The following is a 144,179-nucleotide window of genomic DNA, read 5'->3' as shown; positions in this document are numbered from 1 at the left end:
GACGTATTTAAGCCCAGAGGATGGAATTGCTTGGAGAGAAGAGTTGAGTGCACAAACATGTGTTTTCCAACCCTTGTTTCAAGAGCTTCCATGTTCCCTTTTTGCAGTGAATCTGGACTACCACAGAGCAATGCAAAGGATGCAGGTGTTCAGATAAAGCAGAAATTGGGAAAGGGGAGTTTTCCTGCCTCCACTGTCCACTGCCATTCCGAGCCTGCCCCCTGGATTTAGCTGAACTATATCCTACCAGTGATGAGCTACAAACTATGGCTAAAGATACTTCGAAAAAGCAAAAGGTTGAACACTGAAAGGATACACGCTACTGAATACACAGGGGAGGGATTTTAATCGTGTATGAAGTGGGTTGAATGATGCTTCAATGGAAATACTGCTTAGGATGAGTAAAGATGGTTTGTTACAGCTGAAGGATTTTAGGTAAGATGGGAAAACCCGAGTGGAGGGTGTGAAATATTTTAGATGACGTTCTGGGATTCGCAGAGTTCTCAGAGCTAATAAAAGACCTAAAACAAACTCTTTTCTCCCCCTGCAATTTAAACTTTTTATTCTTCCCAGGGTGATTCATCTTCTTATGTTTCTAACTAAATGGAAACCCATACTATATACTTAGGGTACAATAATTCCACTCCCCATACACAAGTTAGGCCAGCACACGTGACTGGTCTGTATATTAGACAGTATCTTTTTTCATATAAATTTCACTCGCTTCCAGCCCTGCTCCTTTATTCCCCACAATCCCTTTTTTTTTTTCCTCCAGAGGGAAAAACTGCATGCTCCCTTGTTCACTTTATATTTTCATTGGATTTTTCCTCTCTGCCCCTTTACCACAGTCTCCAAATGAAACACGAACCTAATAATATTGTAGCCTGAGCTGAACTTTGAATATCTGAGTGGGTTTGAAATTAGGCAAAACAAGTTCTCTCCCCTAATTGAAATGCTTGGAAGAAGGTGTTAAGCTGTTTACAGAGACATGGGGACTGAATTATATTTTAAAACCACACAGTGTGTAGTTACAAGTAGCTGTGGAGTGTCTGAACTCATTCATCGATTCTAAGGCCTGAAGGATAATTTGTGATCATCTAGTTGGTCCTTCTGTATAGCACAGGCCATTGAACTTCCCCAAAATAATTCCTGGAGCAGATCTTTTAGAAAAATGGCCGATCTTGATTTAAAAATTTACATTAGCAAAGCCTGAATGAGGAATGCAAACAAACTGAACAATTGGATAAAGAGACCAAAATGAGATGTATCAAAAGATAAGAGCCATTAATTGCAGAAGAAATATGATTAAGGCTACAATTTAGTCATGGGTATTTTTATTAAAAGTCATTGACAGGTCACAGGCAATAAATAAAAATTCATAGCCCATGATCTTTCCATGACTTGTACTATAAATACCCCTGACTAAATCTTAACTGGGGGGCCCCCGGCTCTGGTGGGGCCCCAGGGTGCTGCTGCTCACAGGGGGAGCCCTGGGGACAGCAGCACCAGCTGCTGGGGTCGCCGAGGCCAGCGGCACCAGCCTCCTCTGGGGCCGCCCACCCACCGCTGGTCCCGCTGCCTCCAGGGCCGCTGCTCAGGCAGATCTCAATAGAATACAAGTATGACCATATTGGGGTCAAACCAATGGTCCATCTAGCCCAGTATCCTATCTTCCAACAGTGGCCAATGCCAGATGCTTCAGAGGGAATAAACAGAACAGGGCATTTATCAAGTGATCTATCCCATCATCCTTTGGTGGTCAGAGGCTTAGGGACATCCAGAGCATGGGATTAAAGAATCAAAATGACAATATTTGATGGACCCTAAAGAACAAGAGTTGGTGGCAAGATATCAAGGAATTATATGGTGGTGATAGTCCTGAAAATCCTCAACTAGAAATCAATGAAGTAAGCCCTCCAATGACAGATGAAAAATTATGGCTACAATAAAAAGACTTCTGAATGGAAAAGAACAAGGTTGTGATGGCTGAATTGTTAAAAAGCATAAGGGATGAAGGCTCAAAAACCCCATCAGCAGTAATGAAGAAGGTCTGAGACAGGTGAATTGCCAGATTTTATAACCTCACTGTGTATCCAAATCTCCCAAAAAGAACAATGCTATAGATTGCAGGGCTTTGCAGCTGTGCTCCGGCTCTGCTCCAACTCCGGGCAAAAACCTGCAGCTCCACTGCTCTGGAGCTGTTCCGTGCTCCAGCTCTAATAGATTGTAAAGACTACAGATCAGACTAATACCATATGCCTCTAAGATACTTTTTCAAGTTTTTTGAGATGGAATACAAAGAAAGATTGATTGATAAGGAAATAAATGAACAATACAACTTCAAATATGGAAAGGGCACAATGAACGCCATTATGAATTTGAAGCTCATATTAGAAAGATAAATTGAAATGGGGAAAACAATATATTTGGTTTCAGTGATTTCCAAAAAGCATTTGACAGAATCTACCACTACAAATTGCTCAATATATTAAGCTCTGTGAGGACTGATAAATATGAACTTGAGTAGTAAAACAATTATACTGGAATCAGAAAAAAATTATAATGGGAGATGAACATGAAAGTCTAAAAGAGATCAACAGAGGAGTGAGACAAGGTTGTATAGTTTCACTGAATTTAATCAGCATTTATAGCAATTGTTCAATTAATTTAATTCTATACATATCTCATAGAACTGGAAGGGACCCTGAAAGGTCATAGAGTCCAGCCCCTGCCTTCACTAGCAGGACCAAGTACTTATTTTTGCCCCATATCCCTAAGTGGCCCCCTCAAGGATTGAACTCACAACCCTGGGTTTAGCAGGCCAATGCTCAAACCACTGAGCTATCCCTCCCCCCAGAAGGGGGGGAATTCAAGAAACAGAAGACGATGTTAAGATGAATGGAAAATGGGTGAATAACATTCTCTATGAATATGACACACTGCTGTTGGCTGACTCAGAAGAAGGTCTGATAAAGTCAGTGGAGGTTATATATAAGTATGGCAAGAATATGGTCCATTCATCTCTAGACAGCACAAAAACTAGAGTGGAATGCTAGGGTCCTCGGAAAACATGCAAGATTCCAGTGAACACCACAGCTGTACAGCAAGTGAGAACTTATTGCTACTTAGCAAACATTGTTTCAGAAGATGGAAGATCAGATACTGAAGTCAGCACCAGAATAGCAAGATTGTAAGAGCCATTCAGGAAGAATAAACCATCTGATTAAAAAGGGACATAAATCTAAAAGCTAAATTCTGATTCCTAAAAACTTACATTTGGTCTGTGTTAAATCATGGCTGTAAAGCATGGACATTCAAACAATAGATAATAAAGAAACTACAATCCTTTGAATTATAATAGAGGAGATCTCTGAAAATATCATGGATAGACTGTGTAACCAATGAAAGAGTATTGAAGGTTACTGGAACTCAGCTAGCATTACAGATCTTATGAATAGATTAATGAGATGTGCAGGGCACATTTTAAGACGTTCATCAGGCGATGCACATTTATGGGAGCTGGAAATGAAAGTTGATGGCAGAAGAAAATGACAAAAAGAAGCTCTTAGATGGAGAATGTGTTATACTGGAGGGAGCAAAAGGACTATTCATCGAGAGAGATTAGACAAGGACTGTACAGAATGGGCTACCACGCTTGCGAACCTCCAGTAATGGAGATATTACATAAGAAGAAGCAGGGCCGGCTCCAGGCACCAGCTTGCCAAGCAGGTGCTTGGGGCGGCCACTCCGGAGAGGGGCAGCACGTCCAGCTATTCGGCGGCAATTCAGCAGATGGTCCCTCACTCCAGCTCTGAGCGAAGGACCTCCCGCCAAATTGCCGCCGCAGATCACGATCGCGGATTTTTTTTTTTTTTTGCGCCGCTTGGGGGGGGGGGGGGGGCAAAAACCCTGGAGCTGGCCTTGGCTGCGGCTCCGCTCTCCCCGGTGGCCTGAGAAAAAGAGCAGTGAACAAAATCATGCGAGTGTCACTACTACAAATTTAGGCCCTGAACCTGCAAACATTTCTACATAGAATCATAGGACTGGAAGGGACCTCAAGAGGTCATCCAGTTCAGTCCCATGCACTCACGGCAGGACTAAGTATTATCTAGACCATCCCCGACAGGTGTTTGTCTAACCAGCTCTTAAAAATCTCCAGTGATGGAGATTCCACAACCTGCCTAGGCAATTTATTCCAGTGCTTAGCTACCCTGACAGTTAGGAAGTTTTTCCGAATGTCCAACCTAAATCACTCTTGCTGCAATTTAAGCCCATTTCTTCTTGTGCTATCCTCAGAGGATACAGAGAAAAAAAATTCTCCCTCCGCCTTATAACGACCTTTTATGTACTTGAAAACTGTTATGTCCCCTCTGAGTCTTCTCTTCTCCAGACTAAGCAAACCCAAATTTTTTCAGTCTCTCCTGTTTTCTAGTCCTTTAATAATTTTTGTTGCTCTTCTCTGGACTTTCTCCAATGTGGCACCCAGAACTGGACACAATACTCCAGTTGAAGCCTTATCAGCGTAGAGTCGAGTGGAAGAATGACTTCTGGTGTCTTGCTTACAACACTCCCGCTAAAACGTCCCAGAATGATGTTCATTTTTTTTTTTGCTGCAACAGTGTTACACTGTTGACTCATATTTAGCTTAATACATGCTTAGTTTGAAGAATGGGAGTAATCCCATGGATGTCAATGAGAGGTTGTGTGTGTGTCAAGTTAAGCGCATGGATGTGTGCATAATGAAAACCATAAACAGCAATTGGTGGAAAGTGTTATAAACTTCCCTGATATTTGTACTGGGGTATTGCTCAGGAGCTCCAGCCACGGACCAGGACCCATTATACTAGGTTCTGTACAAATACAGAACAAAAATATGATCCCTGCCCCAAAGACTTCACAATCTAAGTATAAGACAGACAGATGGGGGAGCACAAGTAAAGAGTGAGACAGCACTGGTCAGCATGATTGGCAGTGGTCTTAGCACACCAGCTGCTTAAGCTTAACTTCTGTCAAGCTTTCTGTAGGCATCACGGCATAGGAGAATTTTAAGAAGGGATGCTTATAAATGCTTCCCCATATAGTGCCGGTGTCAATCTTCCATAGAATGTAATGTGAGGAGGAACACCCTATAGCTTTTGCATCTGGAATTCATACCCTCCCCAACCCCCAAAAGAAAATTCACACACAGTTAGAGGCTGTTTCAATTGTGTCTGCACTAAAGAAATCTTTACAAGCGCAGAGTCTCTATGTTTGAAACTTTACACCACTGAACGATGATATTGGAAGTCCCTGCTAGTATTTGAGCCGTAGGCCAGGTATTCCCACAGCTGCACTCCCAAAACAAAAACAACTTTTATCATAAGCCTACCATGATAATGCCAGATGCCGTAGGCAAAATTCTTCTCTTACACATACGTGACAGGTTTTGACTCTGATATACTTTGCTCCCCATACATGGGTAAATCTCCAGTTGATGTCAGTGGCATTTCTGTACAAGTAGGGAAAGCATAATACCAGAGCTGAGATCCTCCAAGTGCCTCTGAAAGGAAAATTTTGGCTTTTATTAAGGTTGTTTAGAAAGCACGTATGAACATTGCCACTGAAGTTTTTACTCTACATCTTTGGATAAAATGCAATCAAGCTCTGTGACAAAGTGGGAATTTTGAAGTCTATATGTGCCTCAGTTTCCCTCATGTGCTGCATTGTTACCTCAGGGCAGGCTAAGTCACAGGTGTGAATGGTGCCTAACTCTCTAGGACTAAGTGGGTCACTGGAAAGGGATTGGTTGAGGCTGATCCTATATCAATGAAGAACCCATGAAGACAATGGCAAATCCAATCACTGGGACTTTGACACCTAGCAACCAACAACCATAGATTACTCTACCACTCTGTAGGAAGCTGAGCAGTAGTTCCTGATCTGGAGAATAAAGGACTGGGAGGTGGGAGTTAAGTGTGTGTGGGCTGCAAGAAGCATTCAGGGCTCACCTAGGAGTCTGATGAAGGAGGTCACGTGGACAGAGACACAGAGCTTGAACAATGCGGTTCACTACAGCTTGGCTGGGCTCTGAGCTAACCAGAATGGACAATGCTTTAACCTTCCGTCTTCTGTGCTAAGCTAAAGACTTGCTATGCTGTGTTCCAGATGACTAATAAACCCTGCCGTTTTGACAACTTTTGACAACCATTTTGACAAAAAAAAAAAAAAGTGAACATGATTCTGGGATGTATTAGCAGGAGTGTTGTAAGCAAGACACCAGAAGTAATTCTTCCACTCTACTCTTCGCTGATTAGGCCTCAATTGGAATATTGTGTCCAGTTCTGGGTGCCACATTGGAGAAAGTCCAGAGAAGAGCAACAAAAATGATTAAAGGTCTAGAAAACAGGGAAGATTGAAAAAAATTGGGTTTGCTTAGTCTGGAGAAGAGAAGACTTTGAGAGCGTCACTGCAAAGGCTTGGAGAGGTGCATTGATTGGTAAAAAGTGTACGAGTCTCCACTGGGGCCTGTCTCAGTTGGACTTACTGAACAGAGCTCAAAGTGTGAAGCAGGAGCACTGCATGTCCAGAGGTCAACTCTAAGGAGGTGATGAAGCCAGTTGGCTTATCCTGGAGGCAGAGCAAGACCTCCTAGAGAGGTGGATCTGGGACAAGCTCTTCCAAAGAACAAAAAAATGAACATGCAAAACTTCAGAAAGAACCTTGAATAAGTGGCCTAATGACTCCCTACAGCAGACTGAAGAAATTACTCATTATTACTTGCTCATAATATATTCAATAAAACAGACTTGTGGTGGATGGAGAAAGGTAGCATTCTATATTGTTCAGCACAATCACATTTCAGGATTATCCTAAAATTCACAAATGACCAAAACAAAAAGCATCCATTTACAAACTGGATAAGACTTTAGCAACAAGGTTTACCTGTAGCAGTCAAGGTTTCATGTAGTTATTGTAGAGAGACAGCAAAGTAATTATAATGCCAATAATTCTACCTTCATACCCCCAGAAGGGTAGCAGATAAAACAATAGAAAGGATAATTAGTAGCAGCTGATGGTGTTATTTACCACCAGTTTTAACACTAAGAAAATACTGTGATGTAAAAATTTACAGGATTTGGGATTCTATCCTAGGAAGCAGTGACTCTGAAAAAGATTTGGGGGTTGTTATGGATTATCAGTTGAATCACAATCTCCCAGTGTGATGCTGTGACCAAAAGAGCTAATGTGATCCTGGGATGTATAAATGGGGAAATCTTGAGTAGGCATGGAGAGGTTATTTTACCACTGTATTTGGTACTGGTGCAAATTGCTGCTAGAATACGGTGTCCAGTTCTGGTGCCCATAATTCAAGAAATATGGTGATAAATTGGAGTGTGTTTTTAGTGAAGACCCATGAGAATGATTAAAAGGAATTTCAAACATGTTTTTTAATGATAAACTCAAAGAAATGTAACAGATTCCTAAAGTTGTAACTTTCTTGCCTTGCTGGTAACACCAAAGGATTACTAAAATTGGAATACTGTAATTAACAATCATTAGTAATCTCCACAGAGAGGCAGAGGCTTGCGTGAGTATAAACAATGAACTACTCTCTTAGTCCTACATAATCCCTCAGAATGTTAAATCATAAAAATATGTTGGTGGGTCATTGAGGGGAAACAATAACAATCTGCTTTGCAGAAATTAACATTTTAAACGTAATGTCCCAGTATAGAATTTAGTAGATAGGCTGTAATGGATACTTCAATGGCACATGCTATTATTAGCATTATTATTTCTTATTTAAGTGATAACAATGTGCTCAATTCTGTACAAAACACAAACTGCAGACAGTCCCTGTTCCAGAGAACTGAAGATCTAAAAATGATGGAAGGAGAAGATGGAAGGATTAATTCTGATTTATATGTTGGGTGTGTGCATGTTTACTTCTTGTGGAGCTAATTAGTTGTAAGGATAGATTTGAATGTTGAATAGGCTGTGGCTTGGCAAAACAAGATGTTCATTGTATTCTTGAAAGGTTCAGGGTGAGGCTGGGACAAAGAAAAAACTATGGAGATGGTAATAGGAGAATATGAACATGGCATTGAGGGTGGCATCATCTGTATTTATCATGTACTCTTTTTGTTTCTTATTCATGAAGTTCTACAAGCACTATTCAATAGGGAAACCATGCCAGGCTTGTAGTAGGTTCCCTGGAGGACTAACCATTAATGGGCACAATCTGGGACAGAAGAAGTCAGTTCAGTACAGTACAAAACCCCATAAACAGCTAGTCATTTTAAGTAATTTTTCACATATTAGTTAGGGGGTTGCTTCAGGTGTATGCGGTAGCATGGAAGAAGCCACAGCCAGGAATAAACAGAGGAGACAGTGTGGTAAATACCGATGGTTGGGTAGATGGAAAAAGATGAGTGTTGAGGCGTAGGTTGGAGATGCCGTGCAGTGCCTTCAAGGTGCAGAGAAGTTTGTTGATAAAGGATTGCAATGGCCAGTGTTGGGAAAGGAAAGGAGTTGGCATCTGTACTGGATGGACTGGAGAGAAGAGAGATGGGAGAGTTGTGCATGTTTTTAAAAGCTGACTAAACATTGTTTTGTATTGCATGGTATTTGCACTTTCAAAACTGTTACCCAGTCTATGAGGTAAGTAATACTTAGAAGATATTTAATGTACACAATTAAGTCAGTATTTAGATTACTTAGGGTCTGGAAAACAGAAGCAACAGTTGAATTTCAATTGTACACTCTGTTTTGTAAGCTCTTTAGAGCAGGGACCATCTCTTTGTTATATGATTGTACAGTGCCTAGTACAATGGACCCTGGGTTGTATTGATGTATTGTGCTGAGTTGTATCTTCCAATGATTGTTGAACAAAGCTATTAAAAATCCTGTAGCTATTTTTCCCTAGTGACCTGCTATTACTGGGCCCAGTTCACCATCCTCATTCCAGTTTGACACTTATGTAACTCCATCTCTTACAGCCTAATTACTAGTTGTATTTTCTCTCGCCACATTGTGGATAAAATTCACTCCTGTTGGAACCCTACAGCAGGAATGAATGTGACCCAAAATGCACAGTAAGCATGTGTGTGTGTATATATATATATATGTGTGTATTTATAAATTCCTACATCATTATTTTATTTATTCTTTATACAGAATCCAGAAGTTTGCAAGTAACTTTACAACAGTCTCTGACATATTGAAATACAGTTTTATGTTAAATAACTCCTGAATGGTGACTTGCTCTAATAATATTTCAGGATAGACAATCATAAGAACTGAATTCTATTCGTTTTTATAGCAGCATTTGAGAAATACTCAGTTCCTAATAAAATAGTAAATGCAACCAGATTATTTCAATGTCTGACAATACATTAAAACAAACTAGTTATTTTTAATCCGGTCTACAATGATGGAAGTTAAATGTCAACAGGCTGATGAGGCAAAAATTGGCATTCTTCCGTGAAACTGAGATGACCTTTCCTTGCCTAATTCTTCTTAGTCCTCTTTATTAATCTGACAGCTCAACAAAGGTGACCAGCTTCTTTTGCTTCTAGAAAAGTTCAGGTCATCTTTGTCAAACAGCTGACTGTCTTCCGCCATTAACAACTGGCAATCATTATGGTATGTATTGTTGTGTGTCTTTTTTCAGGTGTGCTAAGAGCACCTTACAGCTACTACATGGCCAAAGTTTATTTTGTTTAAGTAGTCGACTATTTGGAATACGTGATAATTTCAAGCCCTTAGTTTCTCCATGCCAAGATAGCTAACACAGCTGTTTTGATGATATAGTGCAAAGATGAAAACCTAGACATGATTGCAACAACCAGATTAGACTTTTTTTCCCCATCTTTAATGTGTTTGACAGCTTGTGCTGTTGTAGATCATTTGTATAAAAGAGAGGGTATCATTTCTGAATGGTATCCAATATACAGGTAGTTTAGGGGAAAGTATTATGGACACTTATTCTTGGTGCATCAAAGCACATTGAGTTTCAAATGAATGTGCTAAATTACTTTATACATGATAAATAGCTTTTAATTTGAATATTCTTCAGAAATTAAATATCCACTAAAGACATTACTGATAGTCTTTGGCCAGATATTTACACTCAATTATTTCAAAGTCATAATATACTAAGAACACGTGGATCAACCCACTGGTTCCAGTGGGGTTCCATGTGAATGCAGAGGACTTCCTACTTGGAGCTCATTGCAGGATCGGGGCTTAGGTTTTCAGTTTGGAAGTGTGTTGGGTGGCTGGTTAATGGAAGAGAAACTTTTCCTGATCAATGTGTCTCAGTGCATCTACGAAACCATGATGAGTCAGAAAGATTCCTACACAACTTTTTGCTCCAAATCAGACAGAACAGCAATCTGAACTTGGGTTTCCCACATCCCCGGTGAGTGCCCGAACAGCTAGGTCAGGACACACCCATTCTCAGACTGCTCATCCCTGGCTGGCTGTTGTGACAAATATCAGGTCTTAGGATGCTCACAACACACCGGGAGCATCGGGCCCCGCTGCTGAGATGGGCAGGAGAATGCCTAGTTTCCTGCTTCAGCGAGGGCTCTGAGCAGATTCTTAGTTGTGGGGTGATGTCAGCACTTAGGCATTTCCAAAGCTGCCTATCGGCAGAAACTTAGGTTCCTACCAGGTTAGGTGGCAGCAGAGTGGTGGTTTTGAGAAAGTCAGGGGCAGCTCAATGGTGGATTTAGATGCCAGAATACCTGTGTGGATCTGGCCCTTACTGACTGTATGTTACACTCACTCCTTGCTCTTGAACTCACAACTCCTGCTTTTGTACAATCTATTTCCCTAGAACCTGTAACTGCTAAAATTAAACTCCCAAGATGAAAGGGTTTAAAATTACCTTGGGAGTCCATGACTCAGTCCATCACCATAGAGACTCATTTGGAGCCATTATAGTCTACAGCAGTGGTTCTCAACCAGGGGTCCGGGGGCCCCTGCAGGGCCACGAGTTTGTTTCAGGGGGTCTGCCAAGCATGGCTGGCGTTAGATTCACTAGGGCCCGGGCAGAAAGCTGAAGCCCCGCCATGCAGTCATAGCTTTTATATGGAGAAAAACAATTGTGATACAGGTGGACCATGGTGTTTTTATAGCATGTTGGGAGGGCCTCAGAAACAAAAAGAAGAACAGGAGTACTTGTGGCACCTTAGAGACTAACAAATTTATTAGAGCATAAGCTTAGTCTCTAAGGTGCCACAAGTACTCCTGTTCTTCTTTTTGCGGATACAGACTAACACGGCTGCTACTCTGAAACCAGAAACAAAAAGTAGAGAACCCCTGGTCTACAGAATAATCTGTATCTCATGAAAACGACTATTGTAGTATAAATTTAACTGGGAGAGAATATGAAACCGTGTGCTTCAGGGCTTGAGCCAATCTCTGTTAGAGACCAGAATGAGAACTATTGGGGAACAGATTACTCTACACTGGCCTAGTGAAAGGTTCTTATACCTTCCTCTGGAGTATCTGGTTGTGGCCACTGATACCAGATTAGATGAACCCAGTAGGGCAATTCCAAAGTTTCATATTCAGCTATCAGCCAAGGAATTTATATGCGCTACTAAAGATGTTTCATTTAGACTACACTGGGCCTATTCTTGTTCCTTTGTATAATCTTAATATATACTGAATCAGTCAATAAATCTGACTTCGGTAGCTAACATGATGCCGTTGGGTATAAGTCTCTGCCATAGCTTCAGCCTTAGGTGTAAGGTCAATGCTGAGACAACTTGCATTGATGCGTCACACCTGTATGAACCAATTTGGAAGCAATCTGGTATGCTTCTGGTGAAACCCTTCCGTTTTGATAGAAACTGGAAGAAACTTATAGAAAACAAACTTTTCAGGATAATTGTTACATTTCCAAAAGAGATCAGTTGATTCCTGTAAAATGTTATGTGCAGTGTAATCGCTGCATCCCCTCCTTATCATAAGTAATAAATTCAACCTTGCCTTAAGAAGTACCTCAACTGAAGCTTTTAATTGTTATAACACTACAATTGATTTAATCATACATCTGGTTAGTGTTCTTTTTCTTTGGCAATTTTAATCAGCATAATTATCTATTTGACAGTTAGGCAGGTAGTTAGACAGGAAAGACCTTGACATATAACTTATATGCCCCAATTAATCTTTCCCACAACTTTGTACAATCTAGCAGATGGATCAAACTCAATGTGAGCATTTGACCAAAGACTATAAATCAACAATGACATGTTTTATTTTAGGAAGTAGCCTGAGAAGTTAATATTGTTTCACTAAGTCAGGCAAAGGAATTACAAATCCTATGATCGTAATAGTACCTGTTTCTTATAAAACTACCTACTGTATAGGGAACATTAATGGTACACAGTTCTTATCCATGACAAAGAAAAGATGGCAACACAGGGTGCTGCTTCTTCAGCTACCCAGTGAGCAGCGCTGTTTAGCCTGTTTTCGTGGTCTCCCAGTGACACACACACCCAGGCTGTTTCTCTTTCACTATATGTACATGAATTCTTTAGTTCCCAAGCAAAACAGAACATGACACATGTATACAGCAGGAGGAGACTTAGGGTATGTCCACCGCAGTAGCACTTCAACATAGCTACTCACAGCAGTTACAGGGGTTCTCCCATCACTGTAGTTAATCTACAGCCCCAAGAAGCAGTAGCTATGTTGACAGAAGAATTCTTCCAGTGACTTAGGGCTGTCTACACCAGGCGTTAGGCTGGCCCAGCAACGTCTCTCAGGCTACATCTACACTACCCGCCTGAATCGGCGGGTAGAAATCGATCTCTCGGGGATCGAATTATCGCGTCTCATCGGGACGCGACAATCAATCCCTGAATCGACGCTTGTACTCCACCAGCGGAGGTAGGAGTAAGCGCCATCGACAGGGGAGTTGCGGAGGTCGATTTGCCGCCGTCCTCACAGCGGGGTAAGTCAGCTCCGATACGTCCCCAGTGGGCATATGGCCCCAGTAGCCAGCTCCTGTGCCTGCAGACCTCAGCAGAGAGGCATGTTAGCATAGGTAGCAGGTGTAGCTGGAGTGTTACAGAAGTCAGGTGGCCCTTTGGAGACCATAGCCTGTCGGTATATTTTACAGAAGCCTTTAGGCTGTTCTAATCGGTGCTGGGGCTGGAGCAGTGGAGACCCAGCCTCCAAATCAGGGAACTGCTACCGGTTGCACTGTGCTTTCTGGGTGCAGGATGGATTTGGCACCTAGTGTTTTATTAGGTACAAGGTTAAAATATCTCATTGTAGAATTAATACAACAACATTTTAAGTGTCTAATTGTTCTCAGAAAATTGCATTTTGATTATCTTTTAAACAAGCAGGAATTAATGCGGGGAAGTCCTAGGGCCTGGGTTATACTGGAGGTCAGTCTAGATGATCACAGTCATCCCTTCCAGTATTAGAATCTATGCAAATAAAATTCTCTGCTGATTTTTAGCTTTCAAATGTGCTAATGTAGCAATATGGTTTTAATTTCAGATGAGCTATATCAGAGCGACGGCATCGCATGCTCCTTCCTAAACCACCAGCAGCAAAAGAGACCAGTTGGGAAGCAAGCCTGCCCTACAGGAAAATGTAGTCACTGGATGTGAGATCTTGTTTCTTTCTGGGGCACGGTTCTGTTCCCATACAAGTCGATAGGAGTTTTGCTTTGGCTTCAGTGAGAGCAGGCTCGCTGCAATGCAATCCAGTCTGCTCGGTGTGGAACTGGGTGGGAGCAATTCATTTCAACATTTCCCCTGTTAATTTGTATATTTCCATCTCTCCTCTGAGTCAGCAGCATCCCCTTAAAGCTGACATGAGGTCAGGAGGGAATAGAGCCGCTCCAGAGCATATTAAGACTTCATTAGGTTATTGGAACCAATATTTAAAGACATTTAAACTTAGCTGTGATTTAAAAAAGAAAGAAAAAATTACTTTATTCCCTTCTGAGCCCTATGCCTGCTTCAAAGGGGCTGCCAATGTAGAAAGGAGAACTTGCACTACAAGGTCATAAAGCCAATGGTGTACCAAAGATTATTTAAATAAAATAAAAAATCAGATTAATACCAGGTGGAAAGGGGCAGAGAGGCCTGGGAGAGATGATGGAGTATTAGGGATTTTTTTCTGCAGTTATTTTTGGCTTTTCATTATGGTATTTCTAATTTTTTTCCCTTTAATGATGCTGCTATGACTAACAAATTCTAAGCTTAAATGTTGCTGACTATGGATAGTTTCACATGCTTGTCAGATAATCAGAGTGGTTAATTTTTCCAGTCCTTTTATTTAATAGTGCTGGGCAACTATAGCAAAATGTATGTGCAAAGATTCTCTTGCCAATTATTTCTTTTGCCGATTCATTTCACTGGTATTCACCACCATTTGTTTCTTTAGGCCTTGATCCTGCAGGCACATAAACATGAGCTTACCATTGCTCATATGAAGTTCATGGGACTACCCACAGGTTTAAAGTAAGCACATGTGTAAGTGTTTGCAGGGTCAAGGCATTATTACCCCACCATTTGTGTTAGCAAAATTTTATTTGCAAGGTTTGGGGAGAGCAATGTGAAATATGTTTGTGAGAATACTCACAGCCAAAGTGTTCTACTAGGGACATGGGAAAGAACTCCTATGATGGCACATAGAAGATTTGAACTGTTCCACATGTTCACAGACAATCTGCAAGCAGAGAATGGGACTGCCTATGTTTAAAGTTTAAATCTTTCAACTAGGGAACAAAAAGAACAACATGCAACTCAGGTGACCAATCATATAGCCTGCATAACAAATAGACAGTTGTAGCAACTGATTTGTGACAGGCAATAGGCTAAAATGAGTATGCACAAATTACTGGTTGATCAGTTACGGAAAATGGACACATCCAGAAAAAAAACCTGTTCATGAACAGTGAATCACGAGCACATGAGATATGTCTTAACGGCAAAAAGATAGGTTTGAGTTGTGTTAATTCAATACAAGGTAGCTCAACATGATTGAAAAGCCCTGTTAAGAGGCAGCCTAATGTGTCTGAAGCCTTGTTAGCTGGCCATATTGTAGCTGAGGCTCTCTTCTAGGCTGTAGCATATAAAAAACACTGTGTTAAAAAATAATTATTAATTTTCTTGTGAGCTTTTCTGTGGTACTCATCACTATAGTATCTGCGTGCATCAGAAACACTAATTAATATATGTTCACAGCACCCTGTGAGGGTATTTACACCCTCTTAGCTCCTGATCTAGCTGAATCACTAGACTATTGCCAGTTCCAGTCCACCCCTCCCAACACTCTGGCTGATGGCAGTTTCTCACTCTCTCCCACACAAACCAGTTAGCTCTCAGTCCAAATCATGAAAAGGACAAAAACATGTTTTTACCTAATCTCATTCTTGGAAATGGCTGAAGAATTTTTGCTGAAACTTTCCCAAGAAAATCAGCCTGAGGTAACTATTCAGCACAGAAAATTTTAGCCCAAATAGTTAAACTTTGCTAAGTTACAAGGAACTGAAAACATGGTCTTATAATGGGAAGTGTCAGGCGACCTTAAGAATAGGAAATATTACAAGCTCTACCTATAATATTATGTAAGAACGTGCTATCCCCTAAGGAACAAGAAATTGAAATCTGGAAGAAAACAAATCAAGATTTAGAAGTACTTACCTGCTGGAAGATAGGAAGCTATAGCAAGCAACAGTCAGTTGCAAAATGGTTACTTTAGGGTTGCAAAATGTAGGGTTACCATATTTCAGCGAGCAAAAAAGAGGACGGGAGGAGCCCCGCCCTAGCCCCGCCCCTGCCCCTCCCACTTCCCGCCCCCCCTGACCTCCCAACCCTCCCCCCGTTCCTTGTCCCCTGACTACCCCCTCCTGGGACCCCTGCCCCTAACTGCCCCCCAGGACTATCTAAGCCTCCCTGCCTCTTGTCCCCTGACTGCCCCAACCTTTATCCACACCCCCACCCCCAGACAGACCCCTGGGACTCCCACGCCCCATCCAACCACTCCCCACCCACTGACAGCCCCCCCCCAGAACTCCCAACCCATCTAAACCCCTCTGCTCCCTGTCCCCTGACTGCTCCGATCCCTCTCCGCACTCCTGCCCCCTGACAGCCCCCCCCAGAACTCCCAACCCATCTAAACCCCTCTGCTCCCTGTCCCCTGACTGCTCCGATCCCTCTCCGCACTCCTGCCCCCTGACAGCCCCCCCCAGAACTCCCAACCCATCTAAACCCCTCTGCTCCCTGTCCCCTGACTGCTCCGATCCCTCTCTCCACTCCTGCCCCCTGACAGCTCCCCCCCAGAACTCCCAGCCCCCTACCCCCCCCCCGCTCCTTGTCCCCTAACTGCCCCCTCCTAAGACCCCCCCCAACTGCCCCCCAGGACCCTACCCCCTACCTGTACCCTGACTGCCCAAAACTTTCTCCACTCCCCCCAAAAAGCCCCCCCCGTTTCTTGACCTCCACCTCCAGAACCTTCCTGCCCCCTGACCTCCTTACCCTGCTGCTCAGAACAGAGTGTTGGGCTCTGTGCAGCCGAGCCGGACACGTGGCTGAGCTCCCCTGCACAACAAAACCCGGTCTGGCCCTGCACAACAAAACCCGGTCTGGCCCTGCACAGTGCTGCTGGACTGGGCTGCAAGGGAGCTGCTGGCTCAGAATGCAGGGCGGATCCGGCTCCTCTACAGCTGCTCCTGAGTCCAGCCCGGGACTTCCCTGCAGCCCTCCCAGCCACTCTCTGCTAATCCCGGACATTGTGAGTGCTTTACAAATTCCCCCCGGACGCTATTTTTAGCACACAAAAGGAGGACATGTCCGGGGAAATCCGGACGTATGGTAACCCTACAAAATGGCTGTTTCACTGAGCAAAGCTTAAAGGGGCAATCCCCAGTAAAACATTCTGGGTGAACAAAATCCTATCAAAGGTCAATCCAGCAGTATGGACTGTTAGTAAGGCTCAGACAATTATAAAGGAAGGCACTCGTAGTGAAAGAGGTGGCTTCCATGTATTTTATCTAATAATTATTTCATGCTACCATTATTTCTGCTATAACCTGCGTTTGCAGGATAACAATTTTTCATAAGATTAAAATTATATAATAAGAGTAGCAACTAGTGGTGCAATCAAAAGCTGTATTGCCTAGTGAATCGAGAACTAGACTGGGACTCAGGGGCCCTGACTTCCATTCCCAATTGGCCTGCTGCATGACCTTGGGGAAGTCACTGCCTGCTCTATGCCTCTGTTTCCCTTTCTGTAAAATGGGAAAAATGATACTTAGCTCCCTTGAAATCTACTGATGAAAAGCATCACCATTACAAAGTTATACATCAAATATGCACATGAACTGAGATTTTATAACAGTCTTTTGTTACTCACAATCAAAATTCAGCTTTCATATTGATAAAGTGGCATTAATAGAGAATGACTCTGTTACTGTCTAAGTCTAATCATTACTGTGTATTCAGGAATTTCAGGTCACCTTAGACAATCCTAACTGTATGTAGGTTTATTTGAAGTATATGCCACTCATTTAAAATCCGGTCACCTGTGTTCTTCATACCTTGAATCACATAGATGACCAAAGTTGACACATCTGGGTTAAGTTTCTTTTAAAACAATTTGGCCCATTGTCTTCACTGGGTATGTCTACATAGCCCACAAGAAGCAAGCCTCCTAGCCCCAATGGACAGCTTCAGAGTAGTGTTGCTGCACTAAAAATAGCTGTGTAGATGTTGAGGCTTAGGCTGTAGTTTAGGCTCTGAAGCCAGGGGAGGGCCTTTGGAGCACAAGCTCCAGTTTCACCTGCAACATCAAAGCGCTGTCTACACAGCTATTTTTAGCATGATCATGCGAGCCCAAGTCTGTCGACGGGTGGGAGTCTTGCTGCAACAGGCTGTGTAGATGTAACCATTGGGACTACTCCAACGAGTAAAGTTAAGCTTTTGTGTAATTGTGATCAAGATTGACTTCAGTGGACCTGTTCGCAGTAGTAAAGTTAAGCATAGGTGTGTGATATTGGGACCTAAGCAGTTTCATTATTTATTTTCCTCCATCAATTTTCTTCCTTTGCTAAAAGGACATCCAACATTATTCATAGCAGATCCTCCAAGATACTGTGAACAACCTCACAGTTCTCAGAGACCACAGCAGCAGCTGAGGGCACTCTGCCCCATCAAGAAGTGCCCAACGCCTGGAAAGGCAGATAACCCATTCACTTCAGGAAGTAAAATGTCCTAAGAAACGATATTATCCAAAAAAGTGACCATTTCCTTTTGTAGTACACAGACAACAAAATAACAGGCCTGGGTTTACTTCATCTAAGAACATCAAATCCGAGTGCCTTTTCACAACATTTATTCAGCTGGTCTGGATAAAAAGTAATGTCCAAAATATTTTGAAGTGTCTTCATATTTAAGACTCTCTTACAAATTACAAATTGAAAGGTCAATGGTTTTGCTCATGTAAATGGCAACCAATCAGTAATAGAGGGCAGAAGTCCAGCTTTTTATTATTTCCATCTCCCAGCTCTATTAAGTTAAGTAGCAGATTAAGTGCTGTACAGCTACATGGAGAAGTCCTTAGTCCTTCAAATATGTGTCGTTATTAATAATTTGAGACTGTTTTGAAGGTCTTACCAGCTCCACATTTTTGCCACTGTAAGATGCAGTGGTCTCAGCGGTGTTAAATTATTGTAAAACAGATCTCCTGTTACTGCAGAGGAGAGCAGCAACCTACACTATGCGCTGAGCAATCATCGGGGGTCTTTTTATTGCTCACTTGGAAGTCAATGGTGAATAAAATTCAATTTCCAAATGAATAATTAATCAGCTGTGACAATAGCCAGATATAGGACCCAGTAATGAAGTGTTTTTATTATTATCTTTATTTGTATGACAGTAGCAACTAGAGGCTCCAACCAAGACGTGGGCCCTGTTGTGCTAGGCAGTGTGTCAACAGAGCAAGAGACAATCCCTGCCCCAAAGAGCTTACAATCTAAACAGAGAAGAGAGACCATGGATGGGAGGGAAAAGAGAGACACAGAGGTGAAGTGACTTGCCCAAGGTCACATAAAGGTCAGTAGCAGAGCTTGACATAGACCCCAAGACTCCTATCAACTGACTCTCTTTTTGGATAAAGATTAGTATTACACAATATGTGACAACACTTACATTAGTCACTGGTTGCCTGCCTGGCTGGTGCCCTCAACTTCAGAAGTGGCAGCATTTCAGTAGAGTGAAGAGATTCCTGCACAGTTTATTGATAGTTTGTAAAGTGCGTTGGCATCTTTTCAGAGCTGGGGCAGATGATGCTATCAAATCTACAAGTCACAAGGACCCACCTCTTCTTACCCATTAGGGAGAGATGGGAATGCCAGCTCACTGGCTACTATTCATGCCCCGATGCCATATACTGTGGAGCACAAACTCCTTCCTGGTGAATTTAAGTTCTGTGCTGTTGATACCCTGAGATCCATGGGAAATCAGAATGCCTCCCTCAGCCTTCACCTTGGGTGGGTCACATTACAGGTTATATTGTCCTTCCATTTAATGGAGAACCCTCATCTCCCCCTGATCCCAATCTCTGAAAATAACCCCACACCATCTGCTCACAAGGAAGGCCCCACATGTGCTTGGACTAGCCCTGACAAATGGCACAACAGTTCATAAATGTGCATTATTTTTAGTACAAAGCACAAAATCAACTCAGTGCCTGTTCTAATTTAGAGACACTGGACCAACATCAGAGCTGGGTATATGTAGGTGTAACTTCATTGGCTTCAATAAAGTCGCACCCACTTGTATCAGGTGCACATTTTTTTCAGATAAGAGCCTTCCTGGTTGGTGAGAGGAAGTGCATGTGACAAGTTCTAATTCAGCTCAGAGGAAGTGCATTGGCATTAAACTGCACTTCCTTCCTCCAATGCACCATCGTCGTCAGATGGAGCAAAAAGAGAAAAGCCAGCTGTTGCCTGGAACACATTGCCAACTGTCTGTGCATTATGGCAACTTTTCCATGAGGAGCTGACAGGACAGAATGGGGATGCCTTCCATAAACCTGGGAGCTGCTGACATTGAGTGATGTGAAGGGAAGGGGACCTGTGCTGATCATCAGGGGGAGGGGGTGGAGTGTTCACAGGATGATTTGCCAGGGGTTACCATCTGGAGTTAGGATAAAGGTGAAGTTGGATGGATGGGGGGAGGGGAGGGGAGCGCATGTATGGGAAGATAGAAAGCAGGCACTTTGTCCTACAGGGGAATTTGATTAGGTAAGGGAGTTGGGGAATATTGGGGAATATATACGGTAACAAGCTGTGCATAATAACTAAATAACTGCGTAACCTAATTTTTGTAACTTTGGTTTATCCATCCTCCCATTTATCTTCTTCCTCTTGTAGCTCTCCATTGTGGTCATATTTACCAGTAGGATGCAAGCTCTTTGGGCCAGGACTTCGCTCTCTTTTATGTTTACCATGCTTTTTGGTGCTATACTATAAGTAAAAGTAAAATAATAAAAATATATGCCAGAATATATATTGTCTGGATTCCTACTGTGTTTAAGTCATAAGTAATAGGTCTCAATACAGCCTACAGGGACCCACATCAGCATTATAAAAAGCTAGAGAACTTACCAATAACTGAAGATATTGAGTGCATTATAACGGGTCCCAGAGGCATTTTACCTGCTATGCAGACCTTGGAACCATTAACAACAGGTATGCCTGGCTTGAAGCTGCATGAGAGATACATGCATTCAATAGTATTGAAATATGAGGACTGTTGGCAATTGGGATATTGCCAAAAGAGTGCGGAAAAAGGACCCACTCAGTCTCTCTACCATTCCCAAGGCCATGAACCCTTATTTTTGTGAGCAATACAATTTTCCAAATGTAATCTGAGCAAGGAAGAGAACATCAGGCTCAGTCATGTACTGAAGTGACTTTGTATGAAATAGGTTTTTGTAATTCCCAGAAATGAGTTGGCCTGGGAAAGACCACAGTTCCAGCCTTCGGTTTTGCCCTCGTTTGGCAGAGGCTTTGGACCCAAGTAGAAATTTGTACTCAAGCCCCTGTGTTTAGGAGTCAGAAAAGGCTGGAGTGCTACTTGACCGCAGCTCCTGTGGCTGAGGAATAGGGCTGCTAGCCTCCAAAGGGAGAGAGTGGCATCTTGTATTTGCCAGAAAGATGATAGCTGCAGTGCGGTACCTAAGAAAGAGATTAAAAACCTCAGAGCTCAAAAGCTCTAACGATTCCAGTTTGAAAACAAAAAAAATCCTTTATTTTGGCCAGAATGATCAAATCTGATTTTGTCTAGCGTGGTGAGGAAAGTACAGGACTAATAGTGTTTCATTGGCTATGGCCAGGCACAGTGGCCTAGATCATCAACAGTATTTAGGCACCTAACTCAGTGATTTCATTGGAAATTTGGTGACCTTTGAGGATCTGGGCCAGAGTTCATCCAGATGCTGTGCAACCCTCCCCATGTTACTTTGCAAAGCCATTCAGTCATCACTCTAAAGTGACATGGTCCAGACCACATAGATGTATTGAAGACATCTGGGAAGTGCAGCAGAAATAACTAAAAAATGATGGTCCTAAGTAACTTTGTTTATTTTAATCTACCTGTCTGTGTCTCCGCAAAATTAAAATGTACCTATCTAGGCGTTTCTATGGCTCCCGCTGCCGGAGTAAGTGCTACACAAATACAAATGGACTAGTCCTGACACAGGCTCAGTCAGGTAAGGAAGTATTACATCCTTGCAGATGGGGTCATGACACACAGACAAGGTGAGTGACTTGTCTAAGGCAATACAGGAAGGCTGTGGCAGAGCTATTAGCTGAAATCACCTCTCCTGAGACCTAGTTTCCAAAAGACCAATTTTTTCCTCTCCTGACTCTAAAACGTTTACTCTGAACCTAACACAATAATACCTCACTCTTTATATCTGAAATACTGATCTGCTCAGTACAATTCTACATAATCTTTAAAATGTGGGTATTACACCCTCATTTCAGTAGTAAGACTGGTTGGTACTTTCATTCTTTTTAAAAAAGAGAGTTAGAAAACCTATTTTCAGTGGACAAATATTTTGCACTTTACCAGTACTTTGCCAAAGTCAGTCAGGCCACTTCATGTGTGGGACTAATCAAAATGGCTATGGTTTTATAAGGTGAGAAGGGCCTGTGCAGAGACGCTGAGGAAAGGATCTGGACTCAAGTTTCCTCAAAGCTGGAGGTGGGTCGGTTGCAGTGGTCTGGTTAAGACCCTGTTCTACTCATGAGCCAAGCTTTAATGGTAAACATTTACAAGGCTCTTGGCTCTTCTCCAGCTCTGGTAAAGGGGCCCCAGCGCTGGAAATCTTTCGACGAGAAATACAATGTACAATCCGCAAAACACGGTATCAGCACATCAATTAATATCCAATAACTCTCCTTTTACTTTCTGATTTCTTTGCAGTTCAATTCCCTGTGGGAGATCCAAACTTAGATGGCATCTAGTGGTTTTGTTTAAATCCAGCAAAAACACTAGTGCTTCTAAGAGGTTTTTCCTAGCCCTCTCCAGAACCAGTGGGAGGTTAGTTTCTGTTTGCTGAATTTGACAGAGAGGATTTTGGGCTGTGGTAAAGCAATTAGTGATTTGGGGGCTTCATTCATGCTAAGGTTACCACAATCAAGCATATTTCTACCATTTCATAGGCATAAACATTTTGTCTGAACTTGCTCCCTCATGGTGGAATATGGCTTAGCTGTTACTTTTTATTTATTAGTAGTGTTAAATATTGTGATGCATCTTATGCTGGTTCCCAGTACCACTTGCCAGCAGATCCAAACTGTACATGCTAGTTAGATAACTTATTAAGACCAGCACCTGAAAGCATATTAAATCAGATTTTGTTCCGTGCCACCAGCTCCCTCTCTAGAATTAAAATTCTTATCTACTGACACAACGTGGCCTCATGCCTGCTATTCCAGTCCTATATATAGGATCCTATCAAATTCATGGTCCATTTTGGTAAATTTCATGGTCATAAGATTTGTAATATCATAAATTTCATGATTTCAGCTATTAAAATCTGAAATTTCATGGTGTTGTAATTGTAGGGGTCCTGACCCAAAAAGGAGTTGTGGGGGATCACCAGGTTTTTGTAGGGGGGGTTGCAACTGCTACCCTTACTTCTGCTCTGCTGCTGGCAGCAGGGCTGGTGCAAGGATATTTTGCGCCCTAGGCGAAACTTCCACCTTGTGCCCCTCCTCCCCCCAGAGCATCGCTTATTATAAACTTTCAAAAATGAATACTGCATAATGTGGCATTGTTCATTAGAATTAATACAAGGGGGTCAGAGGAAATTATCACAACAGTCCCTTATGGCCCGGGGGAACCTCTGAGCAAGGAGGAGGCTGAGAATGCCCCCAGCTCGCAGGATCTCTAAACGTTCCCAGACTCTGAGTACTTCGCCCTCTGGGAGGGACCCAGGGGCAAGGAGGGCAGAGCCAGGCTCTCCCAGGGAGCAGGTGAGGATCTTCTTGGGGATCAGGGCTGGCTCCCTGCATTGGTACAGTGCCACCGGGGGTAGGGTGACCAGATCACCCAAGACAAATATCGGGACGTGGAGAGGGGGGTGACGCGGGGGGGGGGGGGCGTGGCGGGGGCGTGGCCAAAAAAAAAAAAAAACAACCCTTCCTCCGCAAGCGCTGGAGGGAGGCCCGGGAGACTCAGGGGAAGCGCGGGGCTGGGGTGAGTAACAGTCCGGCCCAGCCCCGAGCAGGCAGGACTCAGTTGGGTGGTAGGGAGAGGAGGGGGGCGGCCCGCGGGGCCAGGTGGGCTGTTCTCACCCCCGGCCAGTGGGACTCGGGAGCAGCTGCTGCTGCAGCTCCCACTGCCGCGGGGGCAGGAAGCGGCCATGGCGCTCCGCGGCTGCAGCTCTGGCGCCCCCGAACCCCCCAAGCCGGGGCCTGCTGCGGGGACCCAGCAGCGCGTACGCTGCGCCCAGCCCCTGGCCAGGCGCGTCTGGGCTGCTGCCCAGCTGGTGCTATCCCGCGGCGGCCCCGGAGTGGGGGCAGCAGGCCCCAGCCCCCCCGTCCCGCTCGGGTCCCGCAGGGGAACGAACGGGGCTGGGCTGCCGATGCCTCCGCCCCGGGGCCGCCGCGGGATAGCACCAGCTGGGCAGCAGCCCAGACGCGACTGGCCAGGGGCTGGGCCCAGCGTACGCGCTGCTGGGTCCCTGCAGCAGGCCCCGGCTCGGGGGGTTCGGAGGCGCCGCAGCCGCGGAGCGCCATGGCCGCTTCCTCCCCCGCGGCAGTGGGAGCTGCAGCAGCGGCTGCTCCCGAGTCCCGCTGCCCGGGGGGAAGAACAACAGCCGCCGCCTGGCCCCGCGGGCCGCCCCCCTCCTCTCCTTACCACCCGACTGAGTCCTGCCTGCTCGGGGCCAGGCCGGACTCTTACTCACCCCGGCCCCGCGCTTCCCCTGAGTCTCCCGGGCCTCCTTCCAGCGCTTGCGGAGGGAGGGGGAATGGTGAGCCCGGGGAAGAGGCGGGGATTCGGGGAGGGAGCCAATCGGGGGAGGAGGGGGCGGAGTCGGGGCGGGGGGGGGAGGGTGCGAGCACTTCCGGGTTCTAGGCTCCGGGGCATTTCCTTGTTTGTCCAGTGTCCCGACCGCATGTCGGTCGGGACGCGGGACAAACAAGGAAATATCGGGACAGTCCCGATAAAATCGGGACGTCTGGTCACCCTAACCGGGGGGGGGGTAGGTGTTTGGAAGCGGCACCTGCGCCAGTCCTTTCCCCTCCGTTGCGCTGCAGGGTTTAGTTTCACTTTCCCTCATCCCAGGAGGCGGCTGCACCCGGCCCCAGGCGCAGCACGTTGGAGGGCGAAGCTCACCTGAGCTCAGGAGCGCGTCCTGCCTCTCCCAACAGCTCCATCCCTCGGCCGCGCTGGTCGCTGTGCCCGGCCGGCTGTCTCCTCCTTGCTCCGCTGCAGGCTCCCACTGACCATCCTGCGCAGCGCCCCTCACTGCGGGGGCAGGTTACAGCGGCCCTGGCTGGCAGCAGTGCTGCCTTCAGAGCTAGGCAGCTGGAGAGCAGCAGCTTCTGGCCAGGAGCCCAACTCTGAAGGCAGAGCCACCACCAGCAGCAGCGCAGAAGGAAGGATGCCATGATATAGTATTGCCACCCTTACTTCTGCGCTGCTGCTAGTGGAGCACTGGAGGGGAAAGGGCTGGCGCAGGTGCCACTTCCAAACACCGACCCCCCCCCCCGGTGGCACTGTGCCAATGCAGGGAGCCAGCCCTGATCCCCAGGGAGATCCTCACCCAACCAACAGCTGCCACTCTCCGGCCGCTCAGCTCAGAAGTAAGGGTGGCATTACTGCAACTCCCCTACAATAACCTAGTGACACCCCCCCCCCTGCAACTCCCTGTTGGGTAAGGACCCCCAATTTGAGAAATGCTGGTCTCCCCCATGAAATATGTATAGTATAGGATAAAAGCACAAAGAGACCAAATTTCATGGCGGGGGGGAGACCAGATTTCACAGTCTGTGATGCATTTTTCATGGCCGTGAATTTGGTAGGGCCCAATGTATATAGATGAAACTGCAATTTGCATGATTTGAAAATGTGAACTGTAGTTTACTAAAGCTGTACATCCTGCCAGTTAAATGTTCACTGAATAATGGTCTTCTGGCAGGAAACAATGCCAGGGTTGCATGGGATGGTGTCTACCCTAGGCAGCTACTCTGTCCCCACCTCTCATCTGCAAAGGGGTTTGGACCATTGAATCAATAGCCCATGCCCCAGTAGCTAAATAAATAAAATAAAATAAAAACTGATCCGGGGCAGCCTCCCTGCTCATTCATACACAGCCCGGGCATATGGGGATTCTATGGCATGAAGGGCCATCCCAGGACCAGGACTATGGTTTATTTCATGCACGGTGCAGATTCACAAACCTATCTGCCAGTGCATGATTGTATTTTCATTTGGAATTGTTGCCTTGTCTTTAAGGTGATGTTGTTGCGAAGGAGCTGGGTTGTTTGGTTTTAGGGGGTGGGAGGTTCCACAATATTCAATGTTTTGATGGAGCATAGCATTCCTCTTTGCAAATTGCTGCATGATGTTAAATGTAATATACAGTACTGTGTCTTTCTGGTTCATGTCAGAGTTAGCAACAACAGCAGACTGCATCAGATTTATTATAATGAACTGCATGGGAGTTGTGCTTATTACCTGTACAATTCTTGTTAGGAACGTTTCCAGAGGATTTCCCAACAGCTCCCTTTAAACTCATCGCACAAAAAAGGTCACATTGTTCTTGTCTTGTAGACTTAGAAGTAAAATCGTTGCAAAGCTGTTCATTTAAAGGAAAACTTCTGATATTGGTAGGGGCAAGGGGATTGTATGAACCAGTTTCTTCTAACGATTTCTCCTGTTGCCTAGATTCCAATATTCTAAAATATAAATTGAATTCACTTTATCAAGAACACCTGGCTTTCCCCTTCCAGCTCTCTCATAGAACAACTGGCATAAACTGGGCATATTAGTTTAAATAACTGATGTAAAAGCAGTGCAACTCCACTGACCACAATGGAGTCACTTTAGATTTACACTGGTTTAATTTGCACCATACAGTAGATAAATGAATGTAAAATTTTGTTAGTGATCAATAAAAATGGTTCAGTTACGGAGAGCAAGGACTGCAGGTGGCTGAGGTACATGTACACTTCAAGTAGACATTCGCAACTGGCCCGTGCCAGGTGACTCCAGCTCGCGGGGCTGAGGCTAAAAGGCCTGTTTAATTGCGATGTAGATGTTTGGACTCGGGCTGGAGCCTGGCCTCTAGGACCCTGTAGGGTGGGAGGGTCCCAGAGTTCGGGCAGCAGCCTGTGCCCAAACATCTACACCACAATTAAACAGCCCCTTAGCCTGAGCCCGAATCAGCTGGCACAGGCCAGCCGCAGGTTTCTAATTGCAATGTAGACATACCGTGACAGGGCTGTGGAAGCCACTACCCTTTCGGTTGCCCATTAACAAACAGACTGAAAGACAGGGATGCAGGCCCAACTTCTCTGCTCACCCCATGGAAGAGCTGGTTATGGCTCCCGGATTCTCTTGGAGGTGTTCTACTTACCACTATCCTGGTGAAGTTTACAGCCATGTGTGGGGTTGCTCTAAACTCCTCTGTCTGGTAAAGGTCCCCCATGGACTAGCTACCAGCTGAGGATTGCCAGAGTGCAGTAAACGCTGGTCTGGTCACCTTCCTGTCCCTTATACCAGGGCTGTTGGAGGCTGGCTGTACGGAGATATGGGCCATCATGGACCCTGCATAGCACAGAGAATCTGACCTGTCTTCACAAGCAAATATGGCAATTTTATACCTGGACACATAGGTGCTGGAACTACTTGTGCAGGGGAGTGCTGCAGCACCCCCTGGCTTGAAGCAGTTTCCATTATATACAGGGTTTACAGTTTGGTTCAATGGCTCTCAGCACCCCCACTATAAACATTGTTCCTGCACCCCTGCCTGGCCAAAAGGGACCCAATGTCATGTCTCATTCAAATGACACTGGGACAGAATTTGCTCTCAGTTACAGCAGTATAAATCAAAGTAATTGCTCTGCAGCCAATTGAGTTTCTCCAGAGTTACAACTGTGTGAGTTCAGAATATGGCTCATTACTGGAGCATCCCCTACTGCACTTCAGTGTCAGCCCTGGGTATAATCCCAAACCCAGATATGGGCCTGGTTCATTTCCTCCTGGCTCCGAGTTGAGAAAGCTATCTACTAATCTCTATTCTGATAACTTGAAACAGATCTAAGTTTAACTTTCCCAAGGTGGAGGTAGAAACCAAAAAGTTTTAAAATTGAGAATTATTAGAAACTACACTGAGAAAAACAATCTGAGCAATATCTTAGTGTTCTTTAAAACAGATTTAAAATGGTAAATACTACACAGTCAAATTGCTGACTTTCAATTTGAGAAAGTCTGAACTACCTGATCTGACCTGTTTTGCATCTATGAATTTGTGGGTGGCAAAGCTAGGAAAGAGGTCAAGCTAAAAGGCTTCCATTTTCTTTCCTTACATCAGTGAGTGATTCTTAGGGGATGTGCTTAGCTTTTCTCTAGTTTATGCTGGGTTGTGAGCTCACTCATTGTTATGAATGGGTTGTCTGTACAATTGTTACCAATTACATGCAAATTGCTACTAAATGGCACAGGCAGCCCATTTGTGCCAAACGTTGGTTTACACTTTGCTCTCTTTCCAAGACAGTGGGGAGATAAAAAAGCTATTGGATTGATGAGTGGGATGTCAAAATTTCTCTAAAGTTTCCATTAAGCAGTTAAACATTGCCTCACCATTCTTTAACAAACACTGGAATATATCCAGAAATCACACTTCATTTTTTCCTAGATGGTGATCAAATACCTCCCCAAATCCCAGCAAGATGAACCAGTTCTTGTTTATCCGCCATGTCAGGGCTCTGATCCAGACAATACAAATGAGATTTTGATATGTTTTGCTCTATCAGTCTGGTATTCAGTTCTTAACCAACTTGTAATATACCAACTAGCTCCACACATTCCTCTCTGTGTTTCTGCTTCATTAAGGATCTGAACAACATTTGTTCCAAAAAGAGTGACCCCACCCAAATAATAAGCAAACTTTATGACCATACAAGTGAAGCTGAAGTGTACTTCACCATTAGCAACTTCTACATTATTCAGGATTAGATTAAGCTAGGAGGGAGAAAAGCATATCCCATGTATCAATCCATCTTTCTGACATTCTTTTTTTTTACTGTGGGGGTGGGAAGCAATTTTAAGATACCGCATTAAGCCTAAATCTTCAAAGCCATTTAGGTGCCTAGCTCCCATTGAAATCAATGGGGCTTCAAGTGCCTAAATACCTTTGAGGATCTGGGCCTAAGTTTCTAGGTGAAATCCTAGCCTCACTGATGTCAATGGCATTGATTTCAATGGGGCCAAGATTTCTGAGTCAGCAAAGCATGCAAGCATGTGCTTAACGTTTCGCAGGTAAGTCTTATTGACTTCGATGGAATTTAAACATAAGCATGTTCAGAGCTTTGAGTAGAAGTTCTTTGCTGAAAGGGGATGGACTAAAGTACTCACACCTTTCCAATCCAATGCAATGTTTGCTTTTCAGAGCTAGTTGTGAGTCTTTAAATTTTGCTTCATTGTTTCTGTTTACTTTACTCTTGGAAGCTTGCTAGAACTCAAAAGAGGATTAAATATGTGGGCCATGATCCTGTACACTACTCCATATGGTTGGACCTCAGCCATGGACCACAATAAAGTTCTTTGCAGACAGATGGACCTGCCTGCCTGGAGCAGTTCACAGCATCAAGGTTTTGTGGCACGAATGTGCTACAGTCAGTTTTCACACGCACTGGTAGTTTCCATTATTGATTGGAATCACAGGGAAAATAGGAAAGAGAAAAAACATCAGGTGGGCCATGACTGGTAAAAACCTGAAGGTAAAGATCTCTGCATTGAGATATCATAGATTTGAGAGCAAAATGTGGCTTATTTTAAAAAGAAATAAACATTTTCTATAATAAATGTATAATTACTAAGAATATTTTTAAAAGGGGACTTAAAACATTTGCTGTTGATATGTTTATAAAAATAGTAATTTGTCTTTGGGAGGAAAAGTCTTAAAGGTAAAATTAAAAAAAATATTCTGGATTCCTAGCTATTTCCTCCAGAATTCAGTGCTCTAAATGTGGTATCTGAGCAAACACCAGTGCTTGACCTCAACTCTATATTCTTCTCAGAGGTTTGTGCACCAGGATAGGGGACTCTGTGTAGTGGTTAAATACAAAACAAACCTGAATTGGTACCTTCTTAGCTTTGGTTCTGGCAGGCCTCTGAAATGAGATTGCTTTCAGTCAATTGGTTATTTCAGCACTTGACATCACCCCCACACAAAACGAGGCAGGCGGCCAATTAGCTAGCTGGAAATCTTCCAGTTTAAAAATCCCCTTGGTGCCAAAATGAACGAAGATGAAGTGGGGTAGAAAAAAAAGTTTAAATTGGCTGAACAGTCTGCTCTCTATGGGGAGCTGAAAATAGAAAGCAGCCCGTGGAACTCAGGAACTTCACTATCTTCTATCTAGGGAAGATCAAACTTCCAAATTTGCAAGTTAAATTGGGATACCCAAGGTATGTGGGAAACTGGTTACAAAAAGGGTTTTATATACATCCCATGTATTGTACAAACAAAACCTAACTACACTAAATTCTCATCACATTCTATTCATAGTAGCCGAAGCCAGAGTAAAAGCCTTGCTTCCTAGAGGTAAACAGCTGGACTGGTGTTTTAATCTCCTAATAGTTATGTGATTTCTCTCTTACAAACATGGGAAAACTTTAGATTTGCTTCTTTAGCAACATTCCAACATTTTGATACTTTAGCCATCTGATCATTTGTTGTGTTTCACACAATAAAGATAGCACCAAAGCTGATTTGTTAAAGCGACATAAGGGTTGCTGGACTGAGACCATTAAGAATGCAAGAATAGCACCAGAAAAATAATTCCTCTTGTTGGGAAATGATGCTATTATAGATCTGAAAAACAGAAAATATCTAATCATAGAAGCTGTAAACAATTTGCATATAGATAATCTGCATACAATTTGCATTACTACTTCAGTACACAAGCCTAGCATCTACAAGTTCATCATAGAAATTCATAAAATATTATGAGACAATGAAGGTAAGCATTTTGAATATGAAGTACTCTAGTTGAAAAGTCCTAATAGTTACTAAAAATGGGTCATTATCTTAAGGCATAGCAATTTTATCTTATGTTGATGCCAAAACAAACAATGATGTACAATTCTGGCTACATATCTTGAGATTTTTGTTTTGTTGGCTTTGTTCCATTTGCATCACCTTACCATTATAAGGGATCTATAATGCATCTCTCATTTGTCTTCTTCCCAATTCCAGCACAGAATTTATTCTGGCAGAACAGGGAGATGGAGTTAAGGTTTTTGTGTTTATTTTTTAAATGCACGCATAATTTGCCATACTAGATCAGACCAGTGGTCCATCCACTTCCTTGTCATGTCTCTGACAGTGGCCAATAAAAGTGACTCATCACAGAGAAACATACTCCCCCCGCCCCATTACAGCTAATTTAGAATCCAGCAATCTGTATGAGTAGCTCAAATTACTTTTTTCAGTGCTTTATCTTTCATTTGTTGAGACTGAATTTCATGTGCCATTGTGCTGCCCAATCACCTAACTTTAAGTCCCTCTGAAGTTCCTCGCAATCTTCCTTCATTTTACCAGATTGGAGCCAATGAAAACAAAGTACTCAGTACCTTCACAGATCAAACCTTAAGCCCAGCATCAGTGGTTAAATGTATTTTAGAGTACAGGAAATTATATGTTCCCTGCTAATTGGTACAGTCCCAATACGCTGTGCTGTTTAACTTGCTATGTAAAAAGTTAATGTATAAAATAAATGTAACAACGTTTATACAATCTCTTTAATACAAAAAAATCCAACATTCTGGAGATAATTTTTAACATTAAGTTACAAAGGTGTGTGAGGTGTGTCCAATTCTCTCTCACTTAAGGCTTGACCCCTTGTTCAGTTAAATCAGCGACATAACTCCAATTGACTACAATGGGGCAAGATCAGGCCTATAAAGAGTTTATAGAGAAAAACCTGCTTTCCATTAATTTATACTTGACACGATTATTAATAAAAAGAATGCTGAGTAAACAGCGCCAATGTAAGATTGTCAAATCCCTAATAGGTGATAAAAATAAACTCATGGCTGAATTGCTGAGGAAGATAATGGTGCAGAACCTGGTGAATTTGTTCACATTTAGACAATCCAAATTAATTTTTGGAGGCTTGATCCAAAACCCATTGAAGTCAAGAGAAAGATTTCCATTTCCTTCAATTATCACTAATTAAGGTCCTCGAGGATAGATTTTTTAGAAGTATTTAGGCACCTAGTGGGATTTCCAAAAGCACCTTCAAAAAAGCACATTCACTAAAATTAATTGTTCTTTTAAAGACCTTGTGATTTCCTTAAACATTAACATACATTAAGATATTTCAATTAAAAAGCTCCTTTCACAACTTTTTCTGCACCGTCAAAGAACAGTATATTTAGAAAGATTATGAAACCATCAAGCATGCTGGAACTCATAAAAATGGTTATTAACCTCTCTGTAACTGTTGAGATGCATTGCACATGTCCATTCCATGTTAGGTATGCACATGCCATGTGCACAGTTGCCAGAAATCTTTCCCCTCAGCGGTATCCATTGAGTCGGCTCTAGCGCCCTCTGGTGCCGTGTTCTCATGTGCCAGTATAAAGTGTCCAGCTGACTCTGCACCATCTCAGTTCCTTCTTGCTGGCCAACTTTGACAGAGGGGTAGAAGGGTTGGTCGTGGGAGGGTGGGTCGTGGAATGGACATGTGCAACATATCTTGAAGAACAACAGTTACAAAAAGGTTAGTAACCTTTTTTTCTTCTTCGAGTGCTTGCACATGTCCCTTCCACATTAGGTGACTCTCAGGCAGTACCACAGGAGCTGGAATCAGAGTTCATGGACATGCTGACTGCAACACAGCTTGACCAAACCTGGTGTTATCTTTAGCTTGCTGTGTGATGGTGTAGTGGGATGAAAACGTACATACTGATGACCAAGACACTGCTCTGCAGATGTACTGGATTGGGACCTGGGCCAGAAACGCTGCTGAGGAAGCTTTCACCCTCATAGAATGGTCTACCGCTATAGCCGGTGGCGGGACCCCCGCCTGCTCATAGCATGTGTGGATGCACGATGTGATCCAGGATGAAATCCTCTGAGCTGAATTAGGAAGGCCCTTCATTCTGTCTGCTACTGCCAGAAAGAGCTGCGTGAATCTACAGAATGGTCTTGTCCTCTCAATATAGAGAGCCAGGATGCTTCTAATGTCCAGTGTGTGGAGACATTGCTCCTCCCTGCTTGCGTGTGCTTTTGGGAAGGAAACCAGCAGGAAAATAGCCTGATTACTGTGAAACTGCTAAACCAATTTTGGGAGGAATGTGGGGTGAGGATGAAGCTGTACCTCGTCCTTAAAGAAGACCGTGTATGGGGGTTCTGATGTAAGTGCCCTGATCTCTGAGACCCTCCTGGCTGAAGTGATAGCCACTAGAAAGGCCACCTTCCAGGAAAGGTATGACAAGAAGCATGTTGCCAGTGGCTCAAATGGGGGGCCTGTGAGTTTTGACAAGATGAGGTTTAAGTCCCATGAGGGAATGGGCTCCCGAATCTGTGGGTATGATCTTTCTAGGATCTTGAGAAAACAAATGGTCATCTCATGCAAGAAAATTAATCAGTTATCCATCGAGAATGCCAAAATCACTGCCAGGTGGACTTTAACTGCTGAAATTGCCAGACTTTGCGGTTTCAGATGCAGCAAGTACTCCAGAACGGTCTGTAGAGATGACCAGATGGGTGAGAGACCTTGCTGGGAAGACCAAATGGAAAAACCCTTACTCTTGGCAAGGTGTGTAGCTCTTGTAGAGGGTTTCCTGCAACCTAGCAGAACCTGGTGAACTTGCTCTGAACAGGTCAACTCCTCGGGATTTAACGATGGAACTTTCAAGCTGTCAGATGAGATTGGGGTGGAGCATTTGACCCATGGTCCTACAATATCAGGTGGGGATGAGAGGGAGAGGCAACAGAGTTGCTACTGAAAGGCCTAGCAACATAGCAAACCCGTGCTGGCAGGGTCAGGCTGGAGCTATGGGATTGACTCACGCTCTATCCCGCTTGATCTTCAGCAGGACCTTGTACATGAGAGGAATGGCGGGAGAAGGCATAGAACAGGTGCCTCACCGAAGGGAGCAGGAAAGCATCTGTGAGTGAGACCGGGCTGCGGCCTTGCAGGGAGCAGAACTGATGACATTTCCTGCTCCGCCTGGTAACACACGGGTCTACCTGGGAAGTCCCCCACCATTGGAAAACTACCCTTGTTACATCGGAGCAAATGGACCACTAGTGGTGACTGGAGAAATACCTGCTGAGGTGATTTTCCAGTTTGTTCTGGGCTTCCGGAAGGTGAGACACTCGAGATGGATCGAGTGTGTTATGCAGAATTCCCACAGGTGGATAGTTTCCTGGCACAGGGGGAAAGTAAAACATGGCTGCCTGTTGAAGTAAAACATGGCTGCCGTATTGTCCGTGAGCACTAGCACATTCTTGTTCACAATGTGGGGTAAGGCAGACCGCTCTTAGCTCCCTGACATTTATATGTAGGGAGAGCTCCTCTGGGGAACCACATCCTGAGGTGCCCTAGGTGAGCCCTCCATCCTAGATCTGACACATCCGAAACTAGAGATAACAAGGGCTGGGGCCTGGTGAAGGGGAGGCCTGGGCAGACCCAACAGAAGGCTCCGCCATAAATCAAGGAAGGTAAAGGCCAGGGCAGGAACCGCGAGCACCAAATCCAGGTGATAATGGCTCAAGTGAGTACACCGAAGCCAGCCAAGCTTGAAATAGCCTGAGGCGTAGCCTCACATGCTGCAGTACGTAAGTGCACATGGTCATGTGGCCTAAGAGTCTGAGGCAGAAGCAGACTGTCATGATTGGATAGGCCTTGACTTGCACTATCAATGACCCCATTGTCTGGAAACAGACTTCTGGGAGGAAAGCTCTGGCCTGGGAAGAATCGATCACCATTCCAATAAACTCTAACCTCTACACGGGGATGAGGATAGACTTCTGCTCATTTACAAGCAGGCCCAGCACCTGAAAGGTCAACTGTATGAGGACCTGGTCAGCTTGGGCCTGGTACCAGTCCTTGACCAGCCAATCATCAAGGTATGGGCAGACTTGTACCCCTCTTCTTCTGAGGAAGGCTGCCACTACCACCATGCATTTCATGAAAACCCTTGGGGCTGCCGAAAGGCTGAACCGGAGAACCGTGAATTGGTAGTGAGTCTGGTTTACAATGAACCTGAGGAACCTCCTGTGGCCTTGGAAAATCGAGACATGGAAATAAGCAAAAAGAACGATGAGTACTTGTGGCACCTTAGAGACTAACAAATTTATTTGAGCATAAGCTTTCGTGGGCTAAAGCCCACTTCATCAGATGCATGCAGTGGAAAATACAATAGGAAGATGTACAGAGACACACACACACACACACACACACACACACACACAGAACGTGAAAAAAATCGGTGCTGCCATACCAACTCTAATGAGACTAATTAAGTTGGGCTATTATCAGCAGGAGAAAAAAAAAACTTTTGTAGTGATAATCAGGATGGCCCATTTCAAACAGTTAACAAGAAGGTGTGAGTAACAGTAGGGGGGAAATTAACATGGGGAAATTGTTTATTTATTTATTACACAAACTAAAAACTAACAAACAAACAAATAAATGAAGTTGTTAGTCTCTAAGGTGCCACAAATACTCCTCATTCTTTTTGCTGATACAGACTAACACGGCTACCACTCTGAAACCTGTCACCATGGAAATAAGCGTCTCTCAAGTTGAAGGCGGCATACCAGTCTCCCAGATCCAGGGAGGGGATGGAGGCGGCCAGGGAGCCCATGCGGAACTTCCACTTTTTGAGGTAGCTGTTGAGACGGTTCAGGTCTAAAATGGGCAGAGACCCCCCACCCTGACCTTTGGAATTAGGAAATATTGGGAGTAAAACCCCTTCCCTCTTAAGTCCCAGGAACCTCCTCCATGGCTCCCACTTGGAGGAGGGCTTGCACCTCCTGGACTAGAAATTGCTCATGAGAAGGGTCCTTGAAGAGGGATAGGGAGAGGGAGTGTGTGTGTGTGTGGGGGGGGGGGGGTGGAAATAAACTGGAGCATGTAACCCCTTAACACACTGTTCAGCACCCAGTGGTCCATGGTGATAAGAGACCATGCTGAGCTGAAGTGGGATAGGCGATCTGAAAACAAAAGGGGGGACAGAATCAGGTGGCACGGGAACTAGTATAATGCCCAGGGGCATCCCATCAAAAGTTCTCTTTGGCTGCCCCCGGGTATCTGAGTAGGCCAGGTAGGGACGTTGAGGCGGACGAGGGCAGTTGCCTGTGTCTAAACACCCTATTTAGTTTCTTTAGCAGGTCCTGAGAGGGCGGTGGAGCTGAGAAATGGGTGGGGTGCTGAGGCCCGAAGTGCTTCCTCAAAGTTGCCAGGGCATAGAGACCCAGGGACTTGAGGGTGGCTCTGAAGTCTTTCAGGCCATGGAGCTTCGCATCCGTTTGCTCTGGAGAAGAGCAAAGCGCCTTCAAATGGAAGGTCCTGGATGGACTGCTGGACTTCCGTTGGCAGTCCCAAGGACAGGAGCCAAGAGCGCCTGCATATGAGCAGAAGCCATGGATCTGGCCACTGAGTCTGCTGCGTCCAGGGTGGCCTGAACGGAAACCCTGGCTGCAGACTTCCCTTCGTCCACCAGAGTGGAGAACTCCTGCCTGGACTCCTCGGGAAGTAAGTCCTTGAATTTCAACATTGACTCCCAGACATTGAAGTCGTACCTCCCCAGCAACACATGCAGCTTGGAGATGTGGAGATGTAGACCCCCTGTAGAATAAACCTTTCTATCAAAAAGGTCTAGTCTCTGAGTCTTTCGCCTTGGGAGGTCACTCCTTGATGCCCTTGCCTGTCCCTCATTGGCCACCGAGACCACCAGGGACCCCGGAGGAGGGTATGAGTACTTGTACTACCATCCTTGAGCGGGAACAAAGTACCCACAGGGCTTTAACTGGTCCCATGATGGCCTAATTGAGATGGAGAGCCACCTTTGATGGGACCACTGTGGTCAAAATATCAACCAGGTTGTGGGAGGACTCTGACTACCTCCACTTCCAGACTGGGGTTCAAGGCCACTCTTTTCAACAGCTCCTGATGAGCTCTGAAGTCATTGTAGGGAGGTGATGTGCACGCCCCCGACACTATCTCATCCAGGGAGAAAGATGCCTGCATCAGCAAGGGGTCGTCCTCCTCTCCTTCTGCACTGACTGGGTCCCCGCAGGTCTAGATCCTGAGGATCTGTACTGGGCTCGGTACCGGAGTCCAGGTCAGGTGCTCGTCGAAGGGATGGAGGGCTCTCCTCTCTGAGACCACTGAATATGGAAGTGGGCCCTTGTATCGGGGGAAAACCCTATGGGTTCCAAAATGGCCACTGCATCTGCACAGGCAAATGCTAACTGTGCCAAATATTCAGGGGTGCCCCACACCCAGATCCACAACCAAATAGGGCTGACTGGGGTGGGAGGGTACTGGCAATAGTTTCTCGGTTGGGGATACAACTCCACTTCCAAGTCCAACAATGAGCCTTCCTCTGGGGACCATGAAGGAGCAGTACCCATCACTGCCGGGGAATGGCGCTGAGGTGGGAAGATCTGCATTGAGGCTAGCAGGGCCAGCTTCCCTCTAGACGGTACTGAACAGGAGCTTGGGGCAACATTCTCCCAACTCTTCTGCTCACCGGCACTGACGCCACTGACTCTTGTACTTCTGGCAACAACGGTACTGAAAGCACCAGCAAGTCCCTAGCCACAACAAATGCCTTAGAGGTAGATGGTACTGTGATCCAACTGGTGCCGCATTGTCCCTCCGGTGCCGATGGTTGGTCCGGGACCGGACTCAATGGAGCCTGTACAGGTTGGAGTCAATGGTACTGCTCTCGGAGCAGGGGCAGCAGAGTAGCCAGACTCAGGTTGCACTCCACTGTGCTCCCCGTGCTTGGTTTAGAAAGAAGTCACTTACCCTGAACTGCATGGAAGTCATGTCATGTTGAATGACAGTCAATGATATGCACCTGTATGCAGACACCTACGATGCAATCAATAACCATCTGCTTCTCCCATCACACAACCTCTGCTAAACAATTTGTTTCTATATATCCCCACAGACTCCAGATATCCTTTGACTTCCATATAGCACAGCATCCACCCCTGATTCACCTCTGTGTGTCCTTTAATCCTCAAGAATTATCTCTGGCCTCTCTGCTCTGGCTTGTGGAACCCAGGCTATAAAGATCCCAAATGCACCCCAGAATCCTTAACACCAGCTGCTGTTGTACTTCAAAGGAGGTTACAACTAAGGATTTAGGTCTGCAGCTGGAATCTGAAGGCTCAGGGTGGGGCCCCAGGGGCTGAGTGAAAAGAACAAAGCTCATTTGTAAGGATTACAAAGTAGACAGGTAATGGAGCTAGATGGAGTTGTTAGGCTGGGCGGAGGTAGAGGAGTGTGGGAGTCAATACACAATAAAGACAAATATGAGGAGGTTAAGAGGGGCAACATAAGGAAGGGAAGGGGACATGGAAAAACAAAAGAGATGCACAGATTAAGTAAATAATATACATGGACCCTAAGATGCATAAATGGGCACATTTTAGAAATATTAAAAAAAAACATGTATGGAAAAAATAAAGACTAAAAAATATAAATGGAAGAGAAAATAGAATGGAGGAGAAACAGATCAGCAGGAAGAAAGTACCAAAAAAGAGGAGGGGCAGAAAGGAGGACTAAGAGATCCAACAGAAAAATGCAGAACACAAGATTACTATGGGAGAGTGGCTGTATCCAGCAGCAAGAGCTTGTTCTATAAAATCATCATTTACCGTAGCATTAGTGTTACAGATTTTTTTAAATGTAAAAGCTAAAGCATTTGGGTTTTTAATTAATAAGTAATTTCTACTTCCCTGGGCCAGGGAAGCTAATGATCCAACCAGCGGACCAAATTCGGTGATGAATCCTGGTCATGTGCCACCTGAGGCACCCTTGTGCATATGCTAAGAAGAAGTAACTTGAACACAACTGGCAATATCCCTTTCACTTGTGAAAAGGGCTGGAAAAGGTTTGCTTTGTTATTTTAATTGTTTGACAGCAGGGAGTGAGGGACAGGACAGAGAGCAAGAAAGGGAAAAGAGGAACAAGTGAGGAGAGGTTTTTTCCAGGTGCAGCAGTTAGAAGGATTATTTTTTATTTTTGATTTAGTTTATACAAAAGGGAGCAACAATACTAAGAGTTATGCAAAGCGTATTACATAAAATTTGGAAGAAGGGTAAAGAAGAATTAACATTTATATATGTTTGCTAGTTAAATGCTGTAAGATGGCTAGACATTTCTTTGTATTTATACGAGCAACTGGAGGTGCTAAACTCCAAAGGTGAATTCAGTGGGGCCAGAAGTTCACCCTTGTGCCCCTAACCAGACAAGAAAGGCCCAGTTTGGAGGTTATTATTGCTATTACAAGCCATGAAAATATTAAATATACAGAAAAATAATCACCCTTTTATGACAAATCCAACTAAGTCAATAGGCGGCTGTACCGACTTCAATGTCTTGTAAGGCCTAGTGCAGAAAAGTGGAAACTCACCCTCAACATCCCATTAGATTTATAAGTACAGAGGGGGAAAAAACAGATTACTTACCACCAGAAATTGTAGTTCTCGGAGCGTGTTGCCTCTGCATATTAACAATCCCCACCCACCCTCACGTCTTCCTGGGAGTTCTAAGAACTCAAATTTAGTACAAGAGACAGAGGCAGTTGTGGCCACACAGCTCTTTTAATAAATTTGGCTAATGCATATTGCAAGTGAGGAGGGTCACAGCGCACCCACTGTCCATTGCATGGTTTCAAAACTTTCCAGAAAGCTTTGAAATCATGTAGAGAGGGGCATCCCAAAGGTGGGAATACGAAGAAGCCACTTTGAAATATTAATCCTACTTTACAGATAGGAAACAGCAGCACAAAATGATAAATTAATTCAAGAAATGAAACATAAAAAACTTATCCAAGGCCACACAGAATGTTTGTGGTAGACTGTGAATTAAAGCCAGATCTCCTGGTTCCCAGTCTTGTGCTTCAGCCATATGACCATTCTTCTTCCTTCCTTAATTGAACAGCAAGTGATATGGAAATCCAGCAGTTACGGGGTTAATAACTAGATAGACCATGATTTAAAGCAAACCTAATATTTTTGTAAAAGGGGACAATTCAACAAAAGCTCCTTTCAGCATCCACATCATAGTACGATGGTACAACCTCAAATGCACATTTGTTGGGGGAAACAGGACTGAGCTGCCCAACCTACCCCTCTCCAGCCCAGAAAACAAACAATCTCTATTCAACCTGACCTTAAATAGAGCTTGCTTATGTTGAAAATCTGCCTGTTCGGTTGTGTACTCTTTAAGGCGAGGACTGGCCTCAGCTTGTTTCTGTGAAGTGCCTAGCACCCTTGTGCGCACTCAGAAATAATAAATCACAGCCCTTTTTCATTTTCTACCACCCAGTTAAAGCTACCATTCACACTCCATACTGATCCGTTTCAAAATAATAGTGAGCCCTAAAAAAAAGCCAAATAACAAACACACCAGACCCACATTCGTGCCATTTGTAACTCTCTTTTGGAATCTCATCTTTCACACACTGGTTGCAAAGCACTGGGATTGTCCACTCCCATTACTTGCCTCATTTCCTCTCCAATTACCTTCCCACCTTCTCTCTCATCTTGTTCTCCCTGTGACATTAAACAAGATTCCCCTGCCAGTCCTACTGGCTTTCCCCACCTTTAGAAGGCTAAGACAGACTCGATCTACTCCTCTCTGCTGAAACCAAGCAGTCTGTCTTAAATCTCACCTTTCTTGGGCTTCCCATTCAGATGTGCCCCAGAGCACACTATGTCTGAAAGAGACTCTCCAGAAATAAGTAATATTCATTGGAGCAGAGAAGAAATTTGTTGGTCACAGAGAGGATAAGACTGAGTGACTTAACTTTTTATTTGTGGCTTTTACTCTGAACTGTATTGGCAAGAATTGCTGTTGAGATTGGGTTATAGGGAAAGAAAAAAGTACCACGCCAAACCCAATCCAGCCCATCCTGCCAAGGAGCATAACATTCCTGGGGTTATGAACCAACTAAAAATGACTGATCCTAATTGATTCATTAACAGTTTCTAATGCATGCTGAACACATCGCTCATCATAAACACTCCAAACTGCTGATTGAGGTTCATCCAAATTCATGAACACATACATGAATTGCATCTAACACAAGAAAGGACATTGATATGATACACTAATATTCATTACTGGCATCTTGCAAGTAGCAATGGGGACAATTTGGGTCCTTAAAAAAATAAATAAATAAAAAGTATGTTCTTATTATAGCTTTATTTCAAGGACTGTTTCTCATTAGATACAGTTTATACATTTTTGCACTATATAACAATGGAATATCTTCCAAATTATTCTTACATAAAATATATTACTGGTTCAAATGCTAATCTGACAATAGCTTCTCCAAGTTACATTTTGCTGAGTGTCAGTTTAGATCACAGGAAAAAAAGACAAAATGCCTTGGCAAAATACCTTACAGCAGTAATGCCTTTAAAACTATTTTGAATACAGGAATTCTAATCCAATTTTACCGCAACATCAATCAAAAAGATAGTAGGGCATATGTATACACAGTTACACTGCTTTATGGGAATATAATTCAGAAATATATCTTAATTTTTCAAAGTGTGTGGTCCACTGTTTGAATCTAGGCCAATAAAACAAAATGCCTGCTGCTTTTCAACACACAATGGCGTAGCAAGTTTTCGAAACCTCTAACTGCACTACAGTGATGGTCACTGTTCAAACAAAGTTCCTGGCAACCTCTAGGCCTGTTCAAGGGAAGAAAGGCTGCCAACGGTATCAATACAAAGAAAAATATGTTCACTGAATTGCACACATTGAGCTTCTAGGAGGGTTAACAGTTCTTGCCACAGGCTCTTGACTGTAGTTTACAATATCTGCCTTCACCACCCTCTGTCATAAAAGAAAACACAGTGATTATCAAGATATCAGAAGCAGATATTGTTCAAAGTGCTACTAAAAACATTTAACATGGCAATTATTTTAATGAACCCTAGAACACAGATGTGTTACTATGAAATATGTTTGTGCTAATAAAGAATCAGTATGAACAGACATATACTGTAGTACTCTTTTACTGGAAATTATGCAGAAAGACTTGTCTAGGTGTTCATTCTCATTCTAAATATTGATTTCTTGGTACTAGATGGAAAAAGTGTGCCTTGGTTGCTAAGTTTTCATGACAATTTTGTAAGGCTGATGTATGTATTAACATAACTCGCTTTACAATCATTAAACAGTATTTTCTTTCATGAGACAAGTTTTTTGTATTAAGTATTGATGGTGGATAATAATAAAACAGTATCTGTTTAATAAGAATACTGTATGTGGTATTTTTGAATAACAGTCTATTGTTTAACAGGAAATTATTTGGTATATATTGTTAGCATGAAATGGAAATTTTTCACTCTTGCTGCCCTCATAGGAAACTGAAAACCAAAACAAGATTCTGAGTTAACAAAATGACATTTCAGTAAAGTTGTAATAGGCAGAAAATTTAAGGAGCAAAACAAATATAAAATCTAGATATCTCCCATATTATGTACTTCACACATCTATTAGTCAATCTATTCATTAAAAATGTAATAAACTTTTGATGGGGGGTTCTTTGGTGCATTTTGTATGTTGTGTAACCCTTGTACTTTACAAAGAATTTCTAAACGGATCTCATTCTGTATTTGTACACTAAAGATTCAAACCACATGAGCATTTTATCCGAGATTATATCTGTACAAAATCAGTTTCAGTTTGCTATCAACATGTTTGCCATTAGTAATAACTTCTACCAAACCACTAATGAACTACCTAAAACTTTAACTTTCGAACTTCATCCCATTTTAACTGGCCCATAAGCTACATTTTTGGATTACTACTGACGACATGTAACCAGTTTTCAAATCTGGACAACAAATCTAGAGGATTTCACATGTAGTGCTCAAATAAGGAATCAGGTGTTCATTTTGTGCTGCTGTGTGTCAATTTGACTACCCAGCTTTGAAAATTGTCCCCAAAATATTAATGCATGATATTATTACAGAGCTGCTAGGAATTAACCAGTATTTGAAATTTGATTTAATCTGTGTAAATGATGTGAAGAGGTATACAACATAGCTTCACTGTTAATAGACATACAGTACAAAACATTTCAGAGTGGTATTCATTATCATACTTACTACTTCATGGAAAAGCAAAGTAATAAAAAACACATTGATTTTTACCATGATACCTGAACTATTGCACTGAACAGATTTTACTCTGACAGTTGGCAGTGCTGTAGTGTTGGTTATCTTCTTCAGGATACTTCACTAGTTCTGCCCTGACAACATGCTGTCAACCACATGTCAATATAATGGACAAATAGCAAGGAGGAGAATGAAAAACAAAAAGAAAATGGAGAGACAGATCAATAGCAGAAAAGAAGGAATGAATGACACAAATGACAGCACAAAAGCAAAAACAATTAACCAAAACAAAAATGCATTTCTTTCCAGGCCCCGTGCTGAATAAGAGACAGAGATATGCCTAGCAGAAAGTTTTATAGCTGGAGTTGGAGTAGCTGCTCAGTTTCTTCATCAATCATGCCCTCTCCCACAACCAACACAAAATAATCAGTTTATGCAACCAATAAAAATGTTTTGCAACTCAGACACGAAAAGGGATTGGAAAAAAATGGGGGGAGGAAGGGGAGAAAGAGGACAGACTCTTTCTTTGCCTCTAATCAATGTAAATGCTACATAGATCCACTTCTATTCACAATTATAATAATTGTATTAAAGATATGCATGCATCATTCCCACTACATAATTGTAGTACAATTCCAAAATGATAAACATAAAACCTCACATCCAAATGCTTTCAGTTAGTTCATGTTTTACTTGCCAACTGTTCTTAATCACTTGCAAGTTTTGCTGAAGCAATCTTTTAGTGAAGTGACTGGGACATACAACTTGCAAAAGGAAAAGTAGAGGGGATGTGCATATCTGCATTTTATGGTTGAATTCCAATGACTTCAAATGAAGATTTCACCCAGGCTTAATAAAAAAATTCCTTCAATGTTCTTTGCCAAATATTTGCTTTTAGCAAAAACAATCAATCCTCTTCCCAAACCTCTCTTACCCTTTATAAAAAAAATGTATTAAAGAGTCTTCAGAATAAAAAATATTTATACTTACAGGAGAAAAATATAAACACACAAATCAAACAGTAATACAAAATAGCAGGGGGAAACTACGACAGCAATTATATGGACAGCATCTACTGTCCTAATATTTCAGCTCTTACATAATTAAAATATATATGTTTGTTACAAGTGAGGCACAAATGGGGGAAACAATTTTATATTTCTAAAGGAAACATCATTTAATATGGACATGAATATATAAACATTGTTTGCTGAAGATAACCTCTGTAAATAAAGCATATATGTAAAACAAGCAATAGTAATTGAACTAGACGGTAGAGTGTTTAGATTTATTAGCTGCTGAAGTACTCTGCTTAAGTTTTAATTGATCAACTTCATATCTTATCTGGTGGACAAGAGTCATGATTTACTAGACTTCTGGCCTGATGTTATCAAGAGAAGGGTTGCCAAATCCCATGTAAGGCGCTAGTAGAGGTTCAGCATTAAACAGTGTTATCTGACCTCACAGGACCTAATTTCTTCATACCAAGCTCTATGCTAGACTGAAGAAAAAGGATCCTTGCAATCAGTAAGCAATTAATTGTTCCCACAAAATGTTGGTTTAAATCCCATTGTGTAAACATAGCTAGGTTAGTGACCCATGTTTAAGTCACTTTGTGGCAGGAGACTGATTAACATAAATGACTTGGATTTTCTAAAGGAATTTCAGCTAAATAAGAAGAGAAGAAACAGCATGCAACATTTTTTCCTGCTAGCTTCACACCCATTACATACACATTATGCATTTTGGGACATCTCTATATTAGATTGGAAGTATTATCCAAGGCTCCAGTTTCTATCAACAATCAGATCCACAAGTTTGTTTATTTGGTGCAGGTGCTCAGAATTCCAGCCCTTGCTTAATGCCAAATACTTTATTGTAGCGGGCTGGCACACTAGCACTACCATGCTAAATTGGCATTTAGTTCAAGAGAAAAACATATATTACTTAGAAAAATGTTAATTCTTGCCAATGCCCAGAAACAAAGTTGTACCTCATGCAGTTTCTATACTATGACTGGAAGTAAAAAAATATTGAAAGAAAAACATTTAATTAGTAAAGGAGCCATTTCCTTAAGTTTCAACAGCCCCTTGTGTTTTAAAAGAGTGAGGAATTTGAGGGCTGAAAATAAAATGTAGTGTGTAAATTCTTTGTTTTGGAACTCTTTCACCTTGAAAACATGCTCCAAACTCCGTCTTATGTAGATAGCTATCTACTTTTGTTTTATCTGGCCTTTGACTGACTATGGGTTTGGTTAGGAGGTACCATGTTCTAAAAGACTGCACTTGTACCCAGTAAAGTCAACAAAAGTTTTGCTGTTGACTTTAATGGGACCAAGAGCTCCCTCCATCATGGCACAAGTGTTGTATATAGCTAACCCAAGCCTTCAAAACTTGTGTCAAGCTCTGCAAAATCATGATACTGGCTTAGAAACTATTATTTAAAAAAAACCCACAATACATTTGAAGTTGCTTTTATTTACCTTCTGGATGCACTGGAATCACATTTTGAGGTTTTTATCCATAATCATAAATAAGAAACTTTTTTTAATGAAAGCTGAGATTCTTGTGCATAAAATCATGGAAGTCAGCAATGTTATTTTTGTAAAGTGTACACTTAGTGTTAAGTATTCAGACAACTTTTCAGACCTCATGATTCTGTTTTGGTTTGTGTTCCTCAGACGCAGCGATCGATCCAGCAGGGGTTGATGTATCGCGTCTAATGTAGATGCGATAAATCGACCACCAAGCGCTCTCCCATAGACTCTGGTACTCCACCAGGGCGAGAGGCGCAGGAGAAGTCAACGGGAGAGTGTCAGCCGTCAACTTACCGCAGTGAAGACACCACGGCAAGTAGATCTAAGTACGTTGACTTCAGCTACGTTATTCACGTAGCTTAGATCGATTTCCGCCCCCCAGTGTAGACCAGGTCGAAGCAAATAGCACGCATCTCTCTCTCTCTCTCTCTCTCTCTTTATTTATATATATATATATATATATATATATATAAATAAAGACAAAAGGACATTGTTCTGACCTTTTCTATTTCTGCGTAACATACAAACAAAAGTTTTTCCTAGCTGTTCTACTTTGATTGTTGGGTGTGTACTGCATAATATATTTTGTTCTTCTATTGTTAAAAAAAATTTCTAGCTATATATTTCAACACAGATTGTAAATATTGCCTTAGGGAAAAACTTATTTTCTTATTATATGATTAGAAAATAGATTTATTGTATATTTAAGCAAACTAGAGAGCATGCTGTTCATAAAAGGGTAAATTTTTAATAAACATATTTTACTGAATTTTTCTGATTTTTTTTAAATAACTGGTAACTCAACAGTGGCCAACAGTGTAGCCCCTTGAACTGCTAGAAGAGACTGCTTTGAGTACAAGAAGTAAATTAAAAATATATGTATTAAAATCTCATAACATCATAATACTATAAAAGTTAAACTCTGTATTTTAATCCTTATTTTCAGGGGTTTATGAAACTGTGTGTGTAAAATCCTTTTGGGTTGGATGTTTGCGCATACAGTCAACCTGAAAGGGAAATTATTTTTTAAAAATGGAATTTAGAAAAAATAGGAAGGTTTTTAATGAGAGAATTGACATTCTTTGAAATGTTTTTCTCCTAAACAGTTTTCCTTCATTAATGTGAACTAACTGCTTTTCCTTTTCTGGGGACAAAAAATGGAAAAAAATATATTTTTTCTCAATTAATGCTATTGTGCATGTGACAAACACAGAATGACACAAAATGTTCATCGTATTTTTTAAATACGGTCATAGTCCAAAAGGGGCCTGCAGCAGCTGAACTATGTTGGGGAACGGATAGCTCAGTGGTTTGAGCATTGGCCTGCTAAACCTAGAGTTGTGAGTTCAATCCTTGAGGGGGTCATTTAGGGATCTGGGGCAAAAATCTGTTTGCGGACTGGTCCTGCTTTGAGCAGGAGGTTGGACTAGATGACCTCCTGAGGTCCCTTCCAATCCTGATATTCTATGATTCTATGTGCTCATACAGAAGTCACTATAGTCACATCCCTAGCTACCAATTTAGGAGTGTGGGCAAGGGCTTCCTTAGGAGATCAAGCTTACAACTGTTGCTGGGATCTATTCTCTCACCCTCAATCCCTATTGAAACTAGAGGAAACAGAAGACAATCCCCCACATGTGATTGGAGAATGTCACTAAGATCAAATTGTCCGACATGAAACATACCCAGTGTTAGTTCTTGATGGGCTTTTTTGCCACCAAAATTCTCTTGTTGTGTCCGATACACCAGTAATTAATTAATAGGACTAGCCACAAAACACAGCACTGAGGTATCTAACACACAGAGAAGCTGAATGCAATGAGATAGTTTAACACTGAAATATCTTTAAATTAAGATTTTTTTTGGGATTGGTACTTCCAGGAAGCTAATTAAAAATGCATATCACAAGCCCTTCATAAAGGAATAAGCAGCAATTTCTTCACAGCCATTTGAACATAATGGGCTTGATTCTCACCTGATATAAATCAGTGTCACATTAATGGAACTATGATGATTTACTGAATTCAGTAAAACTATGCTATACCTAGCACAGCACATGTCCCCTGGGGTTAGGGTTGAAACCTCTGACGTACAGAAGACCAGGACACCTCAGATGATCCTGAGCACATAAAACGGGACAGCTGGCAGTTTAGACTGAGCACCCTTACGGAGCTACCTCAAAAAGGGATGATCCGGGGAAAACCTGAACAGGTGGCAACCCTACCTAGGGTGCTAGTACAACTAGGTTGCCTAATGCATTGGCATGAGAGGCTCTGGAGCCAAAACTCCAACCACTCCCCATCCACCCACCTGTATAGGGTGGGGAGTAGTTACTTTGAAGAGGCTGCTTTTCCTTCTTTGGGATGGGCAGTCAACATAGAGGCAAAAAGGAAAGATTTGTGCCCCCTCACTTCGTTGTGTGGGTACAAAGAATGAACCAAAATCTGGCCTTAACATACTGTATTATATGGATGGATTTTTTTCCTGACTGTGTGAACCACATGCAAGATCTTTTTCCACTTTAACAAGATAGTGTTTACAATTATGTAAACGTGCAACATTTATATCCATATAAATGTATACCCTCTGTTTCTTTTTTTAAAACCTATAACTCTCTAAAACAAATGTTATTAAAAAATGTACAGAACTACAAATAAGGACATAAGTGCCATATAATCATATCTAGTGTTTAATTAAAGCATATGTACATTTGACAAGGTCTCTGTTTCTATATATATCTATATATCTATAACTATATACCTATATCTATATCTAATTAAACCCTCCAAGTTTGTTCCTGCTTTTGGATTTCTCAGTGTGTTCTGACTTGTGTTTTTGAGGACTGGAACTGTACATTTTTGTGCCATGTAAAGTACTGAGCACACTGTAAATGCAATTAGTGTGTCAGGCACCATAATTTAAAAATACAATAAAACTATATATAGGTATATAAACACACACTTGAATGTATATAATATAGTTATGTTATTCTTAACCAGAAAAAGCTTTTGAATTATTTTTTTTTCTAATTTAGTAGGACACAAATTTTGTAAGTTTAAAATGTTTTTAAACTACACATATATAAGGAATGAACACATATGGAAGACTGTAATAGAAGCATACAACTGACTCAAGCACAAATGGGATGCAACTTACCTTGAAGGAAAATTTATTATTCATTTGTATTCAGATTTTTTTTTAAACACCAAGAAAATATCTAATAAAAGCAAGGTATGCAGGACAATCACCTGTGATTGTTCCATTTCTGCTTTGTTTAATTTGATGCCAAGGATGTCAGCAGTAATTCTCTGAAAACACAGGAAGACCTACATAAAAAAATAGAGCGTAAATGATTAAAAACAGACATCCTCAAGTTACTTTTAAATACATCGAACCTTTCCTGAACTGTAAACAATGAGATATGCAAAAATATGACCTGTGCAAAACAGATCTGAAAATAACTTCATCTGGTAAATTCAATGCTGTTTAAAATAATTCAGGAATGATATAAGGGAATGAACAGCATGCTGGATTGTTAGGCAACACTTCTACTTTGTCTCCAGAGACTAAAGTTTAAACAAGCACTTATACAAAACCCCTTTCAAATATGATGGTTAGTGTTGCAAATATGAATACGGGTATTCACTAATGTTTGCTTGAAAAATATCTACCTGTGTATTGTGCAGCAGAAATGTGGGTTTCTGGACCTCAGAACAATAGGGTTTAGCATATACACCACTTGGGCCCCTATCCTGCATGTGATTAGTTCCCCACTTAAAGTTAGGCACATGTGTAAGTGTTTGCAGGACAGTGTCTTAAATCCATAATGGCTTTTAAGAAATAGCATTATCTCATTAACAATATGCGGGGCATTTATAATATGTGGCAGCCTGGCACTGAATCCAACTTGGACAATAAAACAAGATGGACACGTTGCATAAAACCCCTTTTAAAAAGTTAAATTTTCCCTAGACAAACACTTGGGCTGTGTCTATGCTACAAGATTACATCTTTTGTCCTTGAATTGGTTGGATACAACCAGTTAAAGAACTGAATCACATCCACACTGAGTCAATTTAAAAGTCCTTGCACTTTTGCCCTGCAACAAGAGATCCCTGATCTAAACCATTTAATTTGCAATGCTCTATGGATATCTACCACCAGTTCCCAGCACAGCTCCCAGAAGGATTGGATTCTGGGAGATTTGGAAAGTCCTCTGTTCTACTGTGGGACAGTAGCAAAATAATTAGTTAAAATATTTCAGCCAGTCCATATCTACACTGGCACTAAAATGGGTAATACTGAACTCTTTTAGACTGAATACACTCACCGAGAAGATTTAAGAATGGAGTAGAAGCTTTCACTTTAACATTATAAGTAGCTGCTCACAAGAGAAGTAGATACTTCCGTGTAATGTATTCTTTTATGTTCAAGTATCGGTATGTTTCTGGCCAGCAAGTTAAAAAACTCAAAGAAACTCTATGAAACACTTCCATAATTTGGGGATCAGTGAAAAAGAAAACTAGAAAGGCTCTTTCACAGATTTCAACATTAACTATATCAATTACAAAAAAAAACCTGTTAATTTGCTCATCACTGACAATGTATCAAATCAGTTTGAAAAGGAGATCCTGCCTATTTGAAAAAAGAACATATTATAGAATGTACCTACTATAGTGAGTATGACATTAAAATTGCAAAATGTTTGTTTTAGAACAAACAAAACTAAAAAGTTACACTTAAAAAAAATTAACTAAATCTGACAAAGTGCTTGGAGCACAGACTTTTATACAAAATTTTATGAGAACCAGGTTTTATGGCCAATTTAGAAACCCATGATAACACTGCTCAACAGCCAAAATGCTTCTGAAATAAATGTAGTCAAACTTTACTAATTCTGGGTCACTGAGAACAAAAATGATGCTTAAAATTGTTGATTGGCTCTAGTTTTCAAGATATGCTATTGGGTCAGTATATACGACCCTTGACTTGGGAATGGCAGAGGATAAGTGAGTTATAAAGGGAAGGGATCTCAATTTAAAACAGAAATGACTAAAATACATCTTTGACTGGATCTATGAATCAATCTATGACTGGGTTTGGACAGTATTTGCTTTTTAGGCAAAACAATGAATGATGCAATCTGAAGCTGGTATTGCATCATACATGATATGAATTGCATCATGTTATTCCTAGAAGTCATGGAGGATGCAATCATAACGAAGCTTACATCACTCTGCTGAACAAATTGCCCTATATCAGCTCTAGAAATCATACAGTGTCGTGCTCTCTTATTTGTCAGTGTTTGATTTTGCAAAGGGACACATTTCTGTTTAGCCAAAGTGAGCAGAGATGCCTCATACTTGTGTGAACAGTGCACATAACTTCTGCTATGTTTGTGGTGAAGTGACTTTTGCATCACAAAAGCGCAGTATAACCACTATGGTTAAGAAAGCCTATCACCTTTATTTTGGCTGCAAAATTGGAGATCAGGACAAGAGGTGGGCCCCACACATACGCTGCAACACTTGTGCAACAAATCTTCGCCAGTGGTTGAACAGGAAAATGAAATCTATGCCTTTTGCAGTGCCAATGATTTGGAGAGAGCCAACAGATCATACCAGCAATTGTTACTTCTGCATGGTGCCTCCATTTGGGAAAGGTGTGTCAAAGAAGAAATAGTGGACTGTGCATTATCCAAACATTTCATCAGCTATACGCCCAGTACCCCACAGAGAAGGACTGCCGGTTCCTGATGCACCAGAATCATTCTCACTTGAGTCAGACGAGGAAGAGGAAGAGGAAGAGGAAGAGGATGAAACTTCTGGTCCTGAACCATCAAACTATGACCAACATCAGTGGCAGCTTTGTGGCGATTTGAAGGTTGTTGCTCTCTTGCTTGGTCTGCAGACTGTATACACAAAGTACTGCTGTTTTCTCTGTGAATGGGATAGTCGTGCAAGAGATTCCCACTACATCAAGAAAGACTGGCCACTCCGACAGTCATTGGAGCCCGGGAGGAAAAGTGTTCAGCATCCACCACTTGTTGAATCAAGGAAGATTTTGTTTCCACCCTTACACATCAAGCTGGGTCTGATGAACAACTTTGTCAAGGCCATGGACAAAACACAAGCAGCTTTCAAGTACCTCCGTGGAAAATTTCAAAGGTTAAGTGAAGCTAAGATAAAGGAAGGTGTCTTTGTTGCTCCTCAGATTCGTGAACTTCTTCGAGATGATGCATTTGACCATGCACTGCGTGGCAAGGAAAAGACGGCATGGAAAGCCTTCCAGTTAGTGGCAATAAATTTTCTCGGAAACAACAAGGCAGATAACTACAGGTTGTTGGTGGAAAACCTCCTCAAGGCATATAAAAGCCTTGGTTGCAACATGGCACTAAAGATACATTTTTTGCACTCTCATCTAGATTTTTTTCCACCGAACTGCGGAGCAGTGAGCGACAAGCACAGCGAGCGATTTCACGAGGACATTGCAACAATGGAGAAACGCTATCAGGGCAAATGGAGCCCATCAATGCTTGCAGACTATTGCTGGACAGTGAAAAGAGATGCTCCATTGAATGAATACAAGAGACAAGCCAAGAAGCGCCGAGTAGACACTGAATAGACTAAACTATGTACATAATAGTTTTTTGCCTTTTGTTTCATAATAAATTTTATTTATATAACCCTTTTGCTGATTTTTAAAGTGTTACATAAACAGGACAGGTGAAATGTAAATGTATCATGTAAAGCAACCATAAACACATGAAAAGACCTAGGTTTACAATTTATGATTAAAACTCTACTGTCTACACAATATACATAGACATAAAATGTAAAAACTTAAATATCTTAGAAACAGTAGCCAGTTGTTTTAATTGTCATATTTGAATTCAGCACATCAAAATACATAATAAATAGCACATTTTATCTCTGAAGCAGATGACTTCTCAAAAATTGTAGACCAGTGTAATCTGTGTTTATAAACAGAAATGTTGATAGTCATAACTTAATAACCTCTATCACAAACCTATAAGATTAATTTTTGAATTTTATTATAATTTTATGTTCTTTGAATAAGAAACTTAAACCACAATGTTTAATTACTCCATTTTTAAAACATAATTCATTTTGTACATTAAAAATATTTTTATTGTTTATTTTATTATTATTTATTATTTAATGATCTAGCCAGGGTAGTAAATCATTTATTAAATATGATGACTTCCACTAAGGAGATAGTGAGATTGTTTTTATGGCTTTTCATGCCCATTGCCATAATATCAAGATGTGTAACAAAAGTTAAACACAACACCATGTTTATTTAAATTGCCTGTTATAGTTTGCACAAAAGTTCTTCCTTTCTCATCTAACCAACCACACTAGCCCGATTATGGTTCACAGTCAAATAATGAACCAAAAATGCATTTTTAATTGTGTTCCGAAGATCAGTAAATTAAGCTTCAATGAACCACCAGAGGGAGTGTATCTGTTGGCTAGGGATCCTCTACTGAAAATACTGTCTCCAGACTTCAAGACAATACTCCTAGAGACTAGACTGGCAGCAAAGAGAGATTCAGCTCATCACAGCTGTCATGCTATGCATAGAAGACAAAGAGGCAGTGTGCAAGGTAGCCAGATCTCAAACCATTTATAGATTAGAGCCAATATGTGGAATTTCAAAGCAGATGAGACATCATTGTAATTAACAAAGCATAATTATAACATACTATACTGATGATCTACTCCGCTAGGCAAGCAGGTGCACTCTGCAGTGACTGAAGTTCTGCATAGCTTGATAGTTGGAGTGCAGTGAACTTACCACATCACATTGCAGAGTTACAGTTTTCTAAAAAAATTATAATTATTTGATTTGTCTTACTTACAGAATCGCCTGTCTTGGCTGACACAAAATGGCTACTGAAACCATTTTCCTGGCAAAATCGTTGGTGTTTGTCAGTTTTCACTGTTCGCATGTGCTCCAAATCAACTATAAAAAGGTTCAAAGGAGAAATTATTATAATGGAGCCCATTTATTTAGATAACGGTCTCAGCAGTTATTCCTTGAAAATGCTTACAACAGATACAATCTTTCCTTCATACAAATGAAAACCTTTTGTTTTTATAATTATTTGCTAAAGGAAAAATAACCCATTACTTGAAATTTCTGTGTGTACATGTAAAAATAAATTACAATAAAAATTGAACTGTGAAATGCAATAAACTCATTTAAAAATAAAGGCCAAATTCCATGCTCAGGCGCATACATGCAGATCCCATTGTCTCTATTAGGAGCCATGTACGTGAGTCTGAGGGTAAAACTAAGCCCCAAATGTTCTGCATGCAAATGTGATACACTATGAAAATCCTAATGTTATTCAAATACTGTTGCAAAATAAAGGTAAAGTTTAAAGATACATCTCTGCTTCCATATAGTTTGCTTCCAAATTAAAAATGTAAATGAGTTATAAAGAATGTTAATACAAAGTGGTACAGCAAAAATATCTATTACATTTAAATCCACTAAAATCACACTGAATAAATATTAACAAATCTATTTGGTCATAAGCTTTCATGGGCTAAAACCCCTTCATCAGATGTATGCATATATATCTTCCTACTGTATTTTCCACTGCATGTATCTGATGAAGTGGGTTTTAGCCCACGAAAGCTTATGCCCAAATAAATTTGTTAGTCTCTAAGGTTCCACAAGTACTCCTCGTTCTTTTTGCTGATACAGACTAACACGGCTACCACTCTGAAACCTGAATAAATATTGACATTCATTTATTTGTAAGTGAAGTTTTCAATTCTACAAAGATATACTTCAGAAAGCTGTATTAAACAACATAAAAATACATATTTTAAGAGTGGTGTGCATTATTTTCATTTTTCCCTTTATATACCCATTGGAAGTAGAGCAAAGCTGTTAAACAATATGTTTCATTGAAATGCACTGGGTGCTTAAAACACAACATGGAACTCAAGTCTTGTACAGGTTTTATTGTGTACACTCCAATTTCTCCAAATCTGATCCTAGGATAACTGGAAGCTATATTGAACAGTTTCTCTTTTTATTGCATTACAGTCCCTATAAGGGTTTTGACTCAATGCCGTCAAATTATAAGGCAAATATATTCATAAGGATTTAAAGACAACTAGGCTCTTTGTGTCAATACAGGAAAAAAAAACTTAAACTGATTTCCTGAGGAAGGGACCCAACTGACTTGTAAAAACTTGTAAATTTGCAAATCTAGTAAGTCTGCATAATAGTGTCATTTGACTATCAACTGAAAAAAAAATCTCATACTACATAAAAGGCTTTATTTAAAAATGATATTGGAGGTCTTTAATTTGTAGACTCTGGAGATTTTTTTCTGCAAGATTTTTGATCTAACAGGAGATTCCTATACCCCATTTATACAGCTTACCTTGGTAAATGTGGAGCTTTTTGCCACATGTTGCTTTTCCTTACACATCACTGAGGCCTTGTTTACAAGAACAAGCCTAAAATCATCCATCTACCACAGGCATTAATTTGTGGAGGACTAAAATACTGAACTATTAACGGTAATGTTTATAATACTGGTTTATCATAATATTGAAGCTAGAATACTTATTTAACAAAAAAAATAGAAAGAACAAATACAGTTAAGTCTCAAATGAAGTCAATAACCAATTAAAAAAAAACGTATACAGCTAATATAGCAACTGATTTTTTTTTTCTCTTGAAAAGAACATCTACTACAAAAGGTGGCTTGTGCCAAGAAATCTTTTAGATGGAAAATACAGAATATTTTCTTTCACTATTTTTAGTCTTCACATTTTAAATGTAACATAGCTGTGTGGGAGGGAACTACACCACCACACCTGGTGGAGAACTATTTGAGGGGGGGGAAAGGATTTTGTTTTTTTAAATTCAACCTTAATGGGCCCAATTTTTAGAGAGGCCTGAGCCCAGCCTCCAATTTTATTTTATTATATTTCTTTAATGTATTATTAAAAGTGCATATCCAAATGCTATGCACCTGTACAAATACTGAACACACAAGATAAATTTGCTTAATACATTGACTCTGCCACTGATGCCATTTAAACCTACCAGTGACTCCCAGAGGAGTGACACCTCTCTCCCCCCCAAAAAATATTAGAAAATAGAGAAGTGCCACAGCATGCTTTGACAAATTCAGGATCTGTTGGTCTAAGGGAAGAAATTCCAAAGTCACTGGCAGCCCCCTCACAAAAATTGCCCTGCAGCAGCCCCTTCTCCCTTTTAAACCAGGAGAGCTCAGTTCAAGCAGCTCCACTGATTTCAACTGCCATGGTATCCATCAGAGAGAAGTTTCTTCAGGTATCCAAGCCGAGGTCATTTAGGCCTCAGTTCAGCAAGGTACTTCTATATTGTTTTTTATTTAGTTTCATCAGGAAATGTAAGGTATAGGGTAAGGGGTCGAAGGCCTTGATCCAGCACGGTTCTTAAGCACAGGCCTAACTTTAAGCACACAAGTAGTCCCTCTTCACCACCACCTTAAAATCCATGCTGAAATTTTGTGAAAGCCAATGCAGCTTTTACGGCAAGGATGTAACATACTATCTGCATAAAACTTTATTTCAGTATAAGAATGGCACTGTAGGTGGCTTGATATGAAGGTTTAAATGCCATGTGGCTTTGTGCCCAGAATGAAAAAATAGAACAATATAAACTACATCTCAGACAAATGAGAAAGAGGAAGGTTAACAGAGGAAGAACATGGAAAAGAAGAAGGAAAGGGGTATGCTTGTATGTCTGTAACAGAGAGAACAAATGGGAAAGCACTGCCTACAGTGAGATCCATAACAGGAGGTCCCTAGCAACCAGTAAGCAATGTAACTGACTTAGTATAACATAACATGTTGAAAACAAAAACAAAAGGCAGTAACTAGAACTATTATTACTTATCTTCCTTTGAATAATCCTCCAGCAGATACTGGCCTGCTTCTTATGCAGATACAGAAGTGAAGGTGCAATGGAGGGTCCCAATATTTTCAAAGCAGAAGTATACCCAATAGTGAATTTAATATCTTTGGTACATAGTTGTGTGCAAACATAATTACATTTCCTACACTTGGCTATTATGCCTGCCATGAATCACGGAAAACCCAAACCATGCTATTGTCAATCTTACTCTCCCCTCATCTTTCTAGCTGCTAGTTGTATTTTCTCTTTGTCTTGGAAGAGGCAACTTCAATGGTGTTCACAGTGTGATCTATCAATTACAATATTACCATTGAGTATATTCACACCCATTTTGGGATATACAAGATTTAAAAAAGGCCACAGGTTCAAATCTTTCCAAGCCCTCCAGAATTCCAATTAAGCGCAGATTATCCCTGTCAATTTGATTCTCTAACTCTTTGGTTCTTTCTCTGATGTATTGAATTTATTTTTTTCCATTTTATGAACCTAGTGGGTAGCATGACACTATCATCCATAGCTGTGAAAGTTGGCTAATCCATACATTTAATCCAGGTAGCTAAAACACTGAGTAAGTGTATCCAAAGTCACTGAAATGAAATTATTGAAGCAGGAAGAAGATAGCACCGAACTGGAACACATTCAGTGACAAGTTAAGAGACAAGATTAGATGGTGGCCATGTCTCCGCGGTCAGAGGAGGGGGGTGGGAAATGGTTCCCTGAAGCCAGAGAAGAGTTTGTGGTAACTACCAAGGACAGTTTTAATCTGTGATGCATTTCACACTGTTCATGGAGGCTTACCCGTAACTATTTGCTCATTTACTGCCTCATTCTATGCCCACCAGTTGGAAAGTACCGAAGAAATAATATTGTTACATTAACAACCAAAATTACATTCTCTCTACAAGTGATTTGATTCCACAAGTAGTTATTTAAGAATGTATTGTGGCAGTCAGTGATTCTGTAAGTAGAAATAACCTGTTCTCTCATGATACGGACAATTTTCTAGTCAGTACCAAGCACAGGATAGCCTACTGGATGGGGGGGGGAGGGGAAGAGTGGAAACAGCAGACATGTTATATCTTTATTTTAGTAAGACTTTTGACACGGTCCATTATGACATTCTCATAAGCAAACTAAAGAAATGTGGTCTAAATGAAATTACTATAAGATGTGTGCTGGTACTAGTCAATATGTTTATTAATTACTTGGATAGTGGACTGGAGAGTACTCTTACAAAATCTGCAGATGACACCAAGCTGAGAGGGGTTGCAAGCACTTTGGAGGACAGGCTTGGAATTCAAAATACCCTAGACAAACTGGAGAATTGGTGTGAAATCAACAAGATGAAACTCCATAAAGACAGGTGCAAAGAACTATTCTTCAGAAGGAAAAAATCAAACGCATAACTACAAAATGTGGAATAAGTAGGTAGGTGGTAATACCACTGAAGAGAGCTAGGAGTTATAGTGGATCAGAAATTGAATATGAGTCAACAGTCAGATGCAATTTTGAAACAGACTAATAATTCTGGGGTGCATTAACAGGAATGTCGTATCTAAGACATGGGAGATAAAACTCTTGCTCTACTTGGCAAAGATGAGGCCTCAGCTTGAGTACCATGTTCACTTCTGAGGGCTACACTTTAGGAAAGATGTGGACAAACTAGAGAGAGTCCAGAGGAGAGCAACAAAAATGATCAAAGGTTTAGAAAACCTGACCTATGAGGAAAGATTAAAAAACTGGGCACATTTCATCTTGAGAAAAGAAGACTGAGTGGAAACCTGAATATAGTCTTCAAATATGTTAAGGGCCGTTATAAGGAGGACTGTGATCAACTGTTCTCCGTGTCCCCTGAAAGTAGGACAAGAAGTAATGAGCTTAATCTGCAGCAAAGGCGATTTAGGTTAGGTATTAGGAAAATCTTTCTAACTATACAGGTCATTAAGTTCTGGCATAGGCTTCCAAGGGAAGTTGTGGAATCTCTGTCATTGGAGGTTTTTAAGAACAGGTTGGACAAACACACCTGTGAGGAATGATCTAGGTTTATGTGGTTCTGCCTCAGTGCAGGAGGCTGGACTTGATGACCTTTCAAGGTCCCTTTCAACCCTACATTTTTATGTTTTAATTTTTGTCTTCAAAACTCCTTTTATGTGTTACTACTCAGCATGATGGAAGAAGTGCCCCGCCATATTGGAAACCATTATTCCTAAATGCCTGCTGAGTATCCCCATATCTACTCTGGCAACACCATCAGAGGACCCAACCACATCAGCCACACCATCAAGGGCTCATTCACCTGCACTTCCACTAATGTTATATATGCCACCATGTGCCAGCAATGCCCCTCTGCCATGTACATTGGCCAAACCGGACAGTCCCTCCGCAAATGAATAAATGGACACAAATCGGACATCAGGAATGGTAACATACATAAGCCAGTAAGTGAACACTTCAATCTCCCTGGTCATTCTATTACAGATTTAAAAGTCACTATCATTGAACAAAAAAACTTCAGAAACAGACTTCAAAGAGAAACAGCAGAACTAAAATTCATTTGCAAATTTAACACCATTAATCTGGGCTTGAATAGAGACTGGGAGTGGATGGCTCATTACAGAAACAGCTTTTCCTCTCCTGGAATTGACACCTCCTCATCTATTATTGGGAGTGGACTACATCCATCCTGATTGAGTTGGCCCTGTCAACACTGGTTCTCCACTTGCGAAGTAACTCCCTGCTCTCCATGTGTCAGTATATAATGCCTGCATCTGTAACTTTCACTCTATGCATCTGAAGAAGTGAGGTTTTTACCCACGAAAGCTTATGCCCAAATAAATCTGTTAGTCTTTAAGGTGCCACCAGACTCCTTGTCGTGTTTGTAGATACAGACTAACACGGCTACCCCCTGATACTTGACGCTATAATCTGGGAGCAAGCTTCAGCCAGAATTTGGCCAAGAATTCTTTATCTTGAGAGTGTATCTTTCTTTGAATTAATAGCAACAGGGACAGAGCAGATGACTGGCTAGTTAGGCTCCCTTATCATGGTGAAGATATTGGCTCAGAAATGATTCAGAATGAAAAGTAACAACTGCTAAATTACCAATACCACTTCCTGAAACACCTAGGCTTCCTTTTATCAGAGGGGTAGCTGTATTAGTTCTGATCTCAATTGATGCTACTTAACTTGGGAGACTTGAGAAGATCACAACTTTGGGTTGTAGGTGATGAACAACATCTAAGTCTTCCTCCAAAATACTGCTGTTTGTCACATTTATTTGCAGTGAAAAGGCTGAATAGCAATGCAGAATCTCAGAAAGTAAAAGAAAGCAGAGTAGAGAATATGATATTATACGTATAGTATGTATCACACAAGAGTATGAAAAATACTGAGCAAAAACAAGAAAACAGAGTATGTTCTCAGTCATCACAGCATAGCTTTATAAGTGCAATTAGGAATAAGCCATGGTACTTTTCTATAACTAGGTTAAACCAAGTTAGGTGCATTGGTACAGGCAAACACTGGTAAATGTCAGATGAAATGCAAAAAGACCTGTGCAACCTCCAGAGCGCCTCAGTCTTGATCGAATGCTTCTACTATTTCTGCCTTGAGCCTCTCCCAAGCACAAGCTTCCAGCTGCACTAAAATCAGTCATAGCTTTGGGATGTGGACACCAGAAACTAAACTGATCCTAAACTCATTTCATTTGCACCATTTAGGTGGCAACCCCGATATACGGAAAAAAAAAAAAAAACTTGCAGCAGACCACTTACCAACTGTCTTTCATTTACATTCCAAACCACTGTAAACATGCAAAAATCTAATAATCAGAACAGTTTAATTAGCTCTAGCCCATTGATTTCAAAAAAATAAAGCAGGGACTAATTTTACTAGCTTAGCAGAAGTTGATTTCAACAAATAAAAACCTGACACCAAGTCCCAGTAGGGACATGTTTATTGTATCAAAATAAGACTTAGTAATAAAACATGTTTAATGTAACTTACTATATAGAGCTGTAATAAAGCTGGTAACTACTGTGACAGGCCAATAAGTGCCAAAAGATGTTTTATTGCGCAATCAGTAAAATACTATATGTTATGGTAAAGATATTTCAAAAATAGTCAGTCATCTCACGGCTGATAAATGACAAGTTCTGAGAATAACAGTAACAACTCAAAAAAGCTACAAAAAACCAATAATTACACATACTTTCAAATGGCCCTATGCCACAGAGAGAGAAGCAATTATGCAGAAATACAGTTCAAAGGCCCACACAGATGGAAAAGTAGCTACATATAGTAGTAATCTCCACTCACCATGTGGCTGCCAGCATTCTGCACCACCACCACCCAGAACTCCACAGGGAATGAGAGAATTTGCTGGATTAGGGGCAGGGCAGGGTTACAATTCTGCATGAATGCCACACAACAGTGGAGGGAACAGGAGCATAGAGCTCACAAGGCAATCTAAAGGCAGCTCAGGAAACAGCCATGATGCTTGTGTTGGGTGGTGGGAGCAGTGGAGAGGATCAGGCACTATGCATATTAGATAAGACCAGTGTATGTGTGTGTTTAATGATTTGCTGGGATTTCTCATGGATCTCCAGACTATTCATCTAACGTATATGGCACCACTGCCATATAGAGAACTGAACTATGCTTATGTCAAGGTATTGTATCTACCATTAATTGCTAGGCTACCCATTTTTTTTAAACCATATATATTAACACATTTGATTTGTAAAGGTAATTTCACAAGGGCTTCCCCAGTCTAAATCTGATACCCCTTTAATTTAAAAATGTACAGTTGTGCTAACTGTATTGTGAGGGCATCCATCATTAATAGACAATTCTCATATTTATGCTTAAACTTTCACATATCAATGTTACATTATTTGGCATATAAGTATGCACTATATAGTACATGCATTTACAACTATCTGATTTTATCATTAAAATGGACAATTTCACAATTTCATATTTAACTGTAATTAAGGGTAGTTTAAGTTATGAATACACATTCTTATTAATCTATAGCCCTGCTTATAAGTATATTCTTTTATAGAGTATGTTGTGGAAAATGAAATATAAATCTTTCTGCAAAGTATTTGCAGCTGTTCATACAAGTTATAAAATTACACAAAGTATAAACAATGAGCTATCACAATTAGCCCACACAGACATGACAAGTAAAATGCACTAATAATTTATTAATTTCATTTACATGTGCTTAATATTATGTACATATTTTCTCTTCTAAAATACTCCTGGGTCACTATCTAAATGGCCAGTATATAATATTTTTTTCTTTTTCATCTTATTTGCTTACTATAGTGTCAGATGGCCTTTTTCACTAGAAATTTTTAACTCGAGCATCTTAACTCAATCACACAATAAAGTGATGAAGTAAATTGTCTTCATACTAGTTTGTATGGGAAAACAATATAGGGAAACAAAGTAGTTCAAACACTACAGTCATTTTAACTTTACCTCAGATACTTAAGGTTCATGTTTTGTTGTGCTTAGGTATTAATGCACTAGGGAGAAGAAGGGGCACCACCATAGCAGAAGTGCTTTAATATATCATGCCTTGAGGCATGATGCCACTGGGGTATTAGGAGATATATGCTGGGCAACAGGATTTACTGCACCTGTTTAATAGGTCTAGCTGGCATGCTCTTTAGCAATGTCCTACCAGGCTGCTGACTGGCAGGGCCCAAAGTCCTGGGGCCAGATACAGTCCCTCCTAGGCCACTAGTGCTATCTGGTTCCTCCCCTTGTATTTCCCAGCACCCCAAAGTTATAGCTCTCTTCTGCCTGAATCTATTACTCTATGCCCTATTGCTCCCCAGCTAAGTCTGGGAGCTACTAATTAGCCCTTAAATTTAACAACTATTTGGATGCGCCAGATAGAGGAGTTGTATTTTGTAAGATTTTCAGGCTGAGTACATTGTCATTTTCTGGTTAAACATATTTTTTCATTTAAAAAACAAAACTTATCTACGATATTTAGATAAAAGGGTAACCACGACATATGCAGAAGTCATATGCATTAATCAATCACCTAGCTGCATTATTTCAGTATTAGATCATTTCTTCTCATTACTGTTATACACTGTGTGTCACCTACAGAGAGAGACACTGCTTTTAAAAAACTAGCTTTAACTTGACACTTGTAAATTAGCATCAATATAATTCACTCTCCTTTACAAGATAAACAATGGAACCTTAGTGTCAGAATGGGAACTGCAACCTTTTATACTTAAATTTCTATTAATGCCTGTAATCCTTTTCTCACACTAAAACTGTATCAGATGCCAAGAAAAGAACACACTTTCAGTGAAGTCCTGGTGAAACGTATACCACCCGTCTGACTTAAGGAAGCTGAAAGTGAAATATAAATATAGTTCCAGTACAGATTTTCTCAGTAATTTTTTAGGTTATCAAGAAAACATCTAGAGTGTTGATCTGGTTATACTCATTTCAGACAAACTACATGTCACATTAACTACCTCCAGGAAGTTATTCCAAACACAAAATAAACTGTTTATGCGCCTGCTCAGATAGATAGCATGACAGATTGTTATTAGTTGAAGACAGATGAAATACATTAATTTGATTGCAAGCATGTGTTTACTTTCTCACTGTCATATACACTCTAATGCTGATGCTTCTTTATGAGGACATAGTAACAAATCAGATACCATATTAGAAGAATTGTTAAGGCAGAGTAATAATAGCTAGTGCCATATTTTAGCATTTTAGAAGAGCTATTACTTTGCCTCTTTCTCCTACAAAACCATGAAAATATCTAAAAATTATTTTTACAGAATACCGGAAATTGATAGCTCAAAAACTCCAGTAATCTACACAATATATTTTTAAAGCTTCATCCTCTGTAGGAAATCACCGGTATCAAAAATATGCATTTCAGAACAATTCAAGAAAAAAAGCTCATTTTATAATTTTAACTCTTTTTAAACCAAGGACCAAATTCAGGTAGAGTGCTAGACATAGGCACAAGAAAATTTATGCCTACTAGGGGGAATGTAAGGTGGAAATTTTTCATCACAGTCCTGGCTCCTCTAAAACCAGAAAGGCTTGATAACAGGAGCTTCAAAAGGGTATTCTGAGAGCAGAGGTGAGATCTGCATGGTTTTGTGCGCAGACTTCCTTTTGTAGATACACCTCCTGAGCATGGCACCAGCATATGCATATAAAAACTATGAAGATTACTCTTGCTTCTAAAACAAGTAATGTACACCAAGGTTTTGGATCTGTGGTGGGGTTTCTTAGAATGAAGCACACAGTAAATTAGCTTGGCAACATATGTACACGTACGTATTAGATCATTCACGCAATGGGCCTAATAGTTGTTTCTAAGACATGAACTAGCCAAAGTTAAACATAATGGGGCAAGTTTTCCTTTATTGTATTTTTTATGTTCATTGTAATGGTTTTAATCTAGAGATTAATCTTCTGAAAGGAAAATAATCAGATTTAATAAGGACTTTCAAGTCATATTTAAACAGATAATTATTTAAGAAATGCCAGCATTCTTTTCTCATTAAGGCTTCAACAAATATATTAGTTCTTGCACATTGTTAGCAACAAGACAATATTGAAAAACACAGTGCTTCCAGGATTTAAATTTGGCATCAGTCAAATAGTAAGAGCAGATTCCAGTGAGAAGCAACAAGCCAACTGTGTAAATCTCTGGAGGATATCTGCGAGCAGGAGGGGTGAAAGTAGGCCGGTTCGGTGTACCAGTAAGAAGCCGGTACCGGCCCGTACGCAGCCGCCATTAAAGTGCTGCCGCGGCAGTGCTTTAACGTCACTGCCCCTTTTGCCCCCGTCGGCGGCCCTGTTGGTAGAGACTGTACCGGCAGGGCTGCTGACAGCAAGGGGGTGGGGGAGCGAAAGAGGCAGCTGCCTAGGGTTACCATATTTAAAAATTAAAAAAAGAGGACACTCCACGGGGCCCTAACCCCACCCCTTCCCTTCCCTTCCCCTCTCCAACTCCACCCCTTCCCTGCCCCAACTCCGCCCCTTCCCCAAAGTCCCCGCCCCAACTCTGCCCCCTCCCCTGAGCACCCCGCATTCCCCCTCCTCCCTCCCAGCCACGCGAAACAGCTGCCCGAGCGCTACCGGCTTCACGGTTTGCCGGGCAGCCCCCAGACCTCCAGACACTGCGCCCCTGGCCGGGTGCTTCCCCAGCGCAGCCGGAGCCTGGGAGGGGAAGCACCCGGCTGGGGGCGCAGGGTCTGGAGGTCTGGGGGCTACCCGGCAAACCATGAAGCCGGTAGTGCTCAGGTAGCTCGGCTCTTCCGCTACACAGAACTGAGGTGTCTGGGGGGAGCAGCAGCAGCCGCCGCCACGGGGGAATCCGCCTGCAGCTCGCAGCCTGCCGGAGCCACTCTAAGGTAAGCAGGGGACTAGTATTTTCCCAGACATGTTCGGCTTTTTGGCAATTCCCCCTGGACAAGGATTTGAAGACCAAAAAGCCGGACATGTCCGGGAAAATCCGGACGTATGGTAACCCTAGAGCTGCCCCAGGGATGGCAATTTAAAAGGGCCCGGGGCTACTGGCCACCACCACTGCTACCACAGCAGCGTCCGGAGCCCTGGGCCCTTTTAAATCACCTGGCACGGGCCAGGCAGCATGGATGGGCTGGCTGGGGGAGGCTGTCCCCAAGCCCCGCCCCCTTCTGCTGAAGGCCCCAACCCTTCCAGGGGCCTGGAGCCGGGCCCCTGTACCAGTAAGTGTTTCATATTACTTTCACCCTTGGCAAGCGGGCTTTAGTATGGACATGCCAACATGTGTGTCAAATGTTTGGTACCTCAGGAAATATTTATTTTAAGGAAATATGTTGATATATCTTGCAAACAACCTTCTTAGCATTTTTAAGGGGATAAAATGCAAAAGAAAGTAATTCTAAAAGGGAGAAAAGAATGTGCTTAAATTTGTTTTCAAAACTAAAAGAAAGATACAAGAAGTTTATATAACAATTTACTTAGAAGCACTGAAAGAGAGAACATTACATAGTGTAGATGAAAGATATTTTTCTCAACTGGACATTTCCCTCTTATTTCATTTTTGATACATTCTTGGCAGAAAATTTTACAGGCACCATAGAGTCATTAACTGAACAGACTAAGTCTATACAGATAATTTGAACTTGATCTCTTTTGTGTTTTGCTTTGCCTTCATGTCAGACACATCTTTAGTTCTTAATCCTGTCACTTACACAAATGCTTTAAGAAACAAGGATGATGTTCAAAAAAGAAGACAGTATTAATTAGACAGATCAATTGAGTTAAATTGCAATATATTTTAATTTCAAACATATCACAGGAACAATGATCTATCCTTCACTTTTCTGAGGGAGTGAGGGAGAAGGAGACAAGAATTCAAGCTTAAAGCTTTCTGTTGATTTTGGTTTGTCCCATCGCCAGCCATTAAGCCCCTCAATTCCTAGCATGACTAAGAGCTTATTAATGCAGGGACATTCAAGAAAGTAAAGACAAATCAATTAAAGTTATGAAGTTAAAGCATATTAAACTGTTGTGTGGACAATCTCATTCAGAAGCAATGTCGCCTTTGTATGCTTTAGCTTAATCTCAAGGATATCCAGGTACTTACATTGCCCTCATCACCAGAGTATCTGAGTGCTTCACAATTATTAACAAGATTTTTTCCTCACAACACCCCTGCAAGGTAAGGAAGTGATAGCCTCATTTCACAAATTGGAAAATGAGGTATAGGGTAGATGAAGTATCTTGTTCACAGTCACACAGAAAGTCTCTCCTTGAGGCAGGAACTGAATTCTGTTCTCCTGAGTCCAAGTCTGTTGCTCTGTCCAACATACTATCCTTCTTGCCACTGACTCCTTGGCACCTGTGTTCAGATTCGCACCACAGTGCCAATCAGTAAATATTGATTATTGGTTATTTTGTGATGAAGACACTTGACCAATGGAAGTTAGTTGCATAAATTAAAACTGTTACTTCCGTCTCAAACATCAATATATGTATAATTAAGTTTTAAACGTAACTATATGCAGGGAAGAAAGAAAGAAAGAAAGAAAGAAAGAAAGAAAGAAAGAAAGAAAGAAAGAAAGAAAGAAAGAAAGAAAGAAAGAAAGAAAGAAAGAAAGAAAGAAAGAAAGAAAGAAAGAAAGAAAGAAAGAAAACATGACCTGTGTTGGTGATGAAAGAAGAAAACCCAAGACTAACCTTTTTTTGCTGGATTTGTATAATTATATAAATCATTCAAGATGCCACAGTGATTACCGCAGTATAAATGTCAAGGTCAGTAAAACAATTTTCTATGCCATATTTAAATGAAACAAAACAAAACAAAACAGCAAATCCAAGATACCCAGCAACACATCCTATAAAATTGGGTATCCAATTACAGTAACTTCGCCCATGCCACCCCTGCCCACTCTTTGAGTGATGTGGAGGGGAGGATTTACTTTACAGAAATGCTGGTTTTAAAACCTTTTAAATTGGTGTTTAATTCCATGATGATTGCACTTCATTCTTTCAATTTAATTCAAATTAACCTATTTGGACAATAAATGCTCTATTCCAGTAAATATAAATTCAAGAAAAAGTATTTTCCTCTAGAATGAAGAGACTTGGTAGCTGTTCCCAAAACTTTACTGTGCTTGCTCCCTATTTAATACCATCACCATGTGCCTTGAAACACAGCTAACTGGCAGAAAAAAATATCAGAATCCTCTGTAATCTACAGTGAAAATATATTTCAAATATCACAGACACCATGGATGAGTTTAAATTAATTTGGTTTGGTTAATCTACTAATGACATACTGATAAACAATTAATAAAGACATTATTTGGTGCAAAAAGCAATGTTTCTTTGTAAGAACTGACATTAGAGGCTACTCTGTACTGCATAAATTAAACAATATAATGAAATACAGAATTTACAGTTACTACAATAAAACCAATGCAAAAGCTAACAATGTATATTCAATATTTAGCTATTTTATAAACAGTGTAGCTCACAAGAAGAAAAATACATTAAGGTACTAAGGTTACTGAAACCCAAACTGAATGAATATTTTCCTGTAGAGTTCTTTCAGCTCTAGTCAAAGGCATGAAAGATGTAATGTACTAAACAATCAGAAGATGGTGCTAGTCCAATATATCTATAAATGAGCCAAGGATGGATCAGCTTCTCTTTCAACATCTCTCTCTACATTTTCCCCAACTTGGATGCATCTAAAACAATATAATTGAATTTACTTGCCCAACGAATAGGTATATTCATTACAAGTTAAATGCTAGTAAGCAGCATGTCCTACTAATGAATTTTACTATGAAAAAATCATTATTTCTAGATTAACTAAAAATTAATCATGTCTGTATATTATCTATATAAAGATCATTAGAATTTAATAACTTCACAGGATCTCAGGATTTTACAGAAAACTTAGAGGAAATTGTCTTTACAATAACACAAAGTACTAATTTCAACTCATAAGTGTCTAGTGGTGAAATCATACTTCTCCCAAATCCCTGCAGTCGATGGTAAAACTCCCACTAACTTCAACACAGGATTTCAGCCTCAGAGTTCAAGGGTGACTTTATTCAGACTCTTGGACTTATCTCACTATTAAATTAATATGAAGAATTAATTAAATATTTAAAGTTAGTAAAGATAAATATTTCTGGTCTAAGGTTTAGATACTGGTATGTAAATATAGGCATATCCCAAACAGAAAAGTGTCCCCTTTGAAAGGGCTGCAGCTGCTGTAACTGTTGCGATAATGAAATACAAACATCATGCCAAGTGTCTTGTAGGCATCTGTGCACAAAAGTAACATAAAATGGGACTTGATGTGATAGAGAAATTTTATCCTTACATACCAATTTATTAATATATGCCCACTTGAAACGAATACATTAAGAGCAAATCTCAGAACAACACATTCCCTGGATTCTCTGATATGAACTGCTCATGTGAACAACTCCTATACACACAAAAATCCCTCTCCTATACACACAAACCACCCTCACATCACACTTCTTATCTTTAGATATCAAGCCAATCTACAAAGAAAGGTAAGTATAATTAGCCATATTATACAGATGGGGAAACTGAGGTGCATAGAGCTGACATGACTTTTCCAAAATCACATAGCAGGTCAGTGGCAATCAAGAATAAAAGTTCAGAGAAGCAGTTCCCTCACAAGCTCTGAGTCCAGCCTTCTTAGTGGTGGCTGCTGCGTCTGTCTATAACTCAGAGACTGCTTCTCCAAGTATCCTTCTGTTGATCTGAGTCCAAAGAGCCAAGAAAAAAAAAAGGGCTACTTTCTGGAGTGTCATTTTTTGCCAATTCTCTGAATTATTTGCTCCTGAGAGAGCCAACTCAGCTCCATAGCCTTCCATGGTTCATTCCATTGTCACATCCAACAGCTGTAACAAAGAGTTGGAGACACTTTTGCTTCTCCAGTGCACATCTCTAGGAGCTCTCCCACAACAACAACAAACAAAACTATAAATGAACACAAAATCATTATCTAGAGTATAAAAAGAAGCCACAAATGCTCAAAGATGAGGGCAGGGTAGTATTTTTCTTCTTAAAATATGCCTCCAATATTAAGTAACTGGAAACATCAATTCCTCTTCCAAAGTTTTTTAGTTTAGAGGCAAGATTGGCATGTATCTGAGAATAATTACTCAGAAAGCAACTGAGCTATTGCTGTTTAATTGTTCCATGTGCATCAAATCCTACTTAACAGCCTAGTTTTTCTGATATCTTAAAGCTTCTGTGACTAATTATCACCAATTGTTTTGAAATGATAGTTTTTAAAAAAAAATATAAAACCAGGACTTCTCAGTAAAAATTACTACAAATTTTGATTTACTGTACAGAAAGAATGTACTGGAATACAAGCACATTCAGATAGACTACAGTGAATATGCTAAATGTACAGTCTACATGTTTCTAACACTCCTCTGGTGGATACACACATGGCCACATTCTGCCCTCAATTATGTGTGTGAAACCACCATGAAGGGCTGAATGTGGACTACTATGTATATGTTCCGTTTTTCTTGCCTTCAAGTGATGTGCAGTTTGTCTCTTCTGGATATTTTAATTCCTTTGGTCAATTCTCCTTCAGGATGCTAACTCTGTAATTTGAAAATTCAGTAAATTGGCAATTTTAAGAGTTTTATTAAATATAAACATGATACCTTTTTTATACTTGTTTGTTCTCAGCAGATCAACTGCTTCTAGTTCAGCCTAAGTTAAAATGCCTGAATAAAGTTTACATGAACAGAAATACTTTTATGTTATCGACAAATTTATCAATAGTCCAAAAAAATTATTGACCAGCTGGGAAGTTGCTATACGAGGGTTACACTAGGACTCTCTCCAAACCTTAGAAGGCAAGTGATATATGAAGTGTGGAAGGATACAATCGAAGATCTTCAAAGTGTTATCTAGATATAGATCTATAGGCCTGACAGAAAAAAAGCGTTACTCACCTTCTCGTAACTGTTGTTCTTTGAGATGTGTTGTTCATGTCCATTCCAATCAGGTGTGCATGGGTGCACGTGCACAGGAGCCAGAAGATTTTTCCCATAACAGCCTCCATCGGGTTGGCCTGGGCGCCCCCGGGAGTCGCCCCTTCATGGCGCTCAATATAGAGTCCTGCCAACCTCCCACCCCCTCAGTTCCTTCTTGCCAGCTACTCCGACAGAGGGGCAGGAGGACGGGTATTGGAATGGACATGAACAACACATCTCATAAAACAACAGTTATGAGAAGGTGAGTAACTGTTTTTTCTTCTTTGAGTGCTTATTCATGTCCATTCCAATCAGGTGACTCACAAACCCAAGTTCAGGAGGCGGGGTCGGAGTCGTCCACCAATTGGAACATTGTTCTTCCAAAGGCCGCATAGTCTCTGGCCTGCTGGGTGATCGCATAGTGCATGGTGAAAGTGTGTATGGAGGACCACGGTGCTGCTCTGCAGATTTCCTGGGTCGGAACCTCTGCCGGAAAGCCGTTGAAGAGGCCTGAGCCCTGGTGGAGTGCACAGTGATTGGAGGAGCGAGCACCTTCACCAGGTTGTAGCACTAACGGATGCAGGACGGGTTCTATGACGAAATTTGCTGAGAAGAGACAGGAAGACCTTTCATCCTGTCCGCCACTGCCACGAATAACTGGACCGACTTTCGGAACAGCTTCATCCTCTCAATATAGAAGGCTAGCACTCTGTGGACATCTAATGAGTGGAGCCTTTGCTCCCTGCCGCTTGAGTGCGGCTTAGGATAGAATACTGGGAGGAAGATGTCCTGGTTGATGTGAAATTGGGAGACAACCTTGGGGAAGGAAAGCTGGGTGGGGTCTGAGCTGAACCTTGTCCTTAAAGGATACAGTGTAAGGGGGCTCTGATGTCAGGGCCTTGAGCTCAGATATCCTTCTGGCCAAGGTTATTGCTACCAGAAATGCTACTTTGTATGAGAGAGAGAGACAGAGAGAGAGCGAGCGCGCGAGAGCAGGGAGCACGTCACCAAAGGTTCAAAGGGTGGTCCAGTGAGTCTGGAAAGGACCAGATTGAGGTCCTAAGCCACGATCGACTGTTGGACTTGCGGGTATAGTCTGTCGAGACCTTTAAGGAAGCGACTGACCATAGGGTTAGCAAAGACCAAGCGGTCCTCTGCTCCTGGGTGAAAGGCAGAGATGGCGGCCAAATGGACCCTTATTGATGACATGGACAGCTCCTGCTGCTTGAGATGGAGGAGACCGTCCAATATAAGTGGCACAGAGGCGAGTGTCGGGGACGAACGGTGCTGCGCTGACTAGACTGAAAATCTCTTTCACTTGGCAAAGTAGGTAGCCCTGGTGGAAGGCTTCCTACCGCCCAGGAGGACTTGTCTAAATGGGTCCAAGTAAGAAAGCTCCATTGGATTCAGCCATGGAGCTTCCATGCCGTGAGGTGCAGAAACTCGAAGTTCGGGTGTTGGAGACGGCCATGATCCTGTGTTAGTAAGTCTGGGAAGAGCAGCAAGGTGACTGGAGCTTCCACAGACATTTCCAGGAGTGATGTGTACCAGTGCTGGTGGGGCCAGGCTGGAACCATCAATATCATCAAAGCTCATTCCCTCCGGATCTTGAGGAGTACGTTGTGAACAAGCGGAATGGGTAGAAACGTGTAAAGGAGATGGTCTCCCCATGGGAGGAGGAACGAGTCCACGATGGAACCTGGACTGTGATTCAGGAAGGAGCAAAACTGCTGGCACTTCCTGTTGCATCACGTGGTGAACAGGTCTATCTGGGGAAAGCCCCACTGATGGAAGATTGAGTTCGCAACATCAGGATGAAGGGATCACTCATGGCCATGGAACGACCGGCTGAGATAGTCCGCCAACTCGTTCTGTACTCTGGGGAGGTACGATGCTTGCAGATATGTTGAATACTCTACACAGAAGTCCCACAGCATGAGGGCTTCCTGGCACTGGGGAGAGGAATGTGCACCCCTCTGTTTGTTGATATAGAACATCACCGTGGTGTTGTCTGTCATAACTGATACGCATCTCCCTATCAAGTGGGCTCGGAACGTCTGGCATCCCAGGCATGCTGCTCTCAGCTCTCTGACATTGATGTGGAGAGCGAATTCCGCCTGAGACCAGAGGCCTTGTGTTCTGAGTTCTCCCAGATGTGCTCCCCAGCCCAGAGCTGACCCACCCATCACTAGCAAGAGTGACGGCTGAGGGCTGGTGAAGGGGACCCCTGCACATACTATCTGTGGGTCGAGCCACGACCAGAGGGAGTCGAGTACCATGCGAGGCAGGGTTACCATCCTGTCCAAGCTGTCCCGGACTGGCTGACACACTAACACTAGCCACGATTGAAGACGTCGAAGTCTGAGTCTGGCATGTTGTACTATGTAGGTACAAGCCACCACGTGTCCCAGGAGCGTCAGGCAATTCCTTGCTGTGATGGTGGGGAATTGCTTGAGACCTTGTATGATGTCACTGAGGGGCCGAAACCTTGTTCCGGGAGGTATGCCCTTGCTTGTGTAGAGTCCAGTACGGTCCCTATAAACTCTATCCTCTGAACCGGGGACAGCGTTCATTTCCCTCATTCAGAAGAAGGCCCTGTTAGTCAAACGTCACTCTTATGAAGTCGACTTGTGCCTCCACTTGAGACCTGGAGCGGCACTTGATAAGCCAGTCATCGAGGTACGGGAACACCTGTACCTACCGTCTATGCAGGAATGCAGCCACAACTGCCATGCACTTGGTAAAAACATGAGGTGCCACTGACAGGCCAAACAGGAGGACAGTGAACTGGTAGTGGGTGTTGTTCACCACAAACCTGAGGTATTTTCTGTGGAACAGAGTTATTGCCATGTGAAAGTATGCATCCTTCAAGTCAAGGGCGGCATACCAGTCTCCTAGATCCAATGAAGGGATGATGAAGGCCAAAGAGACCATGCGGAACTTGAGCTTCTTCACGAATGTGTTAAGTTCTCGCAGGTCTAGTATGGGCCCGAGCCCACCTTTGGCTTTTGGTATTAGGAAATACTGAGAATAGAAACCCTTGCCCTTCTGCTCCTGAGTAACCTCTTCCACTGCCCCTAGCGAAAGGAGCGAGTGCACCTTCTGTATAAGGAGTTGATCATGAGAGGGGTACCTGAAGAGGGATGGGGAAGGGGGGTAGAAAGGCGGGAGGGCATAGAATTGGATGGAGTATCCCCTCTTTACCATGCGGAGCACCCAGCAGTCCAAAGTGAAACGGGACCATGCACGGTAGAAAGGGGACAGTCAGGAGAAAAAGGTAAGGCAGGGTAGATCCAGTTCTTGTTCTGGTGCGCCATCTTCGACCACACTTTCAAAAGGCCAGTTTGGGGCTGGAAGGTGGCTTGGGTTGGCCGGAGCCCTGGCCTGAGGATGGGTGCGGCCTTTTTCTGCCGTTCCTATTCCTCCTCCGGGACCCGTCCTGTTGGTAGAACCGCGGAGGAGGCTGAGGCCTGAAATGTTTCCACTGTGTGGTGGGAATATGTAGGCCCAAGGATTTGAAGGTGGCTCTAAAGTATTTCAGGCTATGTACCCTTTTATCTGTCTTCTCCGAAAACAGAGTCACACCCTCAAAGGGGAGGTTCTGTATTGTCTGCTGGACCTCATACGGGAGACCAGAGACCTGGAGCCAGGAGCTCCTTCTCATGGCCACCCCTGTAGCCATGATTCTCTGCAGCTCTGCAAATTTTTCCATTGCCGTAGAGGTATTAAAAGAGTACCAGCTAACAATGGCCTGTTGGTTGGAAATTCGAAGCTGCAATCCACCTGTGGAATAGACCTTTCTCCAGAAAAGGTGAGTGTTTTAGCCTTCCTGTTTTGCGCAGAGGGGCCTTGGAAACCTTGCCGCTCGCGCTGATTAGCAGCATCCACAACAAGAAAATCAGAGTGTGGGTGGGAATAAAGATGTTCATAACAATTAGAGGGTACAAAAAACAGGGTTTTGGTGGTGTCCACAATATTTTTATGAGCGGTAGGGCAATACGGGAAAGTCCAGAGGGCGCAAGGATATCCATCATGGGATCGGAGTCCTCCTCTACCTCCTATGCCTTGATGCCCAGACCCTGGGCAGCCCGACGAAGCAACTACGGCAACACCCGATTGTCTTCAAATGCTGGGGCTATGGCGGAGCCAACCAGAGCCTCATCTGGTGACGACAAGGAGGAAGTCCCAAAGAACGGCGGCTGCTCTCTGCCATTGGCACTTAAGGGATCCCGTGACTCTCGGGGATCCCGTGCAGGTGCCGACACGGACGGTGCCATGCTTAGTGCTGGGACTGTCAGCACCGAACTTGGTGCCAGTGTCAGCATCGGCGTTGCCGCTGCTGGCCGTGCCAGAGCCGCCATCAGTGCCACTGTCGGGGCCTCTGGTGCTGCAGGAGCCGCTGTCAAAGCCGTTGCTGGCAATAGCACCGCCACCAAAGTCGACGTCGCAGCCGATGGTGTCGACGTCGGTGGCGATGGTTCAGTGGGTGGTCACTCAGCCAGTGGAATAAAGGTGGCCAAAGCCACCGAAGTCAACGCTCAGCAGGACCCTTGGCTCCTTCCCTGGCTCTGGTGAAAGACCCAGGGAGTCCAGAATGGCCACTGAGAAGGGTTCTGCCACTGTAGCAGCCACAGAGCCAGGTAAGCCCATCTCTCCAGCCATGACCTGGACCTCCTGCTCTTATCGGAGTGGTAGGAGTCTGACTCCGACGTCTCCGAAAAGGAAGACCACGGAGAAGCCGTGCTTCGGGGCACCGAACATCAGGGACTCGGGGACCGACTGGATTCTCTCTCCAGAGATGTCGGTGCCGGAGGGTGCCATGGAGAAGGAGAGCGCTGGGACATCATCACCGGCTTCCCTCTTGATTGCACCTGGGGCCACAGTGGTGCAGACGGAGACGGAGCCGCCTCTGTCCTAGGGGGCAAGAATGGTGCCGTGAGGTGCAGCAAGTCTTGAGCTGCCTCAAAGGCCTCCAGTGTCAAGGGGAGCAGCAGTTGCTGGCCACTAGGGTCCAGTGAGCACGGTGGGCCTGGACTCAACTGCCTCACCTTTTAAAGGCTCCCTTACAGCAGGTAGGGAAAAGGGTGAAAACTTATAGGGATGGACAGGAAGCAGGCATCTGCATTGCCCTTCCTACCATCTGGAAGAGTGTGTGTGGGAGAGGTACTTAAACTTCATGCAGCCATAAAAGGCCATCTTTACCAGGATCAGGCTGGCAGCACCCACCCCACCCACTCATGAACTTGGCAAAAGGACAACTTCCCATTTGACCTGCTGTGGGCTTTATGCTTGTTGCCCCTTTTCCTTGGCGGGGGAGGGGTGGCTGTGAAGAAATATTTCCCTCACCGCTAGATTGGCCGAGGTGGGTGGATTTTTTTGCTTCCCCCAAAGCTGGTCTGGGAGCTGGTGGGGTAGAATAGGAAGATCAGGTTATAATGTCGCAACTTAATATGTAAAACCTGTGGCATATGTTCAGTGCAGGTACCCAGTATGGAAGGGATACAGTTATTAGATCGAATGGATTGGGAAAGGATTTGAAGGAAAGCATTCTTATGGGAGCTGAGTAATGGAGGTTAGAGTTTTGTCAGAGGGAAGCAAACCCCCTTCTTTTCCTAACCCTCCTTCAACAGAGCGGAAGAAGGGGACTTTGGGGTCCTACATCTGGATCAGAGGGGTACCAACTTCCCCACCTCCTTCCCGCACTGTACAATTTGTTACTGGGTACTCCCAGATATTATAAGTGAATAAAGTTATGGCCTCATTAAACCACATCCAGGGCCTTCTGTCCTTCTTCTAGCATGGATGAATAATATTTTTTTTTTGTTGATTTTGTCAACATATACCAATATTTACTAAGCCTATATATTTTATTGTTCTGAGGATTAATTTGTAAAACTTTGAAAATGTAAAACTATTAAGGTTAAGGCCAAGTTTGGATTTCTGTTAAAACAACTCCCTCCTCACATGCTTGATCTCATCACCAACGTGATTTTTTTATGTTTGAGAAAAATCCCTTCAGCCATTTTTGTGCTATGGGAGAGAATGTAAATCTTGAAAGTGTATTTTTCCAGAGTCTTTTGTCAGCCATAACTCAAAATAGCTGAACAAACATATTCTAAACTTTGCAGTTAAGTAATCTTTAATGAGGAGAAACAGTTCCTTTGCTATGCTTGAAAAGAGAAAGGGTAGTGAATTAAAAATCAAACTTATAAGGGACTGACAAGCCCTTTCTAAATATGCTCAGGAAATCTCTATTAAGATTTCAGTAGACCCCTAATGGTTCCTCTGTGGCCCTACAATGCATGTACTATGATGCAATCTAGCCTAGTAGGCCTAAAGGCTGCTCAGAGACAATTTGCAGGAGGATTATGCAGGTGGAATTTACAGAAGTGCTCAGCATCCACCTAAATCTATACCCAACTAAGTTAATGCTAAAACTCCCATTGACTTCAATGGGAGCAGAATTAGGCCAACACTGAGCCACTTTTGAAAAATCCCACATTAAAGGTTCATCTCAACCAGCAACATATGTTAAAATAAAACTTGTTCTGTTTCATTAGGGTCTTAAAACATACTTGTTAAAACAAACCCCTGTCATATAATCTAGGTAAGAAGTGAGATTTTCAAATGTTTCTTAGATAACTAAGTCACTTAAGGTGCTTTTGAAAACTTTATCCAAGATTTAAATGATACTAATTAAGATTTTGGGGCCAGATCCTCAGCTAGTGTAAATCAGCATAGCTCTACTGACTTCACTGAGGCCATGTCAATTTATACCAGGTGAGAATCTGGACACTTTTCCCTTCTGTTGCTCTTTCCTGGTGTATCTCTTTGTTAATTCAACTTAGTATAAAAATGTCTCCAACCTAACAACAACAGAGGAACGTGCTCTTCCTCTACCTAGTTCCCCTCTGTGAGATGTGCTCTTCAAAGCTATTTGGGAGAATTTAAATACTAGCCTGAATGGGAAAGGTTTTCATACCTCTTTTCACTTATTGTTTTCTTTATTATAATATAAACAAGAAAATTAAATGCTAAACACAGTGGTAATTCAATTGATAAACTAAATAGATTGAAAATTAAATCTAAGAGAAAGTTAAGAGATGACATGATCATGGTCAGGGCCGGCTCCAGGCACCAGCTGAGCAAGCTGGTGCTTGGGGCGGCAGATTGTTGGAGGCGGCACTCTGCCCAATCCTAGGGCGGCACGGCTGCTTTTTTTTGTTTGTTTGTTTGTTTTTGTTCTTGTTCCGCTCCAGCTTCCCTGTAGGGGGCGGCGGCGCGGAGAACCAGAGCGCCCTACAGGGCAGTCCTCTTCCTTCCCTCCCTGCCGACCGGAGCGGAGCCCTCGCGGCAGGAGGCGGCGCAGCGGGAGGGGCCGCGTGGCAGCACCCCTGCTGTACCCCTGGCCGCCCCCTTCTCTCTCTCTCCCGCCCACTCCCACCTCCTCCTCTTCCCCCCCCCCTCCCCCCCCCCGCCAGTCCCCCTGCACCCACGCTCCGGCCGCGCCACAGGTTTTTTTTTTGCTTTGCCGTTCTGGCCGCCCCGGGTTTTTTTTTGGTTTGGTTTTTTGTTTGTTTTTTTGCTTGAGGCGGCCAAAAAGCCAGAGCCGGCCCTGATCATGGCCTACAAATATATATGAGATTTCTGATGGTAGACATCTCTTTAATCTAGCAGAAAAGGGCATAATGAGATCCAGTGCTCAAAAGATGAAGCTACTCATATTCAGACAAGAAATGGGGTAAAAAAATTAATATTGAAGATAATTAACCATAGGGACAGCTTACAAGACTGGATGTCTTTCTAAAAGATAAGCTAATGCTCAAACAGAATTTATGGACTTGATACAGAAACTACTGGGTGAGGTCCCTGGCCACTGTTATGCAGGTTGTCAGACAAGATGATCAGACTAGAATCTATGAAAAAGCTAACATGGCAAAGTCAGGAAAGGTAAAATGTTAACGTTCAACAGTAAAATTACTTCATACATATTGCACTTATTTTCAGCTACTATTTAGGTACTCAAAGCTATACTTAAGAATATAAAGTATGTGCAATGTACACAAGTTAATGCTATTCAGTACTTTAACTTTTTCAATTCCTGACTTTAATTAGGTAAATTATACACAAAATTCTAATCCCAGAATGGACAGTCAAGTTAAAAAGTGTCAAGATGAAGTTAGAAGTCATTACAACAAAAATAAATTACTTAATTGTATTTGTGTTTATTACAGTTGTCTCTTCTTTCCCTCAGAGATATGAGAGTGCCTTGTGGAGCTTGTTAGCAGGTTTCTGATGGACTGGGTTGGGGTAGGGATGAGGTTTATTTACTAGAAGTGGTTGAGAAGCTTTTTATTCTGGCTTTCTGATGAAATGGAGTCCTAAAATCTTCATGAAAGGTATTTAAACAGACAGGGAAGAGAGGACTATGACAAACAGTATTACTTGTGAACAATTCACCTTACCCCCTAATTTATCTTCCCCACCTGACTGTGGTATAACAGAGAAAGATGTTCTGCAAATTAGAAATGCAGTGAAATCTCCTAACAGACTGTACCACATTAGACTGCACATACAACAGTGATGCTGAGGCAAAAAGAGACTCTGGAGCCAGATTTGGTAAAGGGATAGACACAAGTGCAGGAAACTCAACAGCATAACTGGGCAGGTAAATGCCAAGCCAGATTCTTTCAATGTCAGCACAAGAAATACAATCTGTACTGTGCTACTGTCTATGAAGGATTAAAAGAAAACAGTTAGCTCAAGTGCTTGCATCCATGCAAGAAAATGAAGGACTAAACTGTAGCTTTGCCAGGTGCATTGTTGTGCTTCCCCAAGAGCAAATCAAGAAACACAATATGCCTCCTGGTTCCCCACTTATTCTGGAGGAACTGGGAGTGAGGAGGTATAATCTACAATAAGGTATCTATAACTGGCTCAGCGTACATTCCCCAGCGCATCAGCATAGATATGCTGCAAAGAGGACAGGGGAGACATGGCCGAGGCGCCATCCATTTTCCACTCCTTCCCATCCCACATATGTTGGGAGAAGTATAGTGGTGCACAGAGGCTGCTCTCCTTCATGTATAGATACCCAAAGTACCTGTACCCTCTCCAGGGAGGGAAGAGTGCTTATAGCACCCTTCCTCTCCAGGGCAGCCTGCAAGCAGGACCACAATTTAGCCCTATGTCAGGATAGAGATGGGCAGAATTTGGACAGAACAAGGATCATTCTAAAGTGCTCCACTCAATATGGAGTACTTAGCATCTCATAAATTCTCTTTCTAGTCCCATTCGCAGATATTGGCCAAATCTGGTTTACCAGGATTCAAGAAAAACAGTTAGTTAGAAACCAACCAACCAACATGCGTCCGACGAAGTGGGTATTCACCCATGAAAGCTTATGCTCCAATACATCTGTTAGTCTTAAAGGTGTCACAGGACTCTCTGTTGCTTTTTACAGATCCAGACTAACATGGCTACCCCTCTGATAAGTGGTGATAGATGTTTCAATGATGCACAGGAGTAAAATGTGTCAAAAATGTGGTGTGAGGAAGCTACCTTCTTCTCTAAGGCTTCCTCTGTGACCTCGGGAGTATGACCTTCCTCCAGAGCAATGATCAGGATCATCCAAGGATCAGATGAGGATGGGCCTATCCCAACAGAAGGCATTGGGGGACCTGCGTCCTCTCAACCTTTTGTATGTTTCTAACAAGCAATTTCCCTAGACTCAGAGAAATTTCATAAAAAAGTTAAAGAGAAATGGCAAGGTGCCTCCTATTACCACCAGTCTAATGGCTTGTGCTGCTGCTTCAATAAAACACAGCTTTTTTTAATAGAAAACAACAGTTAAAAGCAGTTGACTGAAAGTGAAGAGCTATTGAAACATGCAGCCCAACTGGCAACTTCACTTTTAAAACAGTTTTAAAACTTTCTCCCCCTTTTACAAGTATTGTTTTGCTTGTGGCTTTTAACAGCTGTTCACCCACGCCTGAGCTAGATTTGAACTTCTGTTTTCCCAAAACTAAACTAGAAGCTTTAAACAGCATTTGATTTAAGTTTTTTTTTAATTAAAAGGGGAGGTTAAAAGGGCCATGGCAATGGGTGATGCAGCTGTGCTTATGCCAGGGGAAAGAAGTCCAGAACTAGAAGTGAGGTAGAGTAAATACACAAAATAGCTCCACAAACTAAGTTTTCACCATGCATTTCTATTTTATTTTAGTTAATGGAAAGTTAACCCTGTGTGACTTATCTCAGATGTTTTCTCAAACGGAAGTGAAATTCATTATGATTTGGCCAAATCTTGACAAATGTGATAAGCTGATCTATCAACATAGTGCTCTCCAGTCAGATCCCATCAGAATTAATTCCTGTTTCATAGGTTCCAATATTATTTAAAAATATCTTAATATAAAAAACAAGCACAACAATGACCAGATTTCAAAGGTATTTAGATGCCTAAAGATGCACATAGGTGCCTAGTGGGATTTAAAAAGCATTTTACCTGCTTAGGCGCTTTTAACTCCCTAGCAATTAGGCACCTGACCTGATTAGTAGAGTCCTACAAATCTGCAAATATCCGCTTTAAATCCATGGACCAAGTTTGCGGATTGGATGCAGATACAAATTTTGTATCCACGCAAGGCACTTCTGATTAGGTGCTTCTGAAAAAACTCACTAAATGCCTATCTGCATCTCTAGGTGCCTTTGAAATCTGACCCTAAATGCCAAGACATAGAGCTAAAGATAGGAGAAATAAAACTAAAAAGGAAGGTGGAGTTAGAATTCAAATTTCTACACCTATTTTTATAGGCACAAATTGAGTATGAAAGCACACAATAGTAGTACTACATATCATCAGGGTACTTAAAGAGTCTTTGCTACTAAGGCATTTAAAAAGAAACATATAAAAGAGCATTTATTAGGCTGAATTTGATAGGATTATGAAGGGGGTTCTACATTAATTCACAAGGATTATTTACCCAGCTCCAAAGGAAATCCTCCCTAGTGCACATATTATTTAAACCAAAGAACCAGAATGGCTCATCCATCAAGTTAATTCAGCCAAAGAAACTGCTGAAAATCCTCATAAGATTTCTACTGTTCAAAAAAATAATAATAAAATATGTGCATGTAGAGTAATCCAAACTTCTCAAAACACAACTAGGATATTTAAAAAAATAAGAACAAAATACTGGAGTCCACACTGGTCTGCTAAAGCAGTGTTCCCTGAAGATCTGAGAAGGGAAAGCAAAGCCAACAGCATTAAAAGCACTCTCCTTATACTACGCCCAACAAGGGCCTGTGTGGGAGAGAGGAGAAGAAGAAAAGAAGTAAGAGAAGAGGGCTCCATGCAGGAGGAGGTCAGTGGCTAGTGCAAGGAGGCAGGTGGAATAAAGGCAGGGGATAGGGTAAATACATGCACATACACATGGAGGAGGGGCAAGGATCCAAGAGGCCCTAATCAGGGTCTCCATCAGCCTGGATCCTCACAAATGTTCTTAAATATGAAAATACCAATCCCCATTGGGGTGGGATACAATGGTTTATGGGATGTCATGTTCAGTACTAAAACAAACTTTATGTTAAAGTAATAAACCAGCTAAAATATTATTGCTCTAAGAAGGCTGACATATTTTCCATTATAAACCTCCAGCTAGTTAACTGTATTTTGATCTTCTATCAAAGTAGCTCTTTCTTTGATTCAAGGCTTTGTTGCAAGGGAAACTTAGACCAAAGGGCAACCAGTTATATGTAGAGGGACACAAATTACATCTTAGCATCTCAGTATACCAGACCTAACAAAACAATTTAATCACAGAAAAAGGTCACACTGAAAAAGGCAAATATGACTTTAACATACTTCTGAAGCTTCTGAGAATAAAATACTGTGTTTTGAGAACTATTTGCACAGTAGTTCACCAATGACAGCTAAAATGATACTTTGAACAATTCACACTGTGCCAACTACTGTCTGAAATAAGTCTAATACTTTGCACTATAGGAGGTGAAATTCCACCAGATAATTATAGAGTGACTATGTAAAAATATTATTTCATATAAAATAAGTTAACACTTGTTATGTAGTCTTGCACACAAGTTAACTGTAGAGGTATCATTCAAGGTAGAAGGAAAAGGAAAGGTTAACCCATCCATACATGGCAGTCAGTGACATGAAAGCTCCTTACCACTGTGGAAGCTAGCTTAAACAGCTGACTAAGTCATCTTGAAGACAGTTGGGCTCAATGTAAATGGGACCATACAGAAGGAATGGTCACTATACATGATACTTTAGAAAGGTGGCAGGTGAGTTGGAGGGGGACTGGGAGTTCATTCATGCAAGATACCCTCTCAAGATGAATACGTGAACTCTTACCTTTTCTTCTGATACCCCAAAGAAGGCATGGTGGTCCTATAGTACAGGAAACCACACGTCGTTGCCAAAAGAAACATGGGGTTAAAAATTTTTTTTAAAAAAAGCTGGGGTAGAGTCAAGATATCATTGGATTTTTTGAAGAATGCGGGGTTCTGTCACGTCCTCCCCCACCCCCATTTCTTCTCCTATAGATTAGTAGAGAGAGAGAGAGAGAGAGAATATATCTCCTCTCTGAAGATTGTCAGATGGGAGCTGTCCTTTCAGGCCATTCTGCATCTGATACCCAATAGCACAGTGCTCTTTAATCTAGCAAAGCCATAAAAGACCCAATGGCCTGAAGCTGAAACAAGACAAAATTCAAACTGGAAATATGGCAAACATTTTTAACAGTAAGTTTAACTAACCACTGGAATAATTTACCAAGTGATGTGTTACAGTTAGATTGTAAGCTCCTCAGGACAGGGACTTGTCTTTTTGTAATGTGTTCGTAGTGCGTAGCACAACGGCTTCCTGGTCTATAATTTGGTCTCCTAAGTGCTAGCACAATACAAACAATAAATAACAATGAGGGTAAAAGATGTGATGGATGCTCCATCACTTGAAATCTTTGGTCAAGACTGACTGGTCTTTCAAAAAAGAAATGCTTTAAATTCAACCTAAATAACTGGCCTTGAAGTAGGAACTGCAGAGTGAAGTGCTATGACCTGTATTGCACAGGTCAGACTAAATGATCACAGTGGTTTCTTTTGGCCTTAAAATCTGCGGGTGAAATTCTAGAGGAATGGTTCAAAAACCATGTGAGGTTGTTGTTATAGAAAAATTAATACACCAATTACATACCCAGAAAAATAGACAGAAGACAAGGAAATACTTAGATATGTAGTTACCATTTATTCAAAGTAGATTCACCTGCAAAACAAACAAACAAACAAAACCTACTTCACAACTAGCCCAATTATTTTTTAATATTAACATTTGATAGACATGCCTGGTTTGTTAAATGTGTGTAATCACAGATTTCACTCAGTGTAATAAAATCATTAGAAATGACATGTCATGGGTAGTGTTAAGATGTGCCTTCTGTAACCTAGTAACACCCTGTCAAACAGAGATTTGATATTATATTACTGTATACTGTTTCTCTAAACAAAAGCTCAAAGTTGTAATATTATTGTATTGTCTCTGATATTCACAAGGCATGGATTTGTAAACCCATTCAAACGTTCTCAATAAATAAATTGTTTAAAAAAAAATCTGCAGGTGAAATTCTGTCTCCACTAAAGTCAATGGCAAAATATGACTTCAAAGGGGCTGGCATTTCACCCTATGAATCATCTTCCTAGGTGTCAATTATCTCTCCAGAGTGAGGGAAGCCCTTTGCATGCTCAGTACCTCACAGGCATCCCCCAACATTCAGAGAAGATATAGCCTCTTACTCATCCTCTGGATACAGTGAAATATTAAGTGGGCACTTAACACCATATGGCTGCCTAAGAGACACTCTGCATCAGATTACAAGTAGTTCTACAACTCTGGAGGCCATGATTGGGCTGCCCTGAAAGGCTCCATTCCATTTATGCACCAAGACACAGGGTTTGCTCCAAACCAGAATGCAACCGGAGCACCAATAGTTTAAAAAAAAATAAAAACTAATAAAAAAAAGTTCAGTGTGGACATCATCCAAATATAAAGTTAAAAAAATTAACCTGAATAAGCATGATATGAGAATTTACCAACAGGAATGAGATATAAAATGAGTTAACAGTCATTGTCCAAGGGAGGGTATGCCATGATTCAAAGAAAATGTAACTTATTTCTGAATATTTTCTGTTTTAAGGGACTTTGTGATTATTTAAAGACATTTATCTGTTCCCCTTACTCTCCAGTGACCTGTTTCCATTATTACTTCAGTGCTTTCCTTTAAATTTAAACACGTGAAAGAAAATTAAATGTTCATTTACTGCTTTGTATGCCAATATGACTTCTTGGAACATGTGAGGATAACTGTATACCATGGGATTATGAAGTTGCTATAGTACTTACTCTTCAGTAGAGTAATTACTCTAGCAAGTGTGTAAAGCAAAGAGGCCCAGTTGCACAGGGCTGAATAGGAGTTTTATGAACTGCATAAAAGCATGATTAGTATGGGGGGAAACATGTTTCACACTTTTATTGTAAAGAACATGAGAATCTCATGCCAGAACAGATGTTCATAAATTGGGCCCTTAATCTAGAGCACTTTCCAGGTTTTAAGATATATCCACTGGTCTGGTAGAACATATTCCTCTCTTTTTAATATAATTCTCCTGTTTAGTTTTTTTAATAAATAAGTTTATGAGTTAGTAGTGTTGCCAGCTGTTCAACTGATTTACTGTCAGAGTCTGCTTTAATATAGAGTGGCTTTTGTGGCTTACCCATATAGATTACATTTTAAGCTTCAAGATATCACTATAAAGCAGCTGGAAAAAGTACTGGCTGTGCTCAGAAACCTACATTATTGCCCTAGTGATCAACCACTTGAAATATGCAACTACCCCAATAACTACTCAATTCTCTGAAAACAGTTTTGCCCGACCCTGCTCTCAAACTGGAAGTCTCCTCTTAAGCTATAGTTTATAGATTTTTACCAGAAAGACAACATACGAAAATTAATTATTTGGTAATTGGAGTACTATCTGGCAATTCAAATTTCTCTTTACAAAGACTATTCCTTTATTTAATTTCCTTTAAAAAACAAACTACGATTTTCTCCTCACAGTTCATCACAATGGATATCCATCAGGAACAATTATTCAAAATGGTGAATGTGGTGGAGTTCAAATTATAGCCTTTCATAAAAGTTAAGGTTTATTATTTCAATGAGTTATTTCAAATTTTTCCCTTTTCTTTAGAAAAGTTACAACTAATAAAGTTAGGGATGGAATGAACAAGTTCCAGTAAAATCCAAATATCCTTAGACAGCATGGGGCTGCATGTGTGCAATGATATATTAAATGAATACCCTCCTGCATCTCCAAAAGTAGGGCTTCTAGAAATCTCTTTGCAGCACCATGAACATTTCCTAAATGGTACTATGACAAAATTGTTGACAATACTTAAGAACTTGAGACAGTACCTTTATTAACACCACAGAATTATACAGCACCTATGGATGTGCTGATTCCTTCTCCCTACCCCCCATCTTTATCAGCAAATACAGGGTATTTTGATTCTGACATCTGCAAACATGGTACTATGTTTTAAATGGAACAATGGATCGAAGTCAAATGTCTCTACCATGGACACTGCCTACTCATTCTAATGTTGATTCAGTCCAACAGATGATTTAACACTGTCACACACAAGTACACATCTCCTGTATTGGTACAAAGGGCTATGAATATTCTACAGCTCATATTATCTGGTCCATTTCAATATAATTTTTTGAGGTTTTCAAGCTTTAAATATAAAATACAATGTGCTCCCCAAAGATACTGTATGTGGTTGCAATATCTGTCACACACACTCTAGAGTTGGGCGGATCAGAATCTTTCTGTCAAAACTTTCTCTGAAACTGAAAATGAATTTCAACTACAGTAGAAGCTCAGAGTTACGAACACCTCAGGAATTGAAGTTGTTCATAATTCTGAACAAAATGTTATGATTGTTCTTTCAAGAGTTTACAACTGATCATTGACTTAATAGAGCTTTGAAACTTTACTATGCAGAAGAAAAACGCTGCTTTTAACCATCTGAATTTAAATGAAACAAGCATGGAAGCAGTTTCCTTACTTTGTCAAAAAAAAATTTTTTAAACTTTCCCTTTATTTTTTTAGTAGTTTACATTTAACACAGTACTGTACTGTATTTGCCTTTTTGTGTGTGTGTCTCTGATACTACCTGATTGTGTACTTCCAATTCCAAATGAGGTCAGTTCATAACTCTGAAATTCTACGTATAACAACTGGGAGGGGAAAGAAGAGGCTACTTTCAACAGAAATTTGCATTTTTTCATCAAAAAACAATCCCTGAAATGTTTTTGGTCAAAAACCAACATTTGGTTTGGAAATGCCTCATATCCCCATTCTCAGCTACGGGTTGGGCTCCCCCACTGCACTCCATCTCCCATAATGAACCACAGCCATTCTCAGGTTGCACCATCTCTCCAACTAAGAGGGGAGACTGTGGTGCATCTTGGGAGATGTAGTCTGACCAGGGAGTCCAGCCTATGGTGTTCAGCCTATGGAGAAGACGGAGTATACAAGGCACTTGAACTACAATTCCCATGAGACATTGTGGTGGCATATCTGAATCCTAAGTACTTCAGCTCATGATCCAAATACGTTGGCTTTTGAATTTCTATCAAAAAGTCAACATTTTCTGTGGGGGGGGGGGGAAGGTTGAGGTGTGGGGGAGAAGGGAAGACATTTTCTAACCAGCTGTACTTTAGAGTTTGACTAATAACTCCCATATACTGTAGCATTAGAGAGGGAAGAATCACAGAATCATAGAAATGTAGGGCTGGAAGGGACCTCAAGAAGTCAAAGTTCAGCTCCCTAAGCTAAGGCAGGACCAAGTAAACCCAGACCATCACTGCAAGGTGTTTGTCCAACCTGTTCTTAAAAACCTCCAGTGAGAGGACTGAACAAGCTCCCTTGGAAGTCTATTCCAGAGCTTAATTACCTTATAAGTTGGAGTGTTTTTCCTAATATCTAACCTAAATCTCCTTTGCTGTGATTAGACTTCTTGCCTTACCTTCAGGGGACATAGAGAACTGATTACAATCCTCTTTTTAACAGCTCTTCACATATTTGAAGACTTATCAGGTGCCCCTCCAGTCTTCTTTCCTCCAGTCTAAACATGCTCAGTTTTAATCTTTCCTCAAAAGTCAGGTTTTCTAAACCTTTTATCATTTTTGTTGCTCTCTTCTGGACTCTTTCCAGTTTATCCACATCTTTCCTGAAGTGTGGTGGCCAGAACTGGACACAGTACTCCAGCTGTGACCTCACCAGTACCAAGTACAGCAAGAAAACACTCCTGTTAATACACCCCAGAATGACATTAGTCTTCTTCACAACTGCACCATACTGATGCTATTCAACTTGTGATCCATTATGTTCTTTCAGCCAGCTGTGTACCCACCTTACAGTAATTTCATCTAGAGCACATGTCCCTAGTTTGCTTATGAGAATATCATGTGGAATTGTGTCAAAAGCCTTATTAAAATCAAGATGTATCATATCTATTGCTTCCCTCTGTCCATACTAGGCCACTAACACTGTCAAAGAAAGACATTAGGTTGGTTTGGCATGAATTGCTCTTGACTAATCCAGGCTGGCTATTCCTTCCTCATTTCCTAGGGGTGGCTCAACCCCTCCCCCACCCCAGACCCCACCCCCACACCTACCATTCCCCCAAAGCCCCACCCCACCTCTTCCCACCTCTGCCCCAGCACCTCCTGCACACTGCTGAACAGCTGATTGTGGCAGGCGGGAGATGCTAGGATGGAGGGGAAAGAGCTGATCCGCAGGGCTGCCGGTGGGTGCTGAGCATCCCCTTTTTTCCCCCATGGGTGCTCCAGCCCCGGAGCACCCACGGTGCCTATGTTCTTTATAACCCTATTATCCTTCAGATGCTTACAAACTGTTCAATAATCTGTTCCACTGTCTTTCCAGGTATCCAAGTTACGTTGACTGATCTATAATTCCCAGGTACTCTTTGTTCAATTTTAAAAGATAGTAACTATTTTTGCCCTTCTCCAATTCTTGTTCATACCCTATTTTGACTTGTGTTCCTTACCCTTTGTTTTTAATAATGATGTTGAGTTTCTGGTAACAATTAAAGCTTTTCAGTGAAGACTGAAGCAAAATAGGCATTAAATAGGCAAAATAGGCATTAAACACCTCAGCCTTCTTGAAGACATCAGTTATTAGCTCTCCTTCCCTGCTAAGCAGAGGACCTACATTTTTCTTCATCTTTCTCTTGATGTATTTTAAAGAACCTCTCTTCTTAATGCCTTTTATGTTCCTTCCTACATATAACTCATTTAGTGTCTTAGTCTTTCTGATTTTGTCCCTACGTGCTCATCCCTGGCTGGGATGATTTAGTTGGTGTTGGTCCTGCTTTGAGCAGCGGATTGGACTAAATGACCTCCTGAGGTCTCTTCCAACCCTAATATTCTATGATTCTATGCTATTCTTTTGTACTCCTCCTTAGCAATTCGTCTGTGTTTCCACTTTTTGTAGAATTCCTTTTTGATTTTCAGGTCATTAAAGAGCTCCTGATGGAGTCATATTGGCCTCTTACTATTCTTCCTCTCTCTCCTTCTCATTGGGATAGTTTGTTGTAGTGCCTTTAATACCGTCTCTTTGAGAAACTGCCAGCTGTCCTGATCTCCTTTTATCACTTAGATTTTCTTCCCATGGGACATTACCTGCCCGTTCTCTGAGTTTGTTAAAGTCTGCTATTTTTTAAGTCCATTGTCCTTATTCTGATGCTCTCATCTCCTTTCTTTCCTTAGAATCATAAAATCTAACATTTCATGATCACTTTCACCCAAATTGCACTCCACATTCCTTTGACTCCAATTCCTCCCTGTTGGTCAGAATCAAGTAGTTAGTGAGAATGAAGTAGTGGGAACATTTCAAAGAGCTCTCTTCTGCAAGTTCTTAAAAATAGATGTTTAATAACCGAGGGTCTCTGTTCTTTTCTTTTGATAACAAAGAAACAATATATATTAGAATTTTACTTTTTAGACTATGTCTATATAACAGACTTAAAATGTATTTCATACAGTTTAAAGCCCGAAAGGACCATTACATCATCTGGCCTGGCCTCCTGTCTATCACAGGTCATTAAATTTCACCCAGGTACCCCTACATTGAGCCCAATGATGAGATAGACTAAAGCATTTCAATCCTCAGGAGATTAAACTCTTGTGTGCCACAGCCAGAGAACAGGGGAGACTGAGGTGCCACCAATGTCCAAGGACCCTGCAATGATTAGGTGGGATATCCTCAACCAATCCTAGCAGGCAATTCACACTCCAGGCTGCATGGAGGAAAAAAACCCAAGGTCCATGACGATCTGACCTTATATGGAGAAATTATATCTATTACATAAAAATACATATATATTAAAAGAAAGTTAAGGTTGCAAAATCAAGCACTCAAAAGTTAAGAAATGGGACAGTTAAGACTGCCAGAATTAAGGTTGCCCACTAAATCTTAATTCAGCCTCTTTCTGCATATGTATTATGATACAATCTTTATTTACATGGCCACGTACTATTTTTTCCACAAGCAAGTCTTCCACAAATCGTTTCATCTCACTGTGACTCTGTCTCCTCTCACCTTCAGCTGTCTGGTCTATTTAGATTATAAACTCTTTCAAACTGGGACAGACTGTTACTACATGTTTATATAGCACCTAGCACAAGAGGGCAGCGATCTTGGTTGGTGCTTCCAAGTGCTAATGTAATACAAATATAAATGTTTAGGCTGAAGAGTTAAGCACCCAAAACTCAGAAAGCAGCAATGTTAACAATAATTCTGCTCCCTTGTATATATACATATTACAAAAGACTCAGTGTGTGATGATATCAATAAAATTATTGGATTTGCTATGCCTCATTCAGTGCACAGACTGCAAGATGCCCAGCAAATGAGCTAGGGTTCTGTGATGCATGAGGCAAGAATCCAAAGGATCATTCTTGGCCACAGATTTACATCAGTGTAAATCTGACGTAATTCAATTTAAGTCTCTGGTTTTATTCCAAATTAACACCTGTATAACCAAGATGCAAATTTGTCCTTCAGATTGGTGGGTCAACAAGTGTGCAGTGAACAAGGCCCAGCTGTGCAGTGAATGAGAGATGACTCTTCACTGTATCACAGAGTCCCTAAACAATGAATGAGGCAGGGTGGTTACTGCTCATGGATGGACTAGTGTGCAGCAAGGGCGAAATTCTCTCTTGTACAGAGGGCCAGCACAAAGCTTATGTATCACTTACATCCCATGGGAATTTTACCATAAATGAGGCAAAGTACACTCATTAAGCAGTAAAAGACAAAAATATTTTAAAGTAATATTTTCAAATGAATGGGGATATATTAACAAATTGGTAAAATATATAATGAAATTTCAGTAGAGAAAATATATTTTAATACTTCTAGAAACAGGAATTTCATTATCTGAAGGGTTCCTCTTTTCTGCTTTAATAGGTTATTTTAAATTAGAGTCAGACCCTTTCCTCATTCACTACACACCAGAGATCAAACTCGCCCAGCTTGTGAAGGTTTGGTGAAATGATATTTATTTTTGAGATTAGCATCATGAGCTACAGAATCTCAGCTCCCTCATTTAAAAAAAAAGTTTCCAGCCCTTATGACTGGGAAAATATCCTTGAAAAATATAAAGCAACCATAACTAAAACAAGAGTATCTGCCTGTAATCCTGAAACAATAGCAGAGAGGTGTGAACAGCCCCAGTCATCTCAGTGAGGTGTTAAAACAGGAGAGGGATGATCATATTATAGAGATCAGCAAAATCTAGAGAGTAGTACCTGTTTTTGTTTGTTTGTTTCACAAATGAGTAGTGCATGGAAAAATACCACCACTTAATTTTTTCCTCAATCTGATCTGTGAAGTAAACAAGGCAGAAGGAAGGGGGAGTTCTCTGTTAGCATCCAAGCCTCACCTAGGAGGAATCCCACCCCACAGCATATGGAGAACTCAGTAAGGTATGAAAGTCCCACCCAAAGGGATTCAAGCTCATAAAGCCCAGGGGGACATTCAAGATCCACCGAGGAGGAGCCAAGCAAAGTTTAGAAGAGCACACATGATCATATTGTGAAATTATGCATAATCTATTGAGAGTGACATCTCATCTTAGTGTACCAGGCGGATGTAGCTATGTTTGTGAGTGGAGCCTGGAACTATACCAATACTCATCACCATCACAACCTCCCTGCTTTCCTTCAATTAGAGCTCCAGCTACACACCATCTAATCTGCACATTGAAATGAGAGAGATCAAAGACTGGATCATAAGACATACACACAAGGAACAAGGATAAGATGGTGCACCTCCTGAATTGAGAGCTTCACTCTACAACTCTAGGTCCTGATCCACAACTGGATCTGCTCAGGTTTCAATGGGACTCCATGCAAATCCAAATTGCAAGATTGAGACCATAATGTTCACCCATTTTTGTACAGAATTGCCTATCACTTTTAATTTTAAGAGAAGAGAAGAGAAATCCAACAAAAATATATTTACTATTTGCCTACACAGTTTGGCTATTAGCAACAGAAACCACAAAATGAACCAGTGCATGCACACTGAAAATGCTAAAATTTTAGCTGTAATTTGCCCCTGAACAATTCATGTAACAAAATATATACCGGTATATACATACATACACACACACCGGTATATTATATATATATATATATATATATATATATATATATATATATATATATATACATATACATATATATACACACACACACACACACACACACACACACACTACACATACATATAATAGAAAATCAAGCAAAATGTTGAAGAGTTCAAAATATACCCTGAAAAATGTTTATTGTAAGGGTTGGTTTTCCCTCATATAATAAGACTATTTAAAAATGTGTTGTGTACACTGGGGACAAATATCACACTGGGGCAAATAAAAGTTCTTCTAATAAATCACATTATACCTCAGTGGTGACATACATACTATGTGATACAGAGGTTGCAATGGTAACTCTCTCTTAAAAAAGTAACCAGTCTCAGATAATTCTGAATAAAACAAAAAACAAAAAAAACTCACACACAAGATTGAGGCTGTCCAAGGGAAACTCTAATTATCAACTCTTTTAACTTTTTAATTCCCCCTTCACAAATCTGCACATTTTAGTTCATGTTTTCCAGCTGGCAGAAACAAATTCCAATTTTCTTTTAGATTAGCTGCCCTTCTGCTGTCTTGTGCTCCTCAAGAATCTGACAGCAAATTATATTTTACTTTGAAAAACAGTAGTGAAGTTCAGCAAGATAACACACAAAAATCTGTTACCTTAGTTTTAACTGCGACAAAAGCTCCACTGATCAGAGGTAGAATCATAGAATCATTGAATATCAGGGTTGGAAGGGCCTCAGGAGGTCATCTAGTCCAACCCCCTGCTCAAAGCAGGACCAATCCCCAGACAAATTTTTGCCCCAGGTCCCTAAATGGCCCCCTCAAGGACTGAACTCACAACCCTGGGTTTAGCAGGCCAATGCTCAAACCACTGGTATGCCTAAAATATTTTAGTAGCCAAACTCATGTTTCAGAATCCCAAACTTCTATCAGTTACATTCAGTTGCTTCTAAGCTAGGATTAAATTAATTTAAAGAACATCTCAAATAAAATTCCTAACTTTTTCAGTCAAGTCAATTCTAATTGGGAGATGTTTAAGTTTTCCTTACTGAACAGGATGGTAATTCTCCCTCCTCCATCTCCCCCCCCCCCCCCCCCACAAACACACACCCCTCTCCAATCTGCCCACCGCATAGTAAACAATCATTTAGTGTACACAAATCAGATGAAGTTAGAGTGTATGCATAAACATTGTACCATTCCTTCTGTAGTTTATTACAAGTCTTGATTTTAACCACTGGTTAAGAAATAATTACAAAAACAATTATTTACTGAATGATATCTAGTTCTTGAATAAAAAAAGAATGCTATAATAGCATTTTTTTCCTACTTTGTCCAAAAGTCTGATATTAACGTCCTTTTCACACCTGAACATTGGTTATCCTCTATCATCAGCTTTCCTCACTGATAATATATAAGAATATATTTCCACAGTAGCTAATGGAGACATTCCTACAAATCAATGTGCTGCAGTGATACAGAAATAAAAGCTTATTTCACTGTAATGATGCTTCCAGACTTCCCTCAAGTCAGGTGGTTACTTGCAGTTAATGATCTGTGACATACCACACAAGTAGTCCTAAAAAGACTTATTATCCACTGCATGTGCAACAATATTTGCTTTATGGATGGCTAAATGAATGAAGACATTCAATGTAACTGTAAAAGTAAAATCAAAAGAAAACTTACAAGTAACATGTTTTCTTTGAGTAAAAGAGCTGTGAACATTTTCCATTAATACTTAACCTTTTGCTGGAGCAGTGCAACCACATATAATGCTTGAATCCATAAAGACCAAGAGCTGTTCAGGGTTAATGCCGATGCCCCCAATCAAATGTTGTAACTTTTTCATAAATGCAAGAAGTCTAATTTCCATTGGTGAAATCACACTGTATTTATGTCACATGGTAGAGAAGCCAAACTTTAGAAAGAATGAATGTGCATACTCTATGCCTTTGAAAACCTTCTTAGCATTTTTCTTTTAATAAAATAAAACAGATACAAAATTAATTTCTAGAAGTTATGTTGATGTATTTTAAGCTGCATGAGTAAACTTACCTACTAGTAGAAAAGAATTGCAAATTAATTTTAAATAAGCTACTCAGACAGCACAGTATCTTGCATAGCTGTCAGACTGTGCAGACATTCACACATTTTCTGTTTATAATTTTATTTCATTTACTAGACTCAGCTTTTGTCCACCATATGTCCACTGTACATTAACTATTCCCTGAGGTACAATTAAGGGCTTTCCATTTGTTGTAAGAAGACCTAAGTATGAAGGACGCAGCCAGAAAAAACATTTCTACCTAAACCAAAAACAGAAGCACATTCAGCCTGAACTATGGCTTATGCAGCATCTTTTTTTTATTAGACATATGTCCACATTGCTAAATAAACTACAGACAGAATCCGTGGCAATAGTACATGATCTCTCAGCATTTTATTTGTGTATTATTATAAAAGAGGATATGCATACTGTTCTAACCTTTGTATTCAAATAATTTATTATTACTTGCAATTTTCAATGGCATGTTCTCTAAATTTAAGCATAACTATTACTGTATGGTAATTTTTTATTTATTGGTATTTTTGTAGCACTCACCACAGTGGTATCTGAGCTCCCAGATACAGTAACAGTATTCTGTTAGACTTTGAACCTGGCTATCTAATTTCTGTTGTCCTTTGGAGGCAGAACATACGTGCACAAATAAAACAGCACAAATAATTTGACCTAAAGATTTTTAACTGGGGGAAAATAAATCAAGTTTGTTGTTTCTGTCCTCATAAGCAAAAGAAAGTGTAACATGGTAGTCGTTTGCCAGTAGGGCTCATTTAATTCCACTCTTTTAACTGCCTACTCTTTTCCTCTTGAATTCTGAGTGAAAGCAAAAAACAACGTACTATCTGGAGTTTAGTGCAGACAAGCAGTGTGCAAGCTTCCTCACTTAACTCTGTTAATGCATCTCAGTGGTGACTTACAAAAGTTCTGCTAGTCTTGTCATGCTCCCAAAATGGTCTGGTGCCCCTGGCCCCCCGATAGCAACACAGGAATAGGTTTAGAAGACACTCATTTCCACTTGTAGCCTATGCAATATTATATTCCATAAATCAGATTCAGCCTGGCATGAGTGCAAGTCCACAGTCCTGAATGGAATTATACCATTATCTCTGGAGTCCAACTAATTTATATAGCTATAAATATATATGTCAGCTTCAGCTCAGTGGCTGAAGCTTGAAGTGCAGTTCCCAGCAAGCCAAAGAGCAGGCTTACTATAGACTCATCCCACCTACTCCTGTCAGAAATGGCCTTGGACTTCACAGGCAATGCCCATAAAGATGGCAATGAGTTGACGCAGCCACGTTTTGCTACAGTACTGACAGGTTGCATCCCTATGCTGCTCTGTTCCTTGCTATGGCTGCTGCCACATCATAGGGCCTTCACAGGCAAAGAACTGCCAAAACTCTAGGATCTGCCATCATAGCTAACCGCCCTAGAATCATCTTTGACCTTGGAAGAGACTAAAAGGAAAGTGAAATCCCTATTTAGCATACTGGATGGTCTAGCAGATATGTCTCCATTCTGGCTTCCCAGCTAACATCAAGAAGGACTCTGGATGGGGGCTATGAGTAGAACCTGGGCTCCCCCCTGAGATCAGATGCACCATGTACATTTGTCCACATAGATAAACGTGTAGGTATTAAGTCCAGGACCTGATTACCCTTTTGGTACACACATCCAGGTTCTTTGATACATCCTGGGGGCCCTCTCCCTGTCATATTCCCACTTCACAGCTCATGGAGTATATCTACCTAGACATTACAGAACTATACATCAATACCCACAACTTCCTCTATGTTACACAACCTGCTGTATGCTTGGCTAGCTAATGAAGGGATGAACTTGTAGTTCAGACTGCGCTTGATCCAGTCCCTCCAAAAGGGGTGGTTCAAGCCAGGGCAACTATTTTCTCTAACATATTGCAAATAGCACCCTCAAAGCTGTCCTGCCAACAATGGCAATTTAACTGTGGTAGTACCATGACAGCTTTGGCAGTGCAGTCAGCCAGCAGTGCCACAACATCTATCCCCCTTTGCAGCACCAAGTAGAACTTAGGGTCAGGACCATGCCACTTAGGTGTCCCTTCTGATGCATTTTCGGTAACATAAGTAAAGAAATTTGTTTTAAAAGTATGGTTTTAATTTCCCCATATCCTTAACCTAATGAAGAACCTATTCATGAATTGAGCTGCAAATATTTTAGAACTTTGCATAAAAGGCTACTTTCATCGGACATTTTTTTCTTTCATTGTCTTGAATGATTCTTTAGATGTTAAAGGCAAACTCACCACCAAAACAAAACAACATGCAGGGAATGTGGGATTTTCCTAATAATCTTCCGTTTAAATTATTCAACACAATTTAAAACATTTTAGATCTACACAAACAACTTGTCAGATGGGCTATATCATAGGATGAGCTGGACCTTTAAGGGAGTCATGGGTTCGGCCTCACCTTTGACTAGTTGATCTCTCAGTCCAGCATGTGAATAGGGGCTTATCTACACTATCCATGCTTCGCTGATACATCTATACCGGTATAGTTATACGAGCAGAGCAAACAACATATGCTGACAAGAAGGAGTTTTATTATCAGTATAGTTATACCACCTCCCCGAAAAACATTAGTTACGCCAACAGAAGCACTCTTCTGTTGCCATAGCTGCATCTACACTGGAAGGGTTTTCTGGCATAGTTCTGTTTGGCTGGGGTATTTTTTGGCACCCCAGACCCACAGAGCTAAGCTGACAAAACTTTGTCAGTGCAGATCTGGTCACTGTAGACCTGGCCTAGGAACAGGCCTGCTGTGGGGTATAAGACTAGGCTGAGTTCGTTCAGGAGAAACTCAAATGAGCAGGAGGATTGTGTGAACTGCTCTACACAGAGACTCTCCTTTGTTCCCAGGCAGAGAATCTGTGGAGTGCAAGCCTACAGGGAGCAGGAGCCAGCTCGAAAGGTTGGTGGAAGAACTGTGCTCTTTTGAACTTTATATTAAACAAGCCAGTCTCCCAGAAGGGAAAGGTTATTGAGAAAATACCCATATTTTGAAGTTTGATTAGCTGGGGAAGAAAGGGAAACTGAGGCAATAACTGGACCCGAAGTAGACCAGGAAAGCCCTGACACAGAAAGGATTCACATGAGTGCACTGTAAAGCCAAACATTCATATGTAGACTGGAAAATGTTTCTTTTTCTGTGGTCAGATAAGATAGGTAATAAGATTGTGGTTTGTGTGAATGCAAGTTAAAGGCTACACTAAAATATAACCTTTAAACTTCACAATGTAACAGCACATCATTTCCTGCTCAGAGATAGCACTCCAAGATCAATTAATCATGGCTAAGGCGAACATAGAGTCAACATTCTTAATTAGTGTTGATGCACTCTCCTCTATGCCCCCATCTGTCATGAAGACTGTTTAAAAATCTGAGTTATTAGTCTTTATTGGGGAGAGGATCTGGTTAATATCTCTAAGAGTAGACATCATTCATCCATCCACCATACACTGGTGCCTGATAATTTCTACCCCCAATATAATTTACAGATAACCACCGCCCTGAGACCATCTAGGCAGCTATAAATCAAAAAGAGAGTAGCTCCCATGCAACCTGGGTTAATTTTTGTTTACAATATATCAACAGAGAATGTTGGTTTGACACTTGAGGAGTCTGTTTATAGATCAGATACGGAAAATATAAAAGAACTAGTCAGGATAAAAAAATAAAACACCAGTCAAATAAAATATAGAAGAACCATTCTAACTCACACTAATGACTAGAAAGCCTACAGTGAATTACTGAATTGTTAGAAAGTGAACACACGAAGTAAAAAAAGCAAAGATCTTACTGCACAAAATGTACTTATCTTAGCTTGTGATAATTCTTAATATACTTCTAGAATACAGTATTGTAAAAGGATAAAGTCAACCCACACAGCTTTTTGTTTTGAATACTTGCTGAGAACCAGAACTTATCTCACCATTCCCTGGTGTGCAGATTAATATTTAATAAAATATAACTTTACTAGTCAATTACAATACTAAACAAGTTCTTTACTTCTGTTGTTAACATTCCTGCTTTAGAAAAGCAGTATTATCACAGTCATCACAGATTTGACAACAAATGTGAAATTCAATATTTAATTTTGCTGTCAGAAAATAAATGTGAAATTTTAATTAGTTGCTTACTGAATAAATAAAAAGAAAAGCTTGAGAAATGCTGATGTGATTGAGCAACTGATTTAATTGATGATGGGCTGCAAATGAAGGAGGCAGATGTGGGTGGACCTGGTTATAATCTATACTTGGGCAGCTTACGTCAACCTAATTATGTCAGGGTACACACTACAGCCTTGCTTCCACCAACGTAAGTGTCCTACTATGTCGACATAATAACTACTTCACCTCCACGAGAGGCGTAGGGCTTATGTCAGTATAGCTAGGGCGACGCAGAGTCTGTATACTGTGGGTTACTTACATCAGCTGTTGGCAGTCATTCTTATCTATTTCAGGGCTCCATGCTGGAGCGTGAAATTGATAAGAAAGCTGCTCACAGCTTGGGCTGTCACCACGGGATGGGTGGGGGGCTCCAACTAGAGCCCAGTTGCCCACTGGGTTCCCCACTCGGAACCAGGCTGTTGCCCTGGCTCCCCAGTCAGAGTCAGGCTACCCCCAGGGTCCAGGTTCCCCACTCCCAGTCACGCTGCTTCCCGAGCTCCCCGCACCCAGCTGCACCGAGGTGCCCAGCTCCCCACTCCCTGCTGGGAACCTGCCTGCACCCAGGCTCCAGGCACAGAACTCCACCCTGAGAGCCCGGGCAACTGCTGTGTTCTAACCCAGGAGCAGGGGGGGCAGCCAGTCTTTAGGCGGGGAGCTGAGAGCCCAAGCTCTCAAGTCACTGGAAGCACTGCCTGGTGAGAACACTCACCACCGCTAGAAGGAGGTTAGTGTGGACATGAACCACTGCAGTAATTACTGAGGTGGCTATAAGACAACCTAACATAGGGCGACTTAAGTTTGTAGACATGCCTTCAAACTGAGCCTAACGAGACTACTGAGATATGATGTGAGAAAGTAAGTAAGGAAGGAAAAAAAACCCACCATAACAGAAGACTAGGAAAAAAGAGACCATATATCCTGAAGAGAACAGTATTGTTTTCTCATAGAAGGATAGTTTCCCTAAATTCTTGTGTTTTTTTCCTGTCTCCTGCTCCTAACGATCTAATCTGCAGGGCAAGTTCCTTCTTTCCTGCTGCCCAGAGAAGAGATAAATACTCCAGAAGCAAGAAGATGAAAAAAACATGAAAAACTTAAAGGACCTCAACTCATCCCAACACACCTAAGAAAGCCAGTACTAAATTAACAAATAATATAGTTCTCTCAAAGTAAGGTTGGTGAAAGCAAAAGGAGAGGGACAAGGAAGGCAGGGAATGTCTCCTAAATTTTGGGGTTTCTTCAGTTTCTCATACTCCTGAATGGTTTAATCCTCTGGAAGTTAAGCAAGGCCAGGTTACCCTGCTTGCCTAAAGGATCTGCTTCTGAAGACAAGCCTGAAAGACTTTAAAGAAACTAACTATACAGGGAACATATTTTCAAGGGGCTAAAGCGAATTTTTAATGAAATCTTTTCTACCTAATTTTGATCTCTGCAGTATAAAGCAGAGATATTCCAGATAGTTATAAAAGAAAAGCTCATGTGACTGTCAACTAATAATATTGTACTGTACTGATAAGAGAAAGTTAGGTACTTCTGCAACCTGCTCTATGGAAAAAAAACACACAAGACTATGAAAGTTATCATATTGTGATTATGCCAAACAGGAAAAGTAGCTCTTTTAAATTTGATGAAAACATTAATTAATATGGTATTTAGTGCTCTGAATAACACAATTCTGCATCCCCACCTGGAGGCAAAACAAACCTCTATTGGGTAAGGGGTTCACACCAACAAATCAGTGGTTGGGTTCTGAATGTCTACCTAAAGTCTTTGACTAGTAGGCTACTGATGTAAAACAAACAAAGTTACCTAAGCAGTTTTTGGCAGTTTTCTGTGTTAAAGTAATTACTACTTAATATTATGATTTCAAAGATGTTAATATTGAGGATGTGTAATGATGGAAGCCACATATGATAAAACTGCTTCCAAAGCAATGCTGCAAATACTACTGAGTCAGATATTCCTTACACAAAGGTGTTCGTGTCCACGGCAGACAAATGTGCATACGTAAGTGCGTGCCACAGGAGAAAAAGCCTAACACACATGCTGCTGAATGCAGTGCATGTCATTTGTGAAGCCAACCTGGAAAACATGCCAGAGGTGTTTGGATGAAAAATGTCAGCAATGTAAACAACCTTGTTGCAACTGTTATATAAAAAAACATCACGAACACCACATACACATTCATAACTACTCCTAAAAAGAAAGCCAGATACAAGCAGTTCTTTACAGCTCCAGGTAAATCCTCAGTATGGATTCCGTTATCAGTATTCAGTGGATGGAACACTGGGTTTCTTCCCATTTTCTACCCTGCAGAACAGCTGAATAATTAAGTTTCCTTTTACAAATGAAAGCGAGAGATGCATATTGTATCTCTGTCAACATACCCAAAACATCAAATGTGTCATTACAGAAACGCAACAATGCAGGTGCATGCAGTTCCTAAGTGCTTAAGAATTATGAGGCAGGCCAAATTAAGGCTTTCTGTCCAAATGATCAAATGCTGGATTCAACATCACTAGAAGTCACAAAGAAAACTTCTAATTAATGGAACTGCAATTAAACATGCAGAATAACCACTGTGGAAATAGTGTCTAATGGCGGCCTTCAGTGGTGCAAGTACAGTGATACGGTACACCGTACCAGTAAGATATTTATAGCTGATATGGAATACTGGAAAGACACAGGAGGATCCCGCTCCCAGTCCTTCCATGCAGCTGTGTCTTCTGAGTCCTCCTGCATGGGGTCTGTACAGCAGCCCTGACGGAGGAGCTGCACGTTCTGCTCCTTTTGCCGCTGCGGTTCCTGGGATAGCCAGGTGGTTCAGGGCTCTCCCAGGAACCGCAGCAGTGAAACAGTGAAAGAAAGGCCACCAAGCAGCCCCACACCAGCAGCTCCTTCGGCGCGGCTGTACCACCCCCAGCCCAGCCCCCAGCCTTTCCATGCAGCTGCATCTCCTGAGTCCTCCCTTGCCTGCGGTATGTACAGCAGAAGTCTTTGGCGCAGCTGGAGGAGGACAGAACCCCCCTCCCAGGTAACGTAGGATGGATGTGGATTATGGGGAGGGGACAGGAGAGCAAGGGGGCCCTGGACGGAAAAGAGTCACGTGCCCCCCCCCTCCTTTGTGTCCCTCGCAGCCTAATGGCAAGAAATTATTTCTACTTGCACCACTGGCAGTCTTCATAATTTCACTACTGCAAGGGAGAAATGGAGAAACAAACATTATTGGAATAATCTCCAAAAGCTAACTGAAAAGCAGATGAGAAAAAACACCACTTTATAAGACAGATAGTTGGAAGATGGCAACCAAATACATTTGTCCTCAAGTAGTAGTTTTATGGCTATTGACCAAAAAAGCCATAAAAGGCTAGAAGACAGAAACAGAAAATACATGCCTAATGTTACGAACAAGAGTAATTCCACTGACTACTTGTTTAAGTGCTTCGCTAGATCAAGATTCTAAGTATCATGCTGTTAACATACCTGGATTTTACACAAAAATGCAGGTTTTGCTGGCAAAATTCAAACATCCACACTTGAAAATTTGGTCTTTAGAAAAGTAAAAAAACATTTAAAATTAGTTGAAATTAAAATCACATTTGTAACACCTAATGTAGCAACAGTGCATTCAAAACTGCACCAATGTATAGAATGCCTGATGTGTACAGGCAGGATATCATATCTCATCTAGTCCTCCAGTATGTCCTTTGTTATTTTGTGATGACTGATATTTAGGAATCCAATAAATCCATTTGCTATGGAAAAATGCAGAATTTGCATTTTTACAGAGAATCTTTAGTTTTTACATTTTGTGAAAAAATAAAAAAATATACAGTAGAACCCCATTTATCTGAGTTTCCATTATCCGTCTCTTCGTATTAACCAAGCTGGGGCTGACAGCTGAAGCCCGAACTCCACCACACACAGCTGACAGTAAGAGTCCTGCTGCATGGATCTGAAGCTCTCCGGATTATCCGAATTTTTGATTAACCAATGTGGCCCCGGTTCCATTTAGATTGGATAAACGGGGTTCCAGTGTATCAATAAAACATTGTGTTCAGCGGATACCTCTGGCTAAAGAAACTAAAGTTCAGCGTTTCATTTTAATCGTGGAAAAAAATATTTTTATGGGTTTTTTAATCACAGAATTTGGGGGATTTTAAACACGGAAAACTAGGATCCCTGGTGATGTTATATATCCATGGAAACTCTGATCATTCATGGGCTTAGCAATCATCACTGTTTATTTTTTGATGTCTTATCTCAATGAAGGACCCCACAAGCTTGATACACAGTGGTCATGATTATGAATTTGGATGATATCTCCACTTACACAACTACAATTGGCTGCTACAGAGAACAGAGTGAAAAGTAAAGTAATAAAAGTCATTTGAAGTAAGGGTAACAAAGCACTAATAGACCTTGTTATAAGGAACTGGGGATGAAAGCCAATTGATACAAAAATTTCATCTGCCTTTTCTGTCCATTCAAAAAGATATAGTCGTAGCCATGTCTGTTCCGGGATATTAGAGAGACAAGATGAGTGCGGGAATATTTTTTATTGGACCAACTTCTGTTAGAGAGAGGAACAAGCATTTGAGCCACACAGAGCTCTTCTTCAGGTCTTGGAAAGGTACTCTGAGCGTCACAGCTAAATGCAAGATAGAACAGATTTGTTTAGTAGAAGTAGTTAGCACATATTTTAAGGGTGTTTTTGTCTTTTATCATTTTCCCGTGAGAACTAAATGCCCCAATAGCAATTCTGTGGGTGAAACCAGACAATCACTACACTCTCCAATGAACTCACACAGGAAAATGATAAGAGACAAAAACACCCTATATAGGGTAACCATACATCCCATTTTGGCCGAGATAGTCCTTTTTTTAAGCCCTGTCCTGGCCGTCCCAACTTTTTTGGTAAAAATGGGCATTTGTCCTATTTACACTTGCCAACTGATCAAGTCAAAAAAGTGGGGTGCAAAGGAACATGGAGGGGTAGCAGCAATGGCACCCCCACACAGAGGGGGCAGGACTTGGGCAGGTGGCAGGCAGGGTTTGGGAGAGCAGCGATGCCAGCCCCAGCCTTGCAAGGGGAGAATGGGGCAGGGCAGCCCCAGCCTCGTGCAGGGAGGAGCGGGGGTGGGTGAGCAGCTTGGGCCAGCCCTGCGTGGGGAGTAAAGACTCAGGCTAGCCCCATGTGGTGTCCCGTTTCCCTTTGGGAAATATGGTCACCCTAACCCTATATCACCTGTGGTTAGGTGGTTAGAGGTGAACAGAGCGATCACTCTATATCTGACCATCAGTCCTCATCCTCAAAGGAAATGTGTACACTTTCAAAAGACAAGCATGGGAACTTACATTCATAATGGAGTAATTCTGCTAGATACCAAAAATCATGGACTGAACAGACACACTGGATTTATGGTTCATTACAACAATCTGTAATCCACTAACCCCCGTTTTTGTACTAAAACTGCAGAGATGTTAATGGGCCACTCTACCTTGAATGGTCCCTTAGAATATGTGCTACCTACTTATGCTGAACAATCTGTTCCATCCTGCATTTAGCTGTGAGGTTCTGAGTACCTTTCCCAGACCTGAAGGAGAGCTCTGTGAGACTCAAAAGCTTGTCTCTCTCAGCAACAGAAGTTGGTCCAATAGAAGATATTACCTCACCCACCTTGTCATTCCAAAAGATGACTTTTACCAACATGTTCACTTCTAAATCATTTAGTAGTACAGAGAAAGGAGAATTTCTTAGCATATTTTTTTCTAACTGTGTTCTTCTATGCCTTGCATCATCTTATGATACTTCCAGTGCACAACTACATTAATGTTCTACACTACTTGATGATAACTTCCACCATTTGAAAACAGCATTTATTTGGAAAGGTTATTTTCAAATACTGTAATGCATGTGTGTATATAGTTCAAAGTGAAGGAGGGAAATGTAGACTTAAGATATCACCTTTTCCCCCTTCTTAAAATATTATCTAAATGAGAATTATTTCCCCACTTCAGTTAAACACTTTCACAAGTAGCTTAACTGACATCAAGAAATGTTCCTGTTCCTTCACAGGTGATATCAATATGTGGAATAATATGACAAATGGGAGTTTAAAACAAAGTAACATTAAGATACTTAAAAGGGACACCATCACCTTTAAATATATGCCAAGACTTTAACCACACATTTTGGAAAGTTAGGCTCTTAAGTCAATATTTAGTCACCTAAATAGTGGCCTGATTTTCAAAAGTATTGACTTGAATGGGAACTGCTTGGTGCTCAGCATTTTTTTGCAGTTTTCTTCTGATGAGAGTAATTCGTCATTGCAGCAATTTACCAAGGAATATGGTGGATTCTCCACCACTCGCGGTCTTTCAGTCAATACATCTAAAAAGATATGCTGTAACTCAAACATAAATTATGGTCTTGAAACAGAAATTATTGGATGAGATTATCTGCCCTGTGTTATGCAGGAGGTTTGACTAGATGATCATAATGCTCCCTTCGGGTCTTTAAATCTATGACTCTGTATGTTCCAAATAGGTCGCAGCTCCCAACACGATATCCTATCATCATCTACTGACTGCAGAAGCTGAGCCATTCTGAATGGAATGCATTTATTTAGACGCACTTGGCAGTCATCAGTGGTGTTAGCTTTAACCCCGGTGATGCATAGGGATCAAAACCATGCTTCTCCTGTGAGCACTGATCTTATTATCTGCCTGCTTGTGTCGCAAGAGGAGCATGAATATAGTAAAGTACTGAAGACATACTGAGCTAGAATCCTGCTTTGATTTTCTCTTCCTGTTGTAAAGTTTGGACAGGTAATGAATTTCTAAATGCTTCATTCTTGCCATGCTTTAATACCAATAAGGCACTTGGATATAAAATAATTACTAATCTATGTAGCATTCCTTGCTCCCTTCCTCTGAAGAGATGCCATACATCTAGAGATTTCCATAACAGCACTATACATTCTTTAGGATCACAAGAAACTTATATTTTACTTTAATTTTCATATCCAGCTGGCCACAGAACGGATACATGTTAGAGGCTCTCCAAAACAGATAAGAGGTACCCCACGCCTTCAGCCTTTATGAACTACAGGCCCTATTCTTGGTCCATGTCATTCTGCTATTCAAAAATTCATACAGACCCATAAAACCACATTCTACTTTCAGTTGTACTCAGTGAGTTCCACTAGTTTAATGAGGTTTCATAGACATAACTAAGAAAAGAATTTGAGTCAAGTTATATAACAGAGATACAGTTCTCTCCTCTAACTGAAATTGAAAATCAATGTCCGATTTTCTGTCTATGATGATGTCATTCTAGCAAAACAACATTACTTATGTGTATCCTCTTGTAAATACTTTACAAGCTTTGCACAACTCCAGGTAGGAAGTCCAATTTCTAAGTAGAATATAAATCAATGAAAAATATTTTTCATTTGGATTTCAACAGAACCTGTATTATTGGCTCTGGTGTGCTATGGTACAACAGAGTCTATGTTATACTTTCAGAAGTGCTATTTATATATTGTAACTAAGTGTTGCTCTGTGTTCTTCTCAGAAAAACAAAAGTAGTCTTTCATAATGAACATCAGAAATAGTTACAGCATTGCGGTTGCAACTCTAGAGTTAAGGGCTGGGAATGAATGTATCTCAACTTTACTTTTAGTAGCTTGTAACAGTTTCAAAAAATTATCTTTCTGGATGAAATGTATCAGGTTTGGTCTTGACATGAACATGAATTATTTGAGAAAGACACAAAAATCTGTTTTACCCTTTGTGTTATTTAAACAAATATATGTCCATTACTAAAGATTATTAGAACTTTTCCATTGCCCGGCGCTTTTTTTTTTTTTTTTTTTTTTTTTTTAAACTTGGCATATCCTGTTCCTACTGAAGTTAATAGTAAAAAGATTAGGAGAAGTGGGATCAAGCCCTGTGATTTGCTAATCAGGGAGTCTCTGAAGGATTGGTTAAAACCAGGCGAAAATTAGGATCCAGCTGGTGTATTTATGAATGGGAAATAATTTCTTAAGAACAGTTTTGATGATTAGGAGCAAGAAAAGTATCAAACTATGTTCTGATGATCAAAAAGGGGGTTACGGCAAAAGAAAAATACCAACAGAACTATGGAGAATAATCCACCTCTAAATTATAGATGGTATGCAAGAAAATAAAAATGCTTCCAAAAAAAAATCTCTCATTTTATGCTGAAAGCTTAATTCCACGCTTTTAAATTATGGAAGCAGATTATTTTATTAACTGATTTCCACCTAGCAAAGAAAAATAGTCACTGTTACAATACAGAATTTAGGAAGACCAAACACATGAAACCCATGTTCCATTGTAACTAAAGATGTGTCTTATGGTATTTCTCGATATTAAACAAACAGCCAAAGTACTTCAATTAACTGGTATTTATGCATTAATAACTTACTTTTATTGCCTACCAAGGCCACAAGTGGCTGAATTTCTGATTCTTCATTTGCTTTCTTTACCATATTATACCAGTCTTCTAAATTTTCAAAGCTCTGGTAATTGGTGATGTCATATACCAAAAGGACACCCTGAGGAGAAAAGATATATTTGAAACATTATACATTGACAAAAGTTATTCATTGCAATAAGTTACTATTAAATTCATATTAAGTTTATTTTTTAAGATTCTTCAAAAGCTGAGATGCCACTAATTATAAATGTTTTTATTATTAATTATTATTATTGTAATCCAAACTGACAGTTAGAATTCAAGCAACTCCACTAAATAAATACTTTATGAGATAACAGACACAAAGCAATACACAGACTTTATTACTCAGATATTAATTGTACCACAGCTAGTAAACAAAATAGAAATTTAGCAAAGAAAAACAGCAAACAATATATTACTCATAGTAGAATGTCACTGTCTGACACTTACATTTCTTTTAAAAACCTCAAAAGCTTTTCAAAATGAAAGTTAATATTGTAAAAACTAAGTTATAAAAGGGCTGCTACTTATCTAGTTTTCACCACAGGTTTTCCAGATTTGATTTTTTTTTTTTTAATTGTGAATCACATATTTCTTATTGCCTGTCTGCTGCTTCTATTCTCCCAGCTGGGGCCAAAAGCCAGCTCTATTCCTTTACTGTTGTAGAAAACAAGTATTAGCAGGCGTTTAACAAAACTCTAAGGGCCTGATCAAAGTTCGGCATAGGTCAATGGAGAGACTCGCATTGACTTCAATGGACTTTAGGTCATGTCCTAAGTGAGGCTAGGTCTACACTACGGGGGGGGGAGGGGGGGAGAGCGGGTCGACCTAAGATACGCAACTTCAGCTATGTGAATAGCATAGCTAAAGTTGTGTATTTTAGGTCGACTTACCTGGCTGTGAGGACGGCGGTGAGTCGACTGCTGCCGCACCACCGTCGACTCCACTTCTGCCTCTTGCTGCGGTGGATTTCTAGAGTCGACGGCAGAGCGATCAGGGATCAATTTTATCGCGTCTTCGCTAGACGCAATAAGTCGATCCCCGATAGATCGATTGCTACCCGCCGATCCGGCGGGTAGTGAAGACAGGTGAGAAATATTCAAGAGACAGATATTAATCAGGTGTCCCATAAAGTCCATTATTTTAGCGAAAGTTCTTTGGCATCCTGACTTCCCTGCAGTCTTTAGCCTACCCCGTCTCTTCTTTTTTCCTCCATGGATTCCATGGTCAGCTCTCACCATCATTCTCTTCTCAATTATTGACTCCTTTGTCCTTCTCTCCCACTGTTCCATCCAATTCAATATCCCACAGCTCAGACTCACATCCAGAATCTGTTTCTGCTGCTCCTGTTCCCATCCTTCTATATACCTCTAAAGAAAAATCACAAAGACGATGTAGCGTTCCTCCACTGCAAACCCATGCTTTTCTCCTTACGTACCACCAACTTCCTTGCAAAACGGTTTTACTATTCCTTCAGAAGGCCTACTTATAACCTACAACAACTTTGATTCTTCCCTCTCTGCACAGTATCATCAGCTTCTTCAAGGAGGGTGACAAGAACTAGCATGACTTCCCTTTCACCCTCTTCCCCACACAACACCCTTTCCTCTTTTATCTCATTCATTAAATCTAATGTCTTGCACCAACTGTTCCCTTCCAATTCTTCCATCACCTGCCCCTTGACTCCATCCCTCCCATTTACTGATCTCCTTACTCCTACTCTACCCATTGCAATCTGAAAATATGCAGGAGGGAAGTAGCAGGTATGTAGTAAAGTTACTTTCCTAACTTTGAACATCAGTCATATAGTAGGACTGGGGGAGGGACGGAATGCCAGGGGGTACAAAGAGACTGGGATTGGGACAAGCCTTGACCTCAAAAAAGCATACTCATGAACAGATCAATCAAGGTAACAGTTGACTGTGGGCATTGAAGGTGTTCACATGGAAACTCAAAATAAAGATCATTGTGAACTGGAGATGTGCCATCAACTACCAAGGAGAATGTAATAGATGCAGACTGCCTACTAACAAAGTGGCTACTCTACACAAATGGATTTTTGAGCAATTTGTGTTTGTTATAAAAAACAGAGTGGCAGAAAATAAAGGAGAAAGATAAGGTCTTGAAATCAAAAGATAGACCCCCTTGGCAAAGACCCACCTTTATTCCATCTTGACTTGGGCAATAAGGCAGCACTTCAGTAAGGGCAGAAAGCTTAACACTATTATCATAGCTACCCAACAGTTGGGATGCCAATAAAGTTATTGGTTATTTTTAAAACAACAAAAACTGCACTGTATCCCAATTTTTGTTTTACTAGAATAAGCTTTGTTGTGAGCAAGACACAGTGTTGTGCTATGTCTAATGGGAATGGAAAAAGGGGAGCACACGTGTAGGGATTGTTTAAGTAAGGAGAATAGGAGTGAGGTTGGTGGAAAACAGAAAATGAGGAGGAGCATGTGGCATGCTCCTTCCACCTCCAGTACTGCCCCCTTCCCCATTTAGTAGAAAAGCATGACTGTCCCTATCTCAGATAGCTCCAGAGTTCAGAAGACACTTGGGCAACAGCAGCATGTAAAATAAAATTAATGCAGAGTAACATATTTTTAAAATGTTTATACCTATCATGATGGGCTGGCTGTTTCCAGTATCTCTTCAGACCATCATTGAGCTGCTGCAGGGCTTAAAGCCAAGCATTAGCCCCTGCTCCCCCTTAGGAGTAAAGGAATCCCACCACAGAGGTTTCATGGAAGATACTCTTGAAGTGAGTTTTAGCAACTGTAGCTCCCCAGTGTCCTTACTATCACCTTCCAGGCCATCTCCAACACTGCCTTAAAAATGATGTACTTTCCTCAATCATTCCCTCTCTTTGAATCCTTTCAATGATTGTCCCACACAACAAGTTTAAACTCTTAGTACTTGCTCCTAAGGTCCTGCACAATTCTGCCATGGCCTGCCTGCCCGTGAAAGCGCGCGCACACACCTCTAACAATACCGACCTCTCCCTGCTGTTTCTCTTTCTCCCACTCCAATCTCTAGACTTTTTTCCAGGTTACCCCGTATGCATGAACTAGGAGATCACTCTCAGTATACCCGGTCCCCCACCCTCTTCTTAATTAAACAACAGAAGCAGATGCTGATGTCTGAACTCATGGAAATTATATAGGATTGACAGATCATCTCTTGGGGCTTACTTTGATTGCAACTCGGGATAACCACAAATTGATATCCGGAATTTGAAGACAGCATTGGGCCTGCTTCCACAATGGGTTACCCAAGTTTTATATCAGTGAAACTCTATTATTTGAGAGGTGGGCTGGCAGGGATGCAATAAAAAGACAAGGACAGACTGCTTTTATGGCCTTTACACTAAACACTAATCTGTGATCTTATTTTTGGCCCCAACAAAAAGATAATGTAAAATACTCTACCAATGACTTATTCTCAACTTTACAATTATGAAGGTTCTGGTCACAACTTCATATTTAAGATTTAGTTCTATTTTCTACTGAAAGCAGAGATTCAACCTTCATTTTCTCTGAAAAAATACAGTATATCCTCCCCAAACTTACAATACTTTAAGTACAGAGAGAACAGATATAAAATTCAATCATTGTTATTTCCCCAACATGCACATGAAATACACTTAGAAAGGAGGCATTTTTAATGGATAAAAAATTAGAAATAAAAACAATTAAAATTAGCCTGGTAACACAGATGTAGCACATTGCCTCACCATGAAAAAGAAAAATGTTTGAGAACCGACGGAGGATACCACGACGTGAAAACTATGTTAATTCTCTACTCTCCAGCACATATTCCCTGCTTGCATAACAACATTCTGGCAATGGAGACATTAGGCCTACCTTACTGTACATGTGAGTGCTCTTTGTTTCTGAATTGTAGAATATTTGCAAAAATAGTCCACTGGAAGCTGAGTGTACTGCAGAAATGATTTGCTGGTCTCTAGAGAAGGTATGGTCCGCACTACTCTTATTCTATTAACAAGCTAATTTATGAAGTAGCATATGCCAACTCTGAAGGATACTTTACACTAGAGATATGGATAGGGTCTGCAGTTATACAGCAGTTGGTCTAAAACATATTTACAGCATAAATGGTAGAACTGCAATTCTAAATATTTCGTAACAGTATTAAATAGAACGATACATAATTTGACACTAGAAAAACCAACATTTAAGAAGTTTCAATATTTACAACAACAAGGAGTCCGGTGGCACCTTCAAGACTAACAGATTTATTTGGGCATAAGCTTTCGTGGGTAAAAAAAAAAAACACTTCTTCAGACGCATGGAATGAAAATTACAGATGCAGGCATTATATAATGACACATGAAGAGAAGGGCATCTGAAGAAGTGGTTTTTTACCCATGAAAGCTTATGCCCAAATAAATCTGTTAGTCTTTAATGTGCCACCAGACTCCTAGTTGTTTTTGTGGATACAGACTAACACGGCTACCCCCTAATATTTACAACAGAGTACATTAAAAAGATTAAAGAAAATGCTAATCCAGTACTTCTATAGTTTAAATATTTTTATTCTCAATGTTTATCAAATTATAGCCCTATCCAAATGATATGATTATGAAAGAGCAGATTAAATTTTAATTTGAAATTATTAAACGTCATTTAATGCTCATGAAAAGCCTCAGATTAAAAGTAATAGACAATGAAATCCTCTAGCCACAGAACAGACATAGCTCAATAAGTGGCAACTTCCCCCTACAAACATGCAGAGAGCATCCATGCTTACAGGTAAGAAGGTAGTTCACCATCTATGCCTATTAATCATCAGCTTCTCTGGAGAGACTGACAAAAGGGTTGCCAAGATTGACAATTCTGTGATGTGGCCACATTCTCACTAGGGACTAGATGCAAACTACATAGCTCACAAAAGTACAAAAAGCAGCCAATCAATCTAAGCTAATAACCTTTATCTACTTACATCTTCTTTGGAAATCTCTTAATAAGTTTTCCCATTGTTAACATAGGTACATAAAAGTTCCTTATAGTGATAATTATCACAATAATGCATTAAACAAAAATCTAAGTTAGCTTTTAAAGGGTGCCTCAACCTGGCTGCTTAAATAATATTTACTTATCACCTTTCATTCAGAAAGATCCCAAAGCTCTTTACTGTCTGCGAGAATCATTTCAGCCACCACGAAATTCAGTCACCTCTGAGGTGGAATGCAGCAACCACATCATTCTGGGCTAGCAACACCAAAACAACAGTTTTAGGAGGGGAAGTAAATTACAAACTTTTTCAGCTAAAAGTACATGGGAAATTAGGTAGATACACTGGAAATACACTGAAACACCAAGGTTAATACCACTCTGATTGCAAAACGTGACATAGGAAGCCCAGAGCTCTGTTCTATGCCTCAGCCACAAGATGACATCTCTAAAAGTACCATAACCCAAAGTTCCATCCTGGAGAGTTGATTCTATTCTGACTCAGAAAGAAGGGAGCCACTAATGCCATTTTCTGCAGCGCCTAGAGTTTCTTTGGATGCTTCTCATCCAAATACTAAGCACACCCAACTGTCTGATTATGTCATCTGACCAGTTCATAGACTAAGATGATATAGGTACAGGATATATAATTTACAATGGCTTGTACAGAATCTGTATCTATCATAGGCCCCAATCCAGGAAAATGATGAATATAGGTAGGCCTCTACACCCATGTGGAGTCCATTTGACTTGCACAGGAATAACAGTCCATTCACGTACAGGAAGTTGAAGAAACAGAGCTTTACATGGTTAAGTTCCTTGGGGCAGGGGACAAGTCTTTTTTGCAGGCAAAGCAACAAGAAAATTACCAGTACTTAATAATTAGTTCTATGGAAATGACACATGACATTATCTGCCTTAAGAATTGAAATTATTGCCTTTTGCACAATTAATAGAACCTCAATGTAATATTCTGGATAGATATTTATGCAGTATATGATTGCTTATATCATACATCCATTTCACAGCTAACAAGGCATTAAGGGCCAGATTTTCAAAGGTATTTAGGCACGTAAAGATGCATAAAGGCACCTAGTGAGATTTACAAGGCACCTATCTGCATCTTTACGTAAATCTTTGCAAATCTGATGCCTAATGATCTGGGATTTATGAACTCACATCCAAGCACTTTTACATGTGAAGGGGCTGACTTTTGAGGAAAGATTAAAAGAACTAACGGCAACATTTTGAAAACCACATTGGTGATTTAGGGACTTAAGTCACTTATTCAAAAATAATTTTGGCACTTAGGAGACAAAATCCCATTGACTTTCAATGGGAATTAGGTGTCTAACCTGCTTACATGCTTTTGTAAATCCTATTAGACACCTATCTGCATTCTTAGGCATTTAAATACTTTTGTTAATCTGCCTCTAGTAAATGGAGACTGGAGCAGTAGCATATTTCAAGACACTAAGTAAGTCGGTAATCAGAGATTTGGAGCAATCAAATTTTTGAATTGCTCCGCTCTGGCTCCGGGCAAAAACCTACTGCTCTGCACTCCAGCTCCGGGCTCCGATCCAAAGCCCTATAGGTAATAATTCCTTATTAATTTTTTGCTTCAAGAATATCATGATATATTTTGTCTTAATTAAATATCTAGCTTTGGCTTATTATAATGATCAAATACATTATTCAATAATGGAATCATTTTATCTATGAAATAAAAGATCCAGGGCTGAAACCTTACCTTAATATTCAATATGCATTATATTTTCCCATTATTTAATTCCGAGATGTACACATGGGTCCAACAAACAAAGCAATAGATCAGGATTCGCCCATTTCATCCCTCTGAACAACCTGATTGTATCTCTAAAGAGCAATTAGTTTTGGGTCTGAATTAAGGTGACTTCTTATAGTTGTTGGTGACAAGGTGAGTAACACCAGCAATTTCAACTGCCTGCTGTGTTACAGAATGCAGGTGCATGCAGCTATATGCTCTGCCTATCTACTCCCTTTCTTTGTACTTCCCTATATTGCCTGCTCCCAAGAATTTTGCTGTGTACTTAGACTAGGATTCTTCCCTTCAAATTCCACATGATGCCCTATTTAGATCTCCCCCTTTTTCATTTCCACTAAATCTTCAGATTCCCTACACTGAAGCAACTTTTAGTCTGGAAGAGAACAGACTACTGCTTCTTCCAGAATTATCCATGCTGTTTCATCTGTTCTTCATGGAGGCTGCTGGGAAGCTAACGCTAAGAAAGTGTTCAGAACAGCCCTGGAAGGACAGACAACTTGGCATAACACTTACTAGAATTAAGGAGAGGGAAACTGACACTAATTTATTAGAAAGTTGCAACTACTGTAGTTTGTTTATCAAATAAAAGTAGTTTTTGCAGTTCTTAGTTATTTTAATAGAAATGTTACCAGGTCACTCAATGCTGCTAAATTACAGATTACTATGATTTAAAAGAACACAATCAACTTTATAAAAATCACACTTTGGTCTGAATTGTTTGGACCTACTATTGCTACAAGCAACTCCTAAAATCAGTGAAAGCAATAAAAGAAAAAGTATTAGTGTTCATTGGGAACACTGTGAACAGGGCCAGCTCCAGGCACCAGCTTCTCAAGCAGGTGCTTGGGGTGGCCGCTCCGGAGAGGGGCGGCAGGTCCAGATATTTGGTGGCAATTCGGCGGACGGTCCCTCACTCCACCTGGGAGTGAAGGACCTCCCGCTGAATTGCTGCCGCAGATCGCAATCGCGGCTTTTTTTTGTTGGTTTTGTTTTGTTTTGTTTTGTTTTGGCTGCTTGGGGCGGCCAAAACCCTGGAGCCGGCCCTGACTGTGAATAGTCAGTTTCACCTATTCCTTGGTAGGTTTTTCAAAGGAGAGAGAAAAATCTTTTTTTTTTTTTTTTAAATAAGGTAAGTGTGGTTGTAAAACCAGACATTACCAGGGTGACTCTGGGTCAGGTGTAATACTTAAAACTACTTAGCTTTTTTAGAAATTGACTAAATTTTAAGTCAATAAGGAGGTCAGATTTTTTACTCTATCAATTTGCAAATCCTAGAGTCACTTTAATTAGCAGCCCCTGCTCTATATTTATTAGTGTGATGCCATGCCTCCACTCTTGTCCAAGTACTAGTGCCATATTCTTCCCTTTAATGTGAGAAGTAGAGAGCAGAAAATAGAAGTAAAAAGAAAAAAACCTGAAAACAATACATTTTATCATATATATTGTCTATTGTTCCTATTGCAACTGCCAAAAATAAAAGAATGTAGTACTTAGTTTGATGTTACTAAGCCAAAAATAAAATTATGTGCTAGGGCTATTGATTAATTGCTCTTAACTCACGCGATTAACTCAAAAAAATTAATCACGGTTTTCATTGCACTGTTGAACAATAGAATACCAATTTAAATTTATTCAATATTTTTGGATGTTTTTCTACATTTTTAGATATATTGATTTCAATTACAACGCTTGACAGTGTTCACTTTATATTATTATTTTGATTACAAATATTTGCACTGTAAAAATGGCAAACAGAAGAAATAGTATTTTTCAATTCACCTCATACAAGTACTGTAGTGCATCAATCTCTTTATCGTGTAAGTGCAATTTACAAACATAGATTTTTTTTTTGTTACATAACTGCACCCAAAAACAAAACAATGTAAAACTTTAGAACCTACAAGTCCACTCAGATCAACTTCTTGTTCAGCCAATTGATAACACAAATAATTTGTTTACATTTACGGGAGATAATGCTGGCAGCTTCTTATTCACAATGTCACCTGAAAGCAAGAACAGGCATTCGCATGGCACTTTTGTAGCCAGCATTGCAAGGTATTTACGTGCCAGTTATGCTAAGAGTCATATACCTCTTCATGCTTCAGCCACCACTTCAGGGGACATGCTTCCATGCTGAAGATGCCCATTAAAAAAAATAATGCATTAATAAAAATTGTGACTGAACTCCTTGGGGGAGAATTGTATGTCTCCTACTCTGTTTTACCCGCATTCTGCCATATATTTCATGTTATAACAGTCTCAGATGATGACCCAAGCACATATTGTTCATTTTAAGAACACTTTCCCTGCAATTTGACAACATACAAAGAACGTACCAATATGAGATTTCTAAAGATAGCTACATCACTCAACCCAAGATTTAAGAATCTGAAGTGTCTTCCAAAATCTGAGAGAGACGAGGTGTAAAGCATGCTTTCAGAAGTTTTAAAAAGAGCAACACTCCAACGCAGAAACTGCAAAACCTGAACCACCAAAAAAGAAAATCAACCTTTCTGCTAGTGGCATCTACTCAGACAGGGGTGAAAGTGAGCCAGTACTAGGTACCAGTAAGAACCCACATCGGCACATGTGACCCAGCCCACATTAAAGCGCTGCTGCGGCAGTACTTTAATGTCCCTGCCCCATTGCCCCTGCTCCCCCGCAGCCTCCGACGGGCGGGGGGGGGGCCAAAGGGAGCAGTTGCCCTGGGGCCGATTTAAAAGGGCCCGGGGCTCCGGACACTGCTGCCGCTAGCGCAGCAGCGGCGTCCGGAGCCCTGGGCCCTTTAAATCAACACGGGAGCCCTGGGCAGCACGGGCCAGGCAGCCTGAAAGGCCTGGTTGGGGGATGCTGACCCCCAACCCTGCCCCTTCTGCCTGAGGCCCTGCCCCTTCTGGGGGCCGGAGCCCACTCCCCGGCCCGTACCGGTAAGTGGCCTAACTTACTTTCACCCCTGGACTCAGAGGATGAAAGTGAACATGCATTGGTCCGCACTGCTTTGGATGGTTATTGAGCAGAACCATTATCAGCATGGACACATGTCCTCTGGAACGGTGGTTGAAGCATGAAGGGACATATAGTGAATCTGGCACATAAATATCTTGCAACACTGGCTACAACAATGCCATACAAATGCCTGTTCTCACTTTCAGATGATATTGTAAACAAGAAGGGGGCAGCATTATCTCCTGCAAATGTAAACAAATTTCTTTGTCTGAGCAATTGGCTGAACAAGAAGTAGGACTGAGTGGACTTGTAGGCTCTAAAATTTTACATTTTTGAATGCAGTTATTTTTTGTACATAATTCTACATTTGTATGTTCAATTTTCATGATAAAGAGATTGTACTACAGTACTTGTAATAGGTAAATTGAAAAATACTATTTCTTTTGTTTTTTACAGTGCAAATATTTGTAATCAAAAATAAATATAAAGTGAGCACTGTACACTTTATATTCTGTTGTAATTGAAATCAATATATTTGAAAATGTAAAAAATATCCAAAACTATTTAAATAAATGGTATCCTATTATTGTTTAAACAGTGTGATTAATCGCGATTTTTTTAAATCGCTTGACAGCCCTATTATGTGCACATCATTCCAAAACTGCATCTCATACATCTACATGTTGTTGCAATATTTTGTTTAGCCCTAGCATTTACTTAAAGTTGCTTCATAAGCTTTTGGCGCAAAATTAATTTTCACTGTATGCATGTTCTGCAAAAAATATTTAGCTCCCTGGTTGTCTCCTTTTGTTTGCCCTCTTATAGCCCCACTTGCTTGTATGAGCTTAATGGTGTAGGATTGCTCTTAATTTCCTCCTTCTACTTTTTCCCCTCAGGGGGCATCTGCTCTCAAAGCAGCCAGTATATCTGCCATACCATGTGGATATCCAACAGCCTTTACTGTTTACTGTGATTGCTTTTCTCAACTCAAGCCACAATGCATGGAAACATACATCTGTTTTTTGAGAGCTGTTAGGGATCTGCAAACTAGCACCTTTGCTGCTTTTTTTAAGCCAACTCAAACGTCATTAGATCCAAAAATAAAACTTGCACATAAATCAATGCTAAAATTAATTTTAAATTAAGCCGATGTTTCATTTTGTGACTAAAAGCGTTTCCTGAAAGAGTATGATTATGAAAGCAAAGTTGATAACTTTTGTTTTGTTCTTACTGTACCTGGGCTCCATAGATATATTTATCCAACATCTTGCCTCCTATTGTTTGCCCCCCTATGTCCCACACTTGAAGAGTAACATTCAAGTTTCCTGAAAAAGTAAAAAAAAAGCAGAAGCTGATTTCTTTGAAGACACTGATTTGATGAAGTTAGATGCAACTAAATTCAAAATGTAAACATTAAAGCAGTTGATACAATTCCAGCATATTTGTAAATACCTTTTACAAACATTTTCTTGTACATCTAATAAATATTTGGTCAAAATATGTAGACGAAGAATCAACTGGGAAAAAAAAGTTAATTCCTTTTAAATTATACTCATTAAGATCTAGTAAAAATATAGCTGACTATGAACCGCATCTCATTGTAAGTGTTCTTTGGAGGAGAAGAATTAGAATGGTATAAGGTACAATTTTCCTAAGTCAAAGTTTAATAATGTATTTTAGTGAAGCAATCTGAAAAGAAGCTTAACAAAACAAATCTTTATACCATAATAGTTGCATTGTCCTTTATTTCTAGTAATATCAACCTAACCACATATTTTAACTCCCGTGCGCCTGTTCAACTGTCTTAAACATTTAAAACCGGGATGCATGCACAGAGTAACTCTGTATTTTGGGAGAGCTGTTCCCAATACTACTGTACAGTTAGGTGATTATAATGGAAATGCTAACACAATCCTATTTTCAGGGTACAAAATCCTTCCTCCTCTGCCCTCCCCCCTCCAAAGAGGCACTTAGCCATAAACCTGACTTGGCTTACAAATTCTCAGCCTCTAAGTTATTTTTTTTAAACCAATCAACAGACCATCGTTTTGGGTACACAACTCTAAGTAGCTTTAAATTCAGTTTTGACGACCATTACTCTATACTGTAGATAATATTTTTTGTTTGTTCCACAACCCCTAAAAAAAAATCCAACAAACAGAAATACCAAAATGAATGATATGCTGAGAGGTAAAAAAAACAAACAAACAAACAAAAAACAAAAAAAACATCTACAGTCCATGCAGACCTGCCAAATCAATTATTCATATAGTTGTTAAAGTCCATTGTACCTAAAGAACTCAATGGTCCACTGAGCCATTTTTAGATGTAACAAAACAGATGTATTCTATGAGCAAACAATCCAAATTAGCACACAAAATACATACACACATAGATCTATGCCAAACTGTAACACATACACACACACGCATGCATAACTTGACTGTCATCTTTTATGATCAGATAACTTCTACAGTACAAAACTGATTGTCAGGAAGCATCAGACTCTAGTACAGTAAAGTTCAATACAAATTTTCACTGATCTAAACTACAATGCATGCATTAATAATACTTTGTATGCATACAAAACTATAACTTCCAATTAATTTTTATTTCTAGACAAAAATGCAATAAAGTGACAAATTCCACATAAGTCAAATCTAACATTTCTTAACGCATACCAATAGTGTGGTATGTAATGGGGGAGGAAAGAGCAAAATATTATGGGTTACAGAGAGAATTTTACCCTTAAATTTGATATTTATCATTATATTACAAACTTTATGTTCTTGAGCAAAATGTTATCTATTCACCCATAAAGAAACAGAGCATTTACATGTAGAACATTAAATTAATTACACAAGTGAATATCACTTATCGATGAAAATTTATTCTACTGCTTTGTGACAGTACATAGTAAATTACAAACACGTACATGGATATACTGTGCTTGGGCTACAAAGTGTAACAATTACATTTTTATAACACATTTTGTTTTCCTTTGGTTAAGTGTTCCGACTTTTTAGCCAAATCTTTTAAAATTGGTACATATGTCTCAGATGTACGGGAATATTTCATGTACTTACTAAAAGATTCAATCTATGCAGAATACTAAAAACAAGCCTTACTTATTAATCTGTTTTTAAATTTATGAAATCCCCTTCTTAAAGACAAAGAATATCTATGGAAACAGTGCATTTATGTTCAATACTCAAAAATAACTTTTCACCTGTAATAAGAAACATATCTGTTTTCATAAGGCATTGACCAATTATTAATTGATGGGCTTTTAAAACTTAGAACATAGATCTATAGTGACTACAGATATACGTCTGTACATAACACATATGTGGCATGAACAAACTGGTGAATCAGCACTAGGAAGCAACTATGCTTCTTCAGTGGGTAACCAAATTAAACACACCCAAAAGCCCACCAAACAAGGCATTCTGCAGTGTTCTATATCTAACTTCATTGTATTCGTTCTATTGCCAATTTACCATTTCATTCATGCTAGGTATATGGATAGTATAACTTTTTAAAACAAGGAAATTTTAGAATCATCATTGTGTGTGTTAAAATGTTTCCACATTGATTACTATCCAATGCTGGAGACAAACACAAGTTATTGGGCTCAATACAGGGGTAACTGGGTGACCTTCTCTGGCTTGTGTTACACAGGAGGTCAGACTAGATGGTCTAGGTCTCTTATAGTCTTAAAAAATTATGAAATTTCCCCCTTCTATTAATATTATAGAAAATAAAATAATAAAATCTTGTTTATTTAGACAAAGTTTGATTGTTTCATTCATGTTAAGGGGACTCCTGTCTTAAATTAAACTAGAGCAGTTACTGAAATTCATACTGATTATCTAGAGTGATACATTAGTATTAACCCTATACTGCTTCATATGTTTTTGCAAGATTATTCCATGTTGTGTAGTATCTATTTTGTGGTCAACTTTTTAGGATAGCTATGCCAGTAGAAAAAAATCTGAACAATATGACTATTTAAAATTCAAATATCATATATGGTAACATTAAATTTTACTTTTGGCATAAAATATATACTATCTTCTGACCAATTTAAAGGAAGTGTATATTAACTCATGAGTGTCAATAGCAAAAAAGTTAACTATACATGAAGAAAAATGTCAACAGTTCACTTTTTACAGCTATAGTATGCTTTCTCTAAGCACCAAAATTAATGTACCAGTAAACAATTATAGCTGAAGAATTCCAGAGAAATTGCATAGAGTCCATTGATGACAAACAAGAAAATTTGAGTAGAGTTTTTTTGTTTGTTTATTCGTTTGTTTTACACACAGAGAGTAGAAAATGGCATGCAATGGGATGCAAAAAATGAATAAATGAGAACATAGTATATAGGTTGCTTTTGGTCTGAACTGAAGCCACTAAGAGGATTCAACAGTGACGTTTGTAAAAGTATGCTTGGTGCACTGGTTAACCTTAAAGTGCTGCACAGTCAAGATAAAACTAAAAACACAAATCTGCCCACTTCTTGTACTGAAGACTTAAAAAATCCTTTTCACAGTAGAACCCTGTTTACTGAACTGTACCCACAACCTCCCTGAAAGTATTTTGACTATGGCTCTTAAGAAGCTCTATCAGCAGAACCTCTGGTTAGCAGAAACACTATTTTAAGCCATAAAATCTGTAGAGTGATTGCATCCAGACTTTACAGCATATTGGATCATGAAATATACTGAAATGGATCGATATTTGGAAAATAATTACCTGGAAAAAATTTCATAGAGAGAATTTGAGTAGCTGAACACTAAAAATCATATTGTTCATAATTAAACTAGTCAAAAATACTTGCAATGTGTATTAAATTGTTATTTTATTTGAGTCATCAACTGGTAAAATGTTATTCCACTTCTTACTGTAAAATTATATCAGTTACTAAAAAAATTGAAAAAAGTATAAGACTATACTGGATATACATAACATTCCAAAACAACATCTACTAATATTAAGTTACTATTTGTTTTTTAAATAAATCCTAATATATTTTATGGGGATAGAAAAATACATATTTCTGTTTGGTTTTAAAACGATCATTTCAATTTTGAAAAATCTGCTTACATTTAAAATCAAAACATAAGTTAGTGCTATTCCGAAGTCAGTTATCTACCACCTGTCCTACTAAAGAATGCAAACTAGTGCATGTTTTTCTACTGATATTTGCATACTTTTGTCTAGTTATATGAATTCACATTTAGAGAAATATTAATATATTTGAATAAGCAAAACTAATATTTGCAATCAATACATTAAAAGAATCCATTTACTGAGGAAGTGCATTCCATAGTTACTTTTTGAACTTTAAATCCTTTCCCCCCAAAATCTGACTTTTCCATAAAAATGTATCCCTCTAGAGACAAAGGGACCCAGTGACAAACCAAGGGGAAAATGCATCTTTCTTAATATAAAATTTATTTCTATTTTTCAAACACAGAAATAAGAAAATATACATAGGCAGTCACCATTCTATATGTTTGGGTGTGATTTACACCTACACTCTTATTTTGAAACATAATAATTATGGAACATAACAATTATGAATGGGGACAAAAGTATGATACTTCTCCAAGTTTTCCACCCCAAAAGAATATTTAGAAACCCAATAATGTACTAATAGCTTCTGTATGTTTAACAGCTGGAAAAAACCTTGCAAAAGTACAAGTTCTGAGCATACACGCTGCATGATTTGTGTACACATTCCATTTACAAGTGCTGCTGTAAGTATTCTGCATACTTATATTTCTAGAAGAGCAGGCAGGACAATAAAAAAATTACTCTATCCATTTTATACAAAAATAAGCACACAGAGTTGGAATATGTGTCAAGTCATACACAAAAGAGTACAGTGGAATAACTAATAAAATAATCTTGAAGAACATAATCCTTTTATGTATTCCTGCTTTCTATATCACTTGGGGGGGAAATTAACATAATAATTAGAAATAATTGGCAATATAGTTTTAACAAAATAACATTCAGAACACTGCATGTTTTCATGGAAGATTGCAGATTTCATTTCTAGTTTGCTAGTTGTATGTTACCAAAATAAAGATAGAACTTGCATCAACTTTATCATACCTGATTGCAACTTAATACTTAAAAGTGCTTTTTCCAGCTTTAATTTATTAAGCTCACCAGGGTAAATTGTTTTTAATGGAATACTTTCATGCTTACAAATTGAACAGCCACAATGAATGAATGGTTCTTTTTATACCCCCCAATTGTTCAGAAACAAACTTTAAGCACTAACCATTCTTTTTTATTATTTTTTGCATTTTCCATGCAGTGTGTGCAACTGGCATCTAAATAGTTTCTTTGCCGTCGTGAACTGAAACATCTTGAATGCTCAAACTGTATTTTTATGAGTGCCGAGGGACCTTAAATTTTAGTGGTCTATTAAATGCCAGCAATTTCATGCTGCCTTGCATAAAACAGCATTCACATATTAGAGCACAGCGATTCCATAGGTACATTATACTTCTTCCCCACAACCCAAATACAAGTTCAGTGTATTTTATCTAAAAAATTAGATTTCAAAATGCAAAGATATTTTCAGTTAATACATAGTTATATTTTGTTTATGTTGTGTATTATTCTACTATCCACTTGAAGAGGTTCATCTTAATAAGTATACCAAAAAGTAATATTTTTTTAAAATGTGGCTAATAATGGTTTTAGGAAAATAACAATGTTTTATCTTTAAAGAAATAAGCAACCAATACACAATCCTCTTTCACTTAGTGTCTACATAATAAGAAATTGGAGAGAAACTACCCTCAATAGCCAAATTAATTGTTCTATTTAAAAACATCTGCATGAAAAGCACTAGCTTACGTTATGTATTTCATTCTCAAGACCTTGTCTCTGCAAGGTTTATTATTGCCACCACTTTCAATCTAAGACTCTTTATTCTCTTACCTGGTAATGTTATTCTTTTCAAAAAGAAGTCCAGTCCTACAGTCTGTTTGTACTGTTTCCCAAAAGCTTCCTGGGCAAAACGTGTGGCTAAAGACGTCTAAAAACAGAACCATATCAAATTATTTGGTATTTTAAAGGCTGCAAACCCAATTTAAACCAGTCCTAAATCTTATAAAACAAAGGTAAGCAATTTTTTAATCAATGCCAGCTAACAATATTCTCTGATGGCAGACAAGCATTCTGGCCAGCTTAAAATATAATAAAAGTAGATGATAATGGCAAGTTATGTCGGTAAAAAACAAAGAGTAAAACATTCAGCATGCTTCCTGTACATTTTAAAAATATTCTGATATTAAAAATGCAGAATTGTCTTACATTTTTAATTGAGTGCCAATAGTGCACTCTGCTCCATACAAACATAAGGTGACATGGTCCTTACCTCATAGGGCTTACAATTGTTAAAAAGAAAGTCCTGATTTCTACAACATGGGACCATGTACACATCACTAATCACAAACCTTCAACACTGGACAACTACTCTCTCACAGATCCACCCTGCAACTCTGTGTGGTTGCAGGAATCTACTTCTTGCACAAGAGTTGCAGGATAAGTGCCTACATGGGGACTAACCTAGTGCCAGATCGTGCATTTATATGCCTATTGAGACTACAGACATGAAGTTTTGCATGTATTGTGTCAAATAATATGTTGGAAATTGTTTTCCTAGTGTTAAATTTCACAAAGTTATGTCATCATGAATGTACACTGATACATAGAGCTGCCTTTTGAAATAACAGAGATCTCTTACTTTTTACTAGAAACCTCAAAAAGGGCATGCTTCTAATGACTTTAATATGCAGAAAGTAACAAAGTATGTATTTTCTGTTTCTTCATGACCAGTTGTAATCCATTCATCAAAGGCAATAAAAATACATGATATAAAGTAAAAAGGATACCAAAAAAACAGAAAACACCAGTTATATGAATTCCTAGAACTGTTGAAAAAATAATGTGATGCCTTAAAAATTAGTGTGATGTTGCTAAAAGAACGTATCCTATATCAAATCATTGCCAAGCATTTATCAGTCTCTTGTTAACATGACATCTACAAACGGCAGAAATTAGCCATATTTCTGCCTCGATTTGTAAGAAAAAAAATATCAGGTAACAGCTTCACAAAGCCCCTACACTGCCAGAGACTGACATCCAAAGTGAGCAAATAGGAATCTAGCCAATCTTTAAATAAAACACTGAATGACATCAAGTGTTATTAAAAACGAGTAGTAGAGGATATCCAGTTAACATACAATACATTACAATAATACAAATAGTCCTGTTACTGTAAACAGACATGTTACACTACTAACGTTAAAAAAAAAAAAAAAAAAAAAAGAGTGAGAGAGGCATTGTAACGCTTGCTCTTTTTCTACAACAGCCTGTACCCCTTTTCATGAGATGTTATTTATACACTACCACCACCAAAGGACTCCACAATTAAGAATCAAGCATGAATAGGGAAATACTGAAAAGTTATTTGTGAAGGAAATAATACAAGACTTAATAGTTGCTTGATTGTATCATTCATATTCCCACCACTGTCAGGGATTAATAGGTGTCTTGAACACAGAAGATATTTATAAACCTGATCCAAAACCCAATTAAATGAATGGGAATCGTTTAATTTACTCTAGTGGACTCAGGCCCATAGAGAATTAAGAAAATAAATGAAAACAAGCAAACTATAATTAAATAAACATATTCATGCCATTTGTACCACATTTGGCAGTGAAAAGGTTGAGGATCACAGAGGATGAGAATCCATCTACCACCACAAAGCTATCTGACAATTATTTTTAAGTACATATTCAAAATAAAATTCAGTAAAAATTTTGCTTGGAGTACCGCTAACTCATTCACATTATTTTTTTAATCTAACACTGAGCATTTGATCATTTAAAAAAAAAATCTATCACCATCTCAGATGTAGGCAAGTATCAACAAAGTGCAGAAGTGCACTATATAGGCCCTCTTTTCCTGTAAACTGAATGTTTAATTACAAAATAGGAACTTTTCCCTTGTAATTTCCCCTTTCATTAGTGAATAACAACTAGCACCTGGGATGCAGAACAAAATATAAACCCTATAATATGGTCAGATTTGGAAAATATAAAATCCTAATTTAGATCCATGATAAATAAGCAAACCCTCCCGTTTTAAGGATACAGTAAATACTAACTTTATCACTCTGTGACACTTGATATTCCCAAAAGGTTTCTAGGGGTGTTAATAAAAATAAACAACACATTCAATTAACAGCCAACCAATAAGAGCAACAAGTAATCAACAGCATGGCAAAGTTCTCTTAAATAGCTTTCCTCCACTCTCCTGAATGCAAAGGAATTTATTGCAGAAAATCATTGACTAACTCCTTTTTTAATTTTTTTTAATGAACGTTAGCGCTCACGAAAGGTGTAGGATTGCCAGCCCTGAAGACTGGAGTTCTCTATTCATTCACAGAACAAGTATTTATCCACAAGAACACTGACAGCAGCAGTTCAAGTCCTCTACACATGGAAAAGTTGTCTCCATGCCCATTCAGGTCCATCCACAATGCAAAAGCTCCCTACAATCCTAAAATTGCTCTCTAGAGGGGTTCTTGAGAAAGGTTTTAGGTAACAATTTTGGCAGCAGCAGTGGCCTGTGTGGTCAAGGTAAATTATTTTCCATTCCAATGGTTGATGAAAGCCATCTAGCTCAAAAAAACATTTTCTGTGACAATTTTAAACAAGGTTTTCCCCATCCAAAAAGTTTCATTAATCTAGAGAACAATTTTGTAACATAGACTGGGTCTCATTCCATGACCTCTCTACTATGACTGCCAACCATTGTGTTGATAGACTCTCTCTCTATTTAGGCCCCAATTCAGCAAAGCATTTAAGCACTTGCCTAAATACAAGCATATGCATAAGTGCTTTGCTGAATACGGATGGCTGACTGAATCTGGGTCTTTATATATATGCCTGATAATATTTATTAAGCAGCCCAGTCCCTCCCCTTTCAGCTAAAGTTCTTGGGGTGCTGAATTAGCAATTCATATAATTAAATCATAAAAGTATAAGAACCACAAAGAGCTTAAAAGCCAAAGCAGCAGTTTTAACAATGAGTGGGGGGAGTTCCCTACAAACGAGAATACAGTTTCACCTAAGGGGTGAAGCAGAGGAGAAGACTGCTTGCTTATATTTTTAGATCAATCACCAACTAGTTGTATCAGCTGTGCTGGAAATTGTCCATAAATCGTCCTGAAAAAGAGCTCTCCAGCTCAAAAGCTTGTCTCTTTCACAACAGAACTTGGTCTAATAAAAGATACTACTTTGTCTCTCTCATATCCTGGGACAAACAAGGCTACAACGCCACTGCAAACATTCATTTACAGACAAACAAACAAACAAAATCAGACTATGTCTGAAAAAAAAGTTGCCAGCTGTCAAATGTTAGATGGCAAGTCATGGTATATGCAATGACATCCATACAGTGTCAGTCATGCTTTCTTACCAGCCATTTTGTGGGTATTTGTAGAGCAGGAGTAGGAACTTCCCAAAGGCTGCCCTACTTGCCTTTTCCTCCCTAGGAGGTAAATTTTTCAGAAGTGCCAATGGGATTTTGGCTTTTACCTCTGGATCCAACAATAAGGTCTTCCATCAAAGGTTTCCACTTTACCAAACCCATTGAGAATTCACTATCACCATCCAAAAATTAATCTGTATCCCCTCTCACCCCACCCCTTCCAGTTTATCATGTCAACTCTCTATTTATAGTAACAATCCACACTGGACCACAATCTGCACCAGCACCAGATTGTAAGAATCTTAGGTGCACAAAATGACAGGAAACTGTAGGGCAGAAAATGCTTTAATTTTTGTACTGGTTATGAAGTAACTCAAATATGGATAACTTTTCATTGAAGAAAGTATAGTTTATAAAAACACACTGATCTAAAATTTTGCTTATTCCTAGTTTACACAGCAAATAATTTTATAATTTCGATTTTTTGCCCTTCCTACTCCACTGCAACCCAACAATGAAAAACTGTCCTTTAAAAGGAAAAAATGGCTGATAAATGTTTACAGACAACCTATTTATTTTCACTATTTAGATTTGCAAGCCTGAATATGGCTCTCTGAATAGTTTCTCCATCTGCAAAATGGAGACTACAATAGTAATCTACATGATAGTGGTGGAGTGAAATGTAATTAATGTTTATAAAGCACTTTGCGATCTTCAAATGAAAGGTGCTACAGAAGTACAAAGTATTAGGTGGGTAGTGAGGCTATAAATGCTAAATACTTTTTAACTAGAGAAGGAAATTCCAGTTCATTAATGGCTGAAAATAGTTATGTGATGAGCAAGCCAATATTTACTTCCTCGGAGATCAACAATAATGAAGTCTGAAATTATGGTGATCACTGAGGTTGTAGAATTTGAAAATAGCGTCTCACCACCCACAGGTCAATTCAAAATTAAAAAAAAAAGGGGCGGGGGGGAAGGGTTTGATAGACACACCAGAAAGATCCAGGAGCAATGCACATTTGAGAAGCTGATGTAGGGGAAGAGGGTTTTAGGTAAGGGGATGGTACATTTCTGCTGCTCTACCCACCCCCATGACCTTTATTTTTCCAAGACCTCCTTGTCCATGAATAGCTCCAGAACTTAGTTCCATGGAGAGAGACAGCTTTCCCGAGCAGCAGCAGAGCAAAACTAGTGTGGTTTTTGTTAGTTTCACTACTGCCATGTTTCTCAACATGCAAACCAATGAGTGTGTGGAAAGATGTAGAAGAAGCATCCAGAGACTGACACCATTTTTTCAATCTATATTAATGTCACTAATTTAAAAAAAGTTTGATTTAGTTTCTGGAGGGGAGGGGTTTGACAAAAACTCTGGTTCCTGAAGTTTGTTCCCGTCTTTCTTTCCCTACTCTTCCTTCCTATAAAATGAAGTCTTTTCTTTTATACTGCTGTTTATTTTTGCTTAACTCAATCCTCCTTTTCTGGTTTAATCTGTTTTCCTTATTTTTGTCGAACTCGTTCCAACCCTTTTTTAATCACCATTTTTTCCTCGGGTCGTGCACTGTTTTCCCTATTTTTTTCTTTTTAATATTTTCTTAGCATTTTTTTTTTAATTTTAATCTTTTATTCATTTTCTCCATTTTAGTATACTGTTTTTCTTCTGGTCTGTGTCTTTGTATTTCTATCAGTCGCTCCTCCCTTTCTAGCATGCTGTTACCCTTACTCCTCTCCTCCAGGAGCAGCACTTCCACTCAAGTCAACCTGATTTAGACTCCCCAGCTACCCTGAATCATTCCCATTTCCCTTGCCACCCTGCCACATCACCAGTCAGGATTAGCCCATCCATCCCTCCATCTCCATCTATGGAGGGGTTGGCGGGCCTAACCTGAGTGGCACTGTGACACCATCTGACAGGTCTCAATGCCACTGCTGTGCACGGAGTGCTAGGTGGGCTCACTGTCCAACCTTCCCCTCCAGGTCTCATCTTTCAGCAGCCCCACTACACTCTTGTGTATGTTTATGTAGCAAAAAATACGTGACCTTTCCATGACTTCCATGAGGTTTTTTCCCCAACACCTCTGTCATGAAATTTTCAAAAAAAGTGAATGGGAGTGAAGCACTGCTCCCTGCCTCATTAATTGGGACACTACTGGGGAAGAGAAATGGAAACACTGTCCTGGACTGGAACTGCCATGAAGCTGTCTGAGCAGTTTCGTTTTTAAACTACTGCCAGCAGTTCCACGGAGTTTGAATCCTTCCCCCTCTCTCCCAGGCATGACACCAGAAGACATGCAAGTTTGCTGCCTTGTTGTAAGCTGGCTGAATCATTGTTCCTCGAGAGGCAGGAGACCAGTGTTGCCATTGGTGGCCTGGAGGAAGAAAAGGAAAATATGAAGCTCTGGATCTCAGAGGGGAATGAGAGAATATATTTTCTGCCACTATTCCCATTCCTCTCCATTGACTGAAGATAGATCATAGCTCCTGCAGAGAGAGGAATGTGTACAGTGAATGGGGGCTGAGTATGTGTGCAAAGGAGGCTGGATGAGAAATATACACAAGAGGGAGGCTGGGTGGGGGTAAAGAAACTTGTGCTTATACACACACTCTTTTAATAACTAGGGGGAACAAGTGACAACACAGGAGAGGGATGGTTTGGTCTTAAGAGGTCTCCAAATGCACCTGAACTGGCCCCAAGGCTGTATTCCCCCCCCTCCCCCCATTCAGGTTGTCAGACCTCTTTTACTTTTGCAAGATTTTCCTGCAAGGCCCAAAGGTGCAACTGGGCCTTCTAGGCATCAACATTGCTGAAAGAAGCCTCTCTAATAGCACTATATAGGCTAGGAGGGAGTGCAGGGATTTAGAGCAATCAACTTTTTGAATTGCTCCGCTCCGGCTCCGCTCCAGGCAAAAACCTACTGCTCTGCGCTCCAGCTCCGAGCTCCGCTCCAAAGCTCTGAGTGTGAGGAAAGCAAAGCAGCCCCCATCAATGTAATCTGCACTCAGGCAAAGGCAGCTGAATGTCAACCATACGATTCCCAGGCACAGCAAAGGATTAAGGGATGCAACCAGGAAAAAACATCAAAATGCACCAATGCTTGTAATTTCAGATACGGTAAGAGGTCACGCCGTAAGGTACTGAACAGCAGTAGTGAAAAGGACTTCTTAGTTTGATTTGTATACTGGGAAAGCTAAAGCAAAAGACTAGAACTATCTTGAGCATTTATAATACACTCCTTAGATTGTCACTTGGAATTATTTGTCCACTGATTCAAACATAACAATACTTTCATGGTATAAAAGGTTTTCTTTACAACCATTAGAGCTAGATACTCCTTTCTTTAAATTAAAGAGTAAAGTCTATATTTAGCCACATGCCTTTTTCACCACACAGAATTTTCCTACTTATCAATGGAAAGCAGATTTTCCAACACCTGCAAATTACATGAAGTCTTGGTTTTTCACCTGAAATCATATGTAGACCAGTTATTCTGTGTCCGAACTTTTAATTTCCTACTAGAAAGTTAGTAACAAAGGAGAAATTGTACTTTTGAAATTCACATTCATGATGGAGATTATCATGTATGTCTCATTAACACATTCAAAATATGTGTAATAATACATACACTGAGGAGTCCTTGTGCCACCTTAGAGACTAACAAATTTATTTGGGCATAAGCTTTCATGGGATATAATCCACGTCATCAGATGCATGGAGTGGAAAACACAGTAAGCAGGTATAAATATATAGCACATAAAAAGATGGGAGTTGCCTTCTCAAGGTGCGGGGTCAGGGCTAATGAGGCCAATTCAATTAGGGGGGAAGTGGCCCATTCCCAGCAGTTGACAAGAAGGGGTGAGTATCAACAGAGGGAAAATTATTTTTTGTAGTGACCCAGCCACTCCCAGTCTTTATTCAGGCCTAATTTGATGATGTCAAGTTTGCAAATTAATTACAATTCTCCAGTTTCTCGTTGAAGTCTGTTTTTGACGTTTTTTTGTGGAAGAATGGTGACTTAAGTCTGTTATTAAGTGTCCAGGGAGACTGAAGTGCTCTCCTACTGGTTTCTGAATGTTACAATTCTTGATGTCTAATTTGTGTCCATTTATTCTTTTGAGTAGAGACTGTCCGGTTTGGCCAATGTACATAGCAGAGGAGCATTGCTGGCACATGAAGGCATATATCACATTAGTAGATGTGCAGGTGAACGAGCCCTTGATGGTGTGGCTGATGTGGTTGGGTCCTATGATGGTGTTCCTTGAATAGATATGCGGACAGAGTTGGCAACGGGGTTGGTTCCTGGGTTAGTGTTTCTGTTGTGTGGTGTGTAGTTGCTGGTATTTGCTTCAGGTTGGGGGGCTGTCTGTAAGCAAGGACTGGCCTGTCTCCCAAGGTCTGTGAGAGTGAGGGATCATCCTTCAGGATAGATTGTAGATCCTTGATGATGTGCTAGAGACGTTTTAGTTGGGGGCTGAAGGTAATGGCTAGTGGCGTTCCATTACTTTCTTTGTTGGGCCTGTCCTGTAGTCTGGGTACCCTTCTTGCTCTGTCAATCTCTTTCTTCACTTCACCAGGTGGGAACTGTAGATTTAAGAATGCCTGATAAAGATCCTGTAGGTGTTTGTCTCTGTCTGAGGGATTGGAACAAATGTGGTTGTATCTGAGAGCTTGGTTGTAGACAATGGATTGTGTGATGTGGTCTGGATGAAAGCTGGAGTAGTATGGCGGTCAGTAGGTTTCCAGTATAGGGTGGTGTTTATATGACCATTGCTTATTTGTACTGTAGTGTCAAGATAGTGGATCTCTTGTGTGGACTGGTCCAGGCTAAGGTTGATGGTGCGGTGGAAATTGTTGAAATCCAGGTGGAATTCCTCACGGGCCTCCTTCCCATAGGTCCAGACTTCAATGAGAAACTGCAGAACTGGAATTAATTAGTAAACTTGACACCATCAAATTAGGCCTGAATAAAGTCTGGGAGTGGCTGGGTCACTACAAAAAATAATTTTCCCTCTGTTGATACTCACACCTTCTTGTCAACTGCTGGGAATGGGCCACTTCCCCCCTAATTGAATTGGCCTTGTTAGCACTGACCCCCTCCCCCTCCCACTTGGTAAGGCAACTCCCATCTTTTCATGGGCTGTATATTTATACCTGCTTACTGTATTTTCAACTCCGTGCATCTGATGAAGTGGGTTATATCCCATGAAAGCTTATGCCTAAATAAATTTGTTAGTCTCTAAGATGCCACAAGGACTCCTCGTTGTTTTTACTGATACAGACTAACATGGCTACTTCTCTTTGAAACCTGAATACATACACTATGAGCACTTTTTGTTGCAAGTAAAGATCAGGTCTTATTGTCTTCTTTCGTGCATAGTGACCTGTGCTTTGCCTTATTTGGCTCTATACTGGTCATGGACTTCATGTAGTCCACAATTCTGTAACCATGTTATTTGTTAATTACATTCCTAACCTTCAGAGAAAGAAAACCTTGAAAATGTGAACCAAAATTAAAACACCACACTGGTGACTTCCCATAGTCTGAAATAATAGTTCTGGCAGATATAAAGTTGCCTCATTTGTGTCGGTAGTCTAGTAGTTTTTGAAACCTTAAGGACACAACTTGAATAGCAACATAGGTCACTGTTGATTATTTCGGCAGCAACATCCAGCTAGTATGTTTGTCCCTGAACCCCAGATTCCCTCCCTCTGCCTTGCCAGAACCCCAAATCCCTTCCCAATGCCTGTCCAGATGCCAAAACCTGCCGCTTCCCCCAACAACTTCTATGATGTTACTATGCCTTGCCAACACAAAGTGTGCAACATACTGAAAGTATGGGAACAATATAGGATAAATTGGCTTTAATGTCAAAATAAACACCACAAAGGCCTGTAGTGATTGTATTATTAGCTTTTACCTTTATTAAGGACTTTTATACTTGAAGTTAAGCCAGTCTAGAATTCCTAGTTTCCCGCTTCAGAGAGTGGCAGGACGCCCCAGGGACCTTGCCAGAGTTTGGGTGCCGATTGCCAGCGGGTGGGAGGGAGGGTGTAGGAGGCTACTCGGAGCCACTGCTCCTTACGTCCCACAAGACAGATGGGGTTGGCCACTGTCTTTCTTGGGGGGCTGCGCTGTCTGACAGCGGGGAACCCTCATCTCTGCCATTCGCTGCCCCCAGAGGTCTCTGGAGACCCGGCCGGAGATCGTTGGTCTCCCGGGGAAGTGGCTAGGGACAACTGCCGGTCCGGCAGCCACCGATCATCGCCGGTCAGTCACTGGCCAGATACGGCGACAACGACAGGCGCGACAGACACTAGTGACGGGGGCAGGGGCGTGGCTGTTTGAGCTACACGAGCCGCACGCGCTGAGTCGGGGCCAGCTGGGGGGCGAAGTAGGCGGGTCCGGTGCGGGGGCGGGGCCCGCACCGGGGGGACATTCCGCGGCGGGAGGGGACAGAGAACATCCCGGGGGGGGGGTGCAGCCCCAGCAGCGAGAAGCGGGAGCAGACGGGCCCCGGCACTGACCTTGCCGGAGGTGCCGTCCCCCAACACCACTAGCTTGATCTGCCGGTCCGGACTCTCCTCCTCCGAGTCCGACATGGTCCCTGCGCCCGGCGGGGCGGGGAGCGAGTGCGGCACTCACGAAGCCGCTACCGGCACAGAGGCCGGAGCCGCCATCTTTCCTTGATGCGGCCGCTGTCACTACGGCCGAGTCTGGGCGAGACCACCGCGAGGCCGAACCGGAGGAGGGCGAGAGAGACTGGGCGGCGGACCCAACGACTGCTCCCCGGCGGGGGAATCAGCTCGCCGGGCCCCCCGCGTCCCTGCGCCCTCACAGCCTCTCTCCCCCTCCCTGCGCGATAGTGGCTTGGCCTGGAATTCTCAGAGTTTCAATGGTTTAATCCCTTAGTGACGCCCAGCGTGGTAACTAAGGACCGCGGGGTGAAAGGTCACACTCACAGGGCGGGAGCACCACAACTAGCTCCTCCTTCTCCCTTCCCCAGGGGGCGGGGCTTAGGGGATTTTCCGCCCTCTGCTCCCTCAGAAAGGCACGCGGATTCTTTGCTCTCTGCTCTGGAGGGGGCGGGGCAAGAGGGCGTGGCGGCATCTACTCCCTTCTCCGAGCGCTGGGCGAAAGGAGGGAGTAGGGGTCCTTTGCCCAGGCCGCGTGGAGGCCCCCCGCGTTGCCCAGCCCTAGGAAGCCGGGGAAGGAGCTGCCTTGGGAGAAGGAACCGCGCCCCCAGGCCACTGCCGTTGGCGGAGTCCAAACGAGAGCGGGGCTGGAGCTGCCCCGAGGGAAATCAAGCAGGCGCCACCCTCCCCCTCTTCTGTGCTGCCGCCCAGGCTGGAGAGCCGGGGCTGTAAGATCACTTCTCCCCTTTGTCTCAATGATTCAGAGGCGCGGCCCCATGCGCTGAAGCGCTCCCAGGGGAGGCAGGCAGCCCCTCCCCAAGGAAGCAGTCCCTCCAGGCCCTGGGCTCAGGCCGTGTGTTTCTGGCTCCAGCCGTCAAGGCCTAACGTGCTTGTGAGGCTCTGCTCCCCTGCAACGCAGCTGAGAGCCTGAGCCGGCCCTTAACCCTTCTTCTGTGCAGGACACAGGAAGGCCTCCCCCCGGGAGAAGCCATCAAACAGGGCCAAATTTGAATGGCATGGCGACCGTGTGTGCCAGGACCCAATGCCTCTCCCTCGGGTTTGGCCCCTCTGTCATGCCAGCAGGGAAGGGGCTCCACAAGTACTCCACCAGCTCTGGTCAGGGGCCAAGGGGAGGCTTGCCGGTCCGTCTTCCCCCACACACACACACTATACACTTGCCAAGTAGGTTCTCAGACGTGGGGGACATGGCCGGCTCTGTTCTAAAAAAGGGAGAGGTTCCTTTGTTCACCTCCACCACCCCCTATTTCTGGCAGCTATGTGCATTGTGCACTACCCTGTTTCCCCGAAAATAAGACATCCTCCGAAAATAAGGCCTACTTACAGTTTTGCCTCTCGTTGTAATATAAGGCATCCCCCCGATAATAAGACCTCCCCGATAATAAGGCTTCCACCGATAATAAGGCATTTTTCATTTCTGAAAAATAAGACATCCCCTGAAAATAAGACCTAGCGCATCTTTGGGAGCAAAAATTAATATAAGACACTGTCTTATTTTCGGGGAAACAGGGTATGTTCTGACTGGAGAATCTTTGATGATGATGTGACAGGTTGGATCACAGAAACCCCCTTGGGAACTGCCAACTGATGTGCCATGACTACTTCTGCCTCTGCTTTCCCTTCCAGCTTGGGACTCCAGCACCCTGTCTTGTTGAGCCAGACACGCCAGTCTGCTCCAACCCAGACCCAGGGTCTGAACCACTTGCCCCAAAGCAGCAGACTTAACTGAAAACAACTTAAGAAGTGTTCCTGTCTTTAACACTCAGATGCACAACTCCCAATGGGGTCCAAACTCCAAATAAATCCGTTTTACCTTGTATAAAGCTTATACAGGGTAAACTCATAAATTGTTTGCCCTCTGTAACTGATAGAGAGTTATGTACAGCTGTTTCCCCCTCTCCCCCTCCCCATTAATACATACTCTGGGTTTATAAATAAAAAGTGATTTTATTAAATACAGAAAGTAGGATTTAAGTGGTTCCAAGTAATAACAGACAGAACAAAGTGAATTACCAAGCAAAATAAAATAAAGACGCAAGTCTCAAACTAGTACAGTAATAAAAATGAATACAGATAAAATCTCACCCTCAGAGATGTTTCAATAAGTTTCTTTCACAGACTGAACGCCTTCCTAGTCTGGACACAATCCTTTCCCCTGGTACAGCCCTTGTTCCAGCTCAGGTGGTAGCTAGGGGATTTCTCGTGATGGCCGCCTAATTTGTTCTGTTCCACCCACTTATATATCTTTTGCATAAGGCGAGAATCCTTTGTCCCTCTGGGTTCCCACTCTTCCTTCTCAATGGAAATGCACCAGATTAAAGATGGATTCCAGTTCAGGTGACATGATCATATGTCACTGTAAGACTTCATTACCCACTTGCCAGCACACACGTATACAGGAAAACTTACAAGTAAAACAGAGCCATCTACAGTCAATGGTCCTGGTTAATGGGAGCTATTAAGATTCCAAACCACCATTAATTGTCCACACTTTGCACAACTACAATAGGATCTCAGAGTTATATTTCATATTTCTAGTTTCAGATACAAGAGTGATACATTTATACAAATAGGATGACCACACTCAGTAGACTATAAGCTTTGTAATGATACCTTACAAGAGACCTTTTGCATGAAGCATACTTTAGTTACATTATATTCACACTCATCAGCATACTTCCATAAAATCATACAGAGTGCAATGTCACAGATGATACATACACAACATGGATGAGGAAAATGCGCAGAACATCTATCTTAATTCTTTTCTTTATGGGCCTAGGTGAAAACACCTGTGCTGTCATATAAGTGTAAGTCAAAAACGGCTGAGAACTGACAAATTGGATGCTAACAGACTGAATCCTAGTGATTATTTAACGTGGTGATACTCTAAACAAAAAGAGCTCTCAGCCCTGCGTGTAGGTATTTCCATTGCTTCACACTGACTCAACAGACATTCTAGGCTTCAGAGTTACAGTCCTGGAATCTTTTTATATAGACTGCGGTAGTGCCCAGAGACCCACTATTTTAGGCACTGTACAAACAGAATAAAGGATGTTTCCTGTCTCTAGACCTCTGTGTGATTTGCATAGCAGGCAGCTAGCTTGCATATTTGGAGTTCAAAGAGGAGGCATTCCCATTGTGTGCATTGTAAGAAGCACATTTGTGCACCTCTTTTAAACATTCCTTTTTGAAAACTGATAGTTAAAATGGTATCTAAGGGTCCCATTTTCCATCTCACAATGATTTCCAGTAAAAATTTGCTCAGTTTACATGAGGGGTTTGTTTTGTTTTGTTTTCTTACTGCCTCTCCTGCAGACTCAGCCTGGGATCTGAGAGCTAATCTGGGTTCTTGTATGTTATTACTAATAATGAAGATTCAGTGGCACGGGTGTATTGGTCCAGAATACATGGGATACTGACTAGCTGGCAAGTGTCCATGGCCTGGCCTGTATTTTTGCCTGGTCTACATGACCACTTCATGGTACAATACCCTGCAAACCACCTGGGAGATAAACTAATGCTAAACCCCACAGGAAGACTGGGAATCTGAGTTTCCTGATGATAATACCGAGGTCTTATACAGCGCTCTTCATCAATAGATCACAAAGTGATTCATAATCTTCCTTGTGTTTATCCTTATAATGCCATATGAAGTAATGACATGTCAGTCTTTTCAACTTTGGCAATTTACAACATACCAGACCTTAACATCTCATTATTCCAATTACATTCTTGCTTCTTTCTTTCAACTTCAATTCCAGCCTGATTTCTGCAGCCACTATCTTGAAAACTGTTAGAAGTAGATCTAATGCTGTATACCATTTGAAATGTATAATCCCATATTTCAAATGGAGCATTACTCTAACACTGGGCTTGTGAGACTAGTGGTTGGTGAAATCATATTTGAATAACAAATTTTGGTTAGAAAAAAACAGTAATCAAAATTATCTGATTTTTAAGTACAGGCACCATCTAATCTCCCTCCCCCCCCTCCCCCCCCCCGTGGTTTTCTTGTCAATGAATGTTATGTAACATTTGTTTATATCAATATTTGTACCTGGATGATGATTCTCTCTGTTCTGGTATCAACATAAACACTTCTTGTTTGCCTGTTCAAGAGGAGTTACTGCTGCCCAATTAGCTAACTGGCAAAAATGTTGGATCTTGTCAACACTGGGATTATTAGCCACTGGTGTAGCCACACTGATGTTGCTGCACTCGTACCAACCCTTATTGTCAGTGTGGTGTACGGATGTAAGCAGCATCAGAACAAATCAGTGCTTACGCCATTGCACCACATCTGTTAGGGGTTTGCACTGATGCAGTTTCGTCCATGTAGCCACTTGGTGGATAACAAAAAACAACAACATTAGACAAGGCTTTAGGATGGGGGAGGTGACCTGTAGAGTTTAAAATAATATCTGGAATGTCAAGTCTAGTCTTTCCTGTTTTATTGGATGGTGTCCTTTCAAGGACTCAGGGATGTGGACTGGGGCATATCTCAACCCTTAATTGAAAGTATTCAGTCTTTGACAAAAAAGCTTTATCTCTAACAAAGAATAAGGAACCCAATTAGATAGATGCTAAAGGGATACAGTCAACTTAAAAATAACAGTTCTGTGTGATGTTTTGTTTTACTTCCTATTAGAAGTAACACCTAAAATTATTGTATCTGGAAGATTAGAGAAAATTTATGTTTATTTTATTTTGTGCACTGAATAGCACATTTTGTACAGTTTCATCATGTCTCCTGGATAGTCAGGCCCCAGTCCGGCAATCACACAGACTGCAGGAATCTGCCTCGGTGGTTTCAGTGTCGTAGCTAGTTTCCCTTGTTTGTTTGGGTCTTTCACACAGCAACAGAGACGATAAACATTTTTTTTAATTGGAAAATATAATTATAAAACAAAAATTGGCAGAGGGACTCAAGGGCAGATGTAGTAACTGAAACTAACTGTTATATTTTTTAACAGATGAGATGACAGGTTATAACCAAAATTTTAAAAATCTGAATAAAAAATCATTTCTTCTTTCCTTGGTAACTGTGGGGTCATAAAAAGTTTCAATCCTCCATATACACACACATTATAACCCCAGTGAGTTCAAGGGACTACTCATGCTGATAAAGTTATTAATATACTCCAGTGTTTGCAGAATCAGAACTAATAGTTACTAGTTCTCCAATAATCCAAAAAAGGATAGACAAGACCTGAATTTTCAGTGTAAAAAGACAAGCAGAGAAAAATCTGAAAATTTTCTCCTACATCAGAAAGAAGTAAAACATGGCATACCCCTTCTATTTTCCTGTGCAGGTTGCCTTTAACTTAATTGAGCTGTGGTGACTCTGATTGACCTATTCAACTTCTGAGAGGTGAGTATCTGAATAGGACTCAAACAAGGAAAGGAACTGAGACAAACATGAACTTTCTTTTATGCTTTGTGACTTTATTGAAGTTTTGTATGATTAACACTAAATAACATTGAAAAATGAATGTACTAAGGTAGTTGACACTCACACTATAAGGCAAGTGTTTCATGATTCACCAGGACTGAGAAACAGTCTGGCAGACCAGTACAAATGTTCCTGGGACCAGTAAACTTTTCTCAACACTGGTTCTGGATTAGCGATCAGAAGAAGAAAAATATACTTCCCAGGATATGTTTACATAACCATATGGCAAGTAATTTTTTCTTATACTAGAACTGTTATTAAAAAATAGTATGGGCCTAACGTAGCATAGCTGCTTATACTGTTCATGCACAACACAGATTTCCAAACCTTTGAAATGTTTTTCCACAAAATGATTAGCTTAATGTTTTTTCCTCCTGAGGATTACGGTCCTACCAAGTGTGAACTTCACATGGACAGTTATCTTGTGTTCAACACACATGTGCACAGTGATTAAACTAGACAGATGCTTCTTTCCCCATCTTCTAAATAACTGAAAAACAGCTCAGCTCTTGTTGCTCAACGTTTCTCAAAAAATTCACTTTTGGAGAATAGAAGGTTTGAGCCCCTAGAGAAGAGATTTCAGAAAGTGCATGAACAAATACAGGGGGCTGGAATGGAAATACTTCTCAGCCTTAACCATAACGTTTACTACCACAAGCATAATAGAGAAACATTATATGGAAGACTTTGAGGGTACGTGGTATGACTGTCTTCTCTGCACACTGCGCCTCCTTTTGTCTGCTTCTGTGCAGACCAGAGCAGCTAATTTAAGATAAGCAGCTGTGAAATTGGTGGAAGCCCACCGCAGCTGGTTAATTTCACTCCCTGGTCTGTTCCTACACTATGGGATAGAGGGAGTTAAATTAGCCAACACTGAAGTGCTCCCACTACCCTACCAACAGCTGGTTATTTTCATTTAGGTGCTTTCCTTAAATCAAGACTAGGGGAAAAGCAGTGGAGCAGCAAGGAGAGGGGAGGGCAGGTTAGGAAAGGAAAGGAACGGACCAGTTGGGAGGAGAGAAGGTATTCTGCCATGTGTGAGGAAAGGGTAATGGAAAGGGGAAACAAGGAGAGGGGTGAGAGCGAGGAAGAGTAGAAGCAGGTGTGGGAGGCAACCAAAGAAGCAGAGGAAGAGGAAAAGATAAAAAAAAAAAAAAAAGAAGCCATGGGGGGGGGAAAAGAGTATTGTAATACAATTAAAAAATTGAGAGAAAGCTTTGATGAATATTCTTGGGACAGTGTGTGTGTGACAGTAAGAGATAATGAGTGGGAGCAGATGAATATGTACATCTGGGATGGAGGAACAGACAGGGGAAAAAAGGGTCAATGCCAGTATTGAAGACACACACCAAAAAATGACATAACTCTTAATACCACAATAGACAGATATTACATGTAAAATTTTCCTTTGTAGATCATTCCTTTTCTTTCAGTTTTCTTTATGAGTTCTTTTAGCTTGTGTATATTTAAGATATGAATACTCTTGCTCTAAGAAAGTGAACAACAGAGAGAGGAAAACCATGTAGCCCCAACTCTTACAATTTTCATTAATTTAACAGTGCCTTGATTACATATTTATGATTTGCTTAATAACTGTAATTAAAATAGGATTTTAAAAAATCAATATTATGCAAATGTTGGGAAAACAATATATTCGTCTGTGTGTTAAAAGCCAAAGCCGTTCATTAGTAACCTCTAAAGACCTGTGGAAACTGGCAGCCAGGAGGCATACAATATGGAAACAACTAGACAATTCACATCTCAATAGCCCTATTATGATTACTAGCTATGTGAAAGTCAGTGACATGCTCAATTCCTCATTTGGCATTTTAAAATAAGCCCATTTAAAAAAAAAAAAAAAAAACTGTGGCTCAGTGAGAGAGTATGTCCTACAAATGTCCAAGTTGCCTTAGGATGTTAAAGTGGTAACAAGCTTTAATAAAATAAAAAACTGATTCTTCACTCTGTTACATTCCTTTTACATTTTACTTTAGTGCAATGGAGTGGAGAAGCAAACTCCAAATCCTTATGCAACTTAGTTATTCATGTTAAGCAACCTAATTAAGTTTTGTACTGTGTGACTTATTGTTATCAGTGTGTCCCCTCCAGGGTAACTTTGGAACTGAAATGTTTTCATCATTTTTCACCCTTTTACCTTGTTTATTATTTTCTATGCATCAAGAATGCTGCATAAGACACAAAATGAAGTCATTGTCTGCCCCAAAGAACTTGCTATTTAAAAGGTGAAAAGGAAAATACAGGGCATACTGAGAAGCACTGAAATTAACAAACTGAGTACATTTTGTAGAAGAGTGTTTTCTCGTGTCCGGTAGGTATACCTAATCCTCATAGTCAAACTCATTTTATGCATCTTTGCGAACACTAGGGAAGAATCTCAGAAGAGAGACCTTGAATGGGACTTTTACTTACAAGTATATTGTTTATTGTAAAATCCTCTTAATTGTGATACTTGTTCCATTTTTGTTTTACTCTGTTTAAATTTTATTTGAATTTCCTTGTAAAAGGGCTTCATTGATTGTCCTGAAAAACCTCTATTTATCCACAGAAAAGACAGAAGTGTAAACTCCATGAATGTGCCTTAGCCTTAATCTGGAGTGACCAGCTCTCCATGTGAGAAGGTAGTTTAGTCTCCATTCTCATTCAGTCTTTGGCCTGTGGCTTTGTTTACCACTATGATCATTGATTTTGCAATGTGTACATTTTCTGCTAGCAGTTGAATTAAGACCATCTTATTTCACACAGGCCACCAAATAGCCTTTAAATGGTAATGACTGCCAATGACTATACCGAGCTTCTAAAATATCTAGTCTCCCATTTCTGCATGCTAAATAAGCTACACTAAATGATTGCAGCTTACTCAATTTAGGGCTCATTTTCAATCCTTGCTATCTATTTAGACGTGCATTTCTTCATGAGTAAAAGCATACACTTTGCACGTGAAAACACATGACTAGGTGGTCACAAGCAAATCAGGGTTTGTGTGTGAACATAGTGTACAAAGCAACAGAGCGTCCTGTGGCACCTTTGAGACTAACAGAAGTATTGGGAGCATAAGCTTTCGTGGGTAAGACCCTCACTTCTTCAGATGCAAGTGCGACCTTGGTGTTCACACCTCAACTGCTAGCAGAGCCCCTCACCCTCCCTGATTGAACTAACCTCGTTATCTCCACACTGATTTATACCTGCCTCTGGAGATTTCCATTACTTACATCTGAAGAAGTGAGGTTCTTACCCACGAAAGCTTATGTTCCCAATACTTCTGTTAGTCTCAAAGGTGCCACAGGACCCTCTGTTGCTTTTTACAGATTCAGACTAACACGGCTACCCCTCTGATAGTGTACAAAGTAAGCATTTTCAGTGTGAAAATACATATATAAATGGGGTATGAGCACATCCTTCATGTGGAGTGGTTTTAACAAGAATGAGTCACTTGTGTCCCTACTGGCTCTACTTTAGATGCCCTTCTCCAAACCTCGCAGCAACAAGATGGTCATCAAAGCAGAATGAAACACACTCCATGTGTGGGATAAGTTAACCACTATTCGAGAAAGTGCAAAGTAGTCATGATCTGGCTCATCATTCAAAGTGAACAAAGAGGGATTGATTCAAGGGATCAGTATTTCAGTCCTAAGCTATTTTCCCTAGTTTCTTCTGCAGAGCTAGTACACTCACCATTTCAAGCAGAATCCCGCTGCTCCCTAATGATCTCTTTCACTCTGCAGCTAGACACTGATTTAAAGCCCATAGAAGACACTGAGGCCACAAGTGGGCATTCAATGCAGTGTTGACAAGCTCCATATCCATTCTTCCTCCGGCAGATAGAACATTCACTACACGTGTTTTACCAATGGTATTCTCATCTTTGGGGAAAAAAATCAAAGCCCAAACAGAAAAATTGGGATGGAGCTCCTTTAGAAAAGCTCCCTTAGTCCACAGATCCACTTATGGTTTTGTGTTGGTCTAACCCCTTTTCTCCCTTAACTCTCACTACATTAGAGGCTTGCATATATAAAAAAATCTGTTTCCACTTCATCAGTTACCATCTCTAATGTCTCTACTGAATCAGTTTTACATCTGTGCGCATTTCTGGGGGGTAATTTGATTCCTTTGATGTTAAATTGAATACTATAAACAATAAAATTGACCAGATTAACAGCTGAGTGGAAATGGTAGAGAATAATTACTTGTTACAGATGTAAAGACAGGAGGTGGCTTTTTTCTGTACAAGACACTGAAATCTTCCATGCACCCTGCAAAACACAGCAGGTTGCTAACCAGATCACACAGGTCCAATACTTAGGACTGAAACAGCAATTCTAATCTGAGATACCATAAAGAATCCATACTGGACACCTGCTCCACAGTTGTGTAGATAGATAAACAAGACCAATGTCTCCTACCAATAATAAATCAATCTGAGAAAATAGTGATCTGTCTGTGAACATTTCATTAAAAGGAAAAGCAGCAAAAGCAGTTGAATGAATTATTCATTACATATTATTTGCCCAGCTGTCATGATAATGGGTCATAGGTTAGTCATTTTTTCTATGCTCACCTTTTGCAGCTGTCAGAGTTCAGGGCAACTGCACCTGTGTTCCCCTTCCATGGTCTACCAAGGACACCCACTTTTAGGCCTCTGGCTCCCAGCCATTACCTGTTTTGGATAGAGACCCACATCTCTCTCCCTCATGACTGTTTTTTTTCCGGGCTGCATAGTTGCCTGCCAACACTGTGATATCCCCAGCATGCCAGATCGCCTAAAAGGCCAGCATCTATACTTTGATTTCTCTTCAGAAGTTATGAGCAGAGTAATTGCCCACAGTTATGTTACCACACAGCTCTTTATAAGCAAGCACATTTATTCTTAAGGTGAAAGTGTTACAGAGAACACATTAAAAGCAATAAAAAAACCTTCTCACATGCTTAAAAGCTTAGCAGAGGTCACCCGAACTCCTATCTTGGTCTTTGGTAGGTGTCACTGCTTCAAAAAATCCATAACTGGGTTTTCCCAATGGTTACAAGTTCATAACTATCTCAGATTCAGAACCGGAACAACGATGGATAGTTCAGTCTTTCCTTTTTACAATTTGGGCCTTTGATCTTGGCCTCATGTAACAGGTGATCAACAGA

General features: G+C 40.7%; 1 protein-coding gene across 3 annotated transcripts; it reads right to left on the bottom strand.

Moving 5' to 3' along the window:
* Window positions 1-41,150: 41,150 nt before the first annotated feature.
* RAB28 (RAB28, member RAS oncogene family) lies at window positions 41,151-134,467 on the bottom strand. Of its 3 annotated transcripts, none has more exons than XM_005300237.4 (8): window positions 133,448-133,887; window positions 123,361-123,457; window positions 117,631-117,719; window positions 106,636-106,765; window positions 53,520-53,623; window positions 48,883-48,960; window positions 43,135-43,243; window positions 41,151-41,809 (listed from the first exon to the last, which is right to left on the bottom strand). In XM_005300237.4, the coding sequence occupies exons 1-7, from the start codon at window positions 133,520-133,522 to the stop codon at window positions 43,148-43,150; spliced, it is 669 nt and encodes a 222-aa protein (XP_005300294.1). In that variant the 5' UTR covers window positions 133,523-133,887; the 3' UTR covers window positions 41,151-41,809; window positions 43,135-43,147. The 3 variants fall into 3 exon arrangements, with proteins under 3 accessions (XP_005300294.1, XP_005300293.1, XP_005300295.1); XM_005300236.4 differs by having other exon boundaries at window positions 43,143-43,243; XM_005300238.5 differs by lacking the exon at window positions 43,135-43,243 and having other exon boundaries at window positions 133,448-134,467.
* Window positions 134,468-144,179: the final 9,712 nt, after the last annotated feature.

The sequence above is a fragment of the Chrysemys picta genome, chromosome 5, assembly GCF_011386835.1.
Source record: "Chrysemys picta bellii isolate R12L10 chromosome 5, ASM1138683v2, whole genome shotgun sequence".
Taxonomy (NCBI): Eukaryota; Metazoa; Chordata; order Testudines; family Emydidae; genus Chrysemys; species Chrysemys picta.
The sequence above is the reverse complement of the archived record's forward strand: the minus strand, read 5'-3'. Positions and strand labels throughout refer to the sequence as shown.

Bases quoted from the DNA above. Each gene is read 5' to 3' on its own strand.
- RAB28 (XM_005300237.4), bottom strand. From the start codon at position 133,522: ATGTCGGACTCGGAGGAGGAGAGTCCGGACCGGCAGATCAAGCTAGTG. The intron at 53,624-106,635 runs GTAAGTTATTAA...ACCTTTTTATAG, and splicing joins GGCCTTGGTAGGCAATAAAA to TTGATTTGGAGCACATGCGA. The intron at 43,244-48,882 runs GTGATTGTCCTG...TGTGGTTGACAG, and splicing joins CAGAAATGGAACAATCACAG to CATGTTGTCAGGGCAGAACT.